We start from the raw sequence: 144,179 nt of genomic DNA on the forward strand, positions 1-144,179 counted from the left end.
TCACTTGTAAAGGAGAGCTTGAAGTAGAGTATTTTAAGCTCTAAAAGAAAGTGTTGAGTGGAGATGTTGCTCTCAGTGCCTGGCAAGAGTTCAATTCCTAGTACCAAAAAAACTTCCCAAAATCCTAGAATAAAACCCCTAAAACAAACAACAAAAAACAACCACTAACTGAAGTTGATGTACTTCACAAAACTATCTTTCAAAATTGATGGCGAAATAAAATATCCCATGACAAGGACCACCTGAGGAAATTCATGAACACCAAACCAGCACTTTAAAATGTTAAGGACATTCTAGAAAGAGATAACAATGAGTGCAACTCCATGCAATCCAACAGAGTCCGCCAGGCAAGGTAAGCAATTAAAGGCAAGGGGAAGGGAACAAACAACAGGAAACTACATCAATACATACCAATTATAATCATCAATGGAAGTGGTATCAATTCACCAATCAAAAGACACAGATTGGTAGAATGGATCAAGAAGCAAGACCCAGTGATATGCTGCACACAAGAAACATATTTGACTAAAAAATAAGTTGATAGACTGAGTGCCAAACAAAGAAAAACAATATTCCATGTGACAGAACTCAGAAAAAATCAGGAGTAGCTATTCTGTTTGTAGACAAAGTGGATTTCAAGTCAATACTGATTAAGAGAGACAATGAAGGTCATCACATCCTTGTAAAGAAAACAACCCAGGAGGAAGACTTAACAGTCATAAATATACATGCACTAATATTGGTCCACCCCAACTATATAAAACAAATATCAATGGTCATGAAAAATCAACTAAACGCTAATACAGTTGTAATGGGGGACCTCAATACCCCACTGTCACAAATAGATCAACTAGACAAACAACAACAACAACAACAAATAATGGTCTGAACTGAACCAAACTTTTGAAACAAGTAGACTTATCTAGAGAGTGTTGCGTCCCTGAACATCAGAGTACACATTTTGGGTTGTGGATTTAGCTCAGTGGCATAAGTGCCTGCCTTGCCAGCATGCAGTCATGAATTTGATCCCTGGTACAAAAGAAAAAAAAAAAGCCCAAACAGAATACACATTCTTCTCAGCTGCAGATGGGACATTCTCCAAAATAAACCCCATATTAGCTCATAGAACATGCTTAAGTAAATGCAAAAGAATTTAAATCATTCTGTGCATATTATGAGACCATAGTACAATGAAATTGGAAATCAATGGTAAAAGAAACCATGAAAATTTCGTAAACATTTGAAAATTATTATAAAAACCTCTCAAACAACCAATGGGTCACAGATGGAATTAAAAAAGAAATTAGTTTGTGTGTGTTAATGATAACACTAGTACAATATACCTGAACTTGTGGGACACAATGAAAGCAGTCCTAAGAGGAAAACTTATAGCAGTGAATTCCTTTATCAGAAAAAACAGAAGAAGCTCAAAGAAATAAGCTAATTTTGAACTTTAAGCTTATAGAAAAAGAAGATCAAGCAAAATTGGAAATTGATATGATGGAGGAAATGATAAAGTTTAGAGCAGAAATTCATGCAATGGAGACTAACAAAACAATGCACAACATCAGTCAATTGAACAATTGGTTCTTGGAAAGATTAAGTAAAATTGACAAACGTTTAGCCAACCTTATAAAAAATAAAGTCTCAGATATATGCAAGTAGGAAAGAAAAGGTTAAATCATAACTGATTCTAAAAGATCATCTTTTTTGCAAATCCAGAACATCATGTATATTTCAAGAACTTATATTCCAATAAGGTGTAAAATGAAGAAATGGGCAGATTCCTAGAAACATGAATTTAGAAAGCTGAATCAAGAAGATATAAAAATTCTAAATAAACAGATACTTGTCAGTGAAGTTGAAGTAGTTAAAAGACTTCCAACAAATAAAAGCACAAGCCCTGACAGATTCACTGCCAAATTCTACAAGAAACTTAGAGAAGATGTAATACCAGTAGTCCTCAAACTAAAAGGGAAGCAATATTCACAAATTCATTCCTGGATATGTCTTACTCTGATACCAAAACCATAGAAGGATCCAACCAAAACAGAGTACTAAAGGCCAATCTCCCTAATAAATATAGATGCAAAAATCCTCAATAAGATCCTGGCAAACAGAATGCAGAAATTCATTAAGAGGATTATACACCATGACCAAGTAGGATTCATCTCAGGGATTCAGGGATGGTTCAATGTATGCAAATCAATACATATAATAAGCTATATTAACAGAGTCAAGGACAAAAATCATATGATCATCTTTATAGATGCACAAAAAGCATCTGACAAAGTACAACACTCATTCATGATAAAGACCTTGCAGAAATTTGGAATAGATAGTCTTTATCTCAATCTGATAAAAAGTCATCTGTGACAAACCAACAGTCAACCTCATAGTAACCCCAAAACTGAAACTGTTCACTTAAAGTCAGAAACAAGACAATAATGTCCACTGTTACCACTCTTCTTCAGTGTGGTTCTGAAAACATTATCCAGAACAATTAGAAAAGATAAAGAGATAAAAGGAATATGGATAGGAAAGGAAAGAAGTTCAATTATCATTATTTGTGGATGACATACAGTATTTCTATATACAGAAGATCCCAAGAACTCCATCAGAAGACTTCTAGATTTAATAACCAAATTCAAAAGCACAACTGGATACAAAGTCAATACTTAAAAATCAATAGCTTTCTTGTAGACAAATAAACTCACCTGCAGAGAAATTATGGAAAAAATATCTTTCATAATAGCATTAAGAAAAATGAAATACCTAAGAATCAATGTAGCAAAGGAAGTAGAAGATGTTTACATTGAAAACTGCAGTATTTTAAAAAGGAAGTTGAAGAGGATAAGAGAATATGGTACTACATCCCTTGCCTTTGGGTAGCAAAACCAATATAGTGGACATGACCATACTCCCCAAACTGTCATACAGATTTAATGCAGTCCTGATCAAAATGCCAATAGTGTACCTCACAGAATTAGAGAAAACAATTCTGAAATTTATTTGGAAACAGAAGAGATGTAGAATATCAAAGGCAAAATCATATCATTTACCAGTAAAAAATTTATAGGTATATTTATCTCATGAACATATATTTAATTCCTGTACTAAAATGTATATACATCATTACATAAATCAAATATTCATAGTATTTTGATTAAACTTTGCTTGGTATTTTGCATGGTATTTTGATTGACTTTGATTAAACTTATGCATGAAAGGATTTTTCCCTAAAGGGAACACTGCAGCGCTAAGAGGTGGAAGGTCACCTTCCCCAGCTCTAGGCAATTTAACTGTGGTGCGAATTCCAGTGGGCTACCTGTGCATCAATAATGCCGCTTAGACTCCACCCCAAACCTAAGCTATATGTATGCCTCACACCACATGTCAGGCAGAGAGAAAGCCAGACCCCAGGGTCACGGGTCTCTCTCCATGTTCTTAAAATAAAGGCCACTTTTATTTCATATTTCGATCTTTTTAGCCACGCCAAAAGTTCTGTCAATGCATATGGGCACATATGTGTTTATTTATTAATTTTAACTTAACTATCCATATACCAGATTGTTTTTATGTTGGCTATAATTTAAGTAGTAATTCATTCCTTTGATTTTAGTTTCCTAACTGAATTTAGCAGAGGCCATAAAAGATAAGGTTTACTTTATTTAACATCTTTCACAAAAGTGGATATTGTAATTCCTTTTAATAATTCATATCTTTAACAATTTTTACTCTCAATAGATTCTTCATTTCTAATGTATGTCTGAAAGTGGAATCAGTTCTTCCCTGTAAGTCAATTATCTTTTTTGTTCTTTTCTTCTGTGTATTCTGCCCAAGCTGATCCTTCAATTAAAGATGAGTAACAGACGCATGCTCTACTCCAGTTCCCCATCATGCCTTTCTCCTTGGAGTATCACAGACAGCAAGTTTAAGAGCACAGGGATTATAGTCATTCAGACTATATTTCCAATCTGATCTTAGTTTTGTTTTTTTTTTTAAACTAAGTAATATGTCTTGGTTTTATTTAGTGTAATTTTCTCATCAGAAAAATGGCCATATTGTGGTCTGTGTCTGGATGTCCCCACAAGGCTATACGGCACCTCGGGCAACGAAAGACGTAACTGTGTTTGGATCAGCTCTCAATATTTATTGTGTACAGCAAAGCTGGATCTGACAAGATCCGCCACCCTCAAGTTTCTTCCTCTTCTGCCCGTTGGGGGCAGAAACACACACTTATATAGGATCTGAGTAACCAATCAATACGAAGCAGAAGTCGCATGCTGATAGGCCACAGTCACGGTAGCTAGGTAGACACTCATTTTGGCAGGGTTGTTTGCGCGGCAACAGGGACCCGGAAGCAGGAAATGGGCGCCATCTTAGGGGAGCGGCTCGAGCAGCCCCCAACATCTCCCCCTTTTTAATTTAAATTTGATACACAAATCACATGGGTCTTTTCCCCTCCGCCCGTATACTGTGGCCAGTGCCAAAAGAAAAGGGGAAGGCCCAAGACAGGCCGGGACAAGAGAGAGTGCAGAGGTCTATACCCCGCTGTGCACCATCTCATTCTGTGCATATCTTTGCGCTAAGACCATGCTTGAGATGGGGTGCTCATTTTTCGCAGGGCCAGGCATTATTGAGCGGAACCTGGATGCATATAGACATGCATTCCTATCACCCCCTGTTCAGCTCAACCAGGGTGGATGATACTGCAGTACCCTTGGTCTCGCATCTCATTGCCCCTGTTATTCGTACTCCCCAACACATCTGAGGAGGAAGAGGAGGAGGAGGACCCATGGGTGCAAACAGCCAATTTAAATCTGATGTTCTGCCAGGCGCAACAAATAGGCCGCAGCCGGTCCCCCTGTCGGGCCCTGTTCTGTAAGTTGCATAGCGGCCAGCGCCGTAAGCCTAACTTGTTGTTGAGTCTGCATTAATCAATCAAGCAAACACTTAATGACCACTAAGCCTACTAGTATGGCTACAGCTATGAGGACCCAAGTGGTGAGGTTAGGCCACGAGAACCATGACGTTACACGATCCCACAAGGATTTCAGGACTGTCCCCAAACTATCAAGGTCATAGGTTACTGGCTTTAGGCGGATATTGTCCATGCGATCAATGGCACCGAACACCTCTGCGGAGATGTTTTTAAAAGTAGGAAGGTAGGTGTTTTGGAGCCAGTGAGTCACCTTTTTGGTAGTGCCAGTTAAATTAGTGCGAGCGGGGGTCACGCAGAGGCAGGCAAACAGCCATCTTTGATCGCATAGCTGCGTGGCTACATTCCAAAGGTTGTCAATCTCTTGTCCGATTTCGTCAATCTCCTTTTGGATCTCTAAGATGGTCTGGCTGTTAAGTTCAATGAGGAGCTCTTGTCTCCTCAAGGCGTAGGCAGTCTCATTGGCAAGATTGTTGACTGCTTCCATGGTCAAGGCTATCTGATTCATGGTCCACGCTTGCAACACCGTTTGGCCTATGGCTGGGACAAAAACAGAAGCAGCAACTCCGAGAGCATTAATAAGCCAATCTTTAACACTTCTAGTCTGTCTGGAGGGTAACTGAGAAGCTGAAATCTGTTGGACTACCGGACCCACCCAAGAATTTGTCTCTACTGGTACCCAAAGAAAGCTTGGGTGATATACCAAGACAGCGAAGGACGGGTGTCCATTCCAGCAGTTAGATAAACTGCAGAGAGAGTCGGTTTCATTACAAAGTTGGAAGTTATGTGTGGTGGCAGGGAGAAATAGGAAGGGTGGGTCCACACAAACATAATTATGAAGGGGGGGTAGTGCTATTGCTTTCACTATTGCTCGTGGATGTACTATGGAGCGTTCCATTAAGGGTGAGAAATGGCCTCAGGTCGAGACAAGCCTTTAACGGGTTGCATATCTGATGTCCTGTAAATACCTGTGGCCCTTGAAATGATCTATATCACAATGTCCAGTATAATTCATGAAGGAATTATGGTGTGGCTGTGGGCAAGCAATGGCACCAGAAAAGATTTTGCATAATATCACCTCTCAATAAGGCAGGATGATGAGAGGGAACACAAGGGTCCATCCATGGATGTTCCAACGGATGAGGGGACCGATTGCAATCTTTAAGATCTATAGAGGGCCATCTTACCTCCATCTTGAGGCAGCGTGTTACATTACCTTGCTGGCTTACAGAATCAAGACATTCTCTGCGTGTCCAATTGAAGAAGTTAATGAGCAGGTGAGAATCATTATATAATGCATAGGACTCGTTGCAGGTGAAGTTAGCATAGGAGAAAACAAGGGTATCTTCTTCCAGCAGAAAGGAAGCATTAAAGGGGAAAAGGCTTGGGGAAGTTCGCTTATAGGGGAGCGATATAGAAGAGTCATTAGGCACAAATACCGTGGGAGCACTAGGAGACAGCGCAGAAAAAGGGGCTAGAGTAGGGGGATGCCTCCAGAGTCCCCACAGATATGTGGTCGGCTCTGGGTGCACCACGGCAGGATGGAGCACATACAACAGACAGAGGACAAGATTACTTATCCGGATCCCTGGGTGTTTGTCCTCCCAGCGATGCTTTTCCTCCATCTTTTGATGAGTCATCTTGGATTTCCCGGTATGCTGGCTGAGGGTTCACCGTTCGTACCAACCGCTAAGGGATCCACAGGGGTTTGCGGCCTGGTTCCTGTGGGAAGACACATACCGCACCTCAGGTCCAGCTGACTACTGGATCCGGGCCCATCCATTGTCCTGTGAGGACGTCGTTCCATCTCACTAGGCCTTTATCAGAAGGAGATGGATTGCAATGCTCCGCGGCAGGAGAATGATTATCATTATCGAGGTTCAAAAAATTTATGGTAAATAGTGCAAGGGATAACCTCCCTCTGGGTGGTAGGCCATGGCCTATTCCCTCCTTTTGTTTTTGCAGAACGTCTTTGAGTGTTCTATGAGATCTCTCGATTATACCTTGTCCCTGAGGATTATAAGGTATGCCATGTTTAAGAAGGACTTCCATCTGCTGACAAAAATGTTTGAAATGTTTTACTAGTGTAAGCAGGGCCATTATCTGTCTTTAATATAGCTGGTTTGCCCCAAGCAGCCCAAGCTGCGAGACAATGACTAATAACTTGAGTTACCTTTTCTCCAGTCTCCGCTGAGGCAAACATGATCTGTGAACAGGTATCAACTCCCTGATTTTTTCTTAATGACAAAAACAGGAGTGTTCTATGGGGAAGTAGAAGGTTTAATATGCCCTGCTTGGAGTTGCGCCTGTATCAATTCTGAAGCTGCTTCTGCCTTCTCCCTTGGTAGGGGCCACTGTTGCACCCATACGGGGCTGTCTGTTTTCCAGGTAATCTTTATGGGAGCAGGTGTAAGAAGGCCTTCAGTGGCCCCTAGGAAAAACCCAGGCCCTTTCTATCTTGTTTGGGAGCACCTCGAAGTGGTGTTGCTCTGCCTTGTAGATTGATGCCCAAGCCTTTTCCTGGGATGTAGCCTTGCTTCAATAGCATGGACTGGGCCTTTGGGGAATATAAAGTGGTTAATGTAATGCCCATGTCTGTCAAGACATCTCTTCCCCAGAGGGACACAGGCAATTGGAGTACGAAGGGTTGGAATTGGCCAGTATGACCTTCCTCATCTCGCCAATTCAATAGTGAGGCGCTGACTTTTGGGGCGTGAACAAACCCCAGCCCTTGCAGGCTTTGCTCCGCCACATTTGTGGGCCAGGAGCCAGGCCAATCCTTTTGAGAAATAATGGAGCGATCAGCTCCAGTATCTAATAGGCCCTTAATAGGTTTCTTGTTGACATTTAGAGTCAACATAGGCCGTTCCTGTAAGGTCATGTGTAGGCCTTCGAAGACATTGCCAGAGGAGCCGAAACCCCGATCTCCGCGAGTCTGTCTTTCTGCGGGGAAGTGCTTGTGAAGACTTGGCAAAATTAGCAACTGAGCTATCTTATCCCCTTTGTTGATCAGAATAGTGCCCTGCAGAGCTTGAACCATAATTTTTATTGTGCCCGTATAGTCCGAATCAATGACCCCTGGAATAACTGTGAGACTCCGAAGGGCAACTGAGGACCTTCCCAACAAGAGCCCAACTGTGTCTGGTGGAAGGGGGCCTGGGAAGGAAGTCTCAGTCAACTGAACTCCCATCTCCGGGGTCAGTAGGAGTTCGGAGGTGGCACTGAGGTCCAACCCTGCGGAGCCTGGAGTTGCCCGCCTGAAAGGGTTTGGGGGGCCTGCTGTTGTTGTGGCTGAAACTGGAGAAAAGTTTGAGTTTGTGGGGACCCTGCCTGCCGGTGAGGTCCCCTCTGGCCGTTTTTTGACTGGCCTTCAGGATGTCCAGAGAGTCTCCTTCCGTCTTTATCAAAAATCGAGCGACATTCTGCTGCAGAGTGATCGCCCTTGTGGCATCTTGGGCACAACCCTGAACTAAGGTTGTTATCCCCCCTCGACTGCTTGTTAGGGCAGTTCCTCTTTATGTGTCCTGATTGGCCGCAATTGAAGCATGCACCCTGAAAGTTGTTTACCCTCATAATTACCATTCTGGAGTGCGGCTATCATGGCGGTGGCAAGCCCGTGGTTAGTTACTGGTCCACCGAGCTCCCGACATAATCCTGTCCAATCCTCCAAGGTCTTGTTTTTATTGGATCTTAAAACATCACGGCACTCCTTGGTGCATTGTTCAAAAATTAACTGCTTTATAAGAGGGTGAGCAGCCTCCGTGTCTGGAAAAATCCTATTTGCTGCCTCAAGCATGCGAGCCACAAAGTCTGAAAATGGTTCTCCCTGACCTTGGACAATCTTAGTAAGGTGACCCGTGTGTTCATCCTTTCCCACCAATCTCCTCCAGGCCTGAACACCACAAAGGCTAATCTGTTCATATACAGGGCGAGGAAACTGTGTCTGATCTTCCTCAAAGCCTCCCCGTCCTAGTAACATATCTCTATTCCATTCCCTATGTCCATTATCCCTATTAGCTGCTGCCTGTTCTGTGCAGAATTCCTCATTCCATGATTTCCAATCTAGGTACTGACCAGGGGAGAGACAAGCGCGTGCAAGTTGTGTCCAATCCCCAGGTGTCAGCAACAAGCCAGCCAGGGCTTCCAGGAGGGCCATGGTAAAGGGGGCATTAGGTCCATAAGCTGAGGTTGCATCCTTGATAGCCTTTAATTGCTTTATCTCTAAAGGTTTGTAATATCCCCCTCCTCCTCTGCCCCCTATTTGAACAGGGAAGGCATGAAGACCGGAACAGTCAAAAGGTAGGCGTGACCAGACTCTCTGATGAAAAGAGCGCCCCCCACCGGTCACAGGTGGGGGTGGCAGTCCGGGAAGTAACTCCTCCCCCTGCCACGGCGGTGCAGTGGGCCACGGTGCCCCCAAGGGGGCAATCGCAGGCTGTAAGGCCTCATAGGGCTGAAGGAATCTCAACTCCTGTCATAAGTCAGTGTACCCGGGACAGGAAGGCATCGATTTTCTCGGCCCATGTTTAGTATCTTTAACAATGTCCTTAGTGTCAAGGGCCGCGACATCATCTGGGTCATCCGAATCCGACCCCAAGTCCTCAGAACTATCAGAGAGCTCTGGGGCAGGTTTAAGCGGTGGATCTAGCTCCTCAGAACATTCGGAACGGGCCCTGGCAAAAGTCTGTCTGGCTGAGTGTAGCCCGGGGGCGTCCTCATCCGCCAAGCAGGTCCTAACTAGCTCCCATAGGGGCATGACCATTGGGTCCAAATTACCCCCTCCCTTTGCACGTAACAAATCCTTGCCCAATTTTTTCCAGGAAGGAAGAGTCAGGGAACCCGTAGGCCAGAACCAAGGTGCCAAGTCATTGAGGTGATCCAGGAAGCGAGACACGGTATCCCGGCTAATCTGGATGCCTCGGGATTTTAACAGAACTCTCAGTGAAGCAGTGAGGGGTTTACGGGCAGCGTTGCCCATGGCGTCGAAAGCGAAAGTAAGGAAGGCAAGCGAGCTAGAGAATATAACAGCGGCGTCTATGTGTGAAACGCCTCAGAGCTTATTGGGCGCGTCCACCTGACCCAGGTGACCCAGTACTCACCTGACCTAGGTATTTATCCACTGTATTGTGTGTAGCTGACCCAGGGTGTTGAGAAGAGGCGCTCCCGGTCCTCCCCTGTTATTAGACCAGATCTTCCGTTACTCGCAGATCGCGATGGAGGTCACGCCCGCCGCGTCCCTTGGCCGGAGAGAGCGCAGCGGTCAAATAAATTAGTCCCCGTACGGGTCACCAGTTATACGGCGCCGCGGGCAACGAAAGACGTAACTGTGTTTGGATCAGCTCTCAATATTTATTGTGTACAGCAAAGCTGGATCTGACAAGATCCGCCACCCTCAAGTTTCTTCCTCTTCTGCCCGTTGGGGGCAGAAACACACACTTATATAGGATCTGAGTAACCAATCAATACGAAGCAGAAGTCGCATGCTGATAGGCCACAGTCACGGTAGCTAGGTAGACACTCATTTTGGCAGGGTTGTTTGCGCAGCAACAGGGACCCGGAAGCAGGAAACGGGCACCATCTTAGGGGAGCGGCTCGAGCAGCCCCCAACACAAGGCCTCATGTGGTCATATGGTTTTTGTCAGAGGTGGCTGGATCTAAAGTGTATGATTGATTCATAGTGCAATGCTGGGATTAAGGGCGGATGATTGCTGGATCAGTTCACTGATTGGATTGGCTCTGCCTTAATCCTGATACACAGGATATAATATAAGGGACAGAAAGAAGTTTGTCTCCTTTTCTTCCTTGTTGCTTTTACTATTTTTACCTGGCGTGAGCAGCTGCCCTCTGCCATGACTGAAGCTTCTACAAACTGTGCGCTAAATGAGCCTTTCCTCCTTTAACTTGTGGGTGTTGGGTGTTCCATCTCAGCAACAAGAGAAAAGTAAAAGTAAGTAAGATAGGCCAGAATAATTACCACTCCTTTTTTTGATGTAGTAAGGATTATATGATGTAATGGTTAGGTTACTGCATTTATGGACTATTTAAAAGCTCCAAACAAAGTAGATAACTATTCTAGTCCAGATCCTAAAATATTAAAAGTATGTAATCCTGAATATTTAGTTTAGTTTAGGAATAAAATATCTGAGATGTGAAGTGAGAAGTTCTTATTGAACATATATATGTGTAAATGAGTTGAATTGGATTTTTATTTGTTAGATATTTTTGAATAAATAAGTAAGATTTATGAATACAACACTACTCCAGGCCAGTTACAGTGGTGCACACCTCAAATCCTAGCACACAGAAGGCTAAGGCACAAGGATTGTTGAGTTTGAGGCCAGCCCTGAGTACATAGTGTGACACTGTCTTCAGAATACAAACAAACAAACACAAAACAAAACTCCAAGTGAAAAACTATGCACAGATAAATTGCATTTTGCAGCAGTTACCCAAATGATGCATAAAGACACTTAATATTCTGGAGAGTGTCTAACTACAGCTGTGATGCTGTAATAAAGGTGAATACTTATAGCACTTCTGTGCGGTATTTTGAAAGGTCCTTTTGCACACTTGAGTGCATTTCATTTTCACATGGAAAATTTTTGGTTAATTATTTATTGATGCAATTTAATTATACACCGTGATCATATTCTTCATAGGGGATTTGTACATGATATAACTTGACTTTTATTTTTCAATCCCTCTATCTTCCCTTCAACTCCTCTTCCCCTCCTTATTCACAAAAACTGGTTTCATTTTTTTCTTCTTTCCTCATCCCTACCCCCCAAATTCTCCTTCCCATTTGATCATTTTCTTCCTATTTCACAATACCTAATATACATTTCGGTCTTTATTTTACACCTTTAGTTTCTTGTACCAGACAGTGCAGTGTTTACATGTTTCACAGAAACCTCACATGACCAGTCGAGCATGAGTTATTCCCCTTAATTTTCAAATGAGTCAAACCCAGACTTAAGAAGGAAAGTCACTTTTCTAAAACTACAGAATTTCAAGGGTGGTAGAACCCATTTTCTCCTCCTATTTTTGGGATTTCCTCCTCCTGGTCCCTCTGGCAGCCTAGCCCAGCACGGTTCAGAGTTGAGCGTGAGATAAGGGAAGAAGGAGTTTGTGCTCTCTCTTGCTGTCACCCGACTCTGGCTATACTGCCCTTCCCACTCTGTTCACTGTCCTACTCTTCTGACTCCACCTGTGTGTAGAAAGTTCTACTCCTCTCTACTGCTCCCTACTGCTCATTGACCTTTGTTAAAAATTTACATATTATTCCTCTGGTTTCTGGTCCTAGCTCCAACCCAGCTTGGGAGCACCTCAGGGCCACTGCTAGCTGGGCCACTGTCCTAGACAGTAACGCACTGGTGCAAAGCGCTGGCTTTGGTTCTGATCTCAGAGCCCTTGCTAAAAGGTTTCTTACGTGTGGTGCTCACTCTGATGGGGATTTTCCCTATCACCTCTTTCCTGGCCTGGATGAGCCCTATGACTGTTCATATTACCATTTCCCACAAATTCCCTTATGGTTCTTAACAGGTTTACACATGGCAGACCTAATATCTCCAGCCAAGCAGCTATTCATGCACACTGTGATATTCCCAGGATATAAACAAGCCAAAGAAATGCAGAAATGTTAATTGTTCATACAACAAATAAGCGATAGAATCAGAATAAGAAGTCAGTGCATTCCTGTCGGGGTCGCTCCCGGCCGGCAGGAAAGACACACGACAAAGTCTGGCGGTGTGCAACCTTGCCTTTATTTGTCTCCGCGTGGGCCCCGCGAGGCCTCCTCTCTGCCACCAGCCCTTTCTCGCCGGTGGACTTTTTCTATCTCTCTCTGTGCTTCCTGTCTCGTGGCGGGAGAGGCATTTACTTTTATAGGGTAACAGTGGCCAATCAGTTTAAAGCGCGCGATGCGGGCTGATTGGCTAACATCAGTTGTTGCTAGGCAGACTATCTTACAGAGCGGGTTGTTTAAGTCGCCAGCGCAATCAGGGGGCAGGAAGCAGGCGCCAACTTGACTCACTCGATGGGAGGGGCAATCTAGCTCAGGCTCCGCTCCCACCCACAGGCCCTACGTCCGCCAAGTAAGGCGACCGGTGTCGGCGGCTCCCAACACATTCCAAACTCATTAAGGCCTCTGTTTATGTATTTAAGTTTTTATTGGAATTTAAATATGTTTTTCTTTTGTATCATCCACTTTATATTTATATACCTAAAACTGTACACTTCCCTGTATGTTATTTTACAAAAGTAACCCCAAAGCTCATTGCTCAGCTCATACATTCTATGTATATGCAACTAGCTTCATATAATTGAATTGTATTTATAATTAGAAATATTGTCTTTTAAAGAAGGTATGTGACACGATGACTAAAAACTTTACATAGTTACTCCTAGTCTCTATTAATTTTAATAGGGATGGATATAGTCAGAGGAAGTGTAAGTGACAGTTTTTAAAGGTGTAGAGGAGAAGCTAAACGTCTAGTCTTAGTCTATGGAATGCAAATTTCTGTCTCCTAAAAATATTTATAATGATCTTTTTGGCTGCTTTCAAGTGGCAGTAACAGCATTAGTGGTATTCTCCTCTGTTGGGGATGAAAAATGAAGTTTAAAAGAATGTTCATTGCTATCAGGGTATATGTTGATTAAACTGATTTTTCATCTGCCAAAATGTGTGTACTGGCTTCTGTCTCATCTAGAGACCTCTGGAACTAAAAGTAATTGATCAAATTAGCCCAACTGTAATCCCCCACTAGTTTTGTTAGGATTGCAGCTTGTTAACCTGAGTCACTGTTTATTCGAACCATGTGGATGACATCATGCAAACTACCACCATTTCATCAAAGCATGATACATACTGTGAGGAGCAATTTGGTTTCAAACCACTCTGAGATGTGGTCTTTCCCCTTCTTGTTTTGTATATTAAAATGTAAAATGTAAACTCAGTTCTCAGCCATTTAATTTTCACTCCATCTGGCCTTCATCCAACTGAAATGGAAGCATTTTCGTGCCATTTAGAGTCAAGCAAACTAAAAATATCAAAGTTTGCTTCAGTCCTGGTACAGGAGAATTGATGACAGCAACTGTTCTTTTGATTTTCCTCTTCATCTTTGTTTGCCAAGTTCTTGTTTCCATGCATGTGACGGTTTCCAGTAGATAATGCCTGCCAAGTTCCTTATGCTAGAACGAGCCACAGAACGAGTAAAACTACTCTCCTGGACTGTGGTTATTGTCCTTCTTGGTGTACCTCCCAGTCCTGTGCACATTCTGACGTTTTGATTAGACAGACTGGTGCACATGTGAGCCAGTCTTGCCCCCAAGGGCATGGTAAGTTCCTTGGTCCCTATGATGTTTCTGCTGTCACAGTTCCCATGCTGTCACATTAACCCATCGCTACAGCTTTCTTCTTAGTGGAGTTAGTAGCTTCTATGGAGCCTAATATTTTAATATTCGTAGGAGACAAATTGGTTGGCAGTTTACAAGCGAGCCATTCTCTAGCCATTCTATTGGTAACACCAATATGAGCCAACACTCCAGAAAGAGAAATGAAACGTAAGTAAATAATGGAATAAAAAGAGAGGAAGGGGAAAAAAGAGCTCTAACGGATATAACAGCAAGTGTGTATAGGGATGTTGAATAGCTGACTATATTAATGTTTTTGGATCATTGAACACAGCTGTTTGTAGTCTCTCTGTTTGAATGTCTACTTTGTATTCTTTGATACTGTGATTTGAGCAACTATTTCCAAGATGATAATATGTAATCTATTAACAGGTGATTTCTTACTGTTATGCTTTTTTTGTAGTTCTGTATTATATGTAACCTTACACTGCTTTGTTTTGTTTTGTGTTTTTCTCTTTTTCCTCTTAAATAAAAAAAAAAAAAAAATGGAATAAATGACAGATTTATTCCAAGGGGAACTTACGTTTCTTTGACATTTTGGATGATAATCCTACTTTTCAGATTGTGAGAATTAATTCAATAAGCTAACCTTACATATATTATTAAGTCTCACTTTAGGTACTAAGGGGTGGTAAATATGTATAAAGTCATTGTCTGTTATTAATCTAGTTCAACATTTCTAAAACAATATTATTTGGAACCCTAATTCTGAGACATGCTCTGTGAGAAAAGAATTCCATATATAATACATTTGACTCCTGTCTTGGAAATCTATAACACATTCAAGGCTATGAGAAACTGTACAGGAAGAAATGTGTTAAATTGGTTTAACTACAAATTTACCAAATTTATCTGATTGTGGGCCACCTTTTATTACAAAAAACTATGAACATCTCTTATAATATGTGATTAGTTGAGGAATGTTAGCCTTGTGAGCTTATTTACTAAGATTATATACTGATTTCATTAGTATTATTCAGAGAATTATCCATAAGCTTTTAGAGATATTTGACTAAGGGAATATACTGCCCAGTCCAGAAAGTTAGAGCAGTGTGTCTCAAATTCCAGTCCATCAACTGGTGTCTCTGTCTGCATTAGTATTTCTTAGGGTTATGTTGTAAATGTAGATTTCTGGGTTCCAATGTAGCGGTTTCTAACTTAATATGTTTGAGTTTGGGCATAAAAGTATATAATAGAATATCTTTGGTGACTTTTTTAAGTAAACAACTTAGGAATGACTATCACAAAGCAAACTAGACAAGAGCCAAACCCCTGCCATCCTTTGATCAAGCGTCTCTGTTCCATGATCACAAACTCAATTCCAGTTTTAACAATGTGTCCATTATAATTCAACCACAACACAAATGAACTCAGCAAAGTCCAAAGCACAGGACCTCTGGGTGGGTCAATACTGTTGTCTTTATGTATAGGAAGAAAAATAGCATTTTTTTTTTTCAAATTGAGCAAAAAAATCATGGTTTTGAACATGACTGGGCTGAGAGAAAGCAAAGAGTGTCTAAGTAATAGATTTATGTAAACAGAGTGAAAAAGAGATTTGAAACATTTTTGGAGTTAGAGAGTTTTTTTTTTTTTTTTGGTGGGGGACTGGTCAAGATTGTTGCAGTATGGTATTGCTGACCACATAAATCCCCAGACTATAAAAAGTTGGCTTTAAAACTTGGAAGGTTTGACTGGAAGTATGCTCATCACTGAAACCTAGGATGATCAGATAAGTTGAGCAGTTTTTCTGTATCACTATTGTAAATACTATTGTCATGGTTTACATCGCTGGCCCCCAGGCCTCATGCATTTGCATTGTGCATTTGTGATTGGTTCATGATCTAGCACTTGGATTGGGGGTGTGAGTGCTACACTCACCGAGGGGTGGAGCCAGGATGTGATGTAATGGCAGGAAGAAGGCATGGCTTGCTCTTTTGCCGGTTTCTGCCTTGCTGTTTGCAGCCGCCATGAACTGCGGCCTACCATGCCCGCCTGCCTTGGAGCCCACTGAGTACGGACTGAAACCTCCAAAAACTGTAAGAAATAAACCTTTCCTTTCCCAACTTTGGGCTTCAGGTATTTTGTCTCAGCAATGAGTAAAAAGTAACTAAGACAAAAACAATGAAAATTCCTCTAAGTTCATAAACTCCATTGTTTCTTGACAAAAAATTCCTGTATAAAAATACATTCTGAAACAGTCTGTGTAACTGAGGCCAGTCTTGATTTAGTCTTCCTTTTATTAAAATTCAGTTTGTAGCTTCTGTTTCATGGGTATTTTTCACATACTGCTGATAGTCAGTTAATTGGTATATTGTTCAGCCTTTGAAATAATCTAAAGAAAGATCTTTCATACGGTCAAATCAACCAAAACAAGTGGTACTAACTTAAAATACTTTGATGAGCTTGTGGTTTTTTCTGATGCTAAACAACCAGGGACATTCTAAAGATTGTACAACACATTTTGGGGGGATTTTGTTTATAAAATATCTTTTGTTAAGATCATTCCATGCCTCCTCCTTTTCTGTCTGCCTCATCTTCCTCCTTCTCCTTCCTTTTGACACTAGTTTGTGAAGCCTCTTACTTTTTTTCTTGAAGATAGAGTCTTGCCATGCAGTTCAGGCTGGTGTTGAACTCACTATATGGGCCAGACTGGCCTTGAACTCAGTGATCCTCCTACTTCAGGCTCCTGAGTGCTGGGATTACATGTGTACACCACCATAATCAGTACTTTTTTGGTTTAGTAACCTAAATTGTGCTTCATGACTTACATTAAGAAACAGCCTTTAAAGCTGTTTTGTCTGGTTGTTAAATAATTTGATACATTGCTATGACTGACAGCTTTTGGCAATCAAGTAATAATACTTTTCTTCATGAGTTTACATAGAAAAATTCATGGAATTAAAAAAAAGAAAGAAACAGATCTTTAAGTCTGTTGAGTGAAAAGCAAGATTGTTGCAGTAGGATTTTGTATGTTTAGACTATATATACTTCATTTATAAACCCAAAAGGAAATGGTAGCTAACATGCATTAACCTGAGACCATATGCCAGGTACTTTCTAGGTACCAATATTTTAAAATCTTATAATTACCTTTTAAAGCTCTTTCTCCAATTATTCCCTCACCTTTGGGAATCTGAAACACAGAGATTTTATTAAGTCATTGCTGAGAGCCACAAAGCTGGTAACTGCAAGTGTAGTGCAAACCCACACACTGTGGTTCCACAACCTCCATTCTTAATCAGGTTCTTCTTTGACCTTTAGAAAACAAAACTTTGAGTTTAAATGAAAAGAAAGAAAGAAAGAAAGAAAGAAAGAAAGAAAGAAGACCCTACAACTCCTCATCCAGTTAAAGAACACAACAATGCAACAAAACCACACTACATGTTGAAATCATGCACTTGTACAGTTTTCAGGGTTAAATCTAGCAGTTTAAACTACATTGATTAAAGATTACACATTTCTTAACATTGCAGTTAAGGATATAAAAACTATAAGTGGTAAGTTCCATTCAAAGATGAGTCATTTTCAAAGAACTGGCAATATAATCCATTGTGTCAGTGATTTGTGGATTCTATAATCTGGTACATTTAATAATGTATAGGTCGTTGCCTAGTCTTTTTTTTTTTTTTTTTTTATTGCCTAGTCTTACACAGCTGGCGGGGTCATGAGAGGTGCAACAGGAAATAGAAAAGACAGGCACTTAAGAAAAGGAAAGCTGGAACTGGGTGGAACAGGAAAGATTGACCTCTCAGATGGAGGGACAGCAACACCCTAAAGACGTAGTCTGTGTCTCTACACACAGAGGGGAAGTGCACGTGGGGTTAAAAGTGCAAGGTCTCAGTGTTTTGCTGAAAACACACACAGTGGAACGTTCTCAGAGCTTTGGTGCAGTAGTTAACAGGAAGAAACACCCAGGAGGCCGGACACTTGCTGATATGCAGCTGAGCTAGAGGTCAGCTTGTTTACATGGTCTGCCTCTGGTATCCCATATTCCTGGGGCTGGCTCTGCTCTAGTCCCCAGGAGTTAGCTGTCGCTCAGTCACTCCCCACAGTTCTATAATCCATCATATTCAATTGTAAATGCTGGGCAGTGCTAAATGGAAAATATTTACGATGTATTTATGATGTTGAAAAGCCAGAGAGCGTAAGTCTCCGAGATGAACATGCCTATGCTGGACTCCTTGTGTGCCTGAAAATGCTGCCTTCCGTGTCACTTGCTAATGGGCTTCTGGGGACCCACTGATGCTTCTCAATGAAGGAGGAGGGAAGGTGTTTAAAGGTGCTATATGCTAGAGTCTATATCAACTCTAATAAGAGGTTCTTATAAAACTCACATTGGTTCACAGAGGTTCTTAAATTCACATTGCTAAACTTCATCATGGGTTAGTAATGTAGAAAAACAATAGCTGATGATTTGTCTTATAAATCGTTTTCCAGTTAGAGAAATCCTTCCTGAATACTAGGTTAACTTTATTTTGTGTTAATCAGTTAGCTCTAGAAGTGATCTCAGGGAAGTATAATTTATTTCATTCTTATAGATAACCCAATGACTTGGCCTTTTAACTGACATTAGATTACAATCTACAGCTCTGGATGTTTTCCAGGTCCTTGTGATACTGCAGTGGAAATAGTATTCATTGCATAAATGCTATGTGTGTTTCTAGGACGCCGAGCTAAAAGTGCTGGGAAGGGCAAGAAACATGAACACGTATCACTGTCCTAGCACTGACATCAATGTCTTCAATTCTTCAAATCAAGTCTTCAAATCAAGGGAAAGATGGCGATCACTTGTTCCTAAGAGATGGCAGGAACTGTTACGGTGGCAAGTGACAGTTTGGAGGCCCAGTCTTCAGTAGTTTGACTTCTCCATCTGTGTTGTTGGGGTTCTTGAACCGAGGCCCTCTCATGCCAGGATAATACTTCAGCACTGAGCTGTCCCTAGCGCAGCACTTCTTTTAAAATTTGCTTTCTGGTAGTTATAAGTAAGGCTGGAAATTTTTCCATGTGTAGTAAATATTTTCCTTTGCGATTTGCCAATTCATGATGGCCTTTGCCTGAGTTTTGGTCAAGATATTTACATTTTTCTTATAGATTGTAAAATATTCTCTATGTATTAATTGTATTACTTTTTTGTCAGATGCCACAAAAATTTTCCTGTTTATTTTCCACTTTTATAATTTTTTTCTTCTTTTTCATAAAGAACTTATAACTCTAATTTTTCAAGCAATTATGTAGAGAAAATTTCCCTCAAGGAGTTCTTGTTTACTGTTATTTTTCTTTATTGATTCAACTTACATAAAACAAATATAATGAAAGACTATTAATGAAGTGTGGGAATACTTAATCTAGATTGAGCTATAAATATAATCCCATATTTTGTCATTGAAAGTAGATGGTATTCTTTGTGTATAACCATTAAAGTTTGAATTAAAATGTTTTCCTCCATGATTTCTGTATCTCTCTATAGTTAATATATATACTTTAAGACACACACAGTTCTTTATTTTTCAAATTTGTCATTCATTTAACATACCTTATTTCTGTTGTATCTTTACATTTTAGGTACTTATGAAGAGTTCCACTTATGTAGAAACACATAAAGACACATTTAATAACTTGGAAATTTGCATATATTTGTGCACAACACATCTATTATAGTTCAGCATTTTCAGGAAATGAAACTCACAGAATGAATTTAGGAAAATATCACTCTCTTAATGTGCTTAATAGAAATGGAAGTTTGTTGCAGATAGTCACTGCTAACAGAACTCACATTTGTACTTTCTAAAAAGTGTCATGAATCTGATGTTTTATTTTGGTAACTGAAATGTAGCAGAAAGGACAATAATTTAGATATAAGCCAGTGTAACAGTTTTAGGTGATGCTCACCTCACACTACAAGTACTCGCTCTCCAGTAGGGACCTTCCTGCAGGGACAGGTCTGTGCATCCAGTCAGATCTCCTCTGGAGCAGTCATGAAGTGAACAAGCTGCCACTCACACTTCAAGTCAGTTAAACGTCCCCTCTGGCTTTTAAAGAAAAGGTAAAACCCATGGGCCCAATTCTCCCCACTTGGCTCTGTGTGTAAAAGTTTGGTTGAATGGAAATAATTAAGGATGGATTGGGAACTCTTGAAAAAATTAAACTAAGGATTAACTCAGGAGCACTTAGAGTTATTTAAGATCATTTGTGACCTTGTCATATAAACATAGCCTGTTTTAGTAACCTTGATTGCTTTGCAGAATTGACAGGTTGACATAGCATCTCCCTGTGAGGTAGGTTCTTAAGCATTTGATCAAATACAAGACTAAGAGAGAGGAGTAACAGTATGTTTACTATTTGAGTTATTACTTCAAGACATGTTACATAGACTCTTTAGAAGGAAAAGGGTTTTCATGTTCACATTTTGGATCCAGTTGGGGGCCATACATTTATTGCCACATGGACTTTCAGTGACTCAAAGCTCATTTCAGGGGTTGGTGCAAAGGTATAATATATTTTAGTAATTTGACATTTGTTTATTATTACTGTCACTGAATCTGCACATTTACAATTTATTTTTGGTTAATGAATGCTGTTGGAAATGCGCTGGTCTCTCAGATGCCAAAAGATGCGCCAGGACTCTAGTGTCAATTAGGAGCTGAGTAACTGTTTCAGTGCATTCTTTATCTTTTCTTTTCAGCAAATTTTATAGATGTTTGGGCAAATTCTTTTGGCATTCTAAGATGATGTTTTTCAGGATGTGTGTGATACTAGCATATGCAAAATATAAGTAAATGTAAGTATAACATAAATTTTTATACAGCTTTACTAGAGACTAAAGTAGCACAAATTTTTACTTTACATTGATGTTCTAAGATTTTAAACCAAAATAAGTGTTTTTTGACATCAGGACCTGAACATAAGGAATTTGAAGCAGATGATGATTTTTGTATTTGTGATTCTTCAGTGAGTATGGTGTTAGGAGATGCTAAATTCCCATGAGATTGTGCACAGGGATGGCTTTTCACCTGATTACAAAGCTTGCACTGGATTAGGAGGGATTTGTGAGCATTTATTGAAATGTTACAAAATGTTTCTAGCATATTGCCAAACTACCACATAGCAGGGGCTGACTAAATGTTACTGTCTTAATACCTTAGGCTTTCCCAATACTGGCTGTCTGGGAAATTATCCTACTTTATAGATGAAGAAATCGAGGTTTAGAAATGTTAAGGAAGTTTGCCAACTCACACACACCACAGGCAATAGACCTGTGCTGCAAAACCGGGCTGTGGATCATGGAATTTTCTCACTGCAATATTCACCAGCCAAGGTTCTCCACAGGAGGTTCACCTCTGCCTCTGGTCATGTGTGTGAATTATTTTAGGTGGAACACAAATATGTCTTTTAAATGTAAAGGGTATATATGTATATGTATTATTTTTACTAGCCTCTTCATTTTTTAATGTTTTATTTTAGTGGTATAGTACCTGGAAAAAAATCTTTACTTGCCAAGTAAAGTAGTTGTTTTACAAAAGCAAGGTAGAATATTTGCAATATCATGGAAGCACATTTGAAAAGTTTTCTTTTTTAAAAAAGTAGCTTTATTAAGACATAGTTCACATATCAAGTTAACCCTTTTTAAAATATGCATTTTGGTGGTTTCTAGTATATTTGAAAATTATACATTGATTACAACTATATAACTGTATAGCATTTTCATCTTCTGAAAAAGATATTCCACATGCAGTAGGCAGTAATTCCCATTTTTCCCTCTCTCCATCTCCTGACAGCAACAACTTTCTGCATCTGTGAATTTTCTTATTATGAATATTTCTTATAAATAAAACCACACAGCACATGGCATTTTGGGTGTGGCCTTTTGCATTTAGCATACTGCTTTATATGCAACCATTTTATATCATGTGTCAGTATTTACTTTCTTATTCTTAAGTTATAGATCCTCTTGTCATCTTCTAGCCTTTGAATTGTTACTTCCTGGTTCCTTGTTATTTTTAAAAGATCTTTTCTTTCACTATCACACACTGCAAGTCTCTCTTCAAGTTTTGAAAATCTAACTTTAGTTTCTTTTTTATCTTTTTTTTTTTTTTTTTTTGGTCTTTTTTGTTTTTATCGGTACCAGGGATCGAACTCACGACTGCCTGCTTGCAAGGAAGGCACTTATGCCGCTGAGCTAAATCCCCAGCCCCCTAACTTTAGTTTCTGTCAAGGCATTTTGCCAGCTTTCAATGGAGTTTTTAATTTCCTGGTAATCTCTTTGGATTCGTTTCATGTATTCTAGATTTTGTTTATATTCTTCACCAAAGGTTTTTCTTCCTTTTCTGGGTTCCTCCATTCTTCCATCTGTGTCTTCTTGAGAGGGGCTTAGCATTTCTTTTATTAATCTTTTTATATCTTGCCTCACTTGAATTACAATTTCAATTTTAAGTTCGTCTATGAGGTCATGAAGATATTTCTTTATGTCCAGTGATGTTGTGGCCAATACTGCATGATTGCTGCACTGGATCTCTTCTGTATTTACTTCTCCTGGACTTATTTTCCCAGGGTCAGCGGCTGGAGGTTTTTTCTTTTTTTTAAATTTTATTTAAGAAAGACTAAACAAAACAGAAAACAGGTAAAAATAATACATATTTTCAAAGAAAAAATAAACAGTAAGAAATCACTAGTTGATGATTACAGATTGTCCTCTTACAAATAGTTATTCAACATACTAAAGTGTAGCATATAAAGTGGGGATTCACACAGTGAGACAGCAACCAGTTCTGTGCAAATATCCAACAAAAATTTACAAATATGGTTATCAATCCTATACACTTAAACATACATGCAGTTATCCATATCTTCAGTTATGTTGAGATTGAACAAACCCAAACAGGCTAATATCACTCTGAACAAAGAATAATACTATTGCTGGGTTTCACATTTTGAAATTCCAGGATCAGCACTGGGTACTTTAGTGTCTCTTTTTTCTTCATTTCATCATGTGTCATAAGATCAGTTCTCATAAACTATAGATTCTACACATGCATGAGTCTTAACATGTATTTCTATCCTTTCTATATTAGAGGGAGAAACAAAATAAAGCAAGAATAAACAAAACATATTCCTATAAACACATGAAATGAAAAAGACATATAAAACCTTTGTACAAGGAGTTCTACCATAGTTCCTGTGTTGTCTCTTGTTATCTTCAATAGAATTGGCTTTATCATCAGACATAGTATAATTGAATATATCAGTACATAACAGAATTAATAAAAACACAACTTTGTTTATAGTAGAAAACTTCAAAAGCAGGCAGTTATCAAACCAGAATGTGTATCATAGAGTCTTGTCATCTTCAGTATAGTTGCCTATACTCTCAGACTTGATACGATCAATCATATCAGTTTTGAATAAAATCTGTCGATACCAAACAGCAATCAAACAAACCAGATTTAACTAAGATCAGTTATGATAAAACAGTATAAGTCATACAGGGTGCTAGATTAAGATAATTGAAATTAAAGATGGTTACTGTGCCATATCCTGACGTTTTTGGGATAGCTGTCTGTGCCCTTAAATCTAATACAAGTAGACAACTGGGACAGAATAAAATCTATCAAAAAAGAATAAAATCTATCTAAGCAGAGTGGTGAGAGTAATGTGGGTTTTAAATCCTGATACACTATTAACAATATGTTCTGCCATCTTTTTTAAGATTCCCCCTCCCTTTCCACTTCCCCAGCTCAGCTGTCCATTCAGGTGGCCGACCCCCGACCTCAGTGTGACTGTGCCTCCAGTTATTCGGAGCAGTGGGACTTCAGATGGCTTGGCAAGTCACCCACTGTGGTGGGAGCACTGAACCTTTAGCTGTTTCAATAATAGCACTGGGACTGTATGTTTGATTAATTCTTCTCACCTTGGTTTCTTCTTGGGATGAGAGAATTCATCTCCCTCTGTTCAGGACTCCCCATGCTGTATTATGTTGAATTCTAAGTTGGCTATCTCAGGGAGCCTCTGTAGCCGGCTGTGTCTATCTGCCATCTTTGCTCCACTCCTGAGGTTTTTTCTTGTTTCTTTCTCTTGTCATGTTTCTGCTTTCTTTTAGACAAGTGTATGGTGGATGTCTCAGGCCCTCTCCGTATTGCTTATGGTTTTTCTGAAGTGTTCTGGCTAGGGGCTTGCTGCCTTCTCCAGTTTGCTGTTATCTGAGGTGCACGCAGGCAGGATGCAGGCTGGTCCCTCTTCTCTGAGTCAGTCAACTTCCGAGTGCCTCCAGCAATTTAGACTGTGGTGTGGGGGACATCACAGTTTCGGGACAGTTCCGTTCCTGGCTGTTAGTCATGATCAGGGCATGGCTCAGCCCAAGCAGATCCCACCAGTCCTCTCTGGGTCAGGGGTGGCTGACTGATGCCACTGCGGCACCAGACTAAGGACTATCCTGTCCAACTCCAATATGTTGTCCAGCAGGCCACACCCGCCACGGGACCCAATTTCCAGCACTCACTGAGAACTAATGCAGCTCTCCACCTTGGCTCCACTCTATGCTGCACTGCGTCCTCCCGCCAAGGGCTCAGGACTCACCAACGCACTTTATCGACGGCTGCGGCTTCACAACTGTGAATCTTCGACTCCAGGGCGCGCCCAGCACAGTGCAGGACTGGTCTCAGTGCGCACACTGGGCTCCAGCCCTCCACCTGCATTTTTCTTTTTCTTTTTTTTTTTTTTTTTTTTTTTTTTTTTTGTCTTTTTCATTTTTATCGGTACCGGGGATCGAACTCACGACCGCCTGCTTGCAAGGCAGGTGCTTATGCCGCTGAGCTAAACCCCCAGCCCCTCCACCTGCATTTTTCCTTCCTCTTCCCCTTTTTCTTCAGTTTCTTCCTTTTTTTTTTTTTATTGGTACTGGGGATTGAACTCATGACCGCCTGCTTGCAAGTCAGGTACTTATGCCACTGAGCTAAATCCCCAGCCCCTTCAGGTTTTCCTGGGTCCTCTCCATGTTGTCAAATTCCAGCATCTGAGCTGTTTTTCCCAGAGTCTCTCCACCCAGCTGCCTATCAAGCCGCCATCTTCTTGCCTCAGTATTTACTTTCTTTTTTATGGTCAAAAACTTTTCACAGTGTGGATGTACCACATTTTGTGTGCTCCACTGAGCAGTTGATAGACATTTGAGTTGTTTACACTTTTGGCTATTATGAATTATGCCACTGTGAACATCCTTGTGCAAGTATTTGTATAAGTATTTGTATTTCAAATCTTTTGAGTAATAAACCTATGAGTGAGATTGCTGAATTTGACAGCTCTGTGTTGAGCTCTTTGAGGAACTGCCAGACTTTTCCACAGTAGGTGTATCATTTTAGGTTCCCATTGGCAGTGTATGAGGGCTCCAATTTCTCATATCCTCCCCTGTGTTTGTTATTTTCCATTTTATAAAATTATAGTCATGCTTGTGTGCATGGAGGAAATGTGGCTATGGCAGATTTTGTGAAAATCTGGCCTTGGGCACGGTTATTTCTTTGGGCTTGAATTTCTCCTTCTGTAATAAAAAAATGACATAGAATTCTTGTGAATATGAACTGGTTGGGGTTGTACTCATAGAGTACTCGAAACAGTGGCTGTGTGCGCTCAGTAAGTAGAGAAGGTGGTGTTGAGTGGTGCAGGTTTGAGAATCACTTGCTTCACTTGCACCCCAGTTCTTCTTCAGTGAGCCTGGCTTCCTCCATAGGAGATGCACCCTCAGTGTTTCACATAATGAGGAGACCAGTGAGTGTCACTGTGGGGACTCAGTTTCCCTGTCCTCCCTGGCTGGTATGATCAAAGGTGCTGTGGAGATGCAGAATTGTCCTGGGCAAAGCTAACCTGCAGCTTGGGCACAAGCAAGTCACTGTTGACATTTGCCACAGAAACATCTGAGCTATTGACCAGGGCCAATGGTCACTAAAGATGCAGTAGTCTGCGTGGACCATGGGAAAAATGTCCTCCTCTTTTCTTCCTGGATTTTTGGCTTTTGTTTGTTTGTTTCTTAAACATCCCCGCGCACACACACACACACACACACCCACACACACACACACAGAGAGAAAAGAAGTGTAATTAGAACTTCAAATCTTTCCTTTGACTGGGTATGGTGGTGCATGCCTGTAGTTCTAGCACTCAAGAGGCTGAGGCAGGAGGATCACTGGAAGTTGAAGGCCAGCCTAGGTAACATAGTGAGTGAGTTCAAAACCAGCCTGGACTACATATTGAGACCGTATCTCACCAAACAAACAACAACAAAACCATTCTCTTTTGGCCATAACAGAATGGCAAGTATATTATGACCAAAAATGATAAATTTCCATATGATTTGGCCTATCCTCCATTCTTAGGGAAGATCATTATTTCAGGCAGTGATAGCCACTTCATCTTTTGGGAAGTAAAACACCATACAACTTTATGTTATCACATTCATCTCTCACACTTGGGTGTTAAGAGTTTAGACATTCATAAACGGCCAAATAAAAGTAATTATTTTATATTAGGTCAAATACAAAGAACTTAAGTAAAACAAGAAAGTTAATGAAGGAAAATATTTCACTGAAATGAAAAAAAACACTTTAATGTTAATTTACAGGTCATGAGCAGTGTAATGTTCTCCACACAGCGGTGCCACTGCTTTATACGGCCTTTTAGTTAATAACTTATTCTCTGCATTAAATCTGTCACATGCCTTTTACTTGCATCTGCAATGAAGAATTTACAGCAGGAGACCCAGAACTGACCCAGCAATTTGAAAACAACACAGATAGGAATCCAGTTATTCTCAATCCAAACGCTGACATGTGCCCTGCATCGATAGGTGACACTGAGCCAGTCATATTTAATATCTGACTCATCAAAGCCAACGCAGAAACAAAAACAAAAAGAGTATTTTCTACCCCTTTTCAGAATAGAGTTCATAAGCAAAAGAACCAGGCAGCACATCAGCCTGCTCTGTGTAATTTAGATGCTGACATAAAACCTAAGAGTTGGTAAAGAACAAAATCCCTGTTCCTCTCTGGTGTGTTGATCTCTTCTTCTTTTATGACTACATTTGCACTGAAGAAGAAAGAGTTGCTTGTAGAAATTCGTACAACAGAACAAATCCCTTCTGCAGCAGGAAGCTATCAGTGGCTTGCTGCTCGGGTCTGTGGGTTTCTGCCAAATGCTCCCACCATTTCTGTTTTTATTCTTTGTAAATCCAGCAACTGGCACTGCTTAAAATGTCTTCCACACAAAAATGTCACTAGATCAAACAGCGGCCTTGCAAAGCCACCAGAGAGTGGAGTGGAAGTTCTTTTCAAAGAAACACTTGACTCGAAGTTTGACAGTTGTGGTATAAATAAAAACTACTTTTAATATATGGAAGATGAATGTTTTATTTATCCTTCTTCCTTGGAAAGGAAGGAAGATATATCCTAGAACTTATTGGGAAGTGATAGATTGCTAGTGTTTCAACCAACAAGGGAAGGAATCTTTTTTCTTGTCTTCAAAGTTGAAGGAAGAAATGAAACCAGAAATTAAGAGGGTAAGAGATTTACTCAAAACATACTGACTTTATTTGGTAGAAAGGTTAAAGTAAAGGTGACACTTCAAGAAACAAACTGATCATAACACCTACTTTCTTTTTTTAATTATTTTTTTTTGAGATATGAATGTCATTGTTTAGCCCAGGCTAGTTCTTAACTTGCAATCCTCCTGCCTCAGCCTCCTGAGTACTGGGATCACAGCCATGTGCCACCCACACTTGGCTAAGACCTACTTTCTTTTAGTTGGTCAAAACTAAATTCTATGTGAAAAAAATCTTTTAAAGGATGAGTTTGACTTCTAATGACTTATGTGAAACAATACATAATGAGATAGGTTACTCAGCAATCACCACCCTCCAAAATGCCATGCTGTATTTTTACATTTTACAAATTAGACCAAGTTTTACATTTATTATTTTTGAGAGACTGATTCCCATCCTATCAGGATCACAAAAAGTAATCATATAAGGCAATCCAAAGTTTCCAAAATTTGCCTCTATATCACACTCAGCACGACAGAAAAAATGACCTTCACACACACACTCCGTACGGAATCGTATTTTAATCAGTAGTGAAATATGGCCTGGGAAACACACCAACATCTTCATTGGGAGACACTTTAGGGAAGTCAAAGTGCTGCAGGAGAGTGCAGGGGGCTTTGGATATTACTCCATACCTCTGCTTTCAGGCAGTGTGTACCAGCCTTCATGATGTGCCACTCAGACTCAGGAGTGGGTACATTGTGGTCTTTGTTGTTGGTCCTCTTCCCACTTCAAAGAAGTAGAACTTTTAAAGATATCATGCTATCTTTAGAGATACCCATGTTTCCTGAAAAAGGCCTCAAAACTTGCTTCTCTGCTTTCGGTTGTATGGATGATATCCCAGTGGACAGCAGGCATCCCTCGGTACTGGGATCTTTACCCCTGCAGCGAATGACAGCTGAATTCCCCAGACAACTCTGCAAACAGCTGGTATCTAAAATCGGAACTTTGGGCACTAGATGGCCTATGTATTTCTTCAGGCTTATCCTATGGAAAAAAAAAGAAAACAGGAAAACAAAATCCCTTCCCAAGTTCTTAGATATGTAACAGAAGATACCCCTTCCCCAGCCAGTGTACTCCAGTTCCTTAGTTGCCCATGTGGTAGAAGTTTCTGTTCCAGATCCCGTTGCTCCTGTCTCTTAGAAAAGGCTGGCCACTGTGATGCACATATAAAGCAATATCCAGTTGACAAACCAATCTGCCTCTGTACCTTCTGCTTGCTTATCCCATACAAGCCCTAGACCACAGAGATCAGGGCTTGATATTCTGGGAGTGATCCCAATCACTGCTGTCAATGTAAATAAATCTTATCTCCAAATCCTGAGTGTGGTTTCAGCGTTTCTGTTTGCTATTGCAGATGTAAATGCAGCCTTACACACCACATGAAGGATGGTGGAGAGATGGGGACCTATGTCTTCTCTTGCTGATCCTTAGCTCATAAAGCCCATTTGTTAACTCATTCCATTGTTGTTGTTTTGGTTTTTTGGACAGGGTCCTGCTATACAGTCAGGCTGGCCTTGAACTCATTGCGATCCTCTTGCCCCAGCCTCCCAAGTGCTGTGGTTACAGATGTGCACTTCCATGCCATTCAATTGTGACATGTGGAATTCATTTTTAATTCTGGCACATGATAGGTGCCATGTAGATAGGACACACTTGCCATGGCAGGTGAAAACCAGAGAAGAACCTACCCTTCATAACAGATTGCATTTTTCCTTCTGCTTCTCAAATCTTATTTCTACCCTCCCTAGAAGTAATTATTTTGCCCCAAAGTAGCTGTGCTCATGTCTTATACTTCTGGTATGTGTGGATGTACTTGTACACTACACATAGAATTGTTTTCATGAGTTCACAATTTTTACATTAGGGTTTTATAAGCCCAAATATCGAGTTCAGTCACCCAAGTATTGTAATCCTCTTTCTAGTTTTCCTCACAATGCAAAAGGTTATATTTATAATTCCATTGAGACGTCATTTGAATCCTAGCAGGTTAATTCCAATCTACCATCACCAATCCAACCCATGGCAAGAGTAAAGACACCAAGACATGTTCCAAGTTAAGGGCAGCCAAGGCATCGTAAGTACAATTCTCAGGACATGTGGACAAAGGCCTCAATCTTAGTCCTCTCCCAGAATTTTTTATCTTGTGAAGAAAGGGGGGTGGCTTAGGGATGAGTGACAGTGAGGATGTCAGGGATTACTGAGTAATTTGAGCTGGCTGGCCAGGTGCAAGAATGGCATCTCTGTAGTTTGTAGAGATAAAGATATGCAGAAGGGAAGTAGGTGGGCACATGCTATCCCCAGAGCCCAGCCTATTTGGGACTCCTGCACCTCACCATCAGTGTGCAGAGGAGGGGCTGGGTGGGTCTGAGGCACCTGATCCGCCTCCCCATGTGTTTGGAGGACTGTGGATATCTCAGCAAGCAGGGGAGCATCGCAGGTTCCAGAGGCCCTGCAGCCTGTGGTAAGTGCTCAGTGCACTCTGCCCAAAGCCCAGACTTCCAGGTTCAGTGAAGTGGATAAGTGGGTTTGAGGCATCTGCATCTGCCTCTCCATCCCGGCTGAGCTTGGAGAACTGTGGAGCTTCCAACAAGTAGGCGGGTGCATGCTATCCCTGGAGCCCAGCCTATTTGGGACTCCTGCACCTCACCATCAGTGTGCAGAGGAGGGGCTGGGCAGATCTGGGGCGCCTGCATCTGCCTCCCCGTGTGTCTGGAGGACTGTGGATATCTCAGCAAGCAGGGGAGTATCGCAGGTTCCAGAGGTCCCGCGGCCTGTGCTAAGTGCTCAGTGCACTCTGCCCAAAGCCCAGACTGTTCCGGACCCTCCAGGCTTCCGGGTGCAGTGAAGTGGATAAGTGGGTTTGAGGCATCTACATCTGCCTCCCCATCCCAGCTATGCTTGGAGAACTGTGGAGCTTCCAATAAGCAGGGGGGCACACAGTGTCCCTGAAGCCCAGCTTATCTGGAACTACGGAGTTCTAAACAGGCAAAAGAGGGCCATTGGTTCTACAGGCCCAGTGGCTTGGGGTAATGTGGTGCCAGAGTCTCAGGAGCTGCAAACATAGAAGGGAATGTCCAACAGACCCTGAGGAAGCTTTCAAATAACACTTGAAACACAGAAATATAGAAAAATGACAAAATGAAGACCAAATTACAACCTCAAACCTCCAGCCCATCTCAAGAAACCCTAGGAGCAATGTATATAGAAGAAAATCAGACACAATAGCTACTGAAATTAACAAGCAACTCCAGGAAGCTTTAAAGAAATTCAAACTCAAAATAATCTCCCAGGTAAAAGAAGAAATGATAAAAGAAATGAAAGAGATTCTGAATATATCTAAAGAAAACACAGTTAAAAAATTGGAGGAACTAAACAAAAAGATAGAATCCCTAGATGAGCAATATAAGAAACAAACAGAATACATAATGTAGATGCACAGAGATATACAGGAAATAAAAAACTCCACTGAAAGTTGTAAAAACCACCTCAATGAAAGTGAAAATAGAATTTCAGGCTTTGAGGACAGGATTGCAGCTAGTGAACAGGAAAGCAAAGATCTTTTAAAAATAACAAGGAATCAGGAAACAACAATTCAACAACTGCAAGACGATGCAAAGAAAAATAAGAATGATAGGGATTAATGAAAAAGAAGGAGACAACATAAAGGATGCCAAGAGGATATTTAGAGAAGTAATAGCTGAAAATTTCTCAAGCATGAGATCAGAAACCGACATCAGGATCAGCGAAGCATATCGAACTCCAAATAGTCATAACCAAAATAAAACTACACCCAGACATATAATAATCACCATCCCAGAAATCCAACACAAGAATAGATTATTAAAAGCTGTCAGAGAGAAAAGACAGATCACTTATAAAGGAAAATCTATCAGAATCACAGCAGACTTCTTAGCACAAACAATAAAGTCAACAAGAGCATGGAGTGAAGTATTCCAGATCCTAAAGCAAAATGATTTCCAACCTAGACTGATGTATCCTGCAAAACTATCATTCAAAATTAATGGTGAAATACGATACTTCCATGACAAAGGACAGCTGAAGAACTTCATGAACACCAAACCAACCCTGCAAAAAATATTGAAAGACAGTTTAGATACACAAAGGAAAAAACCACTAAGCAAAGCAGATAATTAAACAGAACAGAAAGATAAAGATGCAACAGCAGAGAGGTAACATGTCAACAATAAACCAGCATTTAACAGTAATAACCATTAATGTAAATCGTCTCAATGCACCAATCAAAAGAAACAGACTAGCAGAATGGATCAAGAAACAAAATCCAACCATATGCTGTTTACAGGAAACCCATCTAACCCAGAAGGATACTCACAGACTGAAAGTCAAAGGATGGAAAACAATACTTCATGCAGCAGGAATCAAAAAAAAAAAAAACAAAAAAACAAAAAAAAAACAAAAAACAAAAAACAAAAAACAAAAAAACAGGAGTAGCCATTCTGTTTGCAGACAACGTGAACTTTAAACCAACAATGACCATAAAGGACAAAGAAGGTCACTACATACTGGTTAAGGGAAAACTCCAAGAGGAAGAGATAACTATCTTAAATATATATGCACCAAACTCCAGAGCACCCAGTTATATAAAACAACTATTAACAGAAATGAAAAATAAAATTATCAGTAACACAATTGTAACAGGAGACATTAATACGCCATTGACACCAAGGGACAGATTACCAGACAGAAAATGAGCAAAGAAATAACAGAACTGAATCACACCTGTGAACAAATGGATTTGATAGACATATACAGAATGTTCCACCCAACAACATCAGAATACACATTCTTCTCAGCAGTACATGGATCATTCTCTAAAATAGACCATATATTAGCTCACAGAACATATTTAAACAAATGTAAAAGAGTTGAAATCATCCCTTGCATGTTATCGGATCATAGCGCTCTGAAATTAGAAATTAATGATAAAAGATACTGCAAAAATCCCACAAACACATGGAAACTGAATAACACACTCTTGAGTAATCAGTGGGTCATGGAAGAAATTAAAGAAGAAATTAAACAATACCTATAAGAAAATGAAAATGTAGATACAACTTACTGGAATCTGTGGGATGCAATGAAAGCCATCCTCAGAGGAAAATTTATTGCACTGAGTTCCCACATCAGGAAAACAGAACAAATACAAATAAATAACTTGATGCTACACCTCAAACAGCTAGAAAAAGAAGAGCAAGTCAAGCCCAAAGCCAAAAGAAGAGAGGAAATTATAAAAATCAGAGCAGAAATCAATGCAATAGAGACTAAGAAAACAATCCAAAGAATCAACGAATCAAAGAGTTGGTCTTTGAAAGAATAAATAAAATCGATAAGCCCCTAGCCAACCTTATAAAAAAAAAGGGAACAAAAAGCTCAAATTCATGCAATAAGAAATGAAAAAGGTGAAATCACTACAGACCCAGTAGAAATAAAGATTATTAACACCTATTTCAAAAACCTCTACTCTCAAAGGTTTGATAACACAGAAGAAATAAACAGATTCTTAGAAACATATGAAGTACCAAAGCTAGATCAAGAGGATGTAAAACTGTTGAATAATCCAATCTCTGTGAATGAAATTGAAAATGTAATGAAGTCCTTACCTACAAAGAAGAGCCCAGCCCCAGATGGATTCACTGCAGAATTCTACAAGAAATACAAAGAAGACCTAATGCCGACACTCCTCAAACTATTCAATGAAATTGAAAGGGAAGCAACCCTTCCTAAGTCATTCCTGGAAGCAAATATTACTCTAGTACCAAAACCTGAGAAAGACCCAACTAAAAAAGAGAACTATAGACCGATCTCCCTAATGAACACAGATGCAAAAATCCTCAATAAAATATTGGCAAATAGGATCCAGCAAATCATCAAGAAGATTATACACCATGACCAAGTGGGATTCATCCCAGGAATGCAAGGATGGTTCAACATATGTAAATCAATAAATGTAATCCACCATATCCATAAAGCCAAAAGTAAGAATCACATGATCATTTCTATAGATGCAGAAAAAGCCTTCGATAAGGTCCAACATTCATTCATGATAAGAACTTTACAGAAAATTGGAATAGATGGTCTTTACCTCAATATAATAAAGGCCATTTATGACAAACCAACAGCCAGCATCATACTAAATGGCCAAAAATTGAAAGCCTTTACTTTAAAATCAGGCACAAGACAAGGATGTCCTTTATCACCACTCCTATTTAATATAGTACTGGAAGTACTAGCCAGAGCAATTAGGCAGGAGAGAGAAATGAAAGGGGTAAAAATAGGAAAAGAAGAAGTTAAATTATCATTGTTTGCAGATGACATGATACTCTACATAGAAGACCCCCTAAACTCCATTGAAAGACTCTTAGATACAATAAATAAATTCAGTAATGTAGCTGGATACAAAATCAATACTCAGAAATCAATAGCATTCCTATACACAAACAACAAAATCACAGAGAGGGAAATAAGAGAAACTACATTCTTCACATTAGCAAGCAAAAAAATGAAATATCTAGGAATTATTCTTATGAAAGAAGTGAAAGACCTATACAAGGAAAATTATAATACACTGAAAAAAGAAATTGAAGATGATCTCAGAAAATGGAAAGACATCCCTTGCTCATGGATAGGAAGAACAAACATTGTAAAAATGGCCATTCTCCCAAAACTGTTATACAGATTCAATGCAATCCCAATAAAAATACCATCAACATACCTTATAGATCTAGAGAAATCACTCCTAAAATTCATCTGGAACCAGAAGAGACCTAGAATAGCAAAGGCAATTCTAAGCAGCAAAGGCAAGGCAGGAGGCATCACAATCCCTGACTTGAAGTTATACTACAAAGCAACTGTAGTAAAATCAACATGGTATTGTAATCAAAACAGAACCGAAGATCAATGGAATAGATTAGAAGATACAACCACAACGACAAACACACTCAACCACCTTATCTTTGATAAAGGAACCAAGCAGGTTCACTGGAATAATGACAGTCTCTTTAATAAATGGTGCTGGAAAAACTGGCTCTCCATTTGCCAAAAACTAAAGCTAGACCCGTGTCTATCACCATGTACTAAATTAAAATCTAAATGGGTCAAAGATCTGAATATTAAAACAGAAACACTAAATCTATTGGAAGACAAATTGGGTAGAAAACTTGAAGACATAGGAGTAGGCAGAGAATTCATGAACAGGACTCAAACCGCACGGGAAATACTTCCCAGAATCAATAAGTGGGACCACTTCTTATTAAAAAGTTTCTGCATGTCAAAAGAAATCTCCAGTATAGTGACAAGAAAACCCACAAACTGGGAAAAGATTTTAGTGAACTCTCTCTCAGACAAGGGACTCTTGTCTAAAACATATAAAGAATTAAAAAAACTCAGACCCCCAAAATTCAAAGATCCAATCCAAAAATGGGCATCTGAGATAAATATGCACTTCTCAGATGAAGAAATACAAATGGCAAATAATGAAATTATTTGAATTATTATTTCATGAAATACATGAAAAAATGTTCATCATCATTGGTCATTAGAGAAATGCAAATTAAAACCACACTGAGATACCATCTCACTCCTGAAAGAATGGCCAGAATCAAGAAAACCAACAACAATAAATGCTGGAGAGGCTGTGGGGAAAAAGAAACTCTCCTACACTGTTGGTGGGAGTGTAGACTGGTGCAGCCTTTGTGCAGGTCAGTCTGGAGATTTCTCAAAGAGCTGGGATTGGAAGTCCCATTTATTCCAGTTATTCCACTTCTAGGCATATTCCCAGAAGAACTGAAAGCATCATACCATAGTCATATATGTGCACCTATGCTTATAGCAGCACAATTTGTAATCGCCAGATCTTGAAAACAACCCAAGTGTCCATCAACTGAGGAATGGATAAAAAAGTGGTGGTATTTTTAACAATGGAGTATTACTCAGCTATAAAGAAGGATCACATTGAGATATTTATCAATAAATGGGCGCAGCTTGAGACCATACTCATAAGTGAAATAAATCAATCTCGCATGTGTGAAAACTGAATAGTTTCCCTAATGTAAGTAATGATTCAAATATATAAAAATATGTGGTAATCATGATTCCCCATTATGTGGCCTTGAAGCCTTATAAAGTTTTCTCTTATCAATTGGAAAGGCTTTATTCTGGGCTTCTTGATGTGGAAATATTTGAAGCTATAGTATATGAAGTTTTATTCAGATATTTCAAGGAAAAAGACAGACACTATGGTTACTACTATTAAGTTGGGTTATTTGGTGGTGAAGCACTAGGTTGCTGAAACAGTCATGCTTTGACCTATATTGTTATATTGTTATGTCCTCTTTTATCTCAATCTCTCCCTTATTCATTAAAAAATTATGTAGTCATTTTTAATGGTTTTTTTTAATTAAGGGGAAAATTTTAAAAATTAGCAGGATATATAATAGTAACTTTTTTTGATTTCCTATTAACTTGTTTTGAAGTCCTGTAATGCTCCCACTATCTTGTTTTGACTGATTAGACTCTGTTCCATTCTGTATGATAGTATCAAGTTTGAGGGTATAGGCAACTACTTTGAAGGCAATAAGATTTACTAAGATGCCCATTCTGGTTTGACTATTCTCTCCTTTGGAAGTCCTGTAATGTTTACAATGCTTAAGTTTTATTGGTCTTGTTCTCTACTGTTTTGTTCAACTTTATAATACCTAATGAGATAGACAATTCTTTTTTTTTTTTTTTTTTGTCTTTTTCCTTTTTATCGGTACTGGGGATCGAACTCACGACTGCCTGCTTGCAAGGCAAGTGCTTATGCCACTGAGCTAAATCCCCAGCCCAAGATAGACAATTCTTTTTAAGGAAACAAGAGAGATTATGGTAACCATTGTTGATAACCTTGTACTCTGTTTTTACATCATGTACTATGTCTATCCTTGATTTTGACTGACAGCTTTGTTTTGCCATATTTGACTTTATTCTCCCCCCCCAAAAAGTAATAAGAACTAAGGAGTAATAAAACCCAAAATGTGTAAATTTTGTTGTAAAAAAGAGAAGGAAAAAAAAGTGCTTTAAAGATACAACAGCAAGTCTGTTTAGGGGTGTTAAATAGCTGACCATATTAATGTTTTTGGTTGGATCATTGAACACAACTGTTTGCAGTCTCACTGTTTGAATGTCCACTTTGTATGCTTTGATACTGTGACTTGAGCAACTATCTCTAAGATGATAATATGTAATCTATTAACTGGTGAGTTCTTACTGTTTTTTTTTTTTTTTTTTTGTAGTTTTGTATTACCTGTTCCCTTACACTGCTTTGTTTTGTTTTGTTTTTTCTCTTTTTTCCTTTTAAATAAAATTTTAAAAAAAGATATGCAGAAGGATCAATTTACATAATCCAATTAAGGTAGCAGTGGAATTGTTTTGGGTGCTATCACTTTTTGGTTTCTGATATGCAAAGTCTTGTGGCCTGGGAGTCATAGCCTCCTATCTTGAGGCTCCTACCCAGTTGACATTCCTAGAGCTATTTACTCTACATCTTGTCAGCTCAATCCTGTATTGTGGAGAGCACCGTGCATGGAAACAGGACCGTGTGATGGCTAGACTGTGCACATTAGCACCTCGGCTAGCCTTATTTGCAATGCTCAGAGCCAGTTGAAGATAGAAGGAAATACCCTAGCCAGCCTTTTACATATCAATATAAGGAAATGAGTCTCCAAGTAATCACAGTCACAGCAATTGTTTTGGATTCAAAGGGAGTCAATGGAGTTGTCTCCCACATATTCTTTTTGTGAAGCTTGCTCTTTTTATTTAACATTGTGTGTTTGTAATCTACCATGTTGGTTTATAGTGTACTCATTCTGGCACTTGTGGTGTTTTAATGAATAAATTTAATCCTTAATGCTTATTAATATTATTGATTTTTGAATTAATAATTATATTGTGGCTGTCCAGTCTACTATCTTTTTTTGCTTTACTTTTTGTTATTTTTATGCCTTAGTGTAAGTTTTCTTCATTAATTTTTTAGTAGGCTCTTAGAAGCAATCCAAAATTTGCTGATTTAATGTTGCCCCTTTATAGCCAATATTCATTGTATTTATGTTGTCAGAATATTATCAGTTTCTTTGTTCATTATCGCATTTTATAATCCATCCCTTTGTTCTTAGTTCAGTTTTTTGTTATCAAAGTATAACATTTACTAGATGAATTTTTATTATAGGTCTGCTTATTAGTCAAGGTCTTCTAGAGAAACAATCAATAGTGTGGAATGTACGTATCTAGTCATCTGCTATTGCTAATATCTAGATGTCCCCCTGAAGCCTTGTGTGATCATAGGTGGGGCTCTTCAGAGGTAGCTGGATCTAGACTGTAGGATGTGATGCTGGGAGTGATTCAGGATTCAGTGCTAGGATTAAGGCTGCCCCCCTATGAGTACCCTAAAGTGTGTGCCTGGATAGGATTAGGGACAGAAAGAGGTTTGCTGCTTGCTGCGTTTTGCTCAACCTGCTTTGCCATGAACTGTTTCTCCTCTGTGATGCCGCTCTGGTGTGCTACCTTACCTTGAGCCAGCCAGATATGAATTGAAACCTTAACAATCTGTGAGCTAACTAAATCTTTCCTATTTAAATTTTGGTGTTGGGTATTTTGTCTCAGCAATGATAAAAGTTACCAAGACACTATCAGTTTTTACCTAATGTATCTATTTTATAATTTATTTATTTATTTTGTGGTAACAGAGATTGAAACTAGGACCTTTGCTCAACTTCTAATTTTTAAAAAATCTGAGACAGAGTCTTCATAAACTGCAAAATTGCCTAACTTGGGCACCCACTTGTGATCTTCCTGCTTCAGTCTCCCAGAATGCATGCACATCTCCATAATTAAATTAATTAATGCATTTTAATATGTTTTATTAGCACAGTAACAAATGCAGATATAAGTAGTCTATAATATATTATGATCCTCTGCATGACTCCTAGTTCATGTTTTACAGTTAAGAGCTTAAGGTATTTTATTATAGAATTTTCACAAATTCTGAAGCAAACCTTTTAAGTACATAAAATAAAGTACATCAGCTAGTCATTTCCTACGTGGCCTCTCACACCTACATGTGTAATTCATGGAATAGACAGTACTTAAAGCTACAGTGGTAAGAAGAAAGATGGCCTCTATATTCTCGTGTGTTATGGAGTGAACAGGTAAAGGAAGTGATCGAACAGTCACACAGGTAAGTGAACACTGCAGCCACACTGACTGAAATGAGAAAGAACGTGGTGCCCGGTGATTGACGAGGTTGGCCTGGCAAAGGGGCTGCAAAGGCCTCTTTGGAGAAGCCACAACCGAGCTGGTGCTGAGGGCAAAGAGGAGAAGAGCAGGGAGCTAATCTCAGTAGATAAGCCCCTCCATAGGGTGCGGCCCAAAGATGCTGACAGCTGGCAGATCACAGCAGCATCAGGAGCCTGGAAGGCCAGCGCAGTGCAGTGGGGCTGGAGAGTTGGTCAAGAGCAGGCCAGGAGCAGTGGAAAATCCACAGATGTTTAAACAGGATGTGCATGCATTTACATTTAGAAAGCGAGAATAGACTGAAGGTGGAAGCCTGAGAACACTGTCATCGTGGCAAGACAGCTGGGCCGGGTTACCTCAAAGTGGGGTGTTCTGGAACTGGGGACTTGGCTGAAAAATTCATGACTCCAAAATGAAGATTTTAGGCTCTTCTTTAAATTCATCATACATTTCCCAATTCATACACCCAGCAAATTCATACACCCAGCTTCCCAGAACATTGCGGGGTGTCATCTGGTGCAGTGCCCCAGTTTTCTCCATTTCACTGCTCTTTAATTAGGCCCCCTCCCTGGCTGCACTCCTGCCTAACAACCACATGGCTCCGCTCTGTTGTTATCTTTGTGGATCTTTCTCTGCAGTGGTTGAATATTTACCTTCGTGCCTGCCAGGAGACAATGCCTAGTTCACTTAGTAATTGCTCTTACAGACCATGAAGGTTTTATCTTGAACACACATATAAGTGTGAAATGGGGGATGATATTTCTTTGGCTTGAAGAAACTGTTGATAGCAGAATTCATCATTTTAAAAAATACAGTCTATTAAAGTATTATGTTGCCCTCTAATCACTTAGGTTTTTATTTTATACTGATTGGGAGGATCTTTTGACTTATTTCTATTCTTAGGTCTATGTTTAGTATCCTTAAGAATTGACCTATGAATCCTGGGTCTTTATCAACATTTGCTGTTTGGCTAGATTTTTGTACTTTTATCTTCTGAGTCACATGACATTGTCTTACTAGTTTTTCTCACTGCATAAAATTTCTTCGATGCATTGTTAATTTCTCTTATATATATCCTTTGTCCTATGATAGTCCTTCTGTACTTACATCAGGAATAAAATGTGATATATATGCTATATATTTCTGTGAGTATCCTTTCCTAAGGCCTTATGTTCTCAGGAAGATATATTAGTTGTGACAATTATTTGGTACACTAATATAAAATGTACACTTCACTGGTTTGTTTCTGTGCTATCCCAAGTCTATAATAATGTTTGGATTCAGTGCAAAATCATGGCAGAAATTTCTCAAAGTTAACTTGAGAAGCCCAGCTGCAGACCTAACTCACTTGATGTGCTGTTGCTGTGAGTAGCAGTGAGCGTGTTTATGCATCACAGGTGATGCTGCCACCAACTGACCAAGATTTTTTTGTCTTTTTGAAACAGTGTTTCACTGTGCAGTTCAGGCTGGCCTTGAGCCCACTTTATAGGAGGCTGGTTTGGAGTTCACGGTGATCCTTCTGCCTCAGCCTCCCGAGTGCTGGGATTACATGCGTGTGCCACCATGCCTGGCCCAACCAAGATTTTAAAACTACAATGTCTTGTAATCCACAAATGGGCCAAAACATGTTTTTAAAAAAAACAACACTGATTTATTTTATCCTGGGCCAAGTGACACAGTGCAGTTGGAGTTTGCAAAAGCTGTGTGTCTCCCTCAAAACCTTCCAGACTTTTTGTAGAAAGCATGGTTTACAAAGTAAGGAGATATGGGTGTGGATCAGAGAATCTACTAAGGAATGAGGAAGACCTTTGTTTCTCTTTGTAGAGGACAGAGAAGTCTAGCAGGAATTAACAGCCCTTTGTCAACTTATTTTAGCACTCAATTTTAGATAACATCTGTTATTTGTAAAGGGCAGCAATGGTTAACATATCAATTAGGCCAGGTTCCCAGGGATTTACAATTTTTTACAGAGGGGAGCATTGATTAACATATCAATTAGGTCACCCCCAAAAAAGAGGTACGCAGAACAGTTGGGCGGCGTTTCAGGTACTTTGGTCATATAACTTAGGCATAACACAAACATAATGAAGCTCTTTTAGCTAGTGTACAGCACAATGATTAGAAAAAAGATTAACCTACTTTGGTTTTTAGAACAGTTTTAGAGTCACAGCAAAATTGAGCAGCAAATGCAGAGAATTCCCATCTATCCCCAGACCCCTCATACCCTCAAACATTTCCACTATTGATACCCTGCTTAACAGCGGTACACTTGTTTCAGTCAACAACTTACACTGACTTCATCATCCAGAGTTCACATTTGCATTAAGATCTATCATTATAAAATCACACAGCATGATTTTACTCCCTTGGAAAAGTCCCTCATGCTCTACTTCTTTATCCTTCTCTTTAACCACTGGCAACCTCCACTCCTTTTGTTATCTCCATAATTTTGCCTTTTTATGAATGTTACGGTTTGACAGTGTGTAGTTTTCTCAGATTAGTTTCATTCTTTAAGTAATCTGTAATTAAATTGCCACCATGTCTTTTTTTTTTTTTTTGTCTTTTTCCTTTTTATCGGTACCGGGGATCGAACTCATGACTGCCTGCTTGCAAGGCAGGTGCTCATGCCACTGAGCTAAATCCCCAGCCCCCACCACCATGTTTTTTCATGAATTGATAGCTCATTTTGTCCAGTGCTGAATAATCTCCCATTTTCTGGATATATTACTATTTATTGATCTATTCATCTACTGAAGGCTATCTCGGTTGCTTCCAAGTTCTGACAATTGTGAGTAAAACTGCAATAAATAACCATATATAGGTTTCTCTCTAGGCATATATTCTTAGCAACTTAGGATAATATCAAGAAATGTGATTGTAGATCATATGGTGAGAGTATGCTTAGTTTTCTAAGAAACTGCCAGACTGCTTTCCATGCTACTGGACCATTTTGCATTCACACAAGCAGTGAGCCCATGGTTCTTGTTGTTCCATATTCTGCTACCACTTAGTATCATCAGTGTTTTGTGTTTTGGACATTCTAATGGGTATATATATGTTGTTTTAATTTGCAGTTCTCTAATTACATCTGTTGAACATCTTTTTGTATACTTGTTATTTTTGTATTTCCTTTGGTGAGATATTCACTCAAGCTTTTTGCCGATTTATTTATTTTTCATTTTTGTGGAGCTGAGGATTGAACCAAGAGTGTCATGCATGCTAGGCAAATGATCTACCATTGAGCTAAATCTCCAGACATTTGCGTCATTAAGTTGTTTATTATTTTGGAGTTTTAAGAGTTCATTATGTATTTTTAGCCCTCCCTGTTAAGTGGCGGCCATGTGGCCTACTGCAGCCCTTCCAGGGGGAGAACCAGCAGTGTCTCCTGAGATCCATGCCATGTTGGAATTTAGGACTCTGGGAAGCCAAGCAAGCACCTCCCCTCCCTGGTAAGTGGAGGCAGGGTGGCAGACTGCAGCCCTTCCAGGGGGAGAACCAGCAATGTCTCCTGAGATCCACGCCATGTTGGAACTGAGGACGCTGTGAAAACAAATCACTATCCTGCCTCCCTGTGTAGCAATAGTGAACCTACTGCTACATGGCCTAGAGTCAAATATCCCACTTCCCCTATCCTCCTTCTCTCCCCCCCACCCTGCCCATTAGCAAATGGGAACCAGAAATCTGAGCATCTCCTGGGAGGTTGACCATAGCAAATACAGGGGACTTCCTTCTACCATTTCTTTGAAGGCAAATATTTTTATTACTGTTTTGCTCCTTTCTGATTAATGGTACTGCTCTATTCAATATTCTGTTTTGATAAGTTCTATGGTGTTCTATATTTCATCTCATTTTGATATATGTGATTGAAAGAACTATTATAAAGATACTAAAATAAAAAAGTTCATTATATATTTTGGATAATAGAGTTTTTAAAAAATCAGATACATTTTGAAACTATTTTCTCTAAAACTATCTTGTACAGAATTCCATAATGATGTCAGAGCGGTGAGTAGCAGAGAAACAGCCTTCTGATAATTTGGAATTCAGTTGCTGGAATATAGCAATTAAGGAAGGGAAGGAGGAGAGAAGTGGGTAAGGCAAAGAAACGGACCGCAATGCACAGAGAGAGGTGGCAGACAGCACCTTCTCCCTGAGCCCGAGCTCAGGACATGGGAGGAGTGGCTGGAATCTGCAGAGCCACAGTAACTGCTGATGACCCCAGAGGCCTCACAGAGAAACACACCAGTGGAACAGAGCAGTGAATGCTACAGATTGCAGTGGCTGCTGACTTATTTGGGTTCGGATGTCCTGCAGGAGAGGGAGACTGGCTGGCCCCCATTTTGATAAAGGCCACACTGGACTCAGAAGTGAGGGCAGCTGTGGGTTGGCGCCATCTAGCTGCTCCCAGTGTCAGGGGAGGTGCAATGGAGCTTGCATTGACAGGCATACAAGGAGCTGAGATCAGGTTGGCAGGAGGCACACAGAGTGCCGCAGGCTGAACATCTCAGGTCCCAGTCTCATAGCCAGAAATCGGAAGGAGCCTGACTGTCACTGGAACTAAAGACCAAGGTCTGCTGGGATTATTTACCACCACTCTAATTCTACTGGGTCGCTAGGATCAATCAACAAAGAGCCAGGCTCTGTTTGCCTGCTTTGCCAACCAGTGGCAGCAGAGACATGCCTTGAGGTGGCCATTTTTTTCCTGTTTTTTTTTTCTTTCTTTGTTTTTTAATTTTTTTATCTTTTCCTTGATTGTTTGTTTTAGTTTTAATGACTGCAAACATTGTTTCTAATTTATTTTTGTTGTTGGTTTGTTTTGTTCTTTTTTCTGTTTCTTTCTTTCTTTCTCTCTCAAAGCTCACAGAATTATCTTTTGTCCTCCAGCCTTTATTCTCACCCCTTTCCATTCTTCTATTCTCTATTTTTCCCCTCTGTCCTCTTTTAAATTTTCTTCCTTGAGGGTAAAATTGGCACATTGAGGGCATATTTACTGTATACCGTTTTCTGGTTTGTTTTAGATTTTGTGGTATAACTACAAATCTAGTTCATATAGATAAAGACAGAAAATTAATAGTTACCACATTTGTCATTTTCTGGGCAGTTTTTGATGCTATTGTTGTTAGTGATTGTTCTACTTCCGCTAAGGTGACACTGTTTTTCTAATCAGTTAACTCTTCCTGGTATGCCAAGACTGAGACGGCCTGCAAAGCACAAACAATACTATAGGACAATGCCAAAGAACCAGGGGCTGGGCCAGATAGGCAGCCACTTCTTACCCCAACAAATTGAAGAGGTAGGATTTTGAAACACACCCAAAAACCAAAAGCCAAGAACACCTGCAAGACATCTCTGAGAATTAGTCATTTCCTAAGTGTTTTAAGACTAGCAATGAAGCTACCTGCCATAAACAATTTACAAGTATTGATGTAGGAATTACACTTTTAAAAAAATGGAAATGAGAAGACATTTAAGTAAGATACAACCCAGACCTCCAAAGTTTGAAAGTCACTCACCTGGGTCACCAAAGTCACTCTTTGAGTGGTAGCATCAGAAATAACAAAGCAGATGAATGAGGCTCTAGAAAAAAGTCACATCAGGAATAATTTCTCAGATAACTGCAGAGATTATGGCCATAGGGCATAGGGAAGGGTATGATTAGTGAATCTGGAGAAGATATAGATAAAAATATAGAGGAGCTTAGGAAAATGATAGAAACTCTGAGTGCCTAATATAAGAAAGAAACAGAATCCGTGAAGCAGATTCAGTAAGATATTCAGAAGATTAAAAACTCTATTGAGAACAAGTCAGCCTCTCCCAAGATCTAGCCATGTTGGAGCTTGGGGACAGAGCAAGAAACCGAAGAGCCATCCTTCCTGGTAGGCAAGCAGCAGCACCAGTGAGCAGCAGGCACACCAGGGAGAGGACAAGTCAGGGTCTGCTGTGAGCTAAGGGACATAAAGCAACTAAATGGTTGTGTTGTTGGGTTGATTATGCTGACCGGGGGCCAGCGGTCTGAGCATCTCTTGGGAGGATGACAGTATGCAAAAGAGCAAATATGGAGGATTTCCTTCTGTCTTGTTTTTGAAGGCCAATATTGTTTGTGCAGTTTTGTTTTATTCTGATTAATTGTATTGCTCTATTCAATATTCTTTTTTGATACATTTTATAATGTTCTGGTTTTGGTTTGATTTGTCTATACCTGACAACTATTGTGAAGAAATGGACAACTATTGTGAAGAAAACAAGATATACTATGGTACCTATTACTGTTATACCAGTATCCTACTCTGAAGTTCTGTACCAGCTTCACTGTATTGTCTTGATTGGCTTTGTTCTTTGTTTTGTGTCTTTTAGTATCTTCAAAAAAAACTCTATTGAAAGTGCAGGAAGAACCAATGTGAGGACAGAATATCAGACCTAGAAAACACTTTTGCAGTTAGTGATCTTGAAAAGAAAGATATTTTAAAAATAGCAAGAGAATGGCCAGGTATGATGATGCATGCCTGTAATCACAGCACTTGAGGGGCTGAGGCAGGAGGACTGCTGTGAGTTCAAGGCCAGCTTGAAGTGCATAGTGAAGTTCTGTCTCAAAAAGGCAAAACAAAACAAAACAGAACAACAACAACAAAAACAAAAAATGGACCACAAAAAAATCCAATAGCTGCTAGATGATGCAAAGAAAAATAAGATCAATTAGAATAATTTTGCAAATAATCTAATAAGCCAGTTCATAAAAGGAATGACAGAAAAATTTCCAAGCGTGGAAAAATAATTTGGCATGTAGACCTGATATTTGATGAAGGTTCTAAACATGTTAACTGGAAGAAGGATAGCCTCTTTAATAAATGGTGTTGGAAAAATTGGCTTTCCACATGCCCAAGACTGAAACTAGACCCATATATATCACCATGCACAAAACTAAAGTCTAAATGGATCAAAGACCTAACTATTAAAACAGAAACACTAAATCTACTGGAAGACAAGGTAGGTACAATTCTTGAAGACACAGGGGTAGGCAGAGACTTCATGAACAAAACGCAAATTACACTTCCAAGAATCAACATCCATATTATTGAAAAGTTTATTTACTTCAAAAGAAATCACCAACAGAGTGAGAAGAAAACCCACAAAATGGGAAAGACTTATAGCCAGCAACTCTTCAGACAAAGGATTTATATCCAGAACATATAAAAATTGAAAAACATCAAGCCCCCCAAATTCAAAGACCCTCTCCAAAAATGGGAATCTGAGATGAACACACAGTTCTCAGATGAAGATATACAAATGGCAAATAAATACATGAAGAAATGTTCACCATCACTGGTCATTTGTGGAGAAATGTAATTAAAACAGCTCTGAGATTTCATCTCACTCTGGAAAGAATAGCTGCCATCAAGAAATCAACTGACAAATGTTGGCGAGGCTGTGGGGGAAAAAGGAACACTGCTCCATTGTTGGTGGGAGTGTAGACTGGTGCAGCCACTATGTAAATCACTATGGAGATTTCTCAGAAGACTAGGATTGGAAGTTCCATTCAATTCAGCTATTCCCCTCCTGGGTATTTTCCCAGAAAAATTGAAAAGGTCATGTTACAGTAATATACGTGCACCCATGTTCTAGGGTACAATTTGTAGTAGCTAAATCCTGGAAACAACCAAAATGCCCATCAACTGCAGAGTGGATGAAAATGATGTGGTATTTTTATACAATGGAATATTACTCAATTATAAAAAAGAATGATCTTGAGGCCTTCGTAGGTAAATGGAGGCAACTTGAGACTATCCTCATAAGTGAAATAAATAAGAATCATATATATAAATATCCCATTGTGTCTCTAGTATAAAAAGTAATAAGAATTGTAGGAGTAATAAATCCAAAATGTGTAATTGCTATTTTACAAAAGAGAGGAAAAGAAAGTGCTCCAAAGGACATAACTGCATGAATGTTTAAGTGTGTCAAATAGGTGACTATATTACTAAGTTTTTGTTGTTGGATCATTGAACAAAACTGTTTGCAATCTCACTGTTTGAATGTCTACTTTGTATGCTTTAATATTGTAACTTGAACAACTATTTCTAAGATGACTGCATAGTGAAGTTCTGTCTCAAGTATGTAATTTATCAACTAGTGATTTCTTACTGTTTATGTTTTTGAAATTCTGTATCATTACTACTCTTTTTTCTGTTTTGATTTTTTTCTCTTTATATGAAAAGAATTTGGCATATGGGTAAGTGAGGCATATAGAACTCCAATTTGCTACGATTAAAAAAAAAAATCTACACCAAGGCATATAACAGCCAGGATTCAAGAAATTCAACATAAGAACAGAATATTAAAAGCTCCTAGGGAAAAAAAAGCTACTAAAAGCCAGGAGTTGTGGTACATGCGTATCGTCCAAACACGTGAGAGGCTAAGGCAGGAGGATTGCCATGAATTAGAGGCCTGGACAACACAGAGAGGTCAAGGCCCGCCTAAACCTCATAGTGAGACCTTGCCTCCAACAACAACAACCAACCAACCAAACATCAAAAACTATTAGAGAAAAGGAAAAAGGATCACCTACAAAAGAAAAGCTATCAGAATTACGGCAGACATCTCACCAAAAACCTCAAGGCAAGGGAAGCTTGGAGTGAAGTATTTCAAGCCCTAAAAGAAAAACAGCCTCCAATTCAGATTGATGGACTCCACAAAAATTATCTTTCAAACCTGATGGAAAAATGAGATATTTCTATGAGAAAGAACACCTGAGGGAGTTCATGAACACCAAACCTGTACTTCAGAATATTCTGAAAGACATTCTAGAAAGAGGTAACAAGGATTACAGCACCATGAACCCCAACAGCATGAATCCACCAGACAAGGCAAACAAATAAACAGAGTGGAAAGGTGGGAGCCAGCAATAGGAAAATAACATGACAAGGATATGTCCGTATAGATCAATGTGAATGGTCTTCACCAATAAAAAGAAACATACCAGCAGAATGGGTCAAGAACCAACATCCAACAACGTGCTACATACAAGAAACACGTTTAACTCAAAAAGAAATTCATAGACTGAGTGTCAAAAAAAATTACATGTGACAGGAATCCTGAAAAAGGCAGAGGTGGCTATTCTTTTTGTAGACAAAATGCATTTCAAGCCAAGACTAATCAGGAGAGACAGAGAAGGTCACTAAATCCTTATTAAGGGAACAATCAATCAAAGAGGAAGTGATAACAATAATATATATGTATGTATATGAAAAATCAAGCACTAATACAGTTGTAACAGGGAGCCTCAGCACACTACTTTCACAACTGATAGATCAACTAGATAAAAAATCAATAAAGAAATATCAGAACTAAACCAAAGTTTTGAACCAATGGACTTGGTAGATGTCTAGAGAGTTTTCTACCCTAATCGTCAAAATGCACATTCTTCTCAGCTGCACACAGGACAGTCTTTACAATAGACTACATACTAGCTCATTGAACTGCTTAAGTGCAAAGGAATTGAAATTACCCCATGCACATTATCATTATAAGCTATACTGTGACAAAATTGGAAATCAAGCGAAAAAACCCCACAAAAATTTGATAAATACATAGAAATTAAATAATACCCTCCTGAACAACCAGTAGGTCACAGATGTTATTAAAGAAAAATTAGTTTCTACAATTAAACAAATGTGCCAATACAACATACCTGAAGTGGTGGGTGTGTTATGGGTATGAAAGATCTCCTACGTGGCAATTTCCCATGTGAGGAAAGCAGACAAGATAAAGTAAGTTATCTAATGTTGAACCTCAAGCAGATTCTAGAAGGAGAAAAGCAAGTCAAACACAAAGTTTGTAAGAGGGAGGAAATTATAAAGATCAGAGCAGAAATTAATGCAATGGAGGCTAGGAAAACAATGTACAGAATCAATGAATTGAAAAGTTGGTTCTTTGAAAGATTAAATAAAATTCACAAATGCTTAGGGAACATTATCCAAAAAAAAGGAAAGAAAAGACTCAAATATATGCAAATAGGAATGAAAAGGGTACAATCACAGTGGATTCTATAGAACTCCAGAAAATTATCAATACCTACTTGGAGAACCTGTACTCTAATAAAATGAAAAACTCAAAAGAAATGGACAGATTCTTAGTTATACATCACTAAGGCTGAGTCAAGAATTACCAAGGTTGAGTCAAGAAGCTATAAAATTTTTGAATAACTGAATATCAAAGAAATTGAAGTATGTGATTAAGAATCTACCAACCATGAAAACCCCAGATCGTGAACAGGAAACTTAGAGAAGATCTAATGGTACTATCCTCAAGCTCTTTAATTAAATTGAAAGAGAAGCAATACCCCCAAATTTGTTCCTGGAAGCAAGCATTACCCTGATACCAAAACCAGAGAAGGGTTCAACCAAAACAGAGAACTAAAGGCCAATCTCCCTAATAGACAGATGCAAAAATCCTCAATAAGGTCCTGGCAAGCTGAATGCAGCAAGTCATCAAGGAGGTCATACACCATGGCTAAGTAGGATTCATCCTAAGGATGCAGAGATGGTTCAATAATGCAAATCAGTAAATGTAAAACACATGTTAACAGAGCCAAGGACAAAAATCACATGATCGTCTTAGTAAATGCATCTGACAAAGTGCAACGGTCATTCATGATAAAAACCCTATAGAAAATTGGAATAGATGGCCTTTATCTCAATCTGATAAAAGCCAACTATGACAAATCAATAGACAATCTCATAAAAACAAAAACTGGTAACTTTCACTCCAAAATCAGAAACAAGATAAGTATGTCCACAGTCACTACTCTAACAGTTCTAGTAACATTAGCTGGAGCAGAAATATGGATAGGAGAGGAAGAAGTTTAATTATCATTATTTATGTATGACATGATACTCTCTACATAGAAGATCCCGAAATCTCCACCAGAAGACTTCTAGATTTAATAACTAAATTCAGTAGCATAACTGGATACAAAGCCAACGCTTAAAAATCAATAGAATTCCTGTACACAAACAACAAACTCACTGAGAGAGAAATAACACCTTTCATAATAGCACCAAGAAAAATGAAATACCTAAGAATCAATGTAACAAAGGAAGTAGAAGACTTTTACCTTGAAAACTACAGTACTGTGACAAAGCAGATGATCAAAGAGGATATCAGAAAATGGAAAGATATTCCTTGTTCGTGGGTAGGAAGAACCAATAGAGTGAAAATGGCCATATTCTCAAAATTTTGATACAAATTTAATGTAATTCCAACCAAAATACCAACAGCATATGTCACAGAATTAGAGAAAACAGTTTCTAAATGAATGAGAAGAGACTTAGACTAACAAAAGCAGTCCTGGGCAGCAAAGGCAAGACAGAGCATCATAATGCCTGACTCAACATTATACTCTAAAGCTACTCTGATAGAAATAGCATGTTACTGGCAAAATAAATAAATAAACACAGTGATCAGTGGAACGGATCAGAAGACACATAAAGAATAGCAAACTACTGAGTCACCTTATTTTAGATGTAGGAGCAAACCTTCACTGGAAGAAAGATAGTCTTTTTAATAAATGGTGTTGGAAAACCTGGCTTTCATGTGCCAAGACTAATACTAGAATCTCATCATGCACTAAACTAAAATTGAAGTGGATCAACTGTCTAAACATTAAAACAGAAAGACTAAATCTGTAGGAAGATAGAATAGGTAGAACTCTTTAAGACATTGGAATAGACAAAGACTTCACGAACAGAACCTCAGTATCACAAAGAATCAACAACTGGGATCTCATCATGTTAAAAATTTTTGCACACAAAAACAAAAACAAAACTGTCTTAGTTACTTTTTACTCGTCGCTGAGGCAAAATACCTGAAGCCCAAAGTTGGGAAAGGAAAGGTTTATTTCTTACAGTTTTTGGAGGTTTCAGTCCACACTCAGTTGGCTCCCAGGCAGGCGGGCATGGCTGGGCCGCAGCTCATGGCGGCTGCAAACAGCAAGCAGGAAAGCAAAGAGCAAGACACACGTTCTTCTTGCCATTACATCACATCCTGGCTCCACCCCTAAGTGGGTGGGGCACTGACACCATCAATCCAAGCACTAGACAATGAACCAATCACAAATGCACAATGCAAACTCATGAGGCCTGGGGGACACAGACATAAACCATGACAAAAACCAAGACCAAATAAAATACCCAAAGCACCAATAGAATGAAGAGATAACCCACAGAGTCAGAAAAAATTTTGCCAGTTGTTCTTCAGACAAAGAACTAAAATCTAGACTATGTAAACAACAACAGCAACAGCAAAACCTCCAAACAAGAACAACAACCTCCCCTCAAAAACCAAAAAAAAAGAAACCATACTGCCCAAATTAAAGATGCACTCCAAACTGGGCATATAAAATGGGTAGACACTTCCCAGATATAGAAGTAGAAATAGGAAATACATATTAAAAAATGTTTTATGTTACTGATCATTTGAGGGGTGCAGATTAAAACAACCCTGAGATTCCATTTCACCCCAGAAAGAATGGCTATTATCAAGACATCAGTCAATAACAAATGCTGATGGGGCTGTAAGGAAAAAGGGATCATTCTCCAATGTTGGGATGTAGACTGGTGCAACCACTGTGGAAATCAGTGTGGAGATTCCTTAGAAACAGAAAACTAGAGGTCCTATTTCACTTAGCTATTCCCTTTTGGTGTCTTGCTGAAATAATTAAAAGCATCATACCATAATGACATGCACATGCATTCGTTTATAGTGGCAGTTTGGAATAGCTAAATCTTGGAAAGAGCCTAAATGCTCATTGACCGATGAATGGATAGAGAAGATGTGGGTTTTTTTTAAATGCAGTGGAGTACTACTGTGCCATAAAAAGATAAACTTGAGACATTTCTAGGCAAGCACTTATGTCACTGAGCTAAATTTGTGGCCCTATCTTGAGTTATTTCTAGGTAAACAGATTCACCTTGCGACTAGAAGCTTCAGTGAAATAAGTCAGACACACATTTAAACACTGTATTTTTTCTTTTTCTTTTTTTTTTTTATTTAAGGAGAAAAGAAAAAAAAAGTGAAAGGGTACAAGTTATACAGATTTACAGAAGAAAAAATGAACAGTAGGAAATCACTAGTTAATGGATTACATATTGCCATCTTAAAAATAATTGTTAAAGTCACAAGATTAAAGCTTGTAGAGTGGACATTCCAACAATGATACTGCAAACATTTCTGTTCAATGATCCAATAAAACTCTGTGATATCATTTTCTATCTTATACACTTAAATATACATGCAGTTATATAGTTTAGAGCACTTTCTTTTCCTCTCTTTTGTACAATGACTATTACACATTTTTGGTTTCATTGCTCCCACGGTTCTTATTGCTTTTTTGGAAGAGAGTAAAACCAAATGAGACATAACAGGACAGAATCGGTCAAGTCAAAAGGGTGGACATAATAGATAATATAAAAACATAATACAAGGTGATCATCAATGGTTACCATAATGCCTCCCGCTATTTCTAATAGAATTGCCTATATCATTAGTTGTAATACAATTGAACAAAACCGTAAAGAATAAAACCGACAAAACCAAAACATTGGAGACATTGTAGGTCTTCAAAAGTAGATAAAAGTCAACGAGAATGGGCGTTATAATGAATCTCATTATTTTCTCAGCTGATGCCTAAACTTTCGAACCTGATACTATCCATCAAAACAGAATAGGGGAACATCAGTCAAAAACAAGATGGTGAGAGTAATACAGGGCTTCAAATCGAGATAATAGAAAGTCAAAGTAGGTTACCATATTATATCCTGCTATTTTTTCCCTTTAATTAAATGGATAAAAATAAAAAAGTAAATAATGGAGTGGAGATTGGGAAAAAAAGAGGGCATAACAGCAAAACAGCGCAGATCAAAACATAACCATTTAAGCAGAATAGTTAAACACTGTATTTTTTCACAAGTGTGAAAAATAAAGTGTAAAGACCAGAATATATAATAGAAGGAAAAGGGAAGAAACTGTTCCAATTGGAAGATGAACAAAGGTGGGGAGAGGAGAAAGAAAGGAAAGGGAAAAAAGAGTAAAAGAAAAAATTGGAAACAAAACTGTTCTAAGTAAGAGGGGTTGAAGGGAAGTGGGGGAATGGGGAAAGAGAATGAAGATGTGTCACAGACAGGGGCAGATTTCCTATGGTGAATGTGATGCTATATGTATGTAAAATGTACCAATAAAATTAATTTTAAAAAGCAAACAATTCCGTGTCTTTTTATTCACTCTTTCATGGATCACACAGACTTTTATTTATTTATTTATTTGGTCTTTTTGAGACAGGGTCTCACTACACAGTTCAGGCTGGCCTTGAGCTCACTTTATAGCCCAGGTTGGTCTTGAACTTGCAATGATCCTCCTGCCTCAGCCTCCTGAGTACTGGGATTATAGGCATGCACCACCACGCCCGGCTTTTCCATAGACTTTTAAACCTAAATTTCAAATATGTAAGTCTCCATTTTCACAGTAATATAAAAACATGTGCATTTTACAATCAGTGAAATACATTAATTTATACAAAAATCTTGATGAATCAGCAAGAGTGAACAAGAGAAAGGGTTTAGCTTTTGTTTTATGACAGAAATTGGAAGACACAAGGCTTAGTGTAATAGAAATTCAGTTCCCCAAATCATTCATCTGGAATCATGAGCCATGTATAACAGGAAGAAATGTAATAGGAATAAACCTAAAACTCTGCTAAGTTCAAAACAAAATAAATCTCAAAGTATAAGACAGAGTAGAATTAATTTATCATGAATTTATATAAAAAAGTGTTGTTTAAACAATTAGCCATAAATCAGCAATATGTGGTGACTACCAAAAGGTATAAAGAAAGAAAGAGAAAGAAAGAAAGAGAAAGAAAGCAAGTCAGAACAATTCTATCTTCTGTGGTAATCAAAATCACAAAAAGAGAAAATTCTCACTTTTCTCATTACTAAGACAAAATATCTGATATCCAAAGCTAAAAAGGGAAGGTTTATTTAGCTCACAGTTTGTAGAGATGTCAGTCCATAGCTGGCTGGCTCCAAGGCAGGGTGGCATGACAGAGGGTGGCATGAATTCATGGCAGGCAGATGACAGCAAAAGCAACAAGAAGGGCGGGGAAGCAAGCCTCGTGTTGTATGTAGGGTACCCACCCTCAGGTGAGTGCAGCACTCACAGCTTTAGTCCCAGCGTTAACCGTGAATCAATCGCAAATGCTAAATTCAGCTGCCTCCAAAAAGCCTGCTCCCATGGCTACATGAGGCTTGGGAAGGCGTGTTGCGGGGGAATCCAGACACAACCATAACACTCACTAAGTTAGAAATACTCTGAAAATGTAAAATTTCCCATAAAAACAGCATTGGTTGTAGGGATAAGACTAAACAAATAGATAAACAACAACAATAGCTCCCCATCTTTAAAAATCTCAATTCACCCTCAGACTTTACTGTGATGTATTGAATTTGTAACTCACACATGCTCAGGTTCATATTCTCACTCATGTTTACTCTAGGGCATGTGTTCACTTAATGGGTGCCAAACCCCTTCGTTCATTTTTGCTGAAATGTAGGGTGGGATTGGTGCAAATCAAATGCATATATGGTATATTGCCACTGTAACTTTAGATTCATTAAGGATAACTTTCTTGGAGTAGGTGAAGTTTCTATGCTCTTTCACGCTATTCAATCTACATGAGGAACAACTCACCAGCTCTACCTGACATATTCACAGAGTTGTTGATAAATGTGTGTGGGACAGTGCTATTCATAAGAAATTGTCCTGGCCATAATACCCTGTTTTCTTAAGAAGAGGGATGCTTAGCTTGGAAAAGAAAGCTTGGCAGTTATTGTCAAATCTTTGAAAGGCTGTCCTGTTGAAGACAGATTAGATTGAAGATGTGTCCTCCTGAAGCCAATGCAATATGCCACACAGAGTCAACTAAGATAGAGCTTGGTGGGAAGATAATCTCCTTATCAGAGCCCTGGGCAAGAGCTCAAATTGCTTGTTAAGGGCATGACAAGAGGATAAAATAAGAAACAGACCAATTTAGTGGTACATGATGAGTGACTGGGAAGTCAGTGTCTCTAGATGGGCCAAGAGAGCGACACTCCTAAACAGCCACTATTTATTGGATACCCACAGAGATTGGCAGAAGAGCCAGAGGTCTGTGACTGAAGGGCAGGTATAATCTTGGGATGACTCTAGAGGTGGAGATGATCTTACGCTAAGAAGGATCTTGCCCAGGAGTGTTTTTCAGAATTAGTGATTTTAGTTTTAATCTCAACAGGTTGAAGAGGATGGGTCATCCTAAAGAGTTAATGGAAAATCTCAAATGGATAGTATAGATAACCTGAGCTTTCATTTTATCCCTTAGGGAAGTATGCAAAGCTAGCCATTGTGAGTTTGTGACCCCCTCCCCCACACCTCCTCCTTTGGGAGAACTGGAAATGCAAACCAAAGATTAAAATTGCTCTTAGGTAGTTACAGCACATGATTGGCTCATGTCACATCTCACCCAACAAAAAGTTCAGTCCTTTCCTCATGGTTTATTTTCTAGATACGCCTGCCTGATTCTGGGAAGGGAGAGTTAAAACGTACACTTTAGCGAAAAGCTTATATTTCTCTTTGTAAGTGCTTTTGTAAAATCTTTGCTCTTCAATTTTAGTCCAGTGAGGAATTTAGTTATTTGGCTTTGTAATAGTAGTTGTCTATATTCCTGTCCAGTTTAGCCTTTTGTAATCTTAAGTAAGGCATAATTGCTTTATATTTTCCATCCAAATCATTGAGGAGAAATTCTGGATGAGATGGAACTATGTTTGTGCAGATCATGAAGGACCCCCAAGGGCTCTCTACCATTTAATGAGACTCTAAATCACTGTTTTCCTTTTTGTCTGTTAAAATGCACAAAATTAAAGTGTACCATCCTCATGACTTTTCCTTAAAAAACAAATGAATACCACTATCAAAAATTAAATTAGCTTGGTTTCTCATGAAGTACTCCTAGTACAAGCATTTTGGCTAATTCTCAATATTTGCTTTCAATATATTTCAAATATCTTAAAATTTATTTTTTGTTAGTTTTAGATAATTTTAGTTTTTTTTTAATTTCTGGGATATATTTTTTATCTTTGTTTAGAAACTTGGTACATTTTCCAGTTCCAACTCTTAGAACATCTCTCCCAGGTTCTGTGATTCCTCAAGAATTGCTGACAGACACTGCACAAATGCACAGCTGTGATTTGTGTGAGCTTAATCATCCAAACTTAGTCAAAGCAGCTGAATCTCTGTAGAGATCATACATGGAGGTTAATTTGTAATCAGTGTAGAAAGGGGAACTTGTGTTCAGCCAAAAGTACTCTTAAATTTTCTATATAGAAGATGATGTCAGTGTGGAATTTGTATGTATTTGATGTGAGTAGATATATATAGTGGCCTGTAATGACTTGTGTCTAGATGTCCTGCCAAAGCTTCATGCATTCCTATGTGCAGCTTTTTCAAAGGTGGCCGGATCTAAGGTGTGTGATGCTATGATTGATACATGGTGCAATGCTAGGATCAAGGGCTTTAAGATTAGGGTGCGAGTACTACCCACCTAAGTAGCCTGGTACACTATAAGGGATAGAAAGAGCTGTGGTTGTCCCTTGCTTGCTTTGCTGCCTTCTGCCTACCATGAATAGTTTCTCCTCTGCAATGTCTGCCTTGGAGGCAGCTGACTAGGGACAGAACCTCTACAAACTGTGACCAAATAAACTTTTCCTTCCTTAATTTGTGGCTGTTGGATATTTTGTCTCAACAACAAGAGAAACATATACATAATAATATACTGTATAAAATGGTTTTTATAAGAAAGTACAGTGCACACACTATACAGAGTCAACACCCACTGAGTGGCTTTTCTCTAGGCAAACTGCTGAACTTGAAATGAATTGAATGAAGAAAATTTGTCCACTTTTAATTTCTCTGAATTCACATAATTGCATTCTCATGAATAAAATGTCCCATTACAGTTCCAGGGTAACTTTTCTTGTACTTTGGGTTTTATTTCTTCCTGAGGCACACTTGTGTCTGGTCTGATGGAGTAATGCATGCAATAAATCTCAAAGGGTAGAAAATTAGAATATTTGGTAATTATGAATCAAATAAGAATCCTGTATGCCCTGGTGGCAGACATTATTTTCCCTTGCATTTTCCCCTTTGCTGTAAATTTGCTGTGAATTACTACATGAAAGCTGTATCATTCTGGTATTATATTATTCTCTGTCTTAACAACATCTATCCTGTTATTCACACTTCAAATCCTTTCTAGTAAAAAGCATTTTCTCTAGCTGAAAGATAACACAAAGGAAAAACCTGTATCCTCAGTCTTTTGAATTTTTTGTTGGTAGAGGTATGATAAAACAGAAATTTTACTTAGAAGAACAAACTCAATTCTGGAAATTTCCAAACAGATTCAAAATTAGCTCTGTATCAACTTTTACTTCATTAAAAAAAAAAAAAGTAGAACCTTGGAGTAATTTAGATAAACCCTCTTTCCCCACATCCTTGTGCCCTAAGCTGTTAAGAACAGAGTTTAGAACCGAATCCAGCCTGAGACGTTTGGCTTTCTCCTAGTCACTGTTTGCATGATGCGTTGTGCCCTGAATTTGCAGGCAGAGATGAAACAAAGGATGTTGACTGTCTGCCGGGATACTGTCTCTGAAAGGCAAACTAATGTTCTTTAAAACAAAACCTGGACTACGCTGGGGAACAGTACACCACACTCAGTGTGGACTTAAGTTTTCTTTGGCAAATAAGTGAAATTAAAACTGGTTGTCTTTGGGGGTGGCGGGGACAGGTAGGCTGGAGAGTATGGGCCAACCATCACTTTTAAAAGGGTCAGTGCAGCAGGGAAGAGGCAATCGAGAAAAACCCGCTGTGAAGTATTGCATTTTTGTGATGCTTTAACAATTTACAGAAGCAATGGTACATGAGGGAAGCGTTCTTCTCTTTGGGGACTCATAAATAAAAGAGTGGTGTAATCAAAGGACAGAAGAAAAAAGAGACTTCAGGTATTTAATTCTTATTTGCCTCCTTTTCCATTATGTATGACTCCTGGGCAGGCAGAGGGTCACAGAACCCAATAACTCAGCCTAACCCTGCCTGCCAGAGCCTTCCAAATTCTGAGCTTGCTGCTCTATTTCCTGCTTTCTATTTAGTGAACAGATAGTGGTTTGAAAAGGGCTTCAGGAAAAAAAGTGGAAATGTTTCTGCTGGATTCACTATTAGGACGGGCTCATTTCTCTGATCAATAGTCTGCCTCCAGGCCTGGGTTCTGGCAGGTCCCCAGAGAGCCAGGGCGTATCCCGGGCAGGGCTGAGGGCAGGGGCCTCTGCAGCCTCAGGGGTGTGAGGAGCCTTGAGACAACCTTGGGGCTGGGAGACCTTGTCATCCCTCCCCTGGTCCAGAATCCTGGGTGTCACTGGTGTAACTGAGTCAATAGTCACTCAAGTCAGAGGCAATGCAGCATGAATGTGATGTGCTACTACTTCACCAGCATCTGCTGGCTCCTAGGAAGGATGCAGTGAGGAGAAGGGACGGTGGCCAGCTGGATTCTGCAGGAAAGGAGAGCTGATCCGAGACTCGGAGTCACCGCGAAACGGGAGGGATAAACACCCTCTGGATTGGTCGCTGAGCCCTGTCTTGTGAACTGCAATTCTAATTTCTTTTCTGTTGGAAAATACTCCAATATGCCCCAAGTTAGTCTTTTACAAATGCTTCAGAAACAGGCTTCCACATATTTCTTTTCATGGGGTCCTTTGCTCATAAACACTATATACAGGGCAATGATGCAGCAACTTATGTCGTGTCTGTGACTGAGCCTTTTGATTTGACTGAAAAGCAGTGATGATTTACAGTAGCAGTAATTACTAGAATCCCCTTCTAGGCCCTTACAGTGGTATTACCAATACATTTGCTAACCATAATCTGATATTATTAAATTTTAACTTGAATTATTAAAATAAAATGCTTTAGGATTTAGTAATATTTTCTAAATTTTCTCAGTATTACTCAATATCTTGTTGCCACAAAGTTTTTTTTTAAAGAGAATAAAAACAAACAAAATAAAACAGAATAAAACCAGTCAAAGCAAAACGGTGTAAATGATGCAGGATTTCAAAACAAGTTAAGAGGAAGTCAACAATGGCTACCATAGTGCCTTTTGCATTGAAAATAACTGACTGTCCTTTTGACATAGTAAAATCAAACAAAACAAAACAATAGAACCAATAAAAACAAAACAATGTGCACAATTCGGGAATTCAAAACAAGATAATAGTTTTTTTTTTTTTTTTTTTTTTGTCTTTTTCCTTTTTATCGGTACCAGGGATCAAACTCACAACTGCCTGATTACAAGGCAGGCGCTTATGCTGCTGAGCTAAATCCCCAGCCCCAAGATAATAGTTAATCCAAAACGGCTACCATAGTATATCTTGTTATCTTTGAAATAGTTACTCATGCCATCAGATACAACAAAAAAATCAAATAAGATAAAACAGAATAAAATCCAACCCAACCAAACAATGAAAATGATTACTGGACCTTAAAACAAAATAATAGGGAATCAACAATGGCTACCACCTTGAAAAGGAGCTCTCCCATAGAGATGCTTCATAGTGTATTGTTATCCTCTGAGTAGATGATCAGATCACTGGCTTTACGCCTGCAGAGTCAACACTAACCACTACAAGCATTGAGTTGTGTTTTACTTCAATAGCTATCACCTCAGCCTGTGTTTCTCTGGATCAGCTGGTTGCTCATGGGGCAGGAAAGACTTGGCTCTTCTTGTCTCCCAGCCTGTGCACCAGAAGGGGCTGGCGTCTGGTTCTCCTCCCTATGGCCCATGATTGGCATAGACTCACCGGAAGGGAGTGGCTTCTTGTTCTCCTCCCAGTGGCCTGTGGTTCAAAAGTTTTACTCTTTTATAGATTCATCTCTATTCAGATAACAAAAATAAAGTGCCAAATTGTAAACTGAGGTAAGTCATTGGTGGGGATAAATATAAAAAGTATGTTTCAGCATTAAAAGGGAGTAGTCATAAATATGAATCAATGAAAAAATTTGTAAGGATGTGGATGGCTTTGAAAGCCAAGCTAATATTTATTTCAGTCACAATCAATGATGAGAAAAAATGATTATTAAGTGTTTTGGTCAAAGATTCAGTTTTTGACATTGCCACATAATTCCCCAAGTCATCAGGATGACAGGATCCTGCAATTTACATTCAAAATATTTTCCAGGCAAAAATTAAGGTATGTGTGTCAATAAAGTGGCACACATTTCTGTAGACGGAAAGTAGAGATTAGTTTTGCAGTTCTTAGTCTGGGATTTGAATTGAAGGGAGTGCTTGGGGATTTACATCCCTCTGCAGGACGGTGACTGACAGCATCAAGATGCAGATGCTTGTCACTGGACAAGGTCACAGATGCTTGGCAGTGAGTTCAGCAGGTTTGCTGTCACTCCAGGGGCAGGGAGGGCCAGGGCCAGAGTGAGAGGAAGGCAGGAGCACATGCGGGGTGCAAGCCCGGCACACTCCCCAGCCTGCAGGAGCCTGCCACCCAGAGGCTGCACCCAGGCATCCAGTGACATCTCTCAATTCCAGCCCCGGAAATTAGTATCAGTGATCTGAGCTGATGTGCTGCATAGGTTGATGATTAAACTTATATCAAAATCTAAAAACTAAAAGTACAGCCTTGAGCATTAATTTATATTACCCTGCCCTTAATGATAAAATTTCTTCTTCACTATGTAAAACAAAAACAGTCTTTTGTTAAATAAGTTTTTGTTTTAATTTAATGGAAGGAAAACCAAAGTTTTATAACAAAATAATAGAAGAATGACAATAGTTAATACAGTGCATGGTATTATCATCAAAGTAGTTACTCCGAGTACAAGATGTGGGCATAAGAAATTCTCCAAACAGTATTAGCCATTCTTTTCAGTGAACTGAGAGAGACTAGTCGTACCATTATTTTTGTATTTTTTTCCTTTTCCTTTTCTTCCTTTCTCTTTTACCCCACACTAGTTCTTCTTTTCTTTTGAACAATTTCTTACCATTTCACAATATCTGTTATACATTTTGGTCCTTATTTGCTCTTTCATTTTCTCATACTAGGGAGCTAACAGTGTTTATATATGATTTACTTCACTTATGAGTATGGTATCAAGTTGCTGCCATTTACCTACAAAATTTATCCTTCTTTATGGCAGAGTAGTACTCCGTTGTATAAAAGGACCATATCTTTTTTATCTGTTCCTCACTTGATGGGTTTTTGTGTTGTTTATAAGCTTTGGCTATTACAAATTGTACTACTATAGATGCGGATGCACATATATCACTTAAATATTTATGTGGTAGTAAATAAAATATTTAAGAAAAAGTAATGCTGTTTTGGGAGAATTAATATAAACTTAATGGCGGAAAATGACTTTATGACATAGTGGGGTTTGTTTTGGTCCACAAAACTCATTTGCTAGAATTTTCCTAATGGTTACGTATTTATGGGTAGTGAGTAAATTGATTTCATGCTTTTATAGTTATAAATTTATTTAGTTTGTCTTATAATTTTTTTTTACCATACTAGTATAAGCAAGTTAGTTGCTTAAGAAACAAATTTTAAGTGATTGACACTTTCTTCCCTAATGTCCTATTGTATTCAGATATAAATCGATCAAGGATCTCATCAATGATTTTTCATGGTCTGAAAAGCAGGAGACGAGCTTGTGAATGTGGGTCTGTGACAGAGCATTGCCTAGCACATGTGAGGCTGTGGGTTCAGTCCTGAGTGCTTAAAGAAAAAGCCTAAAGCAAAAAAGCCAAGAACAAATCAGATAGCCACTGATTAGCAGTAAACAGCCGATGGAAGATATTTGAGGAGTTTTGAGGTGAAAAATGGCTTGTTGCACACGGTTGACTCCGTGGTGGTGGTTTGCACCCACACCTGTGCCCCAGAGTGAGCTGAGACAAGAGACTTAAGCCCACACTCTCCTGTCATCAGCAAGCCCTTAAGACTGTCCCTTAGACACAGACAGATGCCCTTAGTATTCGCGTTTCTTGTCCTGTTATGCTTTGGGGGATGCTTAGTCTTAAACCAAAAATCACGCTCTTTTCATTGGAGAGGCCGAATGTTTGGTGTATACCTGCTTGTTTGCTTTACATTTTAGGCGCAGCATCATTAGACTGATACCTCGGGTGCTCTCTTAAAATATATAATAAACCAACAATTACAAAAGTTTTAAGGCAACTTCCTCCATTTCATTAAGTTTACAAAGAAACATTTTCTGCTTCCCGCACGCTAGGAACAGCTAACTAACCAATCTTTATATTTCCGTAGATTACAAAATGGTAACTATTACAAGCAAACTGTCTCAATGTCAAAGGTTCAGCCCCGCCGGGAGAGTAACGTGCTGATGACAGCAATAATCAGGTTTCCAGGCGCGCCTGCCATCTCTTTCCTGCAGACAGATTCTTGGAGGCACTGGCGGGAGCTCCCCGGGGAGAGGCGGCTTGATGCCCTCCTGGCAGGCAGGAGGAGGACGCTGCGCGGACCGATGCCACCTGGCAGCAGCCTGCGCACAGACTGCCGGAAGGCGCAGCCTGGCACCCACACCCGATCAGACGGCAGCTGTGACAGCGGCATATTTCAAAAGTGCATTGCATATTTCACCCAAGGGGTCTTTAAAATAATTTGAAAGTCGCCTTGGCTTTTGCAGACTTTCAGTTTTGAGAGCACTTACTTTTTTTTTTTTTAAAGAATCAGGGCACTGCTTGCATAAGTGCTGTGTCTGAAGCTAGATAAAAGCTCACATCCACATTTTAAAAAGTCTTTGGCTGGTGACACTGTTTCAAATACATGTAATAAAACACTATTAACAATTAGCTCTCTCTAAGGGGACAGGGCAAGGAAAGAAGGGAACAGTAAAAAAAAAAGGAGAAATGGAAATAAAGCTTTTGAAGATGGGTGGAGGGACTGAAGGGAAAGGAGGATAATAGTTAAAAAAAACAAGTTATATCATGTATAGGTATGGATTCTCTATGATGAATGTGATCATTCAGTATACCTAGATTGTACCAATAAAATCTGATTTAAAAAACAATTAGCTCTCACTAAAAGCAAAACAAAACAAAGCTAAAACTGGGCATGTGGGCACCTTGCAACAGAAGAATAAAATTTCAATGATGTGACCTGTGAAGATAGTCTCCCTAAAAGTGGTTTTCTTAATTTGCTTAGAATCTCAGCAACTAATTGGAGTTTTTATCCTGTAATTGCATTGTTATTGAATGCAACAATAGTGATGATGGGAAAAGTACATTTTATGAGCTCTCATAGGCAAATTGGGAAAACGGTACACTCTCTCCTGTCAGGCAGAAGGGGAGATCTTAGCTCAGACCTCAGGACCTGTCCTCTTCCAGAGAGGCCTGGAATCCTGAGTATAAACACCCCTGAAAGATGAAGGGGTAATGGCTCTGAGCCTTCCTGGGGTGAGAACATCCACCTGCTTGCTACAGTAACTGTGTCCTTGCCGTAGGTGGGTCTAGTTTTTGTGGAACTTGAAGTTTACACAGTAAAGGAAGTCTGCTTTGAGCAAAACACTACAGAATTACAAATGAAAAGGTCAGTCCAGGGTCTCGAGGCACCAAAGCACACTGTTCATTACTTTCGTGGTAAACCCACTCACGCTCTCACCGAGTGTCTGAGCCTCGCTGTGTGGGCAGTGCTGTGGGCAGACCGTGTTTCGCACTGCGAAGAGTGAGGAAGGCTTTCCTCTGCCTAAGACACCTTTGCATATCAGGAAGACCGTGGGAGCTCCTTCATCACAGAAGCACGGTCCAAGCCAGAAAAGATAACATTTACGAAAGTGTAGAGTCGCCAAGTATGAATAACCAATTAGATTTATATTTCTGCCTATGCTATCTCTAGTTTCAAAATCTGTAAAGCCAAGGAAACAGCTCTGAAAGAGCATTTGGCCTTTTTAAATCAGCTGCAAGACCACACATGGTTTATCTTTTTCTTGTGTACTAACCAGCTACTCTAACCTGAAAGGATGAACCTCATTTTAGCTACAAAGCTGTGAATTGAATTTGAAGCAGGTAGTTAAATTTGATCATTGCTAGTTGACAGTACATCTACAATTATTCCAGTGACCACCACAAAAGCGTGACCTTTCTCCCACCCACTATAGAAGCTCAGCATGGTGAGAGTCCACCTCCCAGCGAGGGCGGTAAGTTTCATCAGGGCATGACGTTCTCAGATTCTACTGTGATTAATTTAAAAAATCACAAAATCTAGAGTTTTCAGCTAAAGTTGAGTCATTGCTCAAAAGTGGTGGAACTGTTTTCCAAAATTGGTAGGTAAAGATATATTAATAAGCTCTTTGATACAAATCCATCTTAATCACTTTATATTACTTATAAAATATTCGATCAAATATATGTATTAATGTCTCTTTTTATTAATATATAAATATCTTCTGGAGGAACTAAAATAAAACCCCACAAGAATTGTATTAGTGCTCCAACATTATACATTAAGCACCATGCTTTAGCACTGTAGAGATTAACTGTCAATTGTCTACATTTAAAGATAGAATCAGGGCCATGTTGATGGTAAGGTAAATTAATATGCTTACAAGTAATAATAACGTCAGAAGCTGGCTGATGTTGAGCTTGGGCAACAATTCACTGACACTAAGCTACCCTGGCAGAATACAGGGGAAGAAGCTGTGTTTCACCAGAGTGAATGATTGGGATTAAAGACCAGAGGAGAAAAGCAAGACAAGGCCATTCCAGACCTGCGGAACCCTTACATCGCAGAATTCTAACGAGGATTAATTGAGATTGCCTATATGGCTACGTGTTATACACTATAAGCCCTTGTTTAAAATTTAGACATTTTAATTACCTAAGGCCTGGAATGTGTTTAAAGGGTTAGGGGAGAAGATGAAGGGAAGAATTGTCCTTAAACTTCAAATCTACGGTTATTCCGAGTTCAAATAGAAGGTGGCTGGAATATGAACAGAATTAGATACATTCTGCTGGGATGGATTTGGTGCTGAACGAGATTCAGCGTGAATTAAATAGTGCTAATATCTGCTCTGTGTAGATCTCATACGTGTATTTCTCAAGACTGATTTTTGATTGATTTCAGGTAGACATTATAGGCACAAGGAAGGGGTTTTTTTTAGCACTGGCCATGTGGAACATTTACATTAAGCAAATGCATGTCTCCACTCCTACCTGTCCTGCTTTTCAAGAAGGAAATAATCACAAAGAAGTCCAAACAATTACACTGAACAAAATAACTTTTCTTAAGGCAGAGCTGCCCTTCTTGATAAGCTTCATATGATGCTTAGATTTGCTGTGGTGGAAAAACATGGAGAGGTTTTTTTGTGTGTTTGCTTGTTTTTTGGAGACAGGGTCTCCCAGGCTGGCTTCAAACTAGCAGTGATCGTCCTGCCTCAGCTTCCTAAGTGCTGGGATTACACACATGTTACCAGCGTGCCTGGCTTAGAGAGGGTTTTTGATGTTACTCATCTTTCTTTCCATCTCCTCAGTAAATACTTCTTGAGCAGCTAAGCTAACTCAAGAGATGCAGAGATGAATGGGCCACGGTTCTTACTTCTGCTACTTTATGTGTGTGGATTGACAATAGAGAGCCGGAGAAGGAGTCCCTGGTATGTTGGGAGCCGTGGCACTGTCAAGTCATCAGACGCGGTGATTGCGAGGCCTGTGGGAAAGTACAAAAGCCTGGGCTGGATTACCCCTCTCATCGAGCCCGCCTGTGTGGCACCTGTTTCTTATCACCCCACTAAGTTCCCGCCTCACAGGGTAGTCTGCCTAGCTATTAATCCTATATATAGCCAGTGCCTCCACCCCCGAGAGAGAGACTGAAGCACAAAAGGAGCCGCGGGGAGCGGACCGGTAGAGGCTTCGGGACAGACTGTAGAGAGACTGAAGCACGGAAGGAGCCGCGGGGAGCGGACCAGAGGAGGCTTCGGCTGGGAGCGATCCCAGGGCAGGCTGTACGGAGAGAAAATAAAAGAAAAGGTTGTCCACTGCCAGACTTTGTCGTGTGTCCTTCCTGCCGGCCGGGAGCGACATCGACACTGGTACACCTTCCACATTGCTAATTAGGCTTAGTGTACTGTCAGCAGCCCAACTGAGCCAAGCAAGCTAAGTGTGTGTGCACTCACATGTGTGTTCATGGATGTGTGTGTGTACGCGCGCGTGTGTTTGTGTTGTGGGGGAGAAGTGGTAGGGATGGATACATCAGTAGTTTTTAAACAACTAGTGTTAAATCACTGGATCTCAAGATCAACTCCTGGGTCAAAACTAGAAATGTAATAATAAGAATAAAATGGAAAACAATTGGAGTACAGTGCATGTTTAAGTATTATCCCTGTTTGTAGGGTCAAACTTTTGTTTCAGTTTTACTGAGATTCTGTGTGTGTGAATATGCATACACTGAAATGTGATACAGAGCATTTCTGGTGCAGCCAAGATATAAAAAAAAAAAAAAAGATAAAATGGAAAGCTGTTGGTGTCAGTACACTCAGTAAAGCCCCGAGAGGATGCTGGGGCTTCGCTCTGCGTGGTGCCCAGCCTGGCTGACAGTCTCTGCTAAAGACAGGTCATGACTGCTGCCGCCTGCCGTGGACTAGGCTGAGCTGAAAGTCGTGACTGGGGTACTCTGTCAACATTTAAATTCCAACCCTGTGAGTCTTTGAGGATTAAGCTTCAGAATTCTAGGATTTTGCAAGGAGGGTACCCTTGTTCTGAGGATTATATTTTTGTTAGGGTCAGGCATATGTATACAGGGATGCTTAGGGGTTTCCACCCAGTTTCTTATTTGCCAAAGTGCAGTGCGGCTGTGGTTCTGAGGCCTGGCTCCTGGCTGCACCGAAGGCCCTCGGAAACCACTTATTGGCAAAGCTCTGCAGTGGCCCATGCTTTCCATTCCAGTCGGTCCAAATGATGTGTCCTTGGGTTAATGCACTGGAACAGAAGCGTGCTCTTAGCAGATGATTTGCAGAGCAGCTAAGTAGGGCCACGATATGTCCACTCCCTGCAACCACCTGCTTCCTGGCAAGGAATCAGGTTTATAGGAAAGGCCAAACCGTAAACTGTCCTTCATTTGCTCGCTTAGCAGTTAACTCTATGTGCTTTTAAGATTTTGTTTTGCTTAGAAATTAATGATAAAAGACATTATCCTAGCAGGCGTGGCAGGAAGAGTATAAAGGTGAGAGAGAAGATAATAATTCCTTCCAGTTACCCCACCAGCCTTGTTTGGTTTTAAGAAGACAGGAATTCTGCAGTGTGGGTGCCCGCAGCACATCCCTTTAGGTAACTAATTCTGTAGACTTTAAGAGTGTCCTGTACTACATTATATAGGTGCTTCAAGCCAGCTTCTTAGAAACATGACTTGGTAGGTCTAAGAAAGGCTTCTTCCTCCTTCATTCCAGCCCTTCCAAGGCACCTCAATAACCCACTGAATTATTGTATTATTCAGAAGAGCTCAGTGGAGTGGGGAGGGGACTCAGGGGTGAGGTTCTGTAGAAATTCGGGGATATGAGATTCCGTGAAGCAGAAGCAGAATATTTTTCCAGTGGTTCACATAGGAGAGTTCTCTTTTATAGCTGTTAATGTGATTCCTGCTCTTTGGTAAACTAGTGCTGGTCCTTCATCTGTCCCCGTCGGCCACTTCCCCCTGAAAACAGTGACTCTGTCTTAATTAACTTTATACTCCCAGCACAGTTTTTGACACTAAATCACTGTTTGGTGAATGAATGTTTCATCAACTATCAGAGGAAAAACTGTATTTTCATCAGTCAGTCTGTGCCAAGACAAAAATTATTGCAATCTCAGTAAGACTGTATGTAATTAAAAGATTAGTAAGATTTTCACTTGAATATTTTCACTTTGGGTATATCATGCAAATAATGAGTATCTCTTTACTGGAATACAATTTGTACTTTTCCTCGCAATTATAAAATAATACAGCATTTCAAGATGTAGGACACGGAATGGAAAAAATTAATGCTCTATGGAGAGAAACAAAGCTTTAATTCTCAGGAGTTGTGTGTGCGTGTGTATGTGCGTGTGCGTGTGTGTTGGTGTGTACATGGGAAAGGCTGAGAGAAGTGGGCGGCTAGCTAAGGAGACAGACAATGTCTCATTTACATCAAGCTGTGAGACCAGAGATCTGTTATTGAATCCCTGGAATGAGAGCACAGCTCTTGCTTATGTACATTTGTTCTCAGTTTGAAAGACAGCCCAAGAGGTAAAATAAAATGAGAATGCCTCCAATGCTTTCTAAATTTCCCCTTAAATTGAATTTCTTGTTTTATCAGGAAACAATACTCGCACTGATGTTAGGCAGACAGCTAAAAGGTCAGCAAGTTCCCTCGGTTGCCTTTTGTCAAGGGTTTTTGACTTGTCTGTGAATAAAGATCTCCCAGGAGGAAGGCAGACCTGGATTTCCTGTCATCTAGAAGACAGCAGTGAATTTGAAAATGTTACAAAAAGCATAAGGGACTTCAGGCCCACCTTCAGACCCACGGCGAATGCCAATCGCTGCCGTGTAAACATGTGCACAGAAATGTTGTGGATTTGTCCTGTCAACTTTTGGTTGTGAAACAAATTGTTCTACAGCAGCCCACCTTGAATACAGAATGAACCTGACGGTTTTGTTGTTACCACCTAACGCCTGAGCCTGAGCAGAAGACGCTGCGCCCTCCTCCTCGGCTCACACAAGCTGTTAGAGCAGGTGCGGGGCGGTGGCCGGAGAAACTCGTTTCCTTGTTTTGTGTTTCAACTTCTTTGAATCTTCTTTGTGCATTTTTCAGTATCTGAGATCTCTCTCTCTCTCTCTTTCCCTGTCTCTCTCTGTGTTAATAAATTAGGCTTAACTACTAGCATTTAGACAAAATTTAATGGTTCTCTCCTGGTACTCAGTTTTTGAAATGAGTATATTGTCTTTTTCCAAAACACTTCCAGAAATAATTTCCCTTTAAATTTCCTTATTATGTTAATTCTTAGAAAAGTAAGTGAGCTTTTGCTGCTGTTTTTTAAGCCCTGCACTAATTGTGCCTGAGCTCCATCTTGGTAACTGGAAACACAACGAGGAGAAGGCACGGAAGGGTGGTACATTTCTTTTTGCATGTCAAGAAAACACATCGTTTCCTCCCAGCCTTATTTCCAGCATAACCACCAGAGGAACATTTAAATTCTTTATTTCAAATATTGCTGATCACATATGCATATGCATAGAAATGTAGCTGCATTACATATATTCACTTGAAAAATATTTGAGTGACTTACTATATAAAAGAAGCTGAAGGAGCTGTGGAGAGGAATAATCACAACAGTGGAAAAGGATACAATTTAAGTGTGTGCTGCATGCTACGGCAGGTACTAAGAGTACTTGATACAGTCTGCATTCTCAGAAAAATCCTGTAACAGCGTTTTCTATGGGGAATGGCAGCCTTTGTTCCGTGGTCTCATAGCTAGTAAGTAATGAACCTACGGTTTAAATCTAGGGCTTTCTGAATCAAAATCCTGCATGTCATCATATCAAAGCAAACATTTTAAAAAAGCAAACATTCATAACATTCCTATAAAAAGAAAGATTAAACAATTTGAAATTCATGCTTTTTTATTTTATTTTAAAGAGAGAAAAAAACATAAAAACAGTAATACATAGTTTCAAAACAGGTTAATAAGAAATTAACAATGGTTATTATATTGTGTGTGTCCAGAGTAATCAGAGTATGAGATATAGGTATGAAAAATTAATCACCTAATATAAGCACAAACTGATCTTTTCAATTAACTAAAAGAAATTGGTATTATAATTATGTTAGTGATCTCATATACACACATACACATACATATATGTATTTTAACTTTCTTTTCCCTTCTTCATTTCTCCTTTCTCCCATCCCAATTGTTCTTTCCTTGTGAGCACTTTCTTTCCCTTTCTTAGTATCTGTTGCAGGTTTTGTATCTTTACCCTGACAATGCTTATACAAGTGAGTTTGATTTATTTCACTTGTGAGTATAATCTTTAGTTGCACACATTTGCCTACAAAAGCCTCAAGTCTATCCTTCTATATAGCTGAGTAGTATTCCATTATATAAAAATACCACAGAACTTTCCAGTATTGTTATAGAAGGGAATACCTCTGATTACAACAGATACGATATCCTAGCTAAGGTAGTAAAATTAGCAATAGCAATAGCATCAAACACAATTTAGAAACTAACAAACTGTGATAACTATTGATTTTATACTGCAGTCCATGGGATCAGAGTCTATAGTTATATAATAGAACTGATCATAAATTAGGAGCTTGTATACAAACTGTTTTCTTTTGGTAGAGTAGTTTTACCTCATGGTGGGAAATTCAGGGAGGCTAGTGTATAAAACAGATAACTGGAAGGGAAGTAGAAGCAAAGCTGAAGGACAGAGGATGATTGCACAAGGTTTGGGAAACTATAAGGGGGTAGAAAAAATGAAGTATTCAAAGAAATATATGGACCTGTTCCCTGGGTTTGAGGGATGGGATTAATTTTCTGTGCCTGGAGTTCTCCCCAGCCATTTAGGAGACAGAGAGAAAAACAAAGGGAAGAGAAGAAGAAAGAGATGAGAAAAGGAAGAGAAAGGGAAAATATCGTTGAAAATATGAAATTATAAAGTAAATTGAGAGAAAAGGGCTGGCTACCAAGTCCTGGGATCTTCTGAGTTGGTTCCCAGTTCTGAGAAGGGCTCAGTCACCTGTCAGCTCATATTTTTCTTGTTGCTTCAAACTTTTGGTGCCTCTAACCTTGTCTGTCTGTCCTGTGCACCTGACTGGGAGCTGGGACCCTTCTGTGGAGCTGCTGTCCCCCGTCTCTGTGCCTTCCTGAGAAGTTCACCTCAGTTATGGGAATAGCAAGGGGAGAGATCGTTCTTTGGGCTTTCTGGCATGCTTCACCAGAGTCACAGTGGCAGGGAAGTGCTGGGGAGGGCTCTCCTCCCTGATATTCACCTGGATGCTTGCTGGGCTCCCACACTGCAGAGGGGTGGTGGGGGGACTCCTGAAATTCATGCTTTAACATGGCTCCTGCTGGGCTCCCAAGAATAGAAAACTTACTGTGTGTCATTTTATGGGAGAATTCATTAAAAATAAGCTTCAACTCCCCTTTTCAAGCTGACAGATTGATTTTTATTGCAGTTCTGATAAAATTTCTATTAGTAGTTTGAGGGAGAGGCAGTAATAGAATTATAAAACCCACATTAAAAGAAAAGCACACAGATATGGGCAGGAAGTTGAATAATCATTAATGGTTGTCTAATTTGATAATGAAATGCCTATAAATTATGTTAAATAGAATTTATGAGATCGGAATAGATCAGTTTTACAAAGCAACAAGAAGAAGAAAGTTATAGCAACAAATTAGCTAGATTCCACTCAATCCAACTCTGAATGATGAGAAAGTTCCTTACAAGGAAAGTTACTTGCAGTAGCCTGATTTTAACCAACCTGCTTTTTTGTACTATTTCATTTCCTCATTTCATGCTACCTTACAAAAATCAAGTGTTCCTCCAGGCCCAATGGAACTCATATCTATATATATTATATATATGTGTGTGTATGACATATGTGATATATATGATATATATCATATATAATATATAATACATATAATGTATAATGATCTTTACATTAGTCAAAATGTTGCTTTTTTAAAACAGACATCATATTTAAACTAGTTTTTTATTGGTATAAGGCTAGAATAATTGGTGGCACAAGCCACAGAAAGGGCATCCAAAATAAATTTTAACGCACGAGAAACTCAACATTTCAAATCAGCAGAAGAACATTCAGTTTGTGCTGAAATAGTTGCTTCACTAACTGGAAAAATATTAAATTAAATCTCATATATTCTACCAAAATGAATTCTAGGTGGATTCAAGACGTTTTAAAAATTTCCTTCATTAATATTTCATCCCTTCGGTTTGTAGGACTTTTAAATCTTTCACTATAGTTCTAGGTATCTAGGAATTTTAATTGTTTTTTCCATGATATCCTTAAATTTTTAAAAATTTCTGATTTGTTCTTGGTCCATAGAAATATAGTGGCTTTACATACATTAATCTATTTAGGAACTTTTCAAGCTTATTAATTATATACCTTATCTATCAATGTATTTTTATTTTTATGTATACAATTATGCCATCAGATTAAAGGAATTTCTTTTTGTTTCTAATTTTCTCCTTTTTAGGGTCATAAACAGGGACTCTCTAGCATCTATTGTCTTTATTGTTTTGATATGATAAGCTCTACAGGCTGACTTAAATTTTAGGCCAACTTTCCATTCTTAAGCTCAGCTTGGTTTTGCCACATAATGGTGATCTTTCAGTGTATTGCTAGATTCAGTTTTCTAACATTTAAGATTTCTTTGTGTACCCATGTTATTAATGAGATGGGCCTGCCATTATCTTTTTTGTAATGTTCTTTTTAAGCTTCAAAGAAAACAAATGATACAGAGTGCTCCTTCTGTTTTAATTCTTTGTAGTAGTTTGTGTAAGTGCAGAATGGCATTCATTTGGTAAAATTTACCAATAAAATCCTTTGGGCCAAAGGTTTTAGTAGGAAAGTTTTAAATTATAAATTTAATTTTTAAAATAGTTGTGTTACAAGCTTAGCCATATATCTTGTTTCTCCTTACATGAATTTGTATAAATTGAGCTTTTCTAGGGATTCATCTATTTCACTTAAACTCATCATTTATTGACATTTTATTCTAATATCATAATGATAATATCCACGTATAATCTTTTTAAAATAAAGCTTTTATTTCAAACGGTTTTTAATTGACAAGTTGAACATTTTTGAATTAAAAAATTGAAAGATAGTATAAAAAGTTCCCAGAATATCATATTTCCCATTTCTTCCCCTGGCTAGCAATTTATATTATTGTGGCACATTAGCCACAACTAATGAATCAGTACTGATGCATTATTATTAACTAAACCCACACATTACTTGAATTTTCATTCTTTTCTATAATACATTTAAAAAACTGAGGTATGATTGACACAGAAAAAGGTACTCATATTTAATGTCCATGTCTTCATGGAAGTTCATCTTTGTGAAACCATTACCATAAACAATTCCCTAAACATGCCAAGAACCTCTAAGGACAATTTCTTCCCTCCATGCTATCTTTTTGTTGTTGTTGTAAGAACATTTAACACAAGCCAGGTGTGGTGGCACATGTCTATAATCCCAGCACTAGAGAGGCTGAGGCAGGAGGATTGCCACAAATTTGAGAGCATTCAGGACTACATAAAGAGTTCAAGGCAGCATGAAATGTGAAGTGAAACCCTGTCTCCAAAAACCAAAAACTAAAACACTTAACAAAAAATCTTGGTTTAGGGTCTCATCCTGTGTATACACATCTAGTTATGATGTCCAACTTTACTTGTTTTGGATAACTTTGACAGTTTTGAGGATTACTGGTCATTTGCAGAATGGTCCTCTATTTGAATTTCTGATGTTTTTCTCATGGTTAGATTGAGGTTTTGTCATTTTATCATAGATCTACATTTTGTCTTTTTGAGACAAGACCTCACTCTGCAGTTCAGGCTGGCCTTGAACTGACTTTGTAGCCCAGGCTGGCTACAAACTTTAAATAATTGGTTTTTGGCTTTTCTTTCTAATATTTCTAATATTTTAAACTTAAGACTATAAATTTCTCTTTAAGCAGTGTTTTAGTTGCTTCTGCAAGTTTTGATATGTAAAATTTATTACTATTCATTTAAAGATATTGCCCAATTTATCTCGTGACTGCATCTTTGACCCATTGATCACTTAGAAGTCTTTTTCTTATTATTGAAAAATATGAGTAAATTACATAGTGTGTGTCTGTGTATTATAGATTCCTTGCTTAATTCTGCTATATTCAGAGAATATATTTTATGAACTTTAAATACTTTGGAATTCACTGAGAATTGTTTTATGGCCTAGCATATGGTCACTGTTTGTTCATATTTCATAGGGTTTGTAAGGAATGGGGATCTCCTTACAAGCTGTGTGCTCTATGTGGAATGCACACAATTCCTACCATCCTTTTGTGATTAATATTGGAGCCTCCTCCCGGAATTGCCCTGAAATAATAAGACCTAGGACAGTCTGATATCGTCCTTGGCCATCCACAGAGTCTTAAAAGCACCGTATTCCTTTTCATTTCAAGAACACTGTGAGTTCACTTCTTATTCAATTTCAGCTATTCATTAAAAAATGTTATCTACATTTTACTCTGTGCAGGATTTCTGTGTTCTTTCAGTGGGGAAGTTTCTTCCAACAGTGCCATATGCTGCATTCCTGCCCCAGTAAAAGTCTTGTATGCAAATATTGATTTAAAATGAATTCTGAGGCTTTGGGGTCAGACTAGATGATGTTTCAGTCTGTATATAAATGAAATGAATAGTGACAGCAAAAAGATTGTAATGGCAACACTTTTGTTGTGGTTGCTTTTAATTTAATTTTAAAGGGAATAAGACAGAACAATAAGATGAACTGAAACAGTGATAAGACGGTAGGAGATCTACAGTAGTTACCGCACTGCACATTGTGGTCCTCTAAATAGCTGCTCAGCTTCAGTCTTGAAGTTAATGGAACAGTATAGCTCCTCTAAATCAGCTGGTTGCTTGTGGTGGTGGTGGGGCTATTCTTCTCTCAGCCAGTGTGCAGTTAGGCTTGCAGGGTGGTTTTTCCTGGTTTTTCCCTGGTCCACACACCCAGCTGGCTCACGGGGGTTCAGCTCCCTTCCTGGTTCTCCTTGCTCCACCTGGCTCACAGAGAGGGACATAGCTTCCTGCCAACACTTTTTAATTGACAGCTAAAAGTTTGAAATGAAACTTGTTTCCTTTTAAGTGAGCAAATTTTCTTCTTTCCTCTATAGCGTTAAGTGTATTTCCCCAAAGCAGGAATGTGTAACAAAGAAAGTTAGGACAGGAGATGTCTAAACAGACTTCTTAAAAAAAATCTCAACAGTGATAGTAATATTGTTGCTCCTAAAAGACTTAATAAATGCTAAGTGCTTTTCTGGATTATTTCACTCATTTCTCACAGCAACCCTAAGGTTCTTACAATAAGATGTTAAATTAGAACATATAATGGAAATACTGAGACCTACTGGGTGTTGGCTTGCATAGGAGAGTGTAACAAGGAAAGGAGACCGATTGGAAGGTTTCTCCAGGCAGAGATACTGCTGTGGCTCCCACCGCAAGGGCGAAGAGCAGAGATCAGCTTCCCCTTGCCTTGGGTCTGCTGAACAGGGCGTCAGGAAGTCTTGCAGTCCCTAGAGAATGGGAGGCAGAGGAGTACGGCACAACACAGCACGAGCAATTCTTCATCTTTTTAAAAACATTTACTTTTAAATTGATATGTAAAAGCATAAAATTCTGCACGTTAATGAGATCCCCTAAAATATTTACATTGTATCCATGTGTGGCAAATTAACTACTGGTGACCTTGTCACACCCAGCTGAACTGAATCAGCCTGAGGCTGGGTGTGGAAGGCTTACCTTAGGATTGTTGCCAACAGCATAAAAAGAGAACAGGAGGGGAAGATGGTGTGCTGTTGATATTCCTGGAGAACTGCTGGTTTTCCTGATGTGAACTCAGCTGTTCTCACTGTTGAACGATCTCAGATCCTGGCTGTCACTGAGGATGGCTGAGGTTCTCTTTGGGTGAGCTCTATCCCTTATCTTGAGTGTTGCTTCATGGTTTCAGTGCAGATACCTCAACCTGCAGACACAAGATGCTTCATCCTGCTGATCCAGACTTTCTAGCTTTCACCACTGACCTTGGGGCCTTCCCAGTGTAGATCCTTGATACAGACTTGCATGAGACATTGGTATGGGCTCTAGGCCTCCTGGTGGACTCATGGAGGACATTGCCGTGGGCTGTACATCTTCAGCTGAACTCATAAAGGACATTGCTGTGGGATCAAGGTTTTCGGCTGAATTCTTTGGGTCTCTAATGTGTGGTCAGATCTCCCCATACTTTTGCATTTGACTCTGGTTGAATATTATAAAACAATCCTAAAAATTATGTGTCCCGTATTAAATCTTTTCCTTTGCAAACCCTGACTACAACAATATGTATACATTAAGTAATGTTGAAGTCAAGCTAAACATATTTCTTTCCTTAAAACTTTTGAAATCTTGCCTTCTAGCTTTTTAAAATCCACAATATATTATTATTTTCTGTAGTCACTGTACTGTGCAATAGCCCACTAGAACCTCTTTCTTCTATCTAACTGTAACTTTGTTATTTTCTCTATGCATAAGATCATGTCATCTGAGAACAGTAAAAATTTGGCTTATTTTCCTTTTTGGATTCCCTTCCTTTCTTTCTCATGTCTAGTTGTTCTGGCTATGGTTTCCAGAGCTGTTTGTTATGATGTATGTCTAGATGTTCCCTTGAAGCCTCAGGAGGTTGTAGAGGGATGGTTGGGGACTTTTCCATGGCCACTGAATTTAGATTTTTGTGATTGGTTCACTATCTAGTGCTAGGATTGGTACTATGAATGCTATACTTGCCCTAGGCATGTAGCCTGCATACAATATAAGGGATGGAAAGAGGCTTGCTCCTCCTCCTCCTTTTCTGTTGTTTTCTACCATCATGAAATATTGCCTCTGTGCCACACCACCCTGACTTGGAGCCAGCTGATTATGGACTAAAACTCTACAAATTGTGAGCTAAATAAGCCTTTCTTCTTTAACTTTGTGTGTCAGTATTTTGTCTCGACATCAAGGGAAAGGTAACAGAGACAAAATTTGGTACCAGAAGTGGGGTCATAGCTATGACTATGCCTGACCATGTGGTTCAAGGGCCTTTGGAAATGGCTTATGGAAAGAGTTTTAAAATTTGAAGATGTAACCCAAAAGACTAGGTTATTCTGCATGTGAGATTCTGGTCAAAGCCCAAAAGACCAAAAGATTAATAAAAATGCTACCAGTAAAGACCTTGCTCAGAAGGTTTCTGCTAGAAAGGACTACACTGTTGAACTCCAGTTGGTGTGAGTTATGGCTTTGCATAAAGTTTATCTGCATTTTGCTCACGTCTAGAGACTTTGCCTGAGACAGATTAAAGGTGGTGGATCTGGTAGAAGAAATTTCAAGGCTGTCAAATGTTGAGACAGTGGCATAGCAATGGTTGGGGACTTTAAGCCAGATTTATGTTGAGAATCACGAGCAAAGAGCCCAGAAAAACAATTTCAAATGCTGTGAGTTTGACCAGGAAAAGATCCAGTAAATCTGTGAACTGCAAAGATAGAGCAGAGAGGATCTTGATTGCTAAGAAGAAACAAAATAAATAAATGAATGAATAAAAATTAAACAGGTAGCCTGAAGGCATGATAAAAAGCAGCAATTCTCCACCCTTTGCAGCCTCAAAATTGCAAAAGTAAAAAATAAAGCCATGAGACTGTTTTCCAGGATGGAAGTGGTCTAGAGAATTTGTTCCTCAGAATTGGACTGAAAATACTCAGTGATCTAGGCACTTTATCCCTACAGGTAAGAGAGAAGGATGCATGGCTACTGCTCCAGCTGGCAACAGACTTTGGCATCATTCATGTGGTGTTGGTCTTAGCCTCATGCAAAAATGCGAGTTGTGGGGTTAAAAATGTTTCCACTTCAATTTCAGGGACACACTGCAAAGCCAGGCAGAGTGTTTCTGAGACAGCAGTATATAAAGCTCTGAGTACAAAGCCAAAGGTGCACTAGAGAACCCAAAAGTTTGGAGAAGCCTGAAGCATAGGTTGTCAAAAAAAAAAACCCTGCAGGAAGTAAGTAGAGCTGGTCTAAGAGAAAAGCCGTGGGAGCTGCTACCACTGGGAGCGCCACAGGGGTGGAACCTTTCAAGCCCTTTGGGGTTCACATCTCGCCACAGATTGCCTCAGATGCTGCACATAAAACTACAGGATTTAGTGTCTGATCTGCTGAATTTCAGACTTGTTTTGGTCCCATTCTTTGTATCTTCCTAATTACACCTTTCAAAATAGCAATGTTTATCTTGTGCCATTAAGTGTTAAAAGTGTTTAACTTTCTTTTCATTTGTACAGGAGCTCACAGTTAAGAGCTTGCCTTACATCTTGGGGAAGACTTGGGACTTAGATTTTTCAGCAAGGCTAAAACTACTAGGACTTTGGAAATTTTTAGAGATACACTAAATGTCTTTTGAATAAAGGGATATGCATGAGTTTTTGGGGGGCCGGGGTGAACTCTTATGGTGTACGTCTAGATGTCCCTCCAAAGCCTTATGTGGTAATGAAGGGGTGGGATTTTCATAGGCAGCTGAATCTAGAGTTCGTGACTGGTTCATTGTCTAGTGCTGAGTTTAGGGGCGTGAGTGCTATACCTCCCTTAGGGTGGGTAAACTGCATCCAGTATAAAGGAGAAAAAGAGGCTAGCTTTCTGTCTTTTGCTCTTCTTGCTTTTGTTATCTTCTGCTGCCACGAATGGTTGCCCCTGTGCCATGCCACACTGATTTGGAGCCAGATGGTTATGGACAAAAATCTGTACAATCTCTGTGAGTTAAATAAACCTTTCCTCCTTTAACTTTGAGTGGCAGGTATTTTTCTCAGCAATGAGAGAAAAAGTAACTAAGTTGATGTTGAATAAAAATCCTTTAGTGTCTTGTTCCTTCAGTTTACAGAACATTCTTTAGCATTTCTTGTAAAGCAAATTTGGTGGGGATGTATTTTCTCAGTTTTTCTTTGTCTAGGAATGTCCTTACTTCTTCACTTCTAAGGATAGTTTTGCTAAGTATGGTATTCTGTAACGTTTGCTAAATCTGTTTCTAGATGAACTGGGACATGCATATAAAAGGATTTTTTTTTCAGCTGTATGAATCTTTATCTTTCGTGTTCGAGAGTTTAATTATGAGAAGACTTGGAGAAACATGGTTATTGGATATTTGTATTGTTTTCTAAATTTGTGAAGTTTTGGGGGTTTTTTGGCTTTTGTTTTCTAACAAGCTTTCCAGCCCTTTGGCATTCTTGTGCCCTTCTTGAACTCCCATAAGCCAAGTACTTGCTCTTGTAAAATGTTCCAAAGTAGTAATCTATTTCCTCAGCTTTCTTCATTCCTCTTCATTTTTTCCTTCAGATTGTGAATTTTCAAAAAGCTTATCTTTGAACTAATTCTTTTTTTATTTTTTAATTTTTTAATTTTAAAGACATTAAGGCAAGAGGACAGAACAAAGCAGATCAGAACAGAACAGTGTAAACAACACAGCACTTCCAACAAGACAACCAGATATTAACAGTAACTACCATAATGTCTCTTTCTTTGAAATAGTTGAGCAGACCTTCACATACAGTAGTATCCAACATAACAAAATAGTATAAAAGCATTCAAGAGAATGAAAGTATTACAGGACATTCAGAACCAAATAGCAGAAAATGAACAATGGCTACTATATTATCTCATTTTCCATAGAAAATTTGTTTGTACTATCACACATATTAAAATCTAATAAGGTACAACATGATAGAACCAATGGAAACAGAAGGACAAAAGCATGGTAGGACTTTAAAGCAAGATGATATTAAATCAGCAATGGCGGCCATAATGCCTTGTTTTCTTTAAAATAGCTGTTTTGAACTAATTCTACTTTCATTTATCCTGCCATTGATATCTGTCACATTTTTTATTTCACTTGGTGTATTTTTCAGCTCAGGAATTTGTTTGATTTTAAGAAAATTGCCTCTGTTGTTTTCCTACATTCCCTTACTAGAGTATTGAAATATTTCTCTGTGTTTTCTTCAAGTTCATGGAATTTGCATAAAATCAGTGCTTTAGGTTATCACAGTTCTTCCATGCTGATCACTCTGGTTACTTTTTTAGCACTTTATCAGGTTGAGGTCTGGTTTTCTGAATGCTGTTAATGCTCATTTGTGTGCAGACCTCACATGGGGATCGAAGGGTGAGGTGTTTTCTAGTCTTTCTAATCAAGGATTCCTAAAAGACTTGTCTGTTATATATCCAGAAATTCTAGTCCAGTCAGGCATCATGGTGCACATGTGTAATCCAGCACTTAGGAGGTTGAGGCAAAAGGATTGCTGTGAGTTTAAGTCCACCCTAGACTACAAAGTGAGTTTAAGTCCAGCCTGAATGACATAATGGAAACCTGTCTCCAAAAAAACAAAAACAAACAAGCAAAACTTCCCAAAAAACCAAAAACAAATAAATAAAACCTTTAGGCATTAAAAATCAACTAAAAAAAGCCCCTGAAATCTATTTCAAGTCTATATTCACTCACACTATTTCAACACTGGATGATACCCAGGTCCAGATTTGTTGAGAGTCTGCTGGTGGTGTGTTATCACTGTTTGAGTACCACAGGGCAACCTAAGCCCAGGTTTGTTCCCTACCATGTCAGGGTATTCAGAGAGAGCCAGGAGAGCACCCAGAAAGTCTGTACCCATAAACCTTTTCCTCTGACTAGGGTAAGCCAAATGCCTCACTTAGTTACCAGACTGTGGTCAGACACTAGATTCCACATGGTTCTAAAGCAGTACCCTGGGCTCCTGAATCACACCTGTCCCCCCCCTGAGGCCAGTAACCTGTATCACTCCTTGATCCCACAACCTGCCAATACCAAAATGCACACATTTATGGAATATCCATTGCTGGGATGGCCCAAGATCATGGTAACTGGCTGTAGGATATGCTAGCTGGGTGAACATCTGGTAGTTTGTGGTCATGTGGCTTCCTTCTGCACTGGGGTTGCTCTGTAGGCTTCTTCTGCAGGCAGGTCTGGGATGGGTGCTGTTGTGATATGCTCAGTGTTGTTTCACCAGCATTGCACTAGGTTCCAAGGCAAAGTCTTGCGTCTACTGCCCTGTTCCATGCCTGGTGAATGGAGTCTTGCACCATGGTATGCTGCCAGGAGTTGGCATGGTATTGGTTAAGGTATTTCCTTGACTATCTAGGCTGACATTAAGCTGGATTGTGCTTGAGTCACACAGTGGTAAGGATCTGCTTAGTCTCAGGGGTGCACTGAGGCCTTGCCCAGCTGACAGTGACACAGTCCAAAACGTGAGTTTGTCCTACAGGAACGCAGATGTCTGCTCTGTGCTAGGGCAGTTCTCGAGCTCCATCTAGGGGCACTGGCCTGTGATAGCTGAGCTGCCTCAGATTTGGGGAATGGGTGATGAAGACAGTACCTTGGCTACCAAGACTGCTGTTAAGCTGTTTGTGCTTGAAACTCACAGGCACAGAAATCTACGCAGGCTCAGGAGGAGTGCTGGTGTATCCTGGACATATTTCAAGGTTGAAAACGATGAAGATGAAAAAGAGTCTGTTTCCCTAGCACATGAATCTGCCTAATGTTGGGGCCAATCCAGCTGATTAACTGTGAGGTTAATCTGACCCTTCATATGTGGGTTTTCAGCCTTAATCAGGCACTGAGTTTTGCCTCAGCAGGCCTGGCATTAGGTTCCAAATAAAACAGCCTTGAGCTGGACATGGTCATACTTGCTTGCAATCACATCACTCTGGGAGGTTGAGGCAGGAGGATCAAAAGTCTGACCCCAACCTGGGCAATTTAGTTACTCAGCGAGACTCTGTCTCAAAATAAATAAAAAGGGCCAGGGATGCAGCTCAGTGTGAAGGTCTTAGGTTCAGTTCTCAGCAGAACACATGCGCGCGCGCGCGTGCACACACACACACACACACACACACACACACACGTGCACACACATGTACAAAAACAAGAGGAAGAAGAACAAGCAGGAGAAAGAGGAGGCAGAGGCAGAAAAGGAGGGAAAAAAGAAAAGCAGATGAAAAAGGAGGGGGAAGAAAAAGAACTCGGAAAAGAAAGAAAGAAGAAGAAAAAGAGGAAGAAGAAGATGATGACAAAGAAGGAGAGGAGAAAGGAGAAAGGAAGAGCAAAGAGAGAAGTCCCACTTTCCCCAGTCCCCTGTTTTTTGTGCAGATCCCTGTTGTGCCGCCCAGGGCTGGAGGCGGGTGGTAGCTGCAGTCACTTCTCTGGCCTCACAGTTACAGTTCCCATGGTATTCCCAGGACTGTGGCTGTGAGCTTTCCATGCTGAGCTGCTTGAAGTTGGGGGAACAGTGACACAGGCAGCTTCCCCTCCCGCCTGCCGCAGCACGTCTGTCTCTTCATTCTGGATACTGAAAGTGGGCCCCATGGCCTCTCCCCTGCTTTCCTTGCTTCTTGCAAAGGCAGTTCGTTGTGTGACCAGCTGCTCAGCTTAGTGTGTCACCCAGTCTCCGGGGATCTTACCTGCTATTGCGCTTTGCTTTGCTACTTACTGCAGCATGGGAAATTAAGGGCAAAAGTCTGTGACCAGCCGTGCAAGGCAAACACCTTGCGAGCTGAGGGAGAAGGATTTCCTTTGGACCATCGCCCATAGAATTGCCTGGGAGAGTAGAATGGTGAGTGCCAGGCCACCTCCAAAATTGTTTGTCTAAGATACAAAATCTTCAGGAGCAGAAAGAAGTTTAGGAGACCCACTATACAATAGGGTAGTTACAGTTACTGTCGATGCACCGGATACTTGAAAAGTGCTAGATTTCCCGGGTAGAACTTACAGGCTCTTACCATGCTCTTACAAAAAGTGACATATGAGCTAATGGAGATGTTGATTAGCTTGTTTGAGCCATTGTACAATTTATACACCTATCAAGGCATCTTACTGAATACCATAATATATACAATTTTTATTTGTTAATTAAAAAGATAACGTATTTTTAAAAGTTACTTGGAAAATCCATAGGATTTCAGTTTTCTGCATGGAGTGGGATGCTGGAGAGTTAGAGAGTGAGAGAGCAACAGCCCGGGGAAGTGTGTCATCTACAGTCCAACAGACCAGCAGTGTTCTCCTTCTGTGGACACTGGAAGGAGGCACAAAGTGCTCAGGAGACCGAAGGTGTTTTTAAACACTTGCTGGGTAGGATATGAAGCCACTGAACAGTGGTGCCACCCAGAAGGACACTTACGCTCTACTGTACTCTCGTACAGTACCCAAACTGTGCTGGTGTCCAAAATAATGCTTACCAAGTTGGGGAAGAGGTAAAAACGTAAGTCAGACAATGAGGGAAGGACTGTGTCCTTGTGAGTGTGCTAGAGGTGGCTGTCAGGTATGCAGCTTTTGGACCCACAAATCATCTGGAAGATACCAGCTTTTCACAGGTGAATCTTCCCACCCCTACCAAGGTTCTTGCCTTTTTTCTACCCAGATTTCTCACATACTCAGGGGACCACACACTCAGGAAGGATCAGAACATTGTAAAGTTCTACACAAAATTATACGGCATTGCCATTAGGAATCGATACTTGGCCAAAGTAAAAAACCCAGAGGGAATGTGACAAATATTTCTGACTGTGGACTACGTCCTATTTGACTGCTTTTTGTGCTTTCCTCCTGCAGGGCTTGCTGGAATTGTTACCCTTCCACTCTGTTTACAACACTCAAAAATGCTGGTTCAAAGTCGAGGGTGACTCTCCAGGGGAAGGAATGCCTGGACTGCGTCTTAAAGAGATTGAAGATTTAATCAAGCAAACTGCAAGGTTCTGAGTTCGATTCGAGATATATAAAAAAAGATTTAAAAGGCAAAGCTTTTTCAATTACAAACTGTAGTTTTTAGTGAAATATAGTTTTTTTGGAAAATGAAAATTTAGAAAGTGGGAGGAAAAGCAGTTGTACGTAACAGTAAGAGTCACGTTGCTGAGCACAGTGAAGCTATCCTCACTGCATAGAAATAAATACGGGCAATGGAGCCCTTCTATTCCTTTAGCCAGTTGGCTTCAGCTCACTCTTCAGAAGTGAATAAACATAGAGAATCCATCATCTTCCTGGGCGTGGCGCGGTCTAGTTCACATTAGTTCCTGTTTGAAGGGGATCTATGCTTTCTAAGGCTGCATTGTATTTGGCCCTACAGTGGCACCATGAGGAGATCAAGACTTGCTAGGCTACAGAAGATTGCTATTTCTTCAAGGCTTAGCACATATTAATATAATAAATCTAGCTACCAGAGCAGATAAGACAGCATGCAGGCAAGATTCTTTTGTTGCTGTGATTATTACTATTGAACAAGATGACACAATTATTTTTGAAAGTTTTTCTTTTTGTAGATCTTTGGAGATACAGGAGATGTGGACTTTTATATTTAGTGATGCCAGAGACTTTCTAAAACTCACACAGCATCTGTCTTTGGCTGTTGCCTTGTGGATTTCTTAGGTAGCCACTTAGAGCTGGCCTGTGGGAAAGCAAACTGAAAAACTATGAAGGTCTACGAGTTGTACTTTGAAATGCCAAAGCCAAGGTGCCAAAACATACTAAAACAATACTTTGCCAAAGCTACACACAAATGAAGTTTAAGTTACAGAGTAACTCACCGAGACACATAGAGCTCCCAATGGCTCTTGGGTCTCAGATAACAAAAAGGCAATAGTGTGAGATTGGATGTATTTTCTTTTCTAGTTTTTGGCTCAAAGTTGCCCTTTTGGGAGTCTAGTAACATGTATATGGGGATATAAAAATTTGGTGATAATGAAATGGAAAGTAATGGAAATTTTGTTGGCTTATATGATAGCAACCTACAAGGCCAGCTTTGGAAAAAGACAGATAACACATCTCTCAAGAGCACAGAACTGGTATTTTCACTAAAGGCTTTGGTTCCAGAATCTCTGTCCTTTACTCCTGTGACATTCTAATATATGATCTGTTGGAGAATTCTGAGAAGCATTTATTTCCTGCTGTTCAGACACGTAGTATCTTCTTCCAAACTCACTTCTATAGGTCTGATTATCTATGTGAGTTACTAAGCCATTTCTCAATGTCTAAGAAATTAAAATCTATTCTCAAGAGTTTTAACTTTTAGACATTCTTTAATAAGGAAATTAGTACTTGTCTTTCATTGTGTGCTTTTTTAATGATTCATACTGATGACACCAAGGACTTACTGTCTGTGACTTACTTCTGACAGTGACAGGCTCACACAAATATTAGTGTGTCCCATTATAAATTAAAAACTCTGAGACTGTGGATACGGTTCATTGGCAGACTAATTGCCTAGCATATACAAGGTCCTGGATTTGAACCCTGCTTTTGATAAAATGTAAGTTTTTTGGAGCTATTTGTCATAGTTTTATCCTCTGATTGCTTTATATATGAAAATTTGTTGGGTGAAGTTATTTGGAAATAGAGGAAGCTACAAATACCTAGAAATGCTTCTTATCTTGAAAATATAAGCTCTCTACATAAGGCAAAAGAATGCCAAATTTTAATCGAAGTGCTGAACTCAACTAAAAAATTGCTAAGGAAAACCTTTAATCCATGTCCTTATGTTTATTTTTAATCACTGCAAATGGCTTATTGTAGAAACTGACTCTTCCCATACTAAGGTGCTAATTTTTGTACTAGGCATACCTTAAACATGTAATTCTTCTGTAAAATAAGCTAACAGCCCTCTGATCACCAATCCGTAGTTCTCATTGTTGGAAGCACTACTCATGGCATAAATCTGTCACATACTTCCGTGTGACCTGACACAGGTTACTAAGTGGTCTGGGCCTGAGATGCTCAGCTGTAAAACAAGCATCACAGTGGCCATTCAGAGGTGCCAGCGTGGAGTCCGAGGAGATGCAGGTGAGGTGCCGGCAGCTCTTGGAAGGGCCCTTGTGACTGTCTGGGCATCCATGCACTGATAGGAAGCCACACCTTCGTTGGTTACGTAAGTCTGTCCACTTTGATCCAATCAAGAGCGCAGCATCTTAGATCCAAGCTCAAAATTTTTATCAGAGCTTTGATTTTGTGGAAAAGTAAAAAATGCCTATTTCCCTGTGGATCACACAATAATATGGGGGTTCCCACCTCCCTTCCTTTTGTTATCTGTTCAGTTAGTTATTTCAGCCTATCCAAGCATTAAATTACTTCCAAAGAAAAGGTCATCCTTTCTCTGATCAAAACATTTCATCGCTGTTCCACTCCTGGAGGGGCAGGCGGGAGCAAAGTCCATTAGAAGAAGCTCATGGAATGTTTTGACTTACCTTTGGTAAGTGGCCAGTAGGTCAGCACATTTTGCTGTGATTTATCACTAATAATTTCTCTTATAGTGACATTTCATAATCATGGGAAATAACTTCAGATGCAATAATTGGGCTCCATCAGAGTCTTTACGATCTTCACTGTCATTGATCTCCCACCTTCACATTTTCTTTCTGCTTGGGCATTTTTTTTTTGATGCTGGGGATCAAACTCATGACCTCATGCTTGCCGGGCAGGTGCTTATGCCACTGAGCTAAATCCCCAGCCCAGGGCATTTTTGATTATATCATACTGAAACCATTTCCAATGTTTCAGACCCCCATTTTCCACTGTGATCTGAGCTATAAAATAAACATTGCAAATTTATATGTACTTCCCTATACTTTTTACTCTTTAACATGTATGTATCTTCAACTACAAGTATGAGGGTGAGGGACATCTTTATTACCTTCTCACAAATTTCAATAGTGCCTATCTCTAAAGTTCAAATCCTAAACACACATAACTTCTTAAAGTTTCCTGTCTAATTGAGAAATAAAGATAGGTTGCAGGACTCTGTTTTCAAGCAGAAAAAAGTAAAGATTTTTCACAATAGAGCTACCATGGGAATTTAGCAGAAGTGTAGGCTGTAGGGTATTTACTGTAAATGCCTCTTTAGACGTGCCCTACACACAGAGCTCCATGACACCCTTTGGAAGATGAACATTACAGAGGTCCCAAATGAAGTATGTGCCACTTAATTTGGTGTTCTAAGTATGGCAATTTTAGATAGTTCCTAGAAACTTTCTCACTAAATGTGACCCTTAAGGTTTCATTCATGAGCTATGATAGATGTGAAAAAGACCTATAAATAACATTGACAGATTTAAAGAAAGACTTTTGATAAGCTCTGAATTAATATTGGGTGTTGTAACCAAATCACACCTTCACATAGATCTACCCAGTGTCACACATTCTCTACCAGGGTTAGGCCTATACATATGTTGTCTTGTTTGAAGTCCCCTGGCCTTTTATTTTAGGTAAGATTCTTTAGAAATTGACTTTTTAATCATGTGATATTTCATACATACAAAAGAATATGTGTAAACCATGATGCCTAGCAATAAAGTGAAGATGAATACTCATTGTACTCAGCTAAGATCATGGAAATGCTAGCACCACTGTCATGGCGTAGATGCGGCTCCCACTCACACCCCGCTGCGTAAAATTCCTAGAGGTAAACATTGTCTTAAATTTTATGTCTGCTTCATTTTGAGCCTTTTAGAAATATTGCGTGCTACATATATAGGTATATGTGTGTGTGTATATTTCTAACTTGTTTTCATGTCCTGTTACGTTTTTAATGTTCTCATTACCTCAAGAAATGATCCATTTATTTTCACTGCTTATAATAATCAATTATATAAAAGTACCACAGTTTATTTATTCATTCTCTTGTTGGGAGATACTTGAAGGATATTTTGTTATTAGAAGCAGTGCTGTTGGAAGATTCCCTTGCAATTCTGCTAGGGCGTCTAAGCAACAATGTCTCTGTGGTGTGTGCCAGGGAGCGGGACTTAAGTCAGACAACTCTGGGCGATAAGGAAGCATGCCAAGGTACTTCAGACACGCTCTACCAACACACCTCCAGGCTGACACCTACTGTGCCCCCTGGGGTAGGGAGGCGCTGTGGTGACCTGTCCCGTGTTTTACTCCGAACAGCTGTCCTTTCATACGTTACTCAGATCCTACAGCTGAATGAAATGATGCAACTTGTACTTCATGCCTCCTTCTGCAGTGTGAGTAGAGGGAAGGCCTTTTAGAGAAAGCATGTACTGCGGACCTGTTTTGGCCCATCACAAAGAAGGCCGGGTGTCTACATATGCAGATGCCCCGTATTCCTCACACAGCTGCTGGAGCAGAGAAATCAAGAAGAGTTCTTTAAGAAGCAAATAGATTCCAGTAAAGCAGTGGGAGGCATTTCCTCTGCTTCTTTTTCAGATGAGACCACATGTTTAAAGTAGGACAGCATAAAAATTACCCACCGAAATCGTAAGTGTTCTTTCTCGTATGTTCCCAGTTTAAATAAATATGATTAGAATCAGATTTCTGAACATGTCTAGACATTTAAATTCTTTTTATAAAATTTTCATCTTTTAGGCCTATTTGTAGAGCTGCGTCTTCTTACTAAGTCAAGATGCTGTGTTTAGTTCAGTCAAAATCTATTAGGACAGAGCTGATACTTTGAAATTGAATTCATTTATTCTCATGTGAAACATGGCAATAGAAACTCATAATAAATTTTTCTGTCCTTAACTGAATGAGATAGGTTTTTGTAATTGAATTTCTTTGATGTTTCTCACATTTGCATCTTGGGAAAGTGGAAAATTTATTATAGGCATGATATGAATTGTTCATGTGTAAAAAATTTTTAATAAGAGGTTTCTACAATGCTAGATGGGATTAAAAAATAAGAATGGGTCTGTCAGCCTTCTTTTATGATGAATTCAATTAAGAAAACATCAGTTTTATATAGAGATGGTATTAGTGGAACTTTAAGGAAATCTGAGGGACTGGAGTGAGCTCTTGGACCAAAAAGTTGGAATCAGATTTGTTTAATTTCCCCTGAAAGTGGATTATAGAGGGGTGGAATCTGGAACATGCCACTGCCTGAGAACCTACCATCCCCACATCCTCATATACTGTGTGAACTCAAAGCTGAAGGTTTTCAGTTCTGAGTGTTATCTCCTTCGCAATTTTTCATAGTGCTAGTGCATGGTAAACGCTCAATAAATAGTTGTGAAAAAAATATAGCCAACTGTCTGCTCTTGTCTTGCATTATCATGATCTATGATAGGAAGTGAAAACAAAAAAATTGCTGTCTGGAAATTTTATGCAAGATCTTTTCTAGCATCATACAAATCAAATCTACACATACCTGATAATAATGAAAACAGCAACAGAAGGTGTTTGTTCAATGCCTGTGAATATTCTAGGAATTTGATTAGGCACTTCCTATTTATTTATTTATTTTAAAGAGGGTAAAATTAAACATAACAAAACAGAACAAAACAGATCATAAGAAAACAATTGAAGAAACACAGATTTCAAAGCAAAACCACCAGAGATCTTCACTGTCTATCATACTATCTCTTGTTTTTTCCCAAATAGTTGTCCATATCTTCATACATGGTGAATACATACCAAACAAAATAGTATTAAACTGATCAGAACAGGATGATGAAGGCATTTTAGGTCTTCAAGACCAGACAATAGGGAAGTCAACCATGGCTGCCATAATGTCTCTCTTTCTCTTCAAAATAGCTGTCCATACCTTCATGTATGTTGAAATTAAACAAAACAAAACAGACTAATATCACTCTGAACAAAGACTAATAGTATTGCTAGATTTTATATCATGATGCTATGGAATGATGCTAAGGTACCCATACTGGGTACCTTAGTGTCTCTTTTTTCTTTAAAGTAACTGTTCAGTTCATTGTGCATTATATAATATGTTCTCATAAACTGTTTTAGAATCTACGCATGCATGAGTCTCTACATGTATACCTATCCTTTCTGTATTAGAGGGAAAAACAAATCAAAACAAAACAAATTCCTAGAAAAACACGAAATGATAAAGACATATAAAACCACAATACTAGGTTAACTACAGTAGTTATTATGATGTCTCGTTATTTTCAATAGAATTGTCTATATCATCAGGCATAGTATAATTGAACATAGCAGTATATATCAATATTAATAAAAACAAAACATTGGAGACATCATAGGACTTGAAAAGCAGTTAATCAAACTGGAATGGGTATCCTACTGAATCAGAGTGGATACTATCAGGCATGCAGGTTTGAATAAAATCAGTCAAGTCAAAACAGTGATCTAACAAACCAGATTCAAATAAGATCAGTCATAGTAAGACAATGCAAGTAACACAGGGCTTCAGATTAAGTTAATAGGAAATTAAGGATAGTTACCATAGTACATCCTGCTATTTTTGAAATAGCTGTCTGGACCCTCAGATCTAATACAAGTAGACAGACTAGAACAGAATAAAATCAAACTAACAGAGTGATAAGAATAATGTGGATTTTAAATCCTGATATACTATTAACAATGTCCTCTGCCTTCCTTTTTCTTTTAGACAATTCTTCCCCTTTCACTTTCTCAGGGTGCTTTGTATACTTTGGGTTCCATTAACTCCTTTAGTTTTTAGATAGGGGGGTAACCTGCTATTTACCTAAGTGGTTCTGAACCTTTTTACCCCTGAGCTTGATCTTGAGCTGTATTCCTTTACCTACTAAAGCCTCAAGGTTTTCCTTCCTTATAGCTGAGTAGTTCTCTACTGCACAAAAGTGTCATGGCTTTTCATACCTATCTGCAGCTGCTGGATGAGCTGTCCCTATTTCTCTCTGGTTCCCTGTCACATAGAGCATCATTTTCTCATCTTTGACTTTCGGTTTATTAACCCTCTTTCAGGTTGAGTATATTTCCTATTCAGAGCATCTCGATGGACCCTATCTCCTGATCTATTCTGCCTGTGTTTCTTTTTGTTAGTGTATCAAGGCCATCTGTGCTAGAGATTATAGCCAGTCTTCTCTGCCTCATCTCTACTATGCTATTTTTCTGCCATTGGTTGTCTACTTTTCTCCTTCATTCCACTGTCTGCCCTGTTCATTGAAGCCTTTCTGCCACTGTTTGTGGAATCCTGCTGATTTTTTTTCTCTCTCTAGAATGTCCTTCAGTATTTTTTGTAGGGTTGGATTGGTGATCACAAACTCCCCCAGTTCCTCTTTGTCTTGGAAGCATCTTGTTTCTCCATTAATTTTGAGAGACAGTTTTTCAGGGTACATCAATCTGGGTTGGAGGTTATTTTCTTTCATGGCTTGAAATACTTTACTCTAAGCTCTTCTTGATTTGATGGTTTGTGTTGAGAAGTCTGTCGTGATTTTGATGGGTTTTCCTTTATAGTTGATCTGTTTCTTTTCTCTGACAGCTTTTAATATTCTGTTCTTGTGATGAATTTCTGAGACCTTGTGTCTGGGTGTAGATCTGTTTTGATTGTATTTGGCTGGAGTTCTGTATGCCTCATATATTTGAATATCCCTTCCTTTTCCTATGCTTGGTAAGCTTTCCTTAATTATTTCTATGAATAGTACTTGTATTTCCTTTGTGTTTACCCCATTCTTCACTCACATTTTTTATTCTTAAGTTGTAGATTCTCTTGTCCTCTAGCCTTTGTATTGCTACTTCCTGGTTCCTTGTTGTTTTTAAGAGATCTTTCCTTTCATGATCACACATTGCAAACCTGTCTTCAAGTTTTGAAAGTCTAACTTTAGTTTCTTTCAGGCAATTTTGTCAGCTTTCAATGGAGTTTTTAATTTCTGGTAATTTCTTTGAATCTGTTTCATGTATTCTAGATTTTTTTTATATTCTTCACTGAAGGTTTCTTTCCTTTTTCTGGTTTCCACCATTCTTCCATCTGTGTCTGCTTGAGAGGTGCTTAGAATTTCTTTTATTACTCTTATATCTTGCTTTACTTGAATTAGTATTTAAGTTTTGAGTTCATCTATGATGTTACAAAGATATTTCTTTATGTCCACAGATGCTGTGGCTGATACTGCATGTTTACTGCCCTTGGTCTCTTCTATATTTACCTCTCCTGGACTTATTTTCCCTGGGTCAGTGGCTGGAGGCTTTTTCTTGTTTCTTTCTCTTGTCATGTTTCTGGTTTCTTTCAGACAGGTGTATGGTGGAGGTCTCAGGCCCTTTCCGTATTGCTTACAGTTTTTCTGAAGCATGCTGGCTGGGGGATTGCAGCCCTCTCTGGTTTGCTGTTGATCAATGAAATGCACACAGGGGTGGTGTGGGCTGGCTTCTCTCCTCTGAGCCAATCAACCAGTGAGTGCCTTCACCATGTTAGTGTGGGCCAAGCAGAAGTTACTGGTTCAGGACAATTTTGTCCCTGGCTACTTGTCCCGACCAGGGGTGAGACCCAGCGCAAGCAGATCCTACCAGTTTGCTTTGGGAGTGGCCAAACTGACATCATTGAAGTTCTGGGTTCAGGCCCATCTTTCCCAACTCCAATATGTCATCCAGCTGGCCACCCCCTCCACAGGACCAAATCCTGAGCACTCACTGCCAGTTAATGTAGCTCTCCAAGTTGGTTCCATTTTTTGTTGTGGTACGTCCCTCCCCCGAGGGCCTCAGGCTTACCAATCCCCGATTTCAGTGTGACCACAACTTCAGCATGACCGCAAGTTGTCTGACTCCAAGGTGCCCAGTACAGTCTGGGACTGGCTCCGGCCTTCTGTCCATGTTTTTCCTTTCTTTCTTTCTTTCTTTCTTTCTTTCTTTCCTTCTTTCTTTCTTTCTTTCTTTTTTTTCTTTTTCCTTAGTTTCTTCTTGGATTGTGATAATCCCTCTCCTTTCATCTGGTTTTCTCCATGGTGTTAAATTCTAGCATCTGAGTTGTTTCTGAGACAGGCTCTCTATCCTGCTGTCTATCAGTCCACCATTTTCCCAGGATCTCCTCGACACTTCCTATTTAATCTTTACAAAAGGTATATGTACTGTTATGTATCATTATTTCTTCTTCACAGACATGTAAGTTGAGACGAGAGAAAAATGATCAAGGCAGTCATAAAATCCAGATGAAATCAAATGTATTGGAATACCTCCTTTACAAAAGAACATCCCTCTCAGTGTTTGGGTGGTTAACTGGATTTTTAAAATAATTTTTGAAAAATTAAATATATTCTTCTGATTAAAAGCAAACATTCTTACATTTTGCACATACTATGGGACATTTAAAAGTTCAAGCAGTCACCTTAAGATAAACAGACATCAGAAAATAAATATTAAGTTATATCTATTGCCAGAAAAATAGAAAAATTCAGATTGCTTGAGGGAAAATATTATGCTATGGCTGTGTGCTAGTGAAAACCACATTGTCTGTATAAGACTTCCCTGGATATGTTTAAAGTTAGTCCATATCTGAACTGAAGAAGATTGTGTTGCCTGGATAACCACTTCCAGAGTTCTGTATAGAGCTGAGGACTCAGCGCCCGGGGAGCTGGCTCTCTCCCACTTAAGCACTCATTGCCCATCCATCTACTTCATGAAGTCTCCCTCATTGAAAATGACACAATAAAAATGTGGCTTCTTGCAATTTTCCTTTCATTACTCACCTTTAACCTTCACACTTTGTTTCTCTTATTGAAGTATAGTTAGTCTCTTCTTGATGTAGTCAATGTCTTATACTTTTTCAGGGTTGGGTGTGTGCTTTCTTGCAGCACAGCTAATTTCTGTTATAGGTAAGCAGCTAGTGGTCAGTTCTTTTGTTGGTCAGTTGTGTGCAAGGCTGTGTCTCTGATGATGACTGCCCAGCACTGTCGTTACTTTCTGAGGTTTAGCAGACACTGGCTGTTACCCTTGCCCTGTGGGAGTACATATTCTAAAAGGTCATACTTTTATAGCCCCACCCCTAAATTGGTTCCATGTCTTATATCTGGGACCAATAAATGAGAAAATGAAGCACAGGCATAGGGTAATTCTATACTGCAGCAAAATTTAGCTTGCTATCTTGAAAATAGTCATACTATTTTGGGATTTTACAGTAAACAAAAATCCAGACAGCAGACCAGAAGGGCCATTTACAAGTTATAAAATTGCCTGGGTGAGATAAGGCAACTCATAAATGATTCAGTGAAGCTCACGGCATAAATCTTATTTCTCACACACAAGAATCCAAGGAAGATTCTGTGATGTTCTCAGCCCCTGATAATGTAAGAGAAAACATGTCACATTAAGAACCTGACATGACATTAGAGTGCTATAAAATGTTCAATTAAACCTGGCAACTATGGGACAAATGGTACCCAGGATACAGTTCTTTGTTTGCCTTTAAGAACTTTAATGTGTCTTATTTATGGAGGGCAAAGAACATAAGGAGAGTAAAGTGACAGCCTCCGGCCCACCTGAACATATTTGTGTTCATGTCAAGACAAATAATAAATGGGGCTGCCTGAAGATCTCCTTTCCACAAGATGGACAGAGATGCGCTTGGTGGATTACACCTCATGGAATTAGAGCCAACTTAAGGAAAACTGCTCTGGCATCTGTCTTTTTTCAAACAGATTGTCAAGAGCAAAACGGTTGGGGGAGGGCGGAGAGGGGGGAGTGGGGGGAAGGAGGGAGAGGTGAGGTGGGGTGGGGGCCAGGCCAGCACAGACACTCGCATGCTTTAAACCTTCAAGATGAGCTGTCGCTTAGAACCTCCAGGGCTCCAGAACTTGACAGGCGCCTTCGCTCCCTGGGGAACTTTCCTTCTTGCTTTGCCATGGATCGCGACCACTGAGCTGCGACGTCCAGCACTCGCCTGACCCGACATGATGGGCAGCTATTTACTGCAAACAAGGTAGATGGAAGAACATAGGCTTAAATGATGCTCTGGTGTAAGCAGGACTCCACTGGGATCCCTCGCAGACCAGTCAACCTTGGGTTTTTAAAAAAGCCCTCTCCCCATTCTTCTGGGTTGGAACTAGTTATTTCTTTCCCTTAGGACCCAACCACAGATGGCTGACTCAAAGTGATGCTCCTGCTCAGCCAGCCCCCTCCGGTTTCCACTCGAGATCAAAGTGGGTTAAAGAAGCAATTGCATGACAACAAATAAAAAAGAAAACTAAGTTTGGATACTACCACTTCCAAACTGACTGCTTTCTGGGCTTGCTTTTATCCATTACTAAGAAAAAAAAAGAACAGCCCCAGGAGGCCTCCCGGTTAGGCTGTCAGATCGCTTCAATAAGAAACCCACTCAGACTTGATTTGTGAAGTGTCAAAAGCTGTAGTGAATCATGTAAACAACACAGTCTATTACGTGAGGCTGTTGCTTCGCAGGCTGAAGGGGCTCCAAAGCTGCTGGGTGTTTGTTTCTCTTGCATGTGAGAGCGCAAGTTTGCACTCTGTGTTTTCTGGTCAAGGGGAAGCATCAAAGCGGTAATGTGAGCAGATGCACACGGCAAGGGAGGCTTGCAGCGCTTGCTGTCTACTGTTCTCCGGATCTAAGTCTTTCGTAGTAGGTGAAATTATCCAAGAAAGTCTTTACTCTAGTGCATCTTGCTTTTCAAAGAGCAAAGGGATTTTACTCCTGTTACTGCACTTATTTCCTGCTAAGCAAAGGACAGAGAAGGCAACAAGAAGCCTGGGCTCAGTGAGCACCCTGCTCGTCAAGGCCTCAGCATCTGTGGAACATTGGGCTTCAAATTTCCTGACTTCCAAAGGTCTCTTTGTTCTCTGAACTTGAAAAAGCCAAGGCAACACCTTTTCTTGAATTTTATAAAGATTCTTATAAATCTTATAAGGGACCCAAGGGAGTTAAAAACCCATCGCTAGTTCCCTTCCTCAGGTGAGAAGCTCCAGGAGAGAGGCTTAGTTCCTCGGCTGTCTGCCATGAGGATGAGCCGGGTTCCTATTGGAAGTCAATACCAGCTCTTTCCTCTCTTGGGAGTAAAGCCTGCATTAGCTGCAGAGGAACATGGCGCTCTCTAGTTTTATTATCAGATTTTAATAACGTCATCGGTCTTCATACCATGCTAAGTACAAGGCTACACCTGGTTTTCAAATCAATGAATAACCCAAAAAATTCATCTTATAACTCTGCCTACTCTCTTTATTTGTTCCCTTAGTCACTTTCATGAAACTTCTCTGTCAATAATTATTTGCAATAAAGTGGAAGAAGAGTGACACAGGCACCTCCAAGCCTTCCATTTGGACGATCTTTTCCAGTTCACCTTTCCCCAGGACTCTGAACAGGCAGGGACATTCTTGTATCTTGATGGGCATGCTGGGAAGCCAGAGGCTGGGCAGCCAGCAGGTTTTTCTGTTTCTCTTTTAAAAATTTCGGTGCCTGATTTTTTCTTGCAACCTTCAATTGAGCTCTCCAAAGGCAGAGACCATGCTTTCTCATATTTGGTGTACAATGGCCAATTCTGTTTCTTTTTCTAAGCTGCCAAGTGTGATCTCATGTTCTGGGCTACTTTCATATTTTCAAATAAATTATTTCCAAGACTCTTATTCTTCTATCTGCTCTGAGAAATTCCAGTCTTGGCCCTGAGAACAATCTGTCAGTGGACTGGTCCAAGTTCATTTTCAAAGCTATGGTCCCATGAAGACATGGAATACAGAAGACAGTGTTTGGGCACGGAAAGGATAGAGAATAGGGTTTTTAGCATCCCCACCCATGAGTGAAGCTTGTTAAACAATCATGTTTTAAATTAAAGTGGTGATTCTGTGAAGAAAGTGTTATGTGTTACATAAAAAGCCACAGCTTTAGGCCATTTTCTTTTCTTTGGACATAAACGATAGCCTTCCCTTGTGAGAACAATACATTACAGACAGCTAGCAATGGACCGAAGAGGGCATGGTGTTCCGTCTTCATATTACTCAGCATGAGTGTGAATTATTTTATAAACTGCACATACTGAGATAGAAAGGAGCACAGGATGAAGGCAGAATTTCGGGTCTACAATGCTGTGTGTTCATACAATGATCTGCCACATGTGTTGGCTTCTCTAAACTCACCATTCCATGGCTTTGCCTTCCTTGATATACGAACTACATACAGTCATTGAAATGTAAGTTTTAATACATTTTTCAGAACAAGATTCCTCAACTGAGTATCACTGAGATTGTGAAACAGAGTATTGCTTCCCTCTTTGTGGTAGAGAGCTGCCCTGTGACCACGCCATCTCTCGTGCCCTCTCACTAGCAGTCAGTCACGCATTTCTCCTCAGCCTCTCCCAAAACCCCTGACACAAGCAGTAATCCAACATGTCATCAGACATTGGGGGACAAAATGATGGGAAACAACCACTAAGGTAAAGTCATGAATGACATTGACTTTAAAGTTCCCTATTCTTAGCACATGGGTTATTGGGGTCACTCTTGGAGAGAATTCCCAGCCACAGACTGTCACAGACTGCGGAGCGTGCCTTCCCCAGGCTGCTCCCAGCTCTAGCACAGGGCGGAGAGGACCTCGCTCCTTTCTGCCCACCCACGACCCTTGAGGGGCGCTGCCCTTCAGCTTGGCAGAAACCTTCTCCGAGCTGCACTCTGAGTCTTTTTCTACCCCTTCTTCTTTCTTTCCGCTTGTCTCCCAGGTGTCAGAACCACCGCTGGGGTGGGGAATCTCATAGCGTTCCTTGCTTCCTGTCCCCTCCGTGTGTCACTGACGTTCTCCCAGAGTCACTTGCATTTCTTACTTGGTTTTGGCTCTCCTTGCATGAGTGCCCTGCCTGCCGCAGCTGCCATTGCATGCGTGCTGCTGTCTCCCCTCCGTGTCTGTCTCTGGACCAGAGCGTGGTTTAATGAGAAGAGATGGAGCGTGCGGGGCGGCATGCTACGAGGGTCCTTGCTCTTCACGGGCTTCTCACCTCAGGGGGGTGATGCCTGGCTCTCCGCACTCCAAGAGGCTGTGCTGTCCCTGATCATGGAGAAGGGGGGAAGGATGCTGAAGAACCCCATGGCGTACCATCCAAAATAATCCAGTAAATCTGTCTTTGCTCTATGTTTACAATATTTATTTTTGTTTTCTCCAGGTTTTGCAAAATTTTAATATGGATTAGAGAAAAAAATTCTTAACACAATTGCCTGAATTCTAATTTTCAATTTTGTATTTGGAAATGTGAGAGGATTCCCACTGAAAAATCAAATGAAGGGTTAGAGAAAATTCAGGGGATCAGAAGAAGAGGAAGACAGAGGTCAGACTCTGCCAAGCTGTGAGTTGCTGCTCTCCTTCCTTTCCAGTTAGAGTGCATCCTCCATTAGGAAGAGGGAGGACTGTAGGTCTGATAGAAACCTTTAAGCCTCCTTGTGAGACAATGAATCACTATTTTGAAAAAAGAATAAATTATTTTGTGGAACCATTACATTCTTTATTTAAAAACTATTATAGTGATACCCATGTTCACAACTTCCTTCTTTCCATGATTCTGGTCACACACTGAATTGGATGAGAATGGAATCACATTTCCCCATAAGGTCAACACTGAATCTAACCATTGAATTTTTATTTTTTTTAGGACTTTTTTGACACAGGGTCTCATTCCAGTTAAGGCTGGCCTTAAACTCCCTGTGTAGGCCAGGCTGGCCTTGAACTTGCAACAATCCTCATGCCTCCGCCTCCTCATGATTAAAGGCATGTGCCACCACACTCGGCCTAATCATGGATTTGACTTGGTTCTCATCCAATTTGGTTTGTAACCAGAATTACTGAGAAAATTAAGTTTGTGAACCAAAGTACTACTGTGTTTATGTGTGCTAAATTCTGCTAATTGAAAATTGAATGACATGAGGGGAACGGGATGTGTTCTCTTCTAGAATTTAAACTTTAATGGGAAATGAAAACCAACCAACAAACAAACAAACAAAAAAAAACCACCAAAAACCCCTACAATTTGGTTTGATAAATTGTCTTTCTAAAATTTATTTTTAATTGACACAATAATTGTAAATATAGGGTACATATGATAGATGTGTACAATGTGTAATAACCAAGTCAAGGTGATTAGCATTTCCATCTCCTTATGACAAGTGATCTTCAAGAGAGTTATATGAGTAAATACTGTAAGAACATCCAGTAAACACAGGGGATCCAGGAAGCAGCCCCTGAAGTTAGACAGTTGTGAGTCTCAGCAACAAGAAGACTAAGAGAGCCAGCAAGTTGGGAAATGCCTGTGGCTGGCTTCACTGTTGGGGAGCAGCACAGTTGTAAAAGAGAACACAAGAGAACAAATAGATTGCTAGATGACAACTGAGACTGAGAATGCAGAAAGAGGTAACATTTTGAGAAATAACAGAAAGCCAGTTTGTGACAAGGATGGAACTTACAAGCCTTTGTAACAACCAAGCATAAGTGGAGCCCAGAAGAGATATATGGGAAATCTAGTTTTTCAAGACAGCAAAATGCAGCTGGGATGGAGGTTGGGGGTGTGTGGTTGGGGGCACAGGGTGTGTGTGAGCAGCAGCCACTGTGTGAAAGTGTGTGGACCACAAAGAAGACTGGACCGACTGGTTAGGCAGAGCGAAGCTTACACAAGAGACAGAAAAGGAGTGGCCAGAGAAGAGGAATCCCAGCGGCCACCCGAAGGGGCCTCAGAGGCCCTCAAAGGAGGCTGGGTTGGATGTGGCTGACGGGTTGTTCTCTGAGTACCGCTCGCAATGGTGACTTCCACAAGGACTGGGTGGAGAGATGGCTGTGGGAGGGCATGACTCCTGGGCTGAGTGAGACAGAAGGGCAGCCTTGGGAAGGAGAGTCAGCCCTGCTGAGAAGAGAGGCCAGGTCAAAGAATCCTTTCCTAAGCGATGGAAGTGAATTGGATATGGTTAAACAGAGGCAGAAATTCTCCAGAATGAGGGAGTAGAGGAGAGGTAGAGGAGAGACAAAACAAGGCTTTAAAGTGGGTGATCTTCTGAGAACTCAAAGTTAAATATCTGTCTTTAAATTTGAAAAAATAAGCTTGTCTCCATGGCTTGTGCCTGTATGTGGAAAATGGAATTCAGTTCCATTCCCCGGCTAACAAAGTTCAGTCAGATCCACCCCTCCCTGCCTCTCTATTTCCTGCCATGGGGTCTCCCTCATCCGTGATAATCAGCAACCTTGTCTCGTTGCTGTCCCCCCAACACTCTAAAACGGTATCTAAGCAGTGTCTTTGCAAAAGCAATTTCTTCTTTGTGGAACACACTGCTCCTGTGTTCTCTGGGATGGCTCAGGCTCGCTCTCTGCTAATGGATCTGCTCTGGTAGCGTATTGGTAAGAAGGATTCCAGAAGTCTAACTTCTCATGTATTTTGGAAACAGAAAGTGTCTTGTTCTGTAATCAGATTAGAAACAGGTCCTAAAATGGCACTGATGGCACCGTGTACAATCCTGTCACTCTGACAGATTTCTTCATTGCCTAGTCTGAATCTTTCCCTAAATTTATATTAATAGTACTGGGTCAATATTTTCCTACATTAACGATTGACTTGGCTAGAAGTATAAACGTGGAGAGCTGCTAACATTGCAGCCTGGAATTGTCCTGGACACAGTGACTTATGCTGTTGCTTTCACCCTCTCACCCTCTCGCTCTGCCTCCAGCCACAGCAGGGTTTCTGGGCGTCTGTGACAATGGTAGCTCTCGATTTTTGCCAATATTTGACAACTTGAAATCTCAGAAAACTTGAAATCTCAAACCATACTTGAAATCTTAAAAACAAAAATGGCAAAGGTTAACAAGGAAGTAAATATGGTGGAGGAAAACATAATCCCATGGCCTGTTTAAGACTCTTGTGCCTTGGTTTGCTCCAGTGCCAGGCCACCCCATCCAGCACCCTTCAGTGCTGTGTGTGTTCCGCCACTCTGGCTCGTGTGAGTTCCTGGACCACTCTTGCCTGTCACCTGCGTGTGACTGCAGTACCTCTTCCCTCCTTGTCTTCCTACCTTTTGTTAGTAACTCAGTTGTGGATTTCAAATCTTAGCTTAATAATTACTTCCTCAGGGAAACTGTCTCTGAAACTTCATGGGGTAAAAGGTCCCAGTAATGAATTCTGCAGCATTATTACCTCTTATTCAGAGCACTTACCACATTTTTAGCTGTGAATTTATCTGGCTTTATTGTCTGACTAGCATCTTGCTCTTAGGTTAGACTAAATGGACCGAATGACCCATAAGAGCAGAGACATTTACTTCCCATGATGATCCCTCTACTTGGCACACAGCAAGTGCTCAGTAAATATATATCAAATGAATGAATGAATTCAAGGGTTTTCTATGAGAAAGTACAGATACCAACTCTGATTAGATCTTCTAGAGATTTTTCTCATAAATTAGCCAGAACAGTCACTGATTCCTGACAAATGAGAAGTATATCTGGATTTGTGGAAAACAAGATTTTATTTCTTTTTCAGGAGACATTGTGGAAATTCTTCTTGATGATGCTTGTCAAATGCTTTCTTCAAATATCTGTGGAACAGAAGTGAGGTTCGTGCTTTCACCTCCCTTAAACTGTACTATTGGTTTTCTCTCAAGGCTTTAGGAAATGGGAATTTTTCTTTTACCCCCATCCCAGTTCTCCCCCTATATTTCATAATACTAAATGATGCAATTCAAGATTTAAATTCCAAACAGTAGAAGATGTAGAAAACATTTGATGTTAATAAAAGGAAAATGTTCATAAACAAAAATTTAAGTATTTGAATTAATACAGTTTTCTTACTGTGATTGAAAACACATTTCCATTGTGAATTTCAGGTAAGTTCAGACAGCTCAACGTCATTTAAACCCCAGAAATGACCCAAAGATAAAGCAAGATGATTTTGCATGATACTAAGTAACTCAAATGAACCACGGATTCCATTCTTGAACTTTCAGGCAGACTTTCAAAGACAAAGAAGGGCTCCTTCCTCTGCACCCTCTCCTTTGAGCGGTCAGGTTCTTTTCGGTGACTTCTTCAGTCTGGCGCTGTCTTGGTGAGCCATGTAGCCTACTCTAATGCATTACTGCTGTGGACACTGACCAGGAGCGATGGCTGTCCTGAGAACGATAGTTCCCTTAGTCTGAGTAAGTTGGCTCTTAGTTCCAGTATAGTCTAGTGTTGGTAGGTTTTCCTGTTTTCTGCCTTGGCAGGTAAGACTTAGGACTTTATGAAAACACTTAGAATTATTTGCCACTTCGAGCAAATGGTTGAGAAGACGGGGCAGGTCCTCCTCTGAGATCACAGGTCAAGGGATGCGGTTTTGAATTCAGAGCTGTGAGCTGTCTTTAACCAACACCTGTGTCCTGGCACTGCCTGGGCGCCCGTACAGGACCCCTTTGCTCCCCTCAGTCAGACGCTGTGGGCTAACTGCTCTGCTGTTCTTACTTTTGTTCTACCCGCTATGTTCCCTCCTCGCCCAAACAAGTGCTTATGCTAATGGTAAGACACAAGCAGATCTTAGAAAGGCTGTAGTGATCAGTATCCATCATCTTCTCAAGAGCCTTGTCACTGCATCAATTAATGCAATTGAGCAAAAAATGCCACGGGCCCTGTGGAAAAACCTTTCCACAGCCTTTCAGAGGGAAGTTTACTTCCAGCTTGTTTCCCTTGCATTAGATCCTGTCATCTACAAAACAACAGAACCCAGTGGTGTCAATTATATTTGATTGACTGAGTAAAGCACACACACAAATAAGCGAAAACAATGGACACAAAAATCTATATATGACTCCCCTTGTCAGAGAGAATGCTCGGCTTCTCCATTTTCATGCGGCACGGTGTCCTGCTGCTCTCCGAGTAAATGTTTCCTTCAGCCCCCAAACTATCACCAATTAAGTTAGCAGGGTCTTCAAAGGTGTCAAACGACTCCCTAGGCAATCTGCTCTAACTGCTGTTCAATAAATGAGGTCTAATTTATCAGTTTAACTTCACTTTTTAAAACCTAATGCTTTACAGTGCTGGGCTTCTTTCCCTTACGTTGTCGCAGTTAGCAAGGTGGGAAAAGCCTGGTGCATCTCCCAACAGGGAAATATTTTGTTGGGTGAGTTTTTACCCCTTCTCTTAATTTTGGTGTGCATTCTCCAACCCTGTACGTCTTTCACCTCACTTGCACACATACATACACAAAACCTCCAGTGAACCAAGAGAATGCTGACTCTGGGCGACCTTTGGGACCGGAGAGTTTTAGTAACAGCCCGGAGGAGCGGGGACCCCGTTTTTGTCACGCTTGCCTTTCTGTTCTCACTATGCAGAGACGCACATTTTTAAAGATAAGCTCTGGGAGGTTAACTCTGGCAGCAGATCAGGGTTTGGAGTGTGCTTACAATCTTAGGATGAAAATGAATGTGTAGGCTTTTATTCCTGAGTAAGTTAAACAGGTACTGATTTGGCATGAAGACTTAATTAAGTGCAAAGTCTTAGAAATACGTAGGCTAGAAATTTTAATTAACAGTTCATGAGTGAAAATCATTCAAATCTATTAATGAGACAAAAAGCATTGTAACTTAAAGTTCAAGCACAGTAAGTATATTTGAATTATTTACATTGAATACATCTTCATATAAAATAAAGACCATGAACATGATACATAAAAATGTTTCTTAATAGATTTGGACAGAGTTAGATGGAGAAACACACACACACACACACACACACACACACACACACACACACAAAACACATCAAACCAATTCAACCAACGAAACAAAAATCCTTGTAACGCTGATTTGCTTGCAGAATTAGGCTACATGAAATTTGGCCTGAGGCAAATGAGCATTGCTATTTCTCAGCAATCTATGTGCCTGAGTACATAGATTAGGTACTACACTTGATCTTAGCCAAAAGACCGAAAAGCAATTAGACTAGAGATGTTTTATTTCAATGGGAAGGCATATTTACAAACATTCTCAAATTTGCAGTTCTATTTTGGCCAAGAAGTATACTGGAATTTGGATAAAAATAATATTTTAAGTAAATTTCCATCATTTTGGAGTCTTAATATTTTCCAAGTCTAAATGTTTCTATGAGACATCCACAATGGTTTGCACTGAGGGCAGTATTTGATTGTGAATTTGTTCTCTCTTGTCTTTATGAGCACATTAACTTTACTTTAATCCACTCGACTAGAGGAAAATTAGAATTTTATTTCAAAAGGAAAGCAAATAGGTAGAATATCTTCTTAAACCCTTGATATGAGTAATAAAATTTTTGTCTTTTATCCTTTTTTTTTCCGTGCATGGAATTGAAACAGAGCCTCGTGCTTGCTAGGCAGGTGCTGCACTGCTGACCTGCGTCCACAGCCCACGAATAATAGTCTTTTACAGCTGAAAGAGTAATAGTATAGACTAGGCTCAGGATGGTCACTCAGATTCCACTGCTTACCATGTAGTTTACAAAACCAAGATCAAGCCCTTTATGCTTTCTCACGCTGTAGAGAACACAGATGCCTGCTTCCCATGATGCTAGAAACACAGTAGGGTGTACACACAGGAAAAGACAGATGATGCTCCTCCCTGCCTTTCCTTCTGCATCGCTAGAGAGTCCTGAGAGGAAGAGGAAAACTGAAAAGAAAGGCATTTGTCTCCAGGCTCTGGCTAGGAGAGAGAGAGGAGGTCTCGCGGTTGAGTGGGGCGGGGCCTCAGGGAGGTGCTTAGTGCTCCTGATGCTGAGTGCTCCTGATGCTGAGAGCTCCTGATGCTGAGTGCTCCTGATGCTGAGTGCTCTCAAGTTGGCTTCACTTTCGGCCTGGGTCCCATGCTGACCCCTAGCTGTTCCCAAACTGTAAAGATTCCTCCCCCTGCCTCTTCTTGCTGTCACAGTCAAGGCACATAGTGTGGGCCTGGTTGTTTCTGTTTGCTTTTGCTGGTAGAGCTGAACCTCTAGCTAGCTTGCTAACTTACTGATGTCAGGCGATTTATTCTTTGATGTAAAAGCATAGTCTACTGGAGTCAAACAGATTGGGGTAAGATAGGTGAACAATATCTCTGTGTAGATTTGGACAGAGTTAAATGGAGAGTCAATAAGACAGGAAAACAAACAAACGAACAAACAACAACAACAACAGAACAAACTCAAACCAAGTCACAACAAAAAATCCAAACCACAACCCAAAGAAAAAAAGAAAAAGAAAACAACCCACCCCAAATCCTAAACCAAATAAAAATCCTTAGCTGTGAAACATTAAACTGGTGTCTCATCTGAAAATTGGGATAATACTCTTCCGCCAGAATTATTTTAAGAATCACGTGAATTAATTGATGCAGTAGACTTCACCCAGGAACTGATGCTGTTTCCTGGTCAGGAACTGTCTGGTGGCATCCCACTGGCCTACGTAGTATCATGCATGGCCAGAGCTTCGGTCCTGTAAGCCATGCTGCCTGGGCCACGTTAAGTTGAGAGGAATTATCTTGGGCTGCTTATAAAACATACACTATAGTTGTTATATATAAGTATCATAACTTCCATTTCTTATTTTTTATGTGTTTATGGTTTTGCAGTATTTGATATCAAATCCAGAGCCTTTGCATTAAACTATATCCTCATTCATTTTCTTTTTAATTTTTAAATTTTGAGACAGAGTCTTACTAAGTTGCTATGTAGCTCTGGCTAGTCTTGAACTTGTGATTAATCTTCTTGTCTTTAGCTACCCGGATTCCTAGGATTACAAGTATGTGCCACTGTGCCCAGCTTTTAAAAGTATTTTTTATTACACATGTATGTCCAATCCACGGACACATGTCCCTATCTGTAGCTACATTTTTATCTGCCTCTCCTCAGAAAACAAAAGCTAAGAGTTTTAAACTTTCTGCATGACTGTGGATGTGACATACTGTTTCATGACTCCATTCTTTAAGGTAGTCTCCTTCTGCCTGGAAAAGTCTTTTAAGAATTGTCTCTGGGAAACTGTAACTTCTCCAGGACAGAATTAATCTTCCTACTTGAGTACTTATAGGACCCAGCTTGCTAATCAAACATGTAACTCACTTGAAGTTGACTAATTTTTGGTGTTGTGGTTCTCTGAATCCTGTCTCCATGGGTAAGGCTGACTGTTAGCACTGAAATGAAAACTGCAGTGTACAATGACAAAGGTATTCATTGATTTTAATGCTTTTCTTGAATGGCTTGATATCATGTCTTTTATTTCATAGAGTATCTCCTCCAAGAACAGGTGGGATTCTAGGCTAAGAATGTCTTCAGAGGTCTTCTGATTGTAATACTGTGTGTCTGCTGGAAAACCAGTGGAACCTGGCTATAAATGGCCTGGTTGGAGATGAGGTTTGAAGAGGTCTATTATTGGCATTAGGAGTTTTTTGTATGCAGGCTGCATCCTCTATTAGCTCAGATTTCAGGTTCAGTCTTTTTCTCTGGTAGAATAATTATGTAGGATGTGACTCTGGAGGGATTCAAGAACTGGGCAAATTTTCAAGCAAAGCCTAGAAAGAAATGGCTATGATCAATTTACAAAAATCAGCTCAGACATGATGATATAAAAAGTCTCTAAACTTTAACGTGCATTCATATAGTTGAAGATCTTGTTAAAATGCAGATTCGAAACCACTCTTGCTGGTGCATGCTTGTAATTCCAGCACTTTGGAGGCTGAGACAGGAGGGAGGCTGCAAGTTCAAGGCCAGCTTGGACTACAGAGTGAGATCAAGGTCAGTCTGAGCTACATAGTGAAACTCTGTCTCAAAAACCAACCAACCAACCAACAAAAACAAACCAAAATCAAAATGCAAGAAAACAAAAATTAAAAGCAGATTTGGATTTAGTAATGAGTGGAGTCCACAATATCATATTTTGAACTAACTACCAGAGATGCTGGTGATATCAGTTCCCTTTGAGGTGCAGGAAGGTAAGATTCATATAACCCCTTTAAAAAGGCTGATTTACTCAATTTTCCTTAATTCACGATGCAAGTTGAACATTAGAAGGCTAAAGAAAACTGGATAGGAATTCTAAGTGAAAGACCATTGCCAGGGGCCGAGGATTTAGCTCAGTGGCACAAGTTCCTGTATGGCATATACAAGGTTATGAGTTCGATGCTCAGTCAAAAAAAATAAATAAATAAAAAGAAAGATCATTGCTGAGATTTGCTCAGGCAGGGATCCTGCAGGGTTCGTCTTGTCTGCCCTTGCCTTGTCTTGTTTTTATGTGGAAAGTAGGGTTGGTGGAAGAGAAAAGTTACTTCAGTTTTTTTCTGTATTTTGGTGGCAAGGTGAACTATGTGAAGATTTCATAAATACAGATTCTCTTAGGTAAGACTCAGAGTCTGTATGTAAACTGGGTGAACTTACCTGTAGCACAGGTCCGCATGTGACTCTGGTGGTCAGCCAGGCTGCACTGGCTCAGTCCTGCCTGAGTGGAGGCAGCTGGGGCTGGGCTACTTCACCAGGGATAAAAATGGCTGGGGCTTTGTGTTTCATGTTTATTGTGTAATTTTACTTTACACATGCTACTGGTTAATGTCTGAAAAATAGCTAGGGTCTCATTTGAATTTTACTGGGTTTTCAGCATTAGTATTAGTGATTTTATTCTTCTTCAGCTCTTGGTTGCTATGTGTGCTATGCCATAATCTCATACGTGTCCAATTTGAAGTCCTAACAAAAAAGGTGCTGGAATATTATGACTTATAAGGCTTAAGTAAAAAATTTTGAAAACTCAGAAGGTAACTTTACTAAGCTCTTTGAAGAAACAGCTGATTCAAAGAAACCCAAAGTAATAGCAAGACATGTGTTTTTTATTTGTTTGTTTTTTATCTGCTACTTCTAGTAGTTCAGAGCTGATTTTCTAGAACAAGATTGAGGTCTACTTGAATAAAAATATTACTGTATGAGAGGCTTCCATGGACTTAGGAAAAGTCAGGATTAAGCAAGTATTTTGGGGGGAGATTTCTTGTGGAGCTATTACTCAATTTTTCATATTGAAAGACATCCCCTAGATAGAATCAGTAGAGACAGGATAAGATGAAGAAAAATGACACCATGATTCCCAAAGAAAACAAAACCTAATTCCAAATCCTGCCCATCAGCTCAAGCCATTCATCTTCTCTCTACTCCTGTGTCATCATATTTTATTTCAATTGAAAATCCACCAGGCAGGGATATTCCTTCTGAGCGATCTGAATAGCACCGTGGATCCAATCTCTGTTTAGTTCTAAGCACAGAGGCTTTTAATAAAAGTGAGGGAAAAGAAAGCTCCGAGGGGTACTGGAATTAGAAGAAATGCCACCAAATACTTACTGGAGAAAACAAATAGTAGAGGGACAAGAAAAAGAGAAATACCGTAGTAGTTGGGAGAGAGAGAGAGAGAGAGAGAGAGAGAGAGAGAGAGAGAGAGAGAGAGAGAGGTTTCTTTGAATTACTAGAAGAGCAAGATTTTATACTTTTATCAAAAGGTTTCATATGTTTTAGTGCATGTGAAAGCCATTAAGTTATACTGGATATGTAAAATCCATATTAATTAATTAAATAATTAGAAAAAAACTGTACTACTTTTCTTATTCTAAAAATAAATTAAGAATGCTACAGGTAGTTTTAAGGATTTAATTTAGCTCATATAGCACTTACTATGGTGCCTCGTTCATAGTAAGCTACAATTAAGCTAATATTTATTTTTTAAATTTTTTATTTTAAAGAGATTAAGACAAAAGAGGACCCAACAAAGCAATTCAGAACACAAAAACGTAAGCAACACAGTACTTCACCACAAGACAAGCCGATATTAACAGTAGCTACCATAATGTCTCTTTCTTTGAAACAATTGAGCATACCTTCACATTCAATAGTGTCAAATGTAACAAGACAGTATAAAACCATTCCAAAGAATGAAACTATTACAGGGCATTCAGAACCAAATAACAGAAAATGAAAAATGGCTATTATATTATCTCATTTTCCATAAAAATTTGTTTATACTATCGCACATAATAAAATCCAATAAGATACAACATGATAGAACCAATGGAAACAGAAGAACAAAAACATGGTAGGACTTCAAAGCAAGATGATATTAAATCAGTTATATTATATTATAATATTATAATGTCTATTATAATGTCTTGTTTTCTCAAAATAGCTGTTCATAACATCACAGATAATAAAATCAAACAAACCAAAATAAAACCATTCCAACTAATTAATGAAAACATTATAAGGCTTCAAAGCAATGTAATGGGGAATCATGATTACCATAAACCCTTATGTACTCTTACCAATTCTTACACTAGGGAGACTATACAGTATTTATACATGCAAGTTTGATTTATTTCACTTATGAGTATGGTCTCAAGCTGCGCCCATTTATTTATAAATATCTCAATGTTATCATTCCTTATAGCTGAGTAGTACTCCATTGTATAAAAATACCACAACTTTTTTATCCATTCCTCAGTTGATGGACACTTAGGTTGTTTCCAAGATCTGGCCATTACACATTGTGCTGCTATAAACATGGGTGCACATATATCTCTGTGGTATGATGCTTTCAGTTCTTCTGGGAATATGCCTGGAAGTGGAATAGCTGGAACAAATGGGACTTCTAATCACAGCTTTTTGAGAAATCTCCGGACTGACCTCCACAATGGTTGCATCAATCTACACTCCCACCAACAGTGTAGGAGAGTTCCTTTTTCCCCACAGCCTCTCCAGCATTTGTTGTTGGTGGTTTTCTTGATTCTGGCCATTCTTTCAGGAGTGCGATGGAATCTCAGTGTGGTTTTAATTTGCATTTCTCTAATGAGTAATGATGATGAACATTATTTCATGTATTTATTTGCCATTTGTATTTCTTCATCTGAGAATTGTGTATTCATCTCAGATGCCCATTTTTGGATTGGATCTTTGAATTTTGGGGGTCTGATTTTTAAAAAAAATTCTTTATATGTTTTAGACAGAAGTCCTTTGTCTGAAGGAGAGTTCACTAAGATTTTTTCCCAGTTTGTGGGTTTTCTTTTCACTATGCTGGAGATTTCATTGATGTGCAGAAACTTTTTAATAATACTTGATCCCAGTTATTGATTCTGGACTGAAACCGTGCGGTTTGAGTCCTGTTCATAAATTCTCTACCTACCCCTATGTCTTCAAGATTTTTACCTAATTTGTCTTCCAACAGATTTAGTGTTTCTGTTTTAATATTCAGATCTTTTTTCAAATTTAATATTCAGATCTTTGATCCATTTAGATTTTAATTTATTACATGGTGAAAAGCATGGTCTAATTTTAATTTTCAGCATATGGAGAGCCAGTTTTTCCAATGCCATTTATTAAAGAGACTGTCATTCTTCCAGTGAACATTGTGGCCCCTTTATCAAAGATAAGTTGGTTGAGTGTGTTTGTAATTGTGGTTGTATCTTCTAATCTATTCCATTGATTTTCAGATCTGTTTTTATTCCAGTACAGTGTTGATTTTATTACAGTAGCTTGGTAGTATAACTTCAAGTCAGGGATTGTGATGCCGCCTGCTTTGCCTTTGCTGCTTAGAATTGCCTTTGCTATTCTGGGTCTCTTCTGATTCCAGATGAATTTTAGGAGTGATTTTTCCAGATCTATGAGGTATGTTGATGGTGTTTTCATTGAGATTGCATCTGTATAACAGTTTTGGGAGAATGGCCATTTTCCCAATATTTATTCTTCCTATCCATGAACAAGGGATGTCTTTCCATTTTCTGAGACCCTCTTCGATTTCTTTTTTCAGGGTATGATAATTTTCCATGTAGTGATCTTTTACTTCTTTCATGAGATTAATTCCTTAGTTATTTCATTTATTTAGATGATAGTGTGAAGGTGTGGCTTCTCTTATTTCTCTCTCAGTTTTTGTTGTTAGTGTATAGGCATGCTATTGATTTTTGAGTATTGATTTTGTATCCAACTACATTGCTGAATTATTTATTATCTAGGAGTCTTTCAATGGAGTTTTGGGGGTCTTCTATGTATAGGGTCATGTCATCTGTAAATAATGATAATTTAACTTCCTCTTTCCAATTTTTCCTCCTATTATTTCTGTCTCTTGTCTAATTGCTCTGGCTACTATTTCCAGTACTATGTTGAATAGGACCAGTGATAAGGGACATCCTTGTCTTGTGCCTGATTTTAAGGTAAAGGCCTTCAGTTTCTGGCCATTTAAATATGATGCTGGTTGTTGTTTTGTCGTAGATGGCTTTTATCATACTGAGGTAAAGACCATCTATTCCAATTTTCTGTAAGGTTCTTATTGTGAATGAGTACTGGACCTTATCAAAAACTTTTTCTGCATCTATAGAAATGATAGTGTGATTCTTACTTTTGGCTCTATTGATATGGTGGATTACATTTATTGATTTACGTATGTTGAACCATCCCTGCATGCTTGGGATAAGTCCCACTTGGTTGTGATGTATAATCTTTCTGATGATTTGCTGTATCCTGTTTGCCAATATTTTATTGAGGATTTTTGCATCTATGTTTATTAGGGAGATTGACCTGTAGTTCTCTTTTTTAGTTAGGTCTTTCTCAGGTTTTGGTAGTAGAGTAGTATTTGCTTCCAGGAATGACTTAGAAAGAATTGCTTCCCTTTTGATTTCATTGAAGAGTTTGAGGAGTGTCAGCATTAAGTCTTCTTTGTATTTCTTGTAGAATTCTGCAGTGAATCCGTCTGGGCCTGGTCTCTTCTTTGTAGGTAAGGACTTAATTACATTTTCCATTTCATTAATATAAATTGGGTTATTCAAAAGTTTTACATCTTCTTGACCCAGCTTTGGTACTTCATATGCTTCTAGGAATCTGTCCATTTCTTCTGTATTATCGAACCTATGAAAGTAAGTTTTTCAAAATAGGTGTTGATGATCTTTTGTATTTCCACAGAGTCCGTGGTGATTTCACCTTTTTCATTCCTTATTGCATGAATTTGAGTGTTTTCTTTCCTTTTTTGAATAAAGTTTGCTAAGGGCTTATCAATTTAACTTTTCTTTCAAAGAACCAACCATTTGATTCATTGATTTTTGGATTTCTTTCTTAGTCTCTACTGCATTAATTTTGCTCTGATTTTTATAATTCCCTCTCTTCTTTTGGCTTTGGGCTTGACTTGCTCTTCTTTTTATAGATGTTTGAGGTGTAGCATCAGATTGTTTATTTGTATTTGTTCTGTTTTCCTGATGTGGGAACTCAGTGCAATAAATTTTCCTCTGAGGACGGCTTTCATTGTTTCCCACAGATTCCAGTAAATTGTATTTGTATTTTCATTTGCTTGTAGGTATTATTTAATTTATTCTTTAATTTCCCCTGTGACCCAATGATTGCTCAAGAGTGTATTATTCAATTTCCATGTGTTTGTGGGGTTTTTGCAATTTGTTTTAGCACTAATTTCTAGTTTCGTAGTGCTATGATCTGATAACGTGCATGGGATAATTTCAACTCTTTTGCATTTACTTAAATATATTCTGTGGGCTAGTATATGGTCTATTTTAGAGATTGTCCCATGTAATGTTGAGAAGAATGTATATTCTGATGTTGTTGGATGGAACACTTTATCAATGGTATACATCTATCAAGTCCATTTGTCACAGTTGTGATTCAGTTCTGTTGTTTCTTTGCTGATTTTCTGTCTGGTTGATCTGTCCCTTGGTGTCAATGGTGTGTTAAGGTCTCTTGTTGTAATTGTGTTATTGCTTATTTGATTTTTCATTTCTGTTAGTATTTGCCTTGTATAGCTGGGTGCTCTGGAATTTGGTGCATACATTTTTTTTTTTGGTCTTTTTCATTTTTATCGGTACCAGGGATTGAACTCACGACTGCCTACTTGCAAGGCAGGTGCTTGTGCCGCTAAGCTAAATCCCCAGCCCCTGGTGCATTTAAGATTGTTATCTCTTCCTCTTGAAGTTTTCCCCTAATTAGTATGTAGTGACCTTTTTTATCTCTTCAGATCATTATTGGTTTGAAATTCACATTGTGTGCAAACAGAATAGCTACTCCTGCTTTTTTTTGGGGGGGGAGGGGATTCCTGTTGCATGAAGTATTGTTTTCCATCCTTTGACTTTCAGTCTATGAATTTCCTTTTGGGTTAGATGGGTTTCTTGTAGACAGCATATGGTTAGATGTTGTTTCTTGATCCATTCTGTCAGTCTGTTTCTTTTAATTGGTGAATTGAGATCATTTACATGAATGGTTATACCTTTATATGTTGGTTTATTGTTGACATGTTGTCCTTCTGCTGTTGCATCTTTATCTTTACATTCTGTTTAAATGTGTGCCTTGCTTAGTGGTTTTTTCCTATGTGTATCTAGACTGTCTTTCAGTATTCTTTGCAGGGTTGGTTTGGTGATCATGAAGTTCTTCATCTGTTCTTTGTCATCTGAGTATCTTATTTTTCCATCCATTTTGAAGGACAGTTTTGCAGGGTACATCAGTCTAGGTTGGAAATCATTTTCCTTTAGGGTCTGAAATATTTCACTCCATGCTCTTCTTGACTTCATTGTTTGTATTGAGAAGTCTGCTATTATTCTGATAGGTTTTCCTTTATAGGTGATCTGCCTTTTCTCTCTAACAGCTTTTAATATTCTATTCTTATGTTGGATTTCTGGGATTGTGATTATTATATGTCTGGGTGTAGTTTTATTTTGGTTATGGCTATTTGGAGCTCTATATGCTTCACTAATCTGGATGTCAGTTTCCATTTTCATGTTTGGGAAATTTTCAGCTATTACTTCTGTAAATAGCCTCTTGATATCATTTGTGTTGTCCCCTTCTTTTTCATTTATCCATACCAATCTTATGTTGTTTTTCTTTGCATCATCTTGCAGCTGTTGAATCGTTATTTTCTGATTCCTTGTTATTTTTATAAGATCTTTCCTTTCCTGTTCACTAGTTGCAATCTTGTTTTCGAGGTCTGAAAATATCTATCTTCACTTTTGTAGAGGCAGTTTTGACAACTTTCAATGGAATTTTTGATTTCCTGTATATCTCTTTGAATCTGCTTCATGTATTCTCTTTGTTTCTGATATTGTTCATCCAGGGATTCTATGTTTTTGTTTTGTTCCTCTAATTTTTTAACTGTGTCATCTTTAGATGTGTTCAGTATCTCTTTCATTACTTTTATCATTTCTTCTTTCACCTGGGAGATTATTTCTAGTTTGAATTCTTTTAAAGCTTCCCGGAGTTGCTTTTTATTTTAATTGGTATTATTAAAGGTATTTCAGTTGTATGCCATATATTTTCTTCTATGTACATGACTCCTAGGCTTTCTTGGGATGGGCTGGAGGTTTGAGATTGCATTTTGGCGTTTCGTGTTGTCATTTTCCTATATTTCCATGTTTGAAGTGGTGTTCCAAAGCCTCCCCTGAGCATGTTGGAAATCACCTCCTATGCCCTTGGCTCCTGGGACTGAATGAAGGTTGCTGAGTGTGGTCCAGTCAGGCCCACAGGACCTCTCGTGCCACCTCCAGTGTTCCAGGAAGCTGGGCGGGCTCCTAACCACTGAGGATGATGATCCAAAGCTCTCCCCAGGCAGGCACTGCTGTGCTGGAACTCACTTCATGTGTGCTCAGCTTCCCTGATTGAAGAAGGTCACTGGATGTGGTCTTGTTGTGCCACAAAACCTCCCAAACCTAGTCTAGTGTGGCTGGAAGCTGGGTGGGCACTTAACCTCTGGGAGCAATTACCTTAAACTCTCCCCAGCCTGCACTGGTGTGCTGGAACTCACCTTAGGCAGCCCCACTTCCCTGGATTCAATTAAGCTGATATTTAGAAAAACTGTATTAGAGTGCAGACAGAAGATTATCAATTCAAATTATAGACTTTGTAAGTACACTGATATATAAAAATAAACCCAAGATCTGGGCATGGTGGCACACACCTGTAAACCCAGGAGGCTGAGACAGGAGGATCACCATGAGTTTGAGGCCAGCCTGGGCTACAAAGTGAGTTCAGGACCAGCCTAAACTGCATGGCGAGACTCTGTCTCAAAAAACAAAAAAACAAAACAAAACCTCCAATATTTAAGATGATTGTAAGTTTATATACTTATTCTTCATTCAACTTACTTTGAGCAGTTTTATGTAGCTCCTACACACACTGCATCTTGTCCACCTAATAAAATGCCCCTTGATGAGACAGGTTAATAAACTAACACTAAGAGGACAGCAAAACAAAGCAAGGACAGAGGCATATGTAAAAAGATATGGCACTAGTGAGGTGGAGCATTTTAAATATTTCTTTGAGAAGATAAGGTTTAAACCAAGAAAGTTTTAACAGGGAGAAAACTTAGAGGTTGCAGAATCAGTGCCTAGGAAACACAGGAGCACAAATGCACAGTGCATCCCAGGAAGCAAAGTCCTGAAGCGCAGTGAAGGAGAGGCTGCCGGTGCAGGTAAACTGGAGCATCAGGCAATAGGATCTGAAAGCAGTGTGACTCCTGGTCTTCAGGTTCTCGAGGTCTTCAGATCACAGACTGCCACACTCTGACTGGCATTTGGTCAAACCACCCTGTGGAGCACTGGTTGTGGCTGTCACTCTGGTGCAGTAACAGTTATCTGTCCGTGGTTCCACATAAACGATCAGGAAGAAGGTTTCCAAGTTGGCTCTTTAGCAGCATTCTCGAAGACATCCAGGTAACCTGTTGGAATTCACCTGGTGGGCACAATATTGTGAGGGTGGAAGGGGCCGGATTCTTACTCTATGGCCCCTTTTCTGATGCGGGTCAGTGATGTCTCACTGAGAGTACAACAGGGTGAATTTGGTTCTTATTTTGAAGTTTAGCGTTCTGGGTAGGTCATGGGATAAATTACACCTGGAAAGCATTCTGCCATCCGTGGTAACAGTTACCCACGGCTGGAACACCATGACTCAGGTTTATTCCTTGGTTCTGTAGAAACAGGCTTTAGGAGGATCTGGATTCGCTGGCTATGAAGTATTTACCGTGAGACAATGAAATGTCAAAGGCTCGTGGAACCTATTCTTCACTTCAGTGTTAAGTTGAATTGTAGGAAATTGCTCGTTCTGACACATTTTTTAAAAAAATTAATATTTTCAACTTTATTTGGTTCATTTTAATAATTTTATAGGTAAAAAAGGAATTTGGAGGTAAATGCATGTTTCGAGACAGCTTTGGATAACCTCTCGGCTGGAAGAAGTGAGGGTTTCCTCATTTCCAGCACCACCCTGCACCTGCAATGGATAACTGAGGATGGGTTTGCTGCGGAGAGGAAGGCGACCCAGCCAGCCCGGTGCCTGCAGCCACAGGCTGTGAGACTCAGGCACTGCTGCTCAGTCGCTGCCTTTCACAAACCTACTTTCCAGGCCCTGGCACCAAAACCTCCTGCCCTCAGCCGGACCCACTCGAGCCTGAACATCGCTGTCCTCAGGAGCAAACCCATTTTGCCTCTGTGGTTTGTTCCCGCTGTTGTCCACAGCCTTGCATGTCCTACAGGGCACTCCGACCTTGTCCTTCCTCCCTGCCCGGCCCTCCTCCCTAACATTCCCGGTGTTTTTGGGAATTATCTTTCCAATGGCCACACTGCAAGTCAGTCCAACTCGGGACATGGTTTGAAGCAGCCTCACTGCTGCTGTGGATCCAAACTGCATTTCTGAATCTAGCTTTTCAGAAATTATTCTGATATTCGAAGTTAACATTTCTGGTTCCCTAGGTCGAGGAAGGCCATGGCTGGCATCCCTCTTCTGCCCGGTAAGCTCACTTGCCCTCGGACCGCTGCAGGCTTCACTTCCTTTCCCCTTCTGCCTAAAGCTGGCACGGCATTGTATTTCTTGCATGTAAATTCTCTTGAAAATATCCTGTCTCTTGCGTTAAAAATACAACTTTGACAAAATGATAAGTTTGTTGTTATCTAGCAAAGGACACATAAAATCTAGGAATTCAGTTTCTCCCTCACTTTGAGAGAGAAGCAGGCAGGCAGATGAAGAAAAGTACAAATAGTGGCTGGAAAGGGACTGTCTTGCCAGCCTTATGTTTTAAGGCACATTTCCGTCCTCACACCCTCTGCTTAATGATGGTGGTTTCACAGTTCCCTGAAGTACTGCCTTTCCATTAAGCAGCAAGCTCTGTGATCAAGCTTTCTTTTCCTTTCTCAGTGGTTTCTTTACTTTCAGAGCTTGTGGGCGAGACAGAGATCACTTTCCAGAAGGATGAGAAAAGTAGAAATATAACATAGATTGGTTTGGAGCCCTGGGGCTTCCACGCTTAGAGTTTCTAAAATGCTGTGGTTGAGAACCCTTGTTTACTGCGTATCATTTCCAAGGTGTATAAAGGTTTTCAAATGCAAAGTTCTAGGACACCACTGACTTTCAGGGTACTGTGTCGGTTACTGCGAATGGATCTGTCATCTTCTGGCCAAAGATTTTTCTCTAGTGCTCTCACAAGGCCAATATACCTTCAACTGATTCCTTTTACTACTGTGAAGTGCTGGACACGAAGCACTAGCTGTGTAGAGAGTTCATGGGCTCTGCAAGACGCTGGGGTCACGGTGGGAACAGTACAGGCTGGGAAAGTTACAGATGGAAGGTACACCACCTCCTAGACTTCTTCCCTTCTCTTTCTTGTTTATACTCCATGGCCAGTGCTGGCACACAATTCACAGAACTAGAAATCTTATCTGCAGCAAAGAATTTGGAGTGTTTATCAGAGCTCAGGCTTTTCTGATCTTCCCCGCTAGGAAGTCTGTCCCAGACTTACTCGAAGTTGGACACTGACACAAGCTTGAGTTCCAGCAGTGAAATCAGAGGACGTGCTGTGTACTCCTGGACCACGGCTCTTAGAGAAGTGGTGCTCCTCCATCCTTCCTGCCTGTTCTCTGGCTGGATGGGAGTGGTCCTGGGCCCTGTGGCGGAGGCTGGGGGAGGGCGGACCTGGAGAAGTCACCAGCTGCAGTCACCAGCAGCAAGAGCAGCCCCAAAAGCTGGTAGAACTTGTTTTCACTTCCATATTATTGTTTCTTTGCCCTAGTTTATCCTAACTCACTGAAAAGGTTTGTAGGTTGGTATAACAATTCATAAAGGTTTTACAGAGGCTCTTATAAAATTTGCTCAAGAATATTTTGTCAAGTTAAACTCTGGCTAATCTTGAGCTGAAGACGTTTTTAAAGACTCCAGTTCTTTTCTTCACAGTACTCATGCTGGACCATATTTCTTATTTTAAAAGTTTATATTTTACTTCCAGCTTTGTATTTCTCATCTGTAATTTGTTGGTTGAACTGGGTTGGTCTGTCATAATCTTGTGTGTCTTTTCTAGGTATGGTTTTCTCAGCCCAAACCACAGTGATTAATGTCAATTGCCCAATTATCAACTTTGACTTGATGTATTTTAAAATGCCAAGGAAAGAAGAAATGTGAGAACTGCAAAATCCAAATCAGAATCTACTTTAACTACCACCAAGGGACATGGGAATGTTTTGCTGTAAATTGTTGGTAGCATGAGACCTTTTTGCTTAGAACATGGGTGAAGTCAATGAATGTTACTAACAATAACTGACTATTCAAAGCTATTTATAGCTCATATGACTTTATTTAATATTTACACTACCCTTGGGAAATTGTATGGAAAGTATTTCCAATTTGAGGTTTCATTTGAGAAAACCAAATAAATGAGCAATGTGCCTAAGAAGCTGGGAAAGTAGTATGTGGCCTGACTTTCATGTTTTTGCATGTGTAATACAGTGATTTTTCAACCTCCAAGGGCATTTTTAGGTGCCCTGGAATCTTCTTCTTTAAGATGTGGGATGTGCTCAAGCTCATTTCCAAGCTTCTTTCGTCTTACATATTTTATGAATATATTCTTCCATCTGCTTTCATATAAAAGAGGTTTGTAGACTTCCATTATGCTGAAGGTCTAGAATTTTTGTCTTCCGTTAATTTTGTCTTCACAATGGAGAAAACGATTCAAGTTTTATTTACTAAGACTCCCTTCTTTTTCCATGTAATCCATGCCCTTAAATACATTATGCTAGAAGCCGGTGATTTTCCTGCTGAAATCAAGCCAGGAATGAAGTTAATCTCAGCCCATTACACTGCTAATGCTTATCTTCACCTCGGGATGTTTTCCAAAGTGCTTACAAGTCATTATCCCTTATAGGACCTAGCACTTTACTGAGTTTCCACTTTGTTTAAATTTGGATAGTCATATAATTTATTGTTTACATCAAGATACTTTTAGAAGGAAAGGAGTCTCTATTAATAATTACAGTCAGATAATTGGCGTTACCAGGCTGTCCCAAACAAATAGGCACATGTATTCATCCAGCTAAAAGAGGTGGATTGTTGGAAACTCACCCCTGTGATTCTCTATTTCAGCTTCCAATTATTGCTTTTCACATTTGTTATCACAATGTGTAAGAACACATTTAGTTATGGGCTTCTAAAATATCTGCATCTCTCATTAGACTTTCTGTTCTGTAAGACAATATATAATACCTAGCACACATTTATCACATAGTACGTGCTTAATAAATCATTGGTCGATGAAGGAGTAAAGAAATCTAGTACTCAAAGCTATCTATTTAATTGATATTCAAGAATATTGCAAAATAAATAAGGAAAGGAAAGAAAATGCTAGACATTATGCAACTTTGGTGAATTTCAGGCTGAAACACAGGCCTTTTAAAATTTTGGCATTTGGAGTAGGTTCCATCATTTTTCTCATCAAATAGCAGATTTTGTGCTGAGACATATTCAAGCTTTAATAACATGACAAATAGTAGCAGATCAAAAAGCGTCCCAAAGTGTTTTATTTTTTCAAGTAGAATGGAGTGTAAGAGTGGTTTTCTGGTTGCTCTGGAGCCCCACCTGGTGCAGGGATTTGGGTGAGGCCTGGAGTGTCCTGGGTTTTTAGCACTTGCGTGTGACCAGCAGTGAAATTCTACTGCATTACTAAATCGGTCAGGATTTGGGGAACAGACTAATGAATTAAACTTAGACGAGGGTGAGTCATAGACTGGAGTAGGAACTTTAAAATTTATAAAGAAAATTAGGCCAAAGATGCCACATAATTACACCCATGGGCCAGCAAAATCGCCGTTGCGAAGTGCGAAGTGGTGGCAAAGGCCGCCGAGGGACCGGCCGTGGAGACTGCAGGGTCTCAGCCCTGGAATCCAGGCCGCCCAGGGCCGGACTGATCCCGGTACTGGAAGCATCCCCGCAGGAGTACTCAGAAAACCCTGAGTACTCTCCGGAAACCCTTCCACTGTACGGTGCCAGGTAAGCATGGTCATTTATAATTTTAATAAGTGATAAAATGTTTGAAATGTGAAATGAGAAAACATTTATGGAGAAGCGAGGGGGGAGGGGCGGAGCGGGTGAGAGCCTGTCTGCTTTGCAGAGTGGGTCATAAATTGGAGTCTGAGCTTTCCAGCAGCCAGGATGGAGAGAGAAACTGATCAATTTTCCCTGCTTACTTCACATTTATCATCTCCTCATGCCTGACATGTTACCAAATATCTGGGTAATTAAGTTATCTCCTGGTTTCAAAGAGTCTCATACTGGAAGACATCTACCTTCTTCAGGTATGGATCTAGGGATCATCTTCCCGGGATGGAGCGTCTGGGATTAGCTGATCTTTACTTCAGCTCGGGTATTTTGTGTCTGAGTGTGATTTCCATTCTGAGTGAGGTGCACCCTGTTTGGGAACCAAACAGCTCTGTGTGCTGACTCCCCTAAAATTACTTCATGATTACAAAGACAGTGTATTCTTTAGCGTGATCAACTTTTGACTATAAACAGTGTTTTAGAGGAGGTTTGTTTCTCCTCTCTGCCACATACATTTTTCTACTTCAGTTGAAGAAATACTTTGACTCATTTGCTGCATGTTTTGGCATGGTGCGAGGGTGACTTTCTTCTGTGACTGGTCAATGTCTACCCCACGTCTTACAGCACCATGTGGACCACAGAAGAACACGGTGCTGCTCCCTAGTAGAGCTTCTCACCTGCGGCTGCCTCCCCTCCTCTCCGTGCCCTGTTATCCGTGAAGGTCATTGCTGTGGGGTTAGGTGTGTGCCACACCCTGTGGGGGCTCCAGGTTGCAGTGGAATTGAAAAGAACTGCTGCAGACGGTACTATTTGGGTAGAGTCTGAGAATTTTAAGAATGAAAGTCACCTTAATTCAGTCATTGGCTAGGACTTGGTGATGCTTTTGCTTTGATGAGCTTGTTCTTGAAACTATACTTACCTTATTGTGATATAAACTACATGTTAAAAGGGAATTATCAGAGTTTCACATTTTCAAATCTTTAAGATGCTGAGTTTTATAGTTGTACAGTACACATCCAGAGGACACAGGGAAAGTCTAGAAAGTTTATTAGTGAAACAGGGAACTACAGTACATTTTAAAAACATGACATTTTTCTGTAGGTGACATTTGCTAGTTTCCCCTACTGAGGATGGATGACAATCTTCACACTGCTCAGAGATTGCATTCAATTAGGCATCTGATGATTCCTCCCCTCATTAGAGATAATCAGTGTCTAGAACTAGATTGATAGAGATTTCTAAAATTTTGGCTAGAATTATATAGAAGAAATTATTCTAGAATTACCAAAAATCATGAAGAATTATTTAATAAATCATGACCAGCTTACAACTAAAATGCCTCCTTCTTTCCTCTTCTCTAGGATTAGATCTTGTTTGTGAGTGCGGTCTTATGTTTTAGTCTACAGCATTCTCTTTCATGGAAAAAGCTCTTGTTTATGAAAAATATAGCTAACTCATAGGCTCAAAGAGGGTTTTTGAACAGATTTAATATCCTGATTTAGCAAGTGGTGAAATTATAGCTTGTCAAGGATATAGATTGAAATTAAAATCTTCATAGTTTAAACCTTGAAGCATTTTTATGTGACTACAGTATACAGAGAGAAAAAAAGGGAGGGAAGGAGAGAGTTTCCTAGTACTAGGTCCCTTGGCTTCCACCAGATTTTCATGAAGGTTTATAACTTTCACAAAGTGGAGCTGTAGCCAGGCATGGTGCCACCTGCCTGTAGTCCCTGCACTCAGGAGGTTGAAACAGGAAAATCCTTGTGATTTTGAGGCAGCCTCAGTTCAAGAGCCTGAACTATGGAGTGAGAGCTTGTCTTAACAAAACAAAACCAAAAAACAACAAAGAAAAGATTGAGATATGTTGTTTTTCTGGCCAATTTGAATCAGACAAACACAATGAAAATAAAACCCAGAGGCTCATTTTACTAGTAAGAGAGTAAGATATGTATTGCATAAAGAAGAAACAAGAGCAGAGACTTGGAAAGCAAACGTCACAGCTCAGCACTGGGGACGATTTAACCTCCTATTAGAAGAGTGTTAGAATAATTTTCCAGAAAAAACATAAAGTGCATTAGTACAATCTGAGTTTCTGGTTACTTTTCATAAGCAATCAGATTAACACTTTCTGTTTTGCAAAGCAGAAAACAAGATAACCTGTCATCCTCAGCAAACAGACTAAGTGGAGACAAAGTTTGGAGTCCATTTGGTGATAAACATGAAATGTATTTAACTTAAACCGAATTTGCTTACCACCTGGCTAATGTTCTCCAGTCTTTGTGTTTTTAATTGGTTATCAATCTTCAATATTGTATTTTAAAAAGGCTAATGACTAGCCCAGTGTCAAAATATTGAAGTCTCAGTGTTGCTCATGAATTAACTGTAGAAGTCGAAGAAAATTGTTTTGTATATAAACCTAAATTGACTCAAAATATTTGCAATTTGTCTTTTTTTCTCATTCACTTCTAGTAACAGCACAGGCTGGCAGTAAATCCTCTGATGATGCTGGTATTTTTATCCCCAGCTTTGCCATCAAAAGGCTCTTTTATTAAAAATTTAAAAGTTGGGCTGGGACGGTAGCTCAGTGGTAGAGCGCTTGCCTCACATGCATAAGGCCCAGGGTTTCAGTTCCAGCTCAAAACAAAACAAAGCAAAACAGAACAACCAAATAAAAACTAAAACAATGCTAAAGAACCACGACCACCGCACACACAAAGTACGCAGCAATTATGGAGGAAATGGCTTACTTTCCTATTGGTGCTATAACACATAACCACAAATTTTGTGACTTAAAACAACACAAATTTATTATTTCCCAGTTCTGGAAGGCAGAAATTCCAAATGGTTTCGCTTGATAGCGTCAGCGTGCGGGCTCCGTGAGGCCCTGATCCGGCTCCTTCCTGTCCTCCACAGGCCACCTTCCTGTGCATCCTGGCACAGCATCCTGCATCTTCAATAGCCACACCTTCCCACCTGTGACTGGTCTCCCGCCTCCCACTTTCTCTTTCAAGGACTCTTGATCGTTGTTTACTATAAACTATAATAAAGGGATCTTTAAGGGTCAAAATGATAGTCACATAAATATATTTGCTGATAAGAGACTGCAGCTAAGTCTAAAGTCTCTTCTCCATCTGCTCCCTCATCTGTCTTCCCAGAAGTAGCTGCTGCTGTCATTTACTTTATGACTGTCGGTTCTTCTTTTGGACCTGCACGCATTTGTGGTAGCTAGAGAAATACAGTTGGTGTGTAGTTTTCCTCTCTCTCTCTCTCTCTCTCTCTCTCTCAAATGCTTTGGGGTTTTGATATGATTACATTATTGGCTAAAGATGAGCTCCCTAATGATATTGATATCTTTAACATGTTTAATCTTTGCATCCTGGAACATGAATTTTATTTTATTTTTAATAGACAAGTAAAAACTGTACATTTACCATGTATGAGACGTGATTTAAAATAAATGGTGAATATTTAAATTTTAAAAATTTATAGAGTAAAAGGCACCTTGCCATTAGTCCTTTCTCACCAGGCTCCTGTCACTTTGGACACAGTTCGCTGTGGCTCTCACCACTCTCTGAAGCAGGACTGGGGATCCTCTTTTGGGAGTGTCCGTAGTTGTGCTGTCACGGCTGCAAGTGTTTCCTGAATCAGCGAACACATTTACCTTCACACTCATCTTGAGTCTGGGCTGGGGGCAGAGTGACATGGTGCCAAGGTGCTGAGTAGGGGGACGTGGAATGCTCTGACATTTCTGTAGCCCAGCTCACTGTTGGATGGCACTCAGTGGTGGCCGTCGCTGTATTTGGGTCCCACCTCTAAAGACACAAAAGAGGATTTCTGGTGCTCCTCCAGAAAGTGGCAATCACGATGGGACAAGTGTGCTTGAGTATTGTAAAGGTGACTGATGGCAACATGTCTTTTACTGTAGTCATTTTTTAAAACATTCAACCATATATTTTGATCACCACTTAACATATGTTTTGAAATATGTGTACACTGTGAAGGGCCTTAATCAAGTTAATTAGTATATACACATACTTAACAATTTTTGTGATGGGAATACTTAAAATGTATCCTTTTATCTGTTTTAAAATATGATATGTTAACAATAATCACCATGTTGTACGATAACTCTCCTGAACTTATTCTTCGTATGTAATTGAAATTTTATGTCCTCTGCTCCATTTCCTTCTGTCTCTCACCTCCGTTTAATTCTATATTTTATTTTCATTGTATTTCTATGAGCCCAGCCTTTTGAGGTTCCATACCTAAATGAGATCATGTGGCGTCTGTCTTTGTGTGCCTTGCTTATTTCACTTCACATAATGTCTGGACCAGGCCTTGGCGTTCTGTGTTTCAGGTCTCATATAAAGATCTTGGTAAAGTTTAACAGGTACTTTTTACATAATTATAGGTTTGATGTCAAGTATTTGTAGTTGTTGATATGGTGGATGTAACTCTTTTTTCTATTACATTTTCTAATAGAGTATTACTGGGTCATAGGAAAGCTTTGTGTGCGTGTGCGTGTGTGTGTGCACGTGTGTGTGTGTGTGCATGTGTGTGTGAGTGTGTGTGTGTGTGTGTGTGTTAGAGGTTGAACCCACTGAGCTACATCCCCAGTCCCTTATTCTGAGACAGGATCTCACTAAGCTGTTGAATGGCACATGCTTGGCTTGAACTTACTATCCTTCTGCCTCAGCCTCCCAGAGTGCTAGAATTACAGGCATAGACCACCATGCCTGGCTAGGAAAGCTATTTTTATATTTCATTATATATATATATATATATATATATATATATATATATATATGTTATGATGTTGTTATGATGACTCCATAGGTTCTAAATCTCACTGACTTACTTTTTACAACAGTTCTACAGTGTCAGTGAATTTATTTGAAAATGATGAGAGTTTTATCATTAGTCATTCTTTGCAAAAATTACATTCTTTAGTCAATGCATATAAGACTATAAATTTACCTCTGAGTAGCATCTTGGTTGCATCTCTCAGCACCTGATCATTGTTCAATTCTAAAGATCGCAGTTTGTTTTTCTTCTTGTGGTAAGATAAGATCCACCCTCTTAACAAATTAAAGTATGTAGTACAGTGTTGTTAATAATAAATACAATGTTGTATATCATGTCTTTAGGATTTACTCATCTTTGATAACTGAAACTTTGTACCTGCTGGACAGTAACACCTCACTTCTCTTTTCCTCAACCCCTGGCAAATACAATTCTGCTTTTTGCTTCTATCAGTTTGACCATTTTAGGTGGCTCACATGGAATTGTGCAAGACATGCACTTGGCATAATGGTCTCAAGGTTTACCCATCTTGTCTCATATGGCAGGTTTTCTTTTTTTTTTATGGCTGAACAATCCATTGTGTGTATAGGTACATTTTTTACATGTTCATTTTTAAAATGATTTTAAGGTCCAAAGGATTAGGAACAATGTTGAAAACTTGGAAGAGGCAAAAATTCAAGGTGATAGAAATATTAAATAGAAAACAAATTCCATGTTTTCTCAAGCACACCAGTATGTCACTGTGTCTTCTGATAGATTTAGGTTGTGTCCTCATGTGGGCTACTCTGACTATTATTGCAATACGTATATTTCTGTGGGATTTTGATTTCAGTTCTTTTTAAAATTTTAGTTCTTTTGGATAAATGCTCACAAGGGCAGTGCTAGATCATGTTTCATCCTGCTTTTAATTTTGTGAGGAACCTCTAATTGCCTTCCAGAGTGACAACATTAGCTTGTATTCCCACTGCCAATGTACAAGGACCCCAGTTTCTCCATGTTCGTGCCATATTTGTTAATGTGTCTTGTTTTCTGGATAATGGCCATGTTAACCTGTACAGAATGGGGTCTTATTGTGGTGTTGATATGCATTTCCCTGAAGATTAGTGATGTTGATTGTTTTTTATACACTGGTTGGGCATGTGGCTGTTTTCTTTGGAAAAGTGTCATTCAAGTCTTTTGCTCTTTTTGGTATTGGATTATTTGTTTTTTTAGATATTAGGTTGTAGGAATTGGTTAAGTGTTTTGGATACTGGCCCCTCACCAGATATGTTGTTGGTAAATATTTCTCCCTTTCTGTAGGCTGCCTTTTCATTCTGCTGTTTCTTTTGCAGATCAGAAGATTTATCTTGGCTATAGTGTATTTTTCAGTATACTTTGGACAAATCGTCGGAGCTTTGGTACAATCAGCGAGCTTCCCATCATTTCCTGAAAGTGTCACAAACCGTCTGTCCCTTGTGTTACTTCTATTGCTTTCTCCTTGAGAGACTGTGGGCACCTGTTGGTATCATGCCTGTTCCTGAAACCCTTCTTAGCTGCTGCCTCACTGGTCACAGTTAGGTGAGGTCTCGAGTCGCCTCTGGTCTCCACCTGCCCGCAGCAGCTGGCCAAAAGATGCTTTAGCTCGTGCCTATGTGTGGCCGCTCTCTATACAGTTCTTTATTCTTGTCTCTTATGTTATATTCCAGATTGTAATTTATCTTAGGTTAAAAAGTTTAAAATGTAATTGACTATTCCTCTTACACAAAGCAATTCATGAGAGGATGAAGCGTCTCCATATTATATACAGCTTTGAGATTTTTTGAAACCCTGAAAAAAATGACAATCTTGCCTTTAATGATCACCTTAATTTAATACTTACTTTAGCAGAAAGAGTGTGTGTGTGTGTGTGTCTGAGATTTCAATGACTCCTTTTTTGGAGGTTCTGGGAATGGACCCCAGGCCTTTGCACATGCTAAGCCCATGTACTGCTACGGAGCTCCTGTGTTCTCAGACCGACAGTGAGTTCCATGTTCAAGGCCTGCAGTGACACCCCCTTCTGGCGAGCTGCCAGTACTATGTAGTTGGAACCCTAACTCCCAAAGGTGTTGATGTTCCAGAAAAAAGCCTAGACAATTTACAAGGTTCTGGCTCTATATAGACAGTCACAGAGGTTTCTTCACGGAAGAAACTTACAGGCTTATTAACTACTGTGTGAAACATCACTTTCAGCAGTACATTTGATCCCATCTCTACCCTAGGAATTAAGTTTTGTTTTTAAAGAATACAATCAATGTTGAGATGCTTTTAATGCATAACCTATAGTTATTTTCGCATAGTATAATAAACATAACTTGCCTTGACACCAGAAAATATGGTTTTTGAAGAACACGAGATACTCAGTTTTGATTCTCTCTGTTTTTTTCTTCCAATATATAAATGAAAATAATTTCCAAGTGGCTGCTTAGATCCCCAAAGTCTCTGAGAAAAAAATAAAATCTTTTCCCAGGCCACAATGGAGTGAAATAAATTAGTATCATGATTTATGTTTACTGTTTTAGTCAATTCTGATAGAGATTATAGAGACAAAATGACAAACTGCCTGAGTGGTAAACTTAAACCATGTCAGCCAATCTTTAGTTTTTCCCTACCCTAATTGCTTCTCCTGTTCATTTATCTTCCCAGGCAATCTTTGGAAGAAATACTAGTTCAATCAGTGCGTGCGCAAACCACCTGAGATAAAAAAGTTTAGTCTAATTTGTCTCAGTAAATTGTAATGCCTCTAGTAAACAAATCTCGGTTTGAAGGGCAGCTAAAGTCTGAATGATTATGAGTATAAAATGCTCTCTATTTGCATCTTGAAAGATACCGTTTATACACTGGTTTGCTCTCTTACCTTTTATTCTTCTTTCCTTATCTTTGAAGATGTGTCCTATTTCCAAATTAGAACCCAGCACTGCATGCAGAATTCTAACTCACACAATTAGAGCCTGCTCAGTACGGTTAAAACCTTTAAGTTTTCCCCCTCTGAACACAGTGCAAGTCTGGTGTCTCTGCTATTTTTCTCTTCAGCTATCTGCAAAGATTCTTCATCTCAGGTGTTGAATGATGCCAGAGATAAGTTGACTGGCCTTGTCAACAACTGTGGAGTGACAATTAGTAGATGTGGTGAGCGGCCTCTGTCATTCTTGCTCAAAATAGGGGAAGACAGTCTCTAAAGACCCTGGCGTCCATGAAAGGCACTGCACTCACTTCGTGCCTACCAGGAGTGCATCTGAGCGACTCCCTGGGAGTCTCAGGGAGGGCCCCTTCTCAGGCCAAGTTTATCAGCATCTCTTATAGCCATGAGATGGATTCTCATGCTCATGATGAAGTGTTAGAATTCAGGGATCTGAGAAGCCATCTCTAAAATGAAAGACTTGGCCACATAAGGGAAGCATTGTGACGTTAAAGGCTGTTCTTACGGTCATATAGTGGATAAGATACGAGCTGAGATGGGAACTTGGGGTGTCCAAACTGACAGGGCTGGCTCCAGACTCCATGGAGTCACCTTACTGGTAGAATAATGATACAATCTGGAGAAACACTGACAGAAGAGAAATTTCAAGATGTTCAAGGAAACTTTGCTCTTTCATGGTGAGAAGAGTTTCTTCCCTACTCTCATGTGTAGTCTTGGGTTGTGAACATGTTTGTTGTAAGTGTTCTCTTTTAGAGAAGTGACAGAACCATTACTTAGTTGCTGTGTATGAATCACTGTGCCAGGAGCTTTGGAGAAATAGAGAAGACTATCGCATGTCTCAGAAGCTCATTGTCAGCTGGGTGTGGTAGCACACCCTGTAATGCCAGCACTTGGGAGGTTGAGGCAGGAGGATCATCACAAGTTCAAGGCCAGCCTTGGTTACATAGCAAGACCCTGTCTCAAAAAAAAAGGCAGCTTATTGTCACATTGGATGCCATGGATGTGTAAATGACTATCTAGCACGCAAAATCAAATCAATCAAGGAATCAGAGTGTTTCCTGGGAAATATTTGTGCTTCATTAGTGACTATTAATTGTGTAGGATTATCCTTTGGTAGCATATCCAGACTGAGATGGTCTAATTCAGGTGACACTGACAGTTCATTTACCTGAGTGCTTGCTTTTCCCCTGTCACTCATGGAAAAGAGAATGTGCAATTTATACCAACCAGAAAAAGTGGACCCACTGTTTTCTTATACTTTACAATAGAAGTGGCCCATTTGATATACAGGTAATAGTTTTATCCTTCCTTCGTGGGAATTTGTTGGCAATGCAGTGTTTATGAGAAGAGGATCCGACACTGATCAAGCACTGCCATGTGCAGGCGTCGCCATCAGCACTTTGACATAATGTAGCTCAGGTGTCCATCACTGCATTCCTACAACGAATTGCTACTCTCCCTGATTCACAGCAGCCACACTTCCTTCATCCCACTGCTAAAGCGTGGTGTTACAGGAAACAAAGACCCAAGTGGCTCATTTCAACCACAGAGAGTAGAGGGCCTCTCACAAAGAAGGGAGCAGCACACACCTATGATTTTGGCCAGTGGTGGAGAGGAAAAGGACTGAGGAATGGCAGGGCCCCAGAACACTGACACTGTTACTGACCACATGCTGCCCATTTTCCACACTATCCGTTAAGGCTGCTGGAGGGATTCACGTGGGCTAGGTGGGAGTTGGAGTCCACATTTGTGTGCGAGCTGAGGATCTGGGCAGTGAGGTGGTAAGTCATGAACTTCCTTGGGATAGGCCACAGGAAATTGGGGTTGGTGTCTTCATACAGGCAGAATATATGACCAAGGTCCCCACAGATGATAATTTATGCTTATTTGCTGTTCAGTTTCAAAGTGTTTCTATTAAAGGAAAACAGCTTGAATATTTAATAGAGAACATTATCTTTTATTAAAAACTATCATCAGCAACAAAATGAACAAAACAACGATAAAAAGTTAAGTATGAGAAAGACTCTGCAGCCAAACATTGTGATCTCAGACAACAGCCACAGATGTTTAGAAGGTTCTGTTTTAATAGGAATATTATTTTGTAACTGAGAAATTAAAGAGGAAAGAGAGGAGAACCTTCACATCTGTAGAAGACGTAAGACATGCCACATCTCTGAATTCTTATCACTGTTCCCTTTACACTCATTTATCATGGCTATCTCTGCTTAACAGGCACGCACAAGGTAAAACATCAAAAACACAATAATCTTAAGCCCAGGGAAAACTGAGGCCTCGGGCAAGATTCTCCAAAATTATCACCATCAGACAGAAGTTGTGGCAGGTATCGCCTGTGGCAGGTCGTAAAGCCAGACAGCGTAGACTCTGTTACCAAGGAAAACAGGAGAATCTAAATTTTTTAAAAAATGAGATAAATTTTCTCCTTCTTTTGGAGTTCTTTTCATGATTGTTCTCTTCATCCTTTACTTCATATCAAACTGCTTGGCTGTAACTTAATGAATGAGAGTTTAAGGGAAAATTATGTTGTTGAAAATTTAAAGGATTATTTATTTCTATATTCTATCTGCCTCTCTGGGATACTACTATTAAAACACACACACACACACACACACACACACACACACACTAGACTGAGGAGGAGCTGGGGAACTTCCTGGTAGGCAGAATGGGGACACAGAATTGAGACATGTAGCACAATATTGGATATACCATTATTCAAAGCCTGAAGTCAAGCAGAGTCAATGAATTTCACAAAAAACAATAGGTTCCGGGGTAACAGTCTTGGCTTTCATTGCAGGGATTACATATCTAGGATTATCTGTGTATAATCCCAATGGATACTGAGTAGAGAGTAAATCACCAATCATATTTGAGCTCTTACTAGCAAAAGAACTTTCTGTAGCATTGCATAGGAACTGCACTGATACCTGCAGATCTGTTCCTGGCTGCTGCTCAAGCGGAAATGACCTCTCTTCGCAGGAATTACACCTGGTGTGTGGAGGAGCTGTCTTCCAGTGGGAGGCGTAGTGGTGGACAGAACCTTGCAGTTGGGAAGGCTGGGAATCAGCAGCAGCACAGCACCACCATGTTGGCCGGAACCCTACACTAGGGCTAGGCAACTCCTAGAGGAGCTGAGACCTGGTTTTGCTTAGGTGCTCAAGAAAGGTGAGGAGTAAGGAATGGGAGACCAAGCATTGGAGGACCTATGGGAAGATCTGGACTGAACCGGACTAACCCAGAACCACCCACTTCATCATGTTAAGGAAAAGTAAGCTGCAGGTGTTTTAATGGGAGGAGGGAGTCTGCCAGCACCAGCTACACGGTTTTCAGAGCATGGAGTCTATACCCGGGAACTGTGAACCTTGACATGTCTTGTATGGCCTCAGGAGGACCAGGAACTTCCTGAAGCTACTTGAAATATTTGTGATATTGTTGCATACATGTATGCATCTGCATTCCCCCCACCCCAGAAAGATTTTTCAAGTGTATCTAAAATTCAACAAAGTTTGAGCCTTGTTTCTTTTTCTTTTATTTTAGAGAAAAAGAGATACACATGAAAATGAGCTTCAGAACAGGTCAGTAGGACAATAACAATACTTGATACATTGCATGTTAGTGTCTTATAGTAGTTATTCAGAGTATAGGACCTAGGTATGATGTCTTGACTGAACACTGTTAGCATAAAGCATTTTTTTTCAAGGAACAAACAGAAGCCAACTGTGTAACTACATGCATTTTTTTCTTTCACTTATTGTTCCTTTCCTCTATCAATTTGTCTTTTCTTTTGAATAGTTTCTTCCCAATTCACAATATCTATTGTACATTTTTATTTTAAATAGAAGAAAGAAAAAACAGAAAAATCAAGATGTAAAAAAAACAACATCAAAAGCAAAATGACAGCAACAACAACAAAAAACCAACACTAGCGATACAGGTTTTCAAAACAAGATGATAGGAATTAAACAATGGTTGTTTATACATATTGTTATCTTCAAAGTGTTTGCTTAGCTTACTAGAAACAGGAGTGAGACCAAACAGTAAAATGAAATAAAACACTGGATTTCAAAAACAAGGCAGAAGGAAACCCCCCACAGTTGCCACACTGTGTGTTTCCATGTTCCAGCTAAATGCCCAGACCACCAGCTCCAGACCTACAATCAAGCAGCATAAGCAGCAGGCTGCCCCTTCACCTCAGCTGCCATCAGCTCACCCTGAGTCCTCCCAATCAGCCAGTTGCTATGGGGGCGGAGGATGGGGTGGGGCAGGGGATGCTTTTCTGATTTCCCAGTGCACACACTGCTTAGTTCACAGGAGGGCATGCTTTGTCCTCTTCCTGAGTAGTCTCCTCCCAATCCCCGTGGCAGACCCTGTTATGGCAGCTGAGCACTGTTTCCAAACATATGACATATAAACATATATATTTTATATAATATAAAAATACTATTGAAGATATATATATATATATATATATATATATATAATAACTATGTGTGGACATTGTTCTTATGCAGAGTAAGTTAGTCATAACTCAGTACGTCATTCTTAGCATATATTTTATTGATTTGATTTGCATAAAGATGAGTTCACAGATCCTTGAAAGCTCTGCCATATTGCTAGATGAAAAGCGGCATATCTTTCCTTGTTACGGGCATCAACAATTTGATTCTGATTTTATTCAAGCCTAGGCAAGCAACCTCTTTGCCAAACTTCCCTGACAATGTTCGGTTCCATCTGAGCACAAACTGGTCCAGGCAGAGGTTGCAAACTCAGGTGCCTGTGGGCCAGGTAGCTTGCAGAAGTGAGTGAACAGAGCAAGGCATAAAGTGATAGAGGAGAGGGGTGCTCATGCTCTCAGACATGTGAGAGCTATGGGGCGTCCACCAGGGGGCAGCGGTCACTCAGCTCCGCTCCTCAAATGGAACCCATGTCCAGCTCCAGTTCCATTTATCAAATGGACCTCATGCCCAATGGTGCCAGATTTTCTGGGCTTTCAATAAGGAAGTCTGAGTTTTTACACAAAAACTTCTGCCCAGAAATATGATATGTTAAGAATATTCACAAAAAAGTACTATCAGATGTTTGAATCTTTATCTAGTTGACGCATGATAGTATGGGGTAACATGGATTAAATGCTTCTAACCATCTTTTTAAAAATTTTATTTTAGAGGGAATAAAACCAAGCAAAATAGAACAGAATAAAGTCAATCAAAACAAGACAGTGTGACACAGGATTTCAATTACGATAAGAGGAAATCAACAATTGTTATCATAATGCCTCTTGTCTTCAAAATAGCTGCCCATACCTTCAAACACAGTAAAGTCAAACAAAACAGTAACATAGAACCAATAAAAACAAAAACAGTGACTGTAATACAGCTTCAAAAAAGGTATTAGTAAACCCAAATGGCTACCATAATATATCTTCTTATTTTAGAAACAGCTGCTCATGCCATCAAATACAACAAAATCAAACAAGACAAAACAGATTAAAACCCAATCAAACAAAACAAAAGAGGTGATCCCTGCCTGGAAACCATCTCTAAGTGTCCCCCATCTGCCAGAGTGGGGACAGCCACATCCAAGCCTCTCTCCGTGAGCTTCACAGGAAGGAGATCCCCACCCGGAAACCCGTGCCATGTGTGGCCAATGCCTGAGAGGGGACGGCCACACGCAAGCTTCTCACAGCAGGTCCACACCTCTCCAGGAAGTGATGCCCACCTGGAAACCACATCATTTTCATTGTTTTCTTGGGTTGGGCTTTATTCTCCTTTGTTTTGTTTGACTATGTTAAATCTGACGGCATGAGCAACTATTTTAAAGATAGCAAGATATGTTATGGTAGACATTTTAGATTTAATTTAATAAAATTAGCTTATTTTAAAGTCCTTTATTGCATCATTGTTTTGTTTTATTGTTTCTACTCTATTCTGTTCTGTTTGATTTTTACTATGTCCAAAGGTACTTGCAGCTGTTTTGAAGACAACAAAAGGCATTATGTATGCTAAACTATTGCTGATTTCGTAAGGTTTTGAAGTTCTGTATCACTTATACTAGTTTATTTTGATTAGTTTTATTGTTTTATTTTCCTTGATTTTATCCTCTTTAAAATTAAAAAAATGAGAATGATACAGGATTTTGAAACAAGGTAATAGGGAATTAACAATGGCCATCACCTTCTGGTGGAGACCCATAGATGCTACATTGTGTATTGTTATCCTCTGAATAGATGATCAGACTCCTGGCTACTAGGCCTGCAAAGTCAGTGAAACACTAACACTACAATCATTAAACTGTACTTTACTTCATTAGCTATCATCCCAGCCTGTGTTTCTCTGGATCAGCTGGTCACTTACAGGGCAGGAGGAGGAGGATGTTGGCTTTTCTGCCCGTGTGATGGAAGGGGTTGGGGTCCTGCTCTCCCCCAGTCAGTCTGTGCATGGCATTGACTCACAGGAGGTCTTAGCTTCATGGTGACTTCTTGTTCTCCTCTCCCGCAGTCCACGAATGGCATCAACTCACAAGAGAGGTTGCCATTTGGCTCTCCCCCAGTCAGTCCACACATGACACGACTTGCAGGAGGTCTTCCTAAGCTTCTTCTAAAATCCAAGATTTATAAAACTCTAAAGTTATTTTAAATTGAAATGACAATATGTAAAGGGTGACAGACAGTTGGAACTCATTTCTCTTTGGAGAAGTAGTTGACTCTTATTAATTTATGTATCAGAAAAAACCCAAGAAGAGCTTTCTTCAGGTGTTCAGAGGTGTGAACTTGCACCACACTGTCTGCGGGGATCTATAGAACCCGTGATGTTAGCAAACCACAGGAGCAGCTGTCAGTTTTAGACCTCTTACTACAGTGGGTGGAGGGATGGGGCAGCAGGGAGGGAGCGAGGCAAGCGAAGCTGAAAAGAGTCCGAGCTGCGGCTCTGTTTCTTCCTCGAGGCAGAGAGGCAGGGCCTCAGAAACCTCAGCAGCACCCGAGACCTGGCTGTGTTGGGACTTAGGCGGCTGCACAAGAAGGCAATTTGCCCGCCCTGCTGGTAGGCGCCCCTGCCCGCTGCCAGGAGGCGAACAGTGAGCTGTTCCCGTGAGCCTACCAGGGCTCAGGCTGAGAATCAAACATTCCCCCCAACCCCGCCCTCAGCACCTGGGGACGGAGTTCTGAGCATCTCTTGGGAGGATGACCATGTGCAATATAGCAAATGTGGGGGGGTTTCCGTCTATGTTCTGTTTGAAGGCAAAGGTTATTTTCACTGTTACGTTTTGTAATGATTGTTTTTCTCTATTCAATATTCTCCTTCAATTGGTTTTATAATATTCTGTTTTGGGTTTGATTTTGCTATACCTAACTGACTGGACAACTATTGTGAAGACAATGAGATATACTATAGTACCTGTTACTACCCTGCCAGCATCCTGCTTTGAAGTTCTGTACCAGTGTCACTACATTGTCTCGATTAGCTTTGTTCTGTTGTATTTTTACTACATTCAAAATAAAATTAAAAAAAAGAAAACCACAGGAGCAGCAGATGGACAGATGGACAAAGTGACCTGGAAAGGGAGAAAACGTGGGTCATTTGGGAAAGGGAGGCTTTTCTATAAAACACAGGAGTTCTGCCTGGGGCATGTACAAAGCGTGGCCCACATGCAGGGAGACAAACACTCTCCCCGCCTCTGGCTAACATGCAGCGTTGGGCAGGCAGGTCAGAGGATCACGCGTGGTTTGGATTTAGTTCTTGCAGAATTTCAAAGCTTACAAAAGGAACTGTTTCAGAGTTGCCTAACTTGTAATCCTTTTGCCTTAGTTCCAACCAAAGGAGCTGTTAAATGTGCACTAAAAGTTTACCTTTGTGGAAATCACTGTGGCATTATTGTATATTTGTTAGGGCTCTGCTCTTGGGGCTGATGATGCCACCATGGTTCCCACTGCGAAGCTTGTGTCTAGCAGAATGACACTTTTTATGATTATCAAGGACCACTGTGAAATAACACATATATTTATTTTTAAAATTTTAAAAAGCTCATTATCCTCAATTTTAGCTGCTTTACAAGCAAAATTAACTGAAATCCAGAAAAGTTTATTTTGTTTATTATTTTAATTGCAAACTCCAATTTTGGCTTTAAATTTCCAAACATTTCTTTCTGCCCTATCAAAATGTAGTATCCAGGCAGCATCCTTCTAGTAATCAGTAAGGTTCGTGTCTCATTTTATCTTCAATAGTTACTTGCCTAATATTTTCATCTTCTTGGTAGTTTCAAGTTACTAGAAAAGAAATTGTTTATTTTGTGTTCATTTTATAAGGAATAGCTCAGAATGCATATAGTTTTCAATCTAAAACTAAGAGGAGAGTTTTTTTTCTCCCAGCATTATTTATTTATGTTTTCCTCTCTTTTTCCTGCATTTTTTTGGTGTCAGAAATCAAACTCAGGACCTCATGCTTGCCAGGCAGGTGCTGAGCCACTGTGCTACACCCCTGACCCTTTTCCTGCATTTTATCAGTTGTTAAAACTTTCAAAACATCTTTAACTGTTTCTATTTCTTGACTAGAAACTTTAAAAAAACATCTATGTTGTTAGTAGCCACTTTTAAAAAACATTTATTATTTTACAACAAATATGAAGTTATGTGGCATTTGTAGTCTCTTCCCACACAAACCATGGAATTGAACAGGGTTTAAACATCATCAAATGACTCCAAAGAGAGTGTCATATTTTTTCTAGAGCTTAGTTTTACTATTCCTTTATACTTGAAAATTAGTTTTGGCTTATTTCTATAATAAGTATTATATATTTTTTGTGATAGGGTCTTACCAAGTAGCTCAGGCTGGACCTGAATTCACTATGTAGCCCAGATGGCCTTGAACTCATGGTGATTGTCCTGCCTCAGCAGGACAAGTGAATAAATAATCATTTTTGCTAGTATTTCCTTGCATCAGAGCCAAGGCAGTGTGTAAACATAAGAGGTTGTCTTGGCTTGCATTTAATTTAACTTTTCATTATAGATTTCAGCAATTGACATGATCCCAAAAAATTAAGATTCTAAAGCTAAGTTGTAAACTGTTTTATCCAGAAATGCTCTGAATTCCACACAACATTACTAAAAGATAATGAAGAAACTAGAATTTAAAATTTATCTCATTACAGTTTTCACAGGTCATCTTGTGCCTTTTTATGAATTTCTACACTTTTGTATGACATAACCAGAGAAGCATAATTGGGCATCCACAAATGCCTTCAAAAACCTGGAAACAAAAGGTTTAGTCTTCAGCGATGCTGCATGAAAACATAATATAATTTAGACATACAGACTATGCATTATAAAACAGCATTTAATATGGAAAAAAGTTCCTTTTCTTTAAACTTTTTTAGAGACCCAAAATTGGGTCTTAGGAGTCAAATTTCTAAACCACTGCTAATGAAACCAATATTTTTGAGAAAGATGCAAACCCTGATGCATTGATTCCCGCAAAGCAGTAGCCATTATTACACTGAATCCAAACCTTCTGGGAAAGCAAAACACAAACCCAGAACTTAAATAAGATTCAGAGTTGTTCTAAAAATGGTGTAAGTCAATATTTAATCAATCAGAACAAATCTGTTTTTGTATAAAAATTTAAACACGCAAAATGAACACCTTGAAACACTTTTGGAATACATAAAGCAAAGAATTTCCAAATAAACACAGTTTCAGCTTATGAGTAAAGCCCTCCGCTGTTGTGGGCTGCAAAACAGCAGCCCAGTATAGACGAAGCATGATGGGGCCATAGATCACCGTAATAACATTTGCAATAAACAATCACAGAACAAAGCAGACATCTATAAGAATCCCACGAGGAATTTATGTTATCCATAATTTTTCTTTACATTTGAGAAACTATGGCAGGAAAGGCCATTACATTCAATGGCACCAATTAATTTCTGCAACTTTTAATGACATCTTTCTGAGTAAAAACCTCACATAATGCTCTGAGCACATGATTGATAGCAGTTTATGTTTGATTTGTACTGGATTCCTGATTTTTTTTAGTATTTTTAAAGAGTCCCTCTGCAGCCAATCAAGCAATCAACGTGAAATACTCAGATTCTTTCTTGAAAAGTACAAGAAAACAGAAAAGACAATGTGGCTTCCTCCCTGGCCAGCAGACGATAGGTGATGTTATTTAAGTAGTTTTCTGGATGATGGATTATGGAGATTTTTATTCCAAGAGAAAACAACAGTCAAAGAAAACCATTTAATTTTGGTTCTATTCAGGATGTCAGAGTATAACACTACCCTTAAATATGGGTTTGTGACACACGATTTCCCTTTATTGACTTTCCTAGGCTTTAGCAAAAAGTATTTCTCTATTTCGTAGAAAAATCCCAAATTAATATCAATGAAAAGATTTAAACTGAACAAGTAGATAGGACCACCCTAGAACTCCCCTATGTTTTAGTGGGCATGATCTAGGGAAATGAGTATGTGACTTGATTAGCACAGGGTTTGGTTGTCCCTTCTCTTTAACCATGTAAGCTCCAGTCAAGAGCTGATTGAGCAGTTTACAAAACGAATCTATACCCTAAAATAGAAATTATAGCTAGTGGTGTGCTGGTAAGTACAAGATTCCTACTTCTTAAGTACTTATTAATTACGAAGTCTCCTTCATAATAGCCTAGAAAAAAAAGTTATGTAGCATGTGTGTGACATCCTACAAAGCAAAATGGAGACCAGCAGAGACCAAATTCTACCCAGAACCATTTATCAGTGGTAGTCTTGGAGAAAACATGATTGTCTAGGAGGCACAAACTTTCACGCATCCCATAAATATTTATCAAGTGACTATTCCAGTCCAACTACTGTGCCATGTCCTTGTCCTTATGAAATTTAGGCCAACGAGGGCAAGTGTGGAAAGGCAAGTGACTTGCACACCGGCACAGTATGGGTAGCAGAGTTGAGTTTATACAAGTCACTCTCATATCCTACCTTGTAAACAGTGTTTTAGTTTATATGAAAGTAGGCTGGGGCTGGGGATTTAGCTCAGCAGCATAAGCACCTGCCTTGCAAGCATGCAGCCGTGAGTTTGATCCTCAAATAAAGTACAATTTCCTGACAGTGAATTAAACTGAAAACTAGTGAAAAAATTCTATGAATTGATGGTTGAGATACTTGTGAACTATCTCAACCACAGATTTAATCATATAACATTATATTTCTTTTAATCATAGCACATTATATTTCTAGGCCAGTGGAACTCTAATTGTTATCAGGCTTGTGTTCATAGGTAAAGAAGAATCAGTGCCTAGACACTTGAAAAATGAAATACACCTTTGCCTTTAAATTTCTATGACTTTCTTAGAATTATCCAGATTTCCAGTTTTAACCAAGAATTTCAGGCTTTGCAGACACTATTCAAATCCCATGACCTGTCCAGACAAATCTGGTTTCAGATGTCTAAGAGCTAGCTTAGATATGAACAAATGCAGACTTTTTTCATGCCTGTCAAAAAAAATCACAAAATTCTTATATGGCTCTACAGGAGTGAAAGTCATGGGTAATATTTTGATATATACATTTAATATAAACTCTTTCAGCTCACAGAAAACTACATGAAATGGAGAAATTTTTCTGGATGGAGGCCTCCATGTTTACGTTAATCGCCTTTTTATAACTTGTAAGACTGCTACATCATTCGTCACCGTCTAAAATGTAGTCCTTGCAGTTTACTCCTGAGGATTATTGCATATTAAAGGGAATCTGAGAACCGGAAGCGACTTCAAAGAAGTGCCTTCATCATTTGACAAATCTAGAAGCTAAAGCTTTGAAAGTCGGAGGACTTTCCCAAGGCCATTAGTGTGGTGAATTGGGACAGAACCTGGGAAGCAGACACCCGGCTGAATCAGCGATGTTCTTTGATCACTGTAGTAGTGTAAACAAGAAATAGAGAATTGCATTTGCTCTCCTTAAAGTGTTCTGTGAGCTTAATTAATCACTGGAGTTTTCTTTTGTCTTTTCCTCTTTAAGAATCAGAGACTAAACTTTGCCCAGAAAGATAGGCAAACAATCCTAGCAATTCTATTTCTGGATTTGTACCCAAAAGAAATAAAATCAAAGACTCAGATATTTATACTCCTCCATGTTAATAGCACCATTATTTACTATGGATGATAAGTACATACAACCCACTTGTTTACTGACAGGCATACTCACACAATGGAATACTATTTAGACATGTAAAGGAAATGCTGACACATTCTGCAATACGAATCAGTCACGAAAACATTATGCTAATGAAATAAGCTAATCACGAAAAGACACATGATTCCACTTACACAATATGTTAGAGTAGTCAAATTCATGGAGACAGAATCTAGTGGGGTGGTTGCCAGAGGCTGGATGGAAGAAGTGATTGCTTTATGGGGGACAGATTTTCTTGTGGTTAAGATAAAAAATGACTAGTGTTGGCGGGTGCCGATGGCAGCACAGCAATGTGAATGCATTTTATGCCAGTGACTGTATCTTAAAAGTAGTTAACATGGTAACTTTTTACATTACGTATATTTAACATAATTTTTCAGAATATAAGGAAAATTTTAAAAACGAAAAAATGTATACTTTAATGTTCATCTTTCAAATTTCTCTGCAGTATTACTTCAGCAAAGAAGATCGCTTTTGTTTTCAAAATAAGCATCTATTTTTCAAAGACAAGTAATTTAGGAATAATTGTGATTTCTGTTCCCACTGGCAGTTTTTAGTAGCAGGTAAATGACTACACACTTTCCAGATTACAAAATGTATTGAGGATTTCAGAATTATACACTCTGGAGCCCAAATATTTTCCCTTATGGGGTACAATGTTTGCTTTGATTAGTCCTATTTGAAAATAAATAGCCAAGTATATTTGCAGTACTTTTTCTGATCTATACAAAGGCAGTGGAAATGAAATATTTGCTTTCTATTCCTTCACAGTTAGTTTTTCATTAATTAAAAAAGTCCTCATTATAAATATGCTCTGTTATCAGCAGCATTGGCAGCATTGGCTACTGGATTATTTAGATGCCAAGTTTATTTTAGTCTTTACATCTACTTTACAAGGGCACTCCAGATTCTCCCATATTCTTTTAGAGATTCATTAATAGCCAAATGGCAAAAACAAAAAAATTATTTATTAAATGATAAAATATCTTTCCATAGCATGAAGCAACTAATTTAAGATATTTAAAATAGAGCTCATTTTTACTGACAAAATATGCTTTATCTTCAGGTGAATGCTTAGCCACTATTGTAAAACTTTTACATGATCATTAATCTCAGAGATTTTTTTTATTTAAAGAGAAAAACAAAACAAAACAGAAAAAGGGTATAAGTAATACAGAATTTCAAAAAAATAAACTGTAAGAAATCACTAGTTAGTAGATTACACATTGTCATCTTAGAAATAGTTGCTAAGTTACAAAATTAAAGCATACAAAATGGACATTCAAACAGTGAGACTGCAAACAGTTGTGTTCAATGATCCAACATAAACTTAGTAATACGGTCATCTATCTTACACACCTAAACACACTTCCAGTTGTATCCTTTAGAGTACTTTCTTTTCCTCTCTTTTTTACAACATTTACACATTTTGGGTTTTATTACTCCCACCATTCTTATTACTTTTTTTTTTTGGAAGAGAATAAAACCAAATGTGACAAAACAAAACAGAGTCACTCAAATCAAAAGGATGGACATAGTACATAATGTAAAAACAGAATACAAGGTGATCAACAATGGTTACCATAATGCCTCTTGCTACCTTAAAAAGAATTGCCTGTATCATCAGGTATAATAAAATTGAACAAAACAGTACAGAACAAACCAACAAAGCCTAAACATTGGAGACATTACAGGACTTCAAAAGAAGATAATAGTCAAACCAGAGTGGGCATCATAGTGAATCTTATTGTCTTCAAAGTAGTTGCCTATACCCTCAAACTTAATACTAAATTAAAGAGAATAGAGTAAAATCAGTCAAAACAAGATGGTGAGAGCAATACAGGGCTTCAAATCAAGTTAATAGGAAATCAAAGTGGGCTACTATAATATATCCTGCTATTTTTAAATTTTTTCCCTTAATTAAAAAAAAATAAATAAATAAATAAAAAGGAGATTGAGATAAAAGAGGACATAACAACACAACAGCACAGGTCAAAACAGAATAATTTAAGCAACATAGTGTTTCACCACAAGATAACCTGACATAACAGTAGTTACCATAGTGTCACTTTCCTTGAAATATTTGAGTATAACTTCGTATACTATAGCATCAAACATATCAAGACAGTGTAAAACCATTCAAAAGAATGAAAGTATTACAGGGTATTTAGAACCAACTAACAGAAAACAAACAATGGTTTCTATATTATCTCCTTGTCTATAAAATTTTTTGTTTGTACTATCACATATAATAAAATCCATGATAAGACTGATGGAGACAGAAGAACAGAAGGTTGGTGGGACTTCAAAACAAGATGATATTATATCAGCACTAGCTATTATGATGTCTTGTTTTCTTCAAAATAGCTGTTCATACCATCACAGACAGTAAAATCAAACAACCCAGAATAAAACCATTCCAATTAATGAATGAAAACATTATAAGGCTTCAAACCCATATAATGGGGAAATCATGATTATCATATACTTTTTTATGTATTCTTATCATTTCTTACACTAGGGAAGTTATTCCGTATTGATACATGTGAGTTTGATTTATTTCACTTATGAGTTTGGTCTCAAGCTGCGTCCATTTATTTATAAATATCTCAATGTGATCATTCTTCATAGCTGAGTAGTACTCCACTGTATAAAAATACAACTTTTTTATCAAAAAATATGGAATGCTTCATGAATCTACGTGTCAGCCTTCAGCAGGGGCCATGCTAATCTTCTCTGTATCGTTCCAATTTTAGTACATATGCTGCTGAAGTGAGCACTAATCTCAGAGATTTTAAGAAGCCACTATTGTGTTTCAGTTCTGTACTACATTCCCGTGATGTAAAGGGCTGACAGATACTATCCTCGCCCCCAAAGAGTCTTACCATTTAATGAAGGTACCATAGGGCTGATCCCGGTGAACTCATTTTACAGATTTTGTGATTTGAATGATTCAGGAGCAATCCTGCCCCAATGTAGTGAGAAAATGCATCTTTTATATGTCTCCATCTCTTGCTGTAAGAATCCAGCCCACCTTCACCCCACAGCCTACTGGCTCGTCATTTGACCATTCCATTGTCTTGCACAGCATAACTTTAGCATTTCAAGTCTCTTGCTCAGGTCAGTAACTTCACTATTCATTACAGGAATTTCTTGAGAGACTCGTAACTCTTCAGTAGAAAATACCAATAGCTCACTTCTGAGCCTAAACTGTTGCCTAAAGCGCTCATGATTGTAAAATCCTAAACTCACATCACAATCCTTACTCTTTATTTTGAAAGAGTAACCTTAAACCCAGCTTTGAAATTCCAATAAATCAGAGCTTGCTCCAAGCTTTGATTAACTGAGTTAACTGTAAATTATTTGAATTTTACCTTAATTAGAAAATTTTTAGAAAGTCCTTTGAATTAATATTCTCCTTTACTTTAATAATAAACTTGGTTTTGTATAGTTAACAGGTTGTTTTAATGATATCCAGGGAGCCAATATTCAACATGTATAATTTAAGACAGAGACCATAGTGGTTTTTTTTCTGGTTGTTGTTTTGTTTTTTATTATTTGAGACAGAGACTCACCGTTAGTGCAAGCTGGGCTTGAACTCCCCACGTAGCCCAGGCTGGCCTTGAACTTGCAGTGGTGCTTCTGCCTCCGCCTCTTTGGTGCTGGGATTATGGGCATGCATCACCACTCCTGGCTCTTTGGGGGTTTTGGAAATATATTACAATATCCTTGGCTGTTATTCTTGATGACTCCTGATGACTTCCAAAGCTAGACCTCAATTCACTTCCAAAGCTGTGACCCACGTTGCTCCTGAGGTTCTTTGGGTGAAAGACCGCGACAGGATGAGAAAAATAAAGAGACAAAGCTTGGGTCAGGGGGACCCCTTACTCTCCTAATGGGAGGAAACATACCGCTCAACCAATGCAGCCTGTTTATTTATATTCCAGGAAAGATAATGCCAGTTTCAGCCCTCTGCCTAACAACCCACTGCTTGGATTGTCCAGGGGCTGGGTGTTTTCCCCGGCTGTACCAACTTCTTCAGGTGGCTGACCCAGGCGCTCTTTGTTTTCTGGTAGGGTCACGTTTGGTTGATGCCCTAGCTCAATTTCCAGCTTCCAGGGCTCCTAACACATTGACTTTTCC

At 39.4% G+C, this 144,179-nt stretch overlaps 1 non-coding gene across 1 annotated transcript; it reads right to left on the bottom strand.

The window, feature by feature from the left end:
• Window positions 1–142,709: 142,709 nt before the first annotated feature.
• On the bottom strand, window positions 142,710–142,816 carry LOC111753774 (U6 spliceosomal RNA). The gene has a single exon (XR_002788559.1). It is a non-coding gene; the product is annotated as a U6 spliceosomal RNA (small nuclear RNA).
• Between the last annotated feature and the right edge of the window lie 1,363 nt (window positions 142,817–144,179).

Source organism: Cavia porcellus, unplaced genomic scaffold (assembly GCF_034190915.1).
Source record: "Cavia porcellus strain 051 isolate PalLab524CR breed Dunkin Hartley unplaced genomic scaffold, mCavPor4.1 scaffold_21, whole genome shotgun sequence".
NCBI classification, from domain to species: domain Eukaryota; kingdom Metazoa; phylum Chordata; class Mammalia; order Rodentia; family Caviidae; genus Cavia; species Cavia porcellus.